The sequence below is a fragment of the Ailuropoda melanoleuca genome, chromosome 11 (assembly GCF_002007445.2).
Source record: "Ailuropoda melanoleuca isolate Jingjing chromosome 11, ASM200744v2, whole genome shotgun sequence".
Taxonomy (NCBI): Eukaryota; Metazoa; Chordata; class Mammalia; order Carnivora; family Ursidae; genus Ailuropoda; species Ailuropoda melanoleuca.
Genome location: NC_048228.1, coordinates 89948685 through 90092610, shown reverse-complemented (window position 1 = coordinate 90092610; position 143926 = coordinate 89948685). Strand labels below are relative to the sequence as shown.

The following is a 143926-nucleotide window of genomic DNA, read 5'->3' as shown; positions in this document are numbered from 1 at the left end:
ACACACACACACACCCCTCTTTCTCTCGGGATTACAGTGTCTCCAGTTTTCTTCGCGGTCTCTTTGGGCCCATGGTTGTTTTGCTTGGAAACAGTAGCTCTGGAAAAAGAGCTGGTCTCTTGGTTATTGCTCTTCCACCCCCGCCCCCTCTGCCCTTAGGCTGTTTCTGATGGCCTAGGCCAAGGGCAGCTGTCGTAGTTTTGCTTCTGGGTTACCTGAGGGTATTGTAGGAAGGTTAGAAGAGGTGCGAGGTGTTTTGTTTTGTTTTGTTTTGTTTCTGTGGGTGTGTGAGACTAGTTTCAGATACCCACATTGGCTAGTCATTTGGTACGTGAATAGTAGTAGCGTGAATTTTGATGTTAAAGTTTTCTGAATATTCGTGGGGGAAAATTTCAGCATTTTCTAGACTATAGGTCTAGAGTTAGTTATTTTTCCAGTAACCCCTGTTGCCTAAGGAAAAAGGGAGGCATCCTGCTTGCGAGTTTGATACAAATGTTTTACTTTTTCTTAATCATTAGATAGTTTATAATTATGTGCTTTTGCTCTGTAGATTTGTGACAACCCTTCTGTCCCATCTTTGGAGTTGAAATGAGGAACACGCTTAAGAGTGCAGTTTCTGGTTGATGAACACTGCTTCTAGAATCTTTGTGGAATGCATTAATCAAATGCAATTAAAAGACATTTAAGTAATAGTCTTAAGTAAGGTAAAGTCACTTCCAGTGTTAAAGGAGCTTTAAATTGTTCAGAATGCTTATTGTTATGGTAATGTAAAACTGGGGGTTGTGTGTGTGTGTGGGGGGTGCTGTGGTTTATTTAAATAGCCTGAATATTCTGGTGCTGGGTATAAGAAGTATTCAATTTACCAGATTACTAGATTGAATATATTGTTCAGAAGTTGGGGTTTTTTTCCTCTTGCTAGTTGATCACTAATTCTAGAAGTTGTGTTAACCGTAGAACCATTTGGAGTGTCATTTCCTTTATAAACTAAAGTTCCACATAAAGTGCTACTAGTAGAGGGTGTACAAGAATTAGTATGAGGAATGTTGTTAAACTTTTTTTTTTTTTGAAGGCTGTGATTAGAATTAGTAGCTTGAATTTTAATTAATGGAAAATCTTACTTCCTAATTGACATGTGAGGGTTTTGTGAAAATTTGCAGTCTGGGTTCCGTGAGTGCATTTTACCCGTAATCATTTGTCTCCCATACTTGTTCCTTGTGCATAATCATTCTTTTGAAGGTAAAATCTTGAGTACGCTTTTTCTGACTCCAAACAAAAGTATAAATATGGTGTAATAATGGGAGGTAGTTTGTTCTGACTTGTAGGAATGATCACACAAACATCATAAAAGCAACTTTTACAAACTGAGTTGTGTTTTTTGTTTCTAAATTGAATTAAGACCTTTATTTCATCATATAAAACATTGCTTTTACTAAATTATATCAAACAGCAGCATATTTGGAAACATACGGGATGAGTTGTGGTTGGGACACTTTCATTCTGATTATCAACTGTTAAAGCTTTAAATTTATTGTCCATGCATATTGCAGATGGGTCTGCAGAGTGTGTTTTCAGGAAAAAAATACAAAATGCTCACTTGTATTTTCAGATCTGTTCTAACATATGCTTCTATGTATTAGATTATTTAAATAGCTTTATTAAAAAGTTACCTATTGTCCGATAACAACAGATTTATATCAGTGTCTTTAAAAGGGTAAGATAAAAAATGGTTTGGGAGAAAAAGCACTCTTGCCAGCTGTACTTCATTAAATAATCTTTGGCACTCTGGATGGATATAAGGTATTAGGGAAAAATGGTGTGTTTGAAAGTTCTTACAAATCTTAATTCTAGGATTGGGTCATTTTAAAAAATAAAGTTTAAAAACCTAGGATGTGGCTTTAAAACATTTTTGCTTCCTCCTAATACTAAATTTCATGTTATTTCAACTAGGGGCAGTATTTTCTCATGGATTGACTAAAAGTTGTTATTCTTGGCATCTGGCTTTATGATTATTTCCAAGTTACTCTACTTCCCCTGGGCCAATTTCCTAACTATGTAGTAAAATGGGAATTGTAATAACTTGCCACATCTGCACAGGATTCCTGTGCCTCAGGATTTGCAGAGAGCATCTTCGGATGAAAGGTGTGGTTAAAGTGTAGGAATTGTCACTGAAATAAGCTGATGTGTGAAGTAGGTCATATTTTATAGGAAGTCAAGTAGGAGGTTATGCACGAAGTTCTTGGCAAGTCACAGTGGTGATAGTGGGATGAAAAAAATGAAAATATGTATTATAGTTTGGGTAATAAAACCAATACATTTTTTCTCCTATAAGCTTAGAGGGAGAAGGATAAGTAAAACAAATTACAGGGTGGTGTATTTGTTGTGTAAGAGATTGAAAATCTGTCAAACTCATATGTAATGACACATTGTAAAATTATGGGATGCTTTCCCTCTTCTGTTTTTTGCATGTGGTGATTTTAAACTTTTATTTTATGCATGTGGGTAATATGTTTTTAAAATGGTGGCACAGAATGTTTTCATTAGACTCTGGGCCAGATCTGTTAACAGTAGTGACTATTTTCAATATCCCTTACGGTTTTTAATGCTTTGGCACTTGCTCTAAAGCATATTTTCTAACAACCAGGACCATGATTTCAGGGTTGGCCCTTGGTCTAGGAAGGTGTTTTATATTTAGGAGATGCTCTATAGATACTTTCTGAACAAACAAAACCTGTTGCTTCTGTGTTCTTGGTAGATGATACAACATCCCAGCTAAGTTCCCCAAGCTAGGTTTCTGGATTCCTCTTTTACACTAACCCTTCACATTTAGGCAGTAAGAACTGAAAATTTTCCCTTCTGAAAATCTCTGGAATCCGTGTCCTTCATCCCTACTGCCACAATTCACGCTCTCATAATTTCTCACATGGGTTAGTATAAACATTGGCAGCTTCCGTTTTCTGTTTGTAGACTTACCTCCTTTATCCAGATCCCACAGTCTCAAGAGCAAATCTGATCACTTCACTTCTTAGTTTAAAAACCTTTCAATGGCTCCCCCTAGCAGCCTACATTAAAGAGGCAGTGGAGTTAGAGAGTATGAGCTCACATTTTAGGATTTCATCCGGACTGGGTTCCAGTTCTGTCTCTGCCATTTAAAAACCTCTTAACACTGACAAGTGATCTGACTTCTCCTTGCCTTTTCCATCAATTGCAAGATAATTATTCTTAGCTCAGTGGGTTGTGGTGAGGATTGAATGCAAGAAAACATTTAGTAGGATACCTGAACACATAGCAGGTGTTCAAAAAATGTTAGCTAGCTCAGCGTATAGGATCCTCTATAACTATTTCATTTACTTTTTCTCTAGCTGAATTGTATGCCTTTCTTTCCTTTAATAGTCAGTGGTCTGGCTATATTTAAGAATCTGTAGTTCCCTGGATGGGTTTAGCAGTTTAATGCCTTCCAGTGCATGAAAAATGCTGGTATTAGTGGGTTATTTTTCAAGACTTAGGTCTGAGGATATTCTAATGGGATCTACCAGGCTGGGTTCAGTGCCCCTTTGGTGTGTTCTTAAAGGGCTCAGGATAGTTCTCTTGGAAGTGTCATACTAAGTTGTAATTATCTGTTATACTCAAAGGCTTTGCGTTTGTTACCTGGTGGCAGATACTATTTTTTTTTCATAATCATTTATATATTCTTAAACTCAAAAGAGTGTCCAGCACATGATAGGGACTCAGTAAAAAGGTTTTTTGAACAAATGACTCGAGAGTGCTTTGAAACCTTGGCACAACCTGGTTCCTGTAGGCAGAATTTGATGTACATAGGTAATGTATTGATTCTCTAGGGAATTTAATTGCTGAGGTACCCAAAGGAATTGATATTTTCAGCTACAGGCATTCTCATAGCCTGTGAGAACATTATAGTAAAATCTTAGCCAGAAGTTCCTTTTGGATTATACTGTATTGTTTGTACAAAACTGATAAGCTTAAATTTCACATTCCGTTTTTTGTATGGTTTACCAGTGTTTTTCAAAGGGTTCCATTATTTTTACATTTTAAGTCCTTAGATGCATAGGGATGTACATTAAAACTTAAGACTCTGTGGACTGCTTCTTTTGCGGGGGCAGCCGTGCCATGGAACCAAATAATAACCTGATAATCTTGATTTTCAGGAAGCCTCAGGAATTGTGGACAGGTTACGAATTTCTCCAAGCTTCAGGTTCTACCTCTGTATGATAGGGAATGATCATTTTGTTGTATTTATCTGAAAGGCATGGGACTATCAAGTAAGGTAAAATATGTTAAATTATAAAGGTTAAATAAAACAAGATGTATTTAAGTGATTTGTAAATACTAAAGCACTGTATACAAATATTTTCATTGTAACAAATGGTTTCTCCTGCTAACCTTTCACAGGCAGGGTTCAAGATGGACTTTTTATTTTGTAACCTGTGGTTTGTGGGTCATGTTTTAGGAAGGCAGCAGTGTATTTAGTGCAGAGGACCGCAGCCCTTGAAATATGTGCCTTGGCATTTTGAGCAGACATATTTGGTAAATTACTGCTTGACCATGGATGTTGTCATTGAGTCACCCCCAGCTTTTGGGGTCTGCTCGTTACTGCTGTCTTCTCTGCTTGGACAGCCGTAATAATGTAGGAATCTTGAATGTCTGACTGCTGCCATCTTTCATATACCCTGCCCACAGTTCTGGATGCCCCTTAGGCCTGGCATAACATCATGGTTTCACGTATGCTTCATTAGGCCTACTTCTGCTTCAGGGAATGAAATGATATCCTAGTAGTATAAGAAGGATAATGTGTTTCCTGAGCATACTTCTGAGGAAAAACAAGCATTAGAGGCACTCTGACTTGGGTTGTATAATTGGTAGTAATTACCTATCTGCATAAATATTTGTGTAGGTTTGTCATGTTGAGACAGTGTATAATGATAAGCATGACAGCTTTTCAGATTGGTCATGCTCATGGCAGTCTTGGAAATATTTGCACTATAAAGTTTATAAAAACAATATAGAAACCACTGCTGCTTAGGTATCCTAAGTTGCAAAAGCCTTGAGATAAAAATGCTGCACCTGTTGGATATTAGCTGGAATATACCAGAAAATCAAGTCAACTCTGTTTAACTCCCCTCCCACGCTTCCTTTTCTATATTCAATAGTTTTAACTTGGCCTTAGAGCTAATGTTTTTTCTGTGCATTGTTAATTAGATGATAGAATTGTAAGTAAGACTGTATTTCTCATAAAATTTTATATAACCAGGAAAAATATTTATCACTTTATGAAGCCCTGTTATTTTTTATTAGCGTGGTAAAGATTGTGTTATAAAACTGCAATATTAGTTGCCTTATAAATTATAGAACCAATGTTGTAGGGTTTTTTTATTTATTATGAGAAATTTATTTTATTTTATTTTATTTTTTAAAGATTTTATTTATTTATTTGACAGAGAGAGACAGCCAGTGAGAGGGAACACAAGCAGGGGGAGTGGGAGAAGAAGAAGCAGGCTTCTAGCGGAGAAGCCTGATGTGGGGCTCGATCCCAGAACGCTGTGATCACGCCCTGAGCAGAAGGCAGATGCTTAATGGCTGCGCCACCCAGGTGCCCCGAAAAATTTATTTTGAAACTAGTTTTGCTCTAGACAAAACATACTAGCTTTCAGCTGGTTTGCATAATTGGAAGAAGGGTATTTGTTCCCTTATTGGGAAACTGCAGACCCACTAAGATCTGGCCTTATTTTGCTAACATAACCATTTTTAAAAAAATACTATTTATTTGAGAGAAAGAAGGAGTGCACGCGTCAGGGGGTGGGGGCAGAGGGACCCAGAGAGGGAGAGAATCTCCAGCAGATTTCCTGCTGACGGGGAGCCCACACAGGGGCTCAATCTCATGACCCCAAGATCATGACCTAAACTGAAACCAAGAGTTGGATTCTCAACTGACTGACCCACCCAGGCGTCCCATGTTTTTTTGTTTGCTTTTTTGGTTTGTTTGTTTGTTTGTTTGTTTGTTTGTTTTTAATGGACTTCATTTTTTAGAGCAGTTTTAGGTTCACAGCAATATTGAGGGGAAGGTACAGATTCCCCATGTTCTCCCTGCCCCTGTACATAAATAGCCTCCTTCATTATCAACATCCCCCAGCAGAGTGGTAGATTTGTTATAATTGATAAACTTACATCGATACATTATTATCTAAGTCATACTTTATATTAGACTTTGTTCTTTGGGTTTGGACAAATGTAAATGTATCTATCAGCATAGTATCTTACAGAGTAGTTTCATTGCCTTAAAAATCCTCTGTGTTCTGCCTACTCGTATCCCCTTCCCACCCCTAACCCCCGGCAACCACTGCACTTTGTATTGTCTCTACAGTTCGTAGCATGTTTTCCAATCATTTAACTTGGTTTGAGTATGAGAAACTTTTTCATTCAAAAAATTATATAGTTCTGTACAAAGCTCCTGATCCACACAGCAACTGGAGGAAGCAGAAACATTGAGATTCCCAGTCATGAAGAGAGAGGTTAAGGGAAACACCTATAACCATGCTTTAGTGGTTCTCCTTTATAACTGCTTAAATATTTTTTAAAGAAACAATTGTTGAGCACATAATAGGTGTGACTGCTGTGTTAGCGGTCTTATAAAGATGACCAAGAAGTTGTCTGGTGAAGCTCATGATTTAGTGAAAAGTGTATTGATAGTTATAATAAGGGATATTATAAGTGCTGTGACATGTATAATGTTGGTGGGAACACAGGTGTGAATGATTATCTTAATTGGAGGAGAGTTCGTAGAAAAGGGGAGAGTTGATAGGGGTATTAGGAAGTAAAACTGGAAAAGTGGTTGGGGCTTGTTGGAGGAGGACCTTGAGTGCAAAGTTAAGGGTTTGGATATCAATCAGGGTTTGGCGTAGGAGGGCATTGAATGTTGTTGAAGAGGTGAGGCAGGGTGTAATTAATGTAAAATAGATTGGGGTGGATGGAGAACAAAGGAGAAATTAATCAAGGTTTGATCTTCATTATAGCAGGCGTAGGAATAGAAAGAACAGAGCAGCTCATTTTAAGACAGTATAGTATTGGAAGCTTTGGAATCAGCGCACTATAGATCTGTGGCTATGAGCATTTCACTTTCTGTCTTGCCCTTGTCTGAAAAATTGGGGAAAATAATGCTTCGTGGTGTTGGTGTGAAGTTTAAATGAGATATAAGATATAAAATGCCCAGCTCAGTTCTGGGAATAGTACCTGCTCAATAAATAGGTCCATTTCTTCCCCTTATCTGGAGTAGAATTTAAAGGATAAGATGGAGGAGCAGGGAAGGGTATAAGGGAAGGTAGGAGAAAAAAACAAATGATAAAGCTAGATGAAGCAATTAGAAATGGGAAAGTCTGAGTGAGGTGAGCAGGTACAAGAGAACCTACATAGCAGTGCTTTGTTTCTTTTAGCTTTTGAACAAATGCTGAATATTTAATTTGCATATTTCTGTAACAGTTTTGCATAGTTTTGTGACATTTAACAACTTTCCTGCAGTTATATAAATGTATCTGTATTGAGTATACCTCCTTTTCTAAGTCTGATTTGTCAGCCACCTCTGTAAGGACAGGGTCAATATTTTACTTATCTTGCATAATTATGGGGCAGTTGTTACCAGCCGGAACATTATTTGTTAGATGAATAGGACTTGAATGGATTTAATATGTAAACTTGCCACTAGGTGGCACTTAATCTAAGTGATAAATCTGACATTCAGCATAGATTAGTTTTTCTAAGAACCCATGGAGAAACTGACCTCCTGGATTATGGCCTGCTTTCTGCAATTTTGAGGCCATATTTTTTGAAGTGGAATATGAAACATACAGTAAATAAAAAACTTATAGTATTGAAAAATAGAAAAAGCATAATGCCATTACAATATGTCCTATATAATTTTTTTTAAAGATTTTATTTATTTATTTGACAGAGACAGCCAGCGAGAAAGGGAACACAAGCGGGGGAGTGGGAGAGGAAGAAGCAGGCTCCTAGCGGAAGAGCCTGATGTGGGACTCGATCCCAGAACGCTGGGATCACGCCCTGAGCTGAAAGCAGACGCCTAACAACTGCGCCACCCAGGCGCCACAATATGTCCTGTAGAAAGAAGCTGAAGGAAAGCTCAGTGAAATTGCTCAAGTGACCAAATAAATTCCCTGTCTCCAAATGTATAGACAGTGAAGCCTGGTGGTTAGATTTTTAGGTGATGGTTTTTATGGTTAAAGGGGGAGACTGTAGGAATTTATTTCTTACTGCACTAAATGAAAGGTGATGATGAAGTATGGTTTGTAGGGATGCTGTGATTCCAAAGATGGACTCATTTATAAACCTGGTGATTTTTATACGGGGATTTTTCTAGTGTATATGTCAGGACAGTATTACTCCCTGACTATGGAATTCATTAAATGTGTCGTATCTGTCATCTGTGCTTAACCAAATGTCAGGGAAGTGAATTAAGTCCATTTCAGCATTCCAAAGGTAGTAGTGATAGTTTTAGTGATTTACTTACAGTTTGTAATAATGAGTGTCGTCATTTGATGAATGGATAGTACTGAATTAGTGGGAGTTTGCACTTCACTATTGTAATGTTAAACAAAAAATTTGGTAGCTGTAGCTTTCAAAGATTATTTCCTAATTATTGGTAAACAGGCCATTTTTCATCCTGGCCTTCCCCCACAATGTAGGGGAAATCTTTTACATACAGGATATAGTAGCGTATCATGCACTTAAACTTAGTTTCGAAGGATGTAACTCCTGAAAGTTGTCAGTTGGTAAATTAAATATCTTAAATTACACTAGAATTTAAATTAACATGGTAGCTTAGATATGCAGTTGATATATTTTTTCATCTCATTTTTAGCTTATTTTTCTAATTCAGGCAAGTGACTGTTGATGTGGAAGTTTCTCATAAGGGTTAATTAATGTCATCTGTAAACACTTAGATTACTTTTTTCTGTTGGAAAAATGTATATAAGAAATTCAAAAGTTATTTAAATATATCAGCCGCTGTAGTCTTCCACCAGGAAATTAACTACTGTGAACAATTGGGAGTATAGTCTTCAACTTTTTTTTTTTTTTTTTTGAAATGCTGACATTCTATTTATTAAGTGTCAATAGTTTAGCAAACATATTAAGGGGTTTTAGGGAATTGACATTTTGTTGAGTATCTGGTGAGTCCTCAACTACATTGAGGGAGATAGTATCTCCATTTTATAGATAAGAAGTCTGAGGGTCAGGTATTTAGTAATTTAACTCAAGTTCACGAAGCTTTTCTTCTGCCTCTGCCATTCATTGCCTTCCCTGTACTGGAGGAGCTTTTATTTGTTTCTACCTAAATTACAATCACCTGAAAGCTTCCAAGCTCTCTCCTAGGTGGCGAGCAGTACCAGAGAGAATTCTAATAAAGACTTTAAGGAAAAGGATATTATATTAGATTATTACTTTAGATGAAGTGTTAGGTTTACTGTTTGATTACTTTAAAAATAAATGCATTCAAAGTTAGATTTGACTATTTAAAACTGTATTTTTCTGATGAAATGTCTTTTTCTTATTTTGTGTAAGAACTTTATTTTCCAGATGATACTTTTTGTCAACTTATATGACGTATTTTCTCCTAATGTTTCATTTGTCATTCAATTTTATTATTGTCTTATGTGAGTTTAAAATATTTATGTAGTCAAATTTGTAGTTTTTCCTTTGGCTTTGTGATTTGCTTGTCTTCCTCACCCCTAAGATTATGAAAGCATTCTTTTGTTTTTCTTATAAATGTTCTTTTACAACTTAAAAAAATGATTTATCACTTTAACCCTTCTGGGAGGTTTTTGGTTGGTTGATGTGTTGGGTTTTTTTGCTGTGTGTTATGTGATGTAGGCTCTGACCTTCTTTTTTCTAAATGTATAACCAAATGTATTGTTTTCATATACTCCATTTTTTTCTGTCTTCTTTTCTGTTGTATAGAGTTGTGGTTCTTAAAATGATATCCTTGGAGGGTGGCAGTAGGCTAACTTGTTAGAAATGCACATTGTTTCACTCCACCCCAGACCTCCTGTATCTAAAGCCCTGGAGATACGGAGTTCAGCAAGCCTCCCAGGTGATTCTGATGCCTTTTGAAGTTTGCAAATTACTGTGAGAACTCTTTAAGGAAGGGCAAGCTCTCCCTCGTGCACTGGATCCCATCCCTTCTCAGCTACTCTAGCACATTGGAGTAGCCACCTAGCCTTCCCTGTCTGTGGTCTCAATTTTTACCTTTCTCTTGAAGCATCCTTGACAGTATATAAACATGGTGTTGTTTCTCTGGATTCCACGCTCCCCTTTAGTTCTCTGTTTCTCCTTTGCAACAAACTTCCTATGGAGAGTTCTGTCTCCACTCTCCATTTTCCCTAAACCTACGTCAGCCAGGCTTTTATCTCCACCACTCCAACAAAACTGCTCCTCTTGGGGCGCCTCGGTGGCTCAGTTGTTAAGCTTCTGCATTCAGTTCAGGTCGTGATCACGGGAGCGAGCCCCACGTCGGTCTCCCTGCTCAGTGGGGAGCCTGCTTCTCCCTTTCCCACTGCCTGCTGCTCCCCCTGCTTGTGCTTGCTCACTCTCTGTCAAGTAAATAAATAAAATCTTAAAACCACAACAACAAAAACTGCTCGTCTCCACTTACCAGTTCCCTCTATGGGTAAATGTCGTAGTGAGTTTTTTTCATATGTTATCTGACTTGATCAGCATTTGATATCTTGGATCACTGCCTTCTTGCTCAAACATTTTTTTCATTTGGCTTGTAGGATATCACACGCAAGGGTAGCCACCTTGCTTGGCACCTTTTTCTTGGTCTCCTTTCTGGTAGTTTCTCATTCTACTACAGTGTTTCTGCTTTTTATCCCACATTCTGTACTCCTTCCTGTTTTATTTTTCTCACTTGCATGTATCAACTTCTCACGATACGTATTGTTTGCCTTTTGATTTTTTTCTCTGCGCTACTAAAATAGAGTGCTTGGTTCATAGATGATACTCAGTATTTGTTGAATGAATGAATGAACCAGTGAAATGTTCTAGCAACATCACTTTTGAATGGTCTTTTTCTCACTGATTTGAAATCCTTATATTCCTGTATGTTATAAAGTTTTATGAGCTCCCAGTATTAGTACAGATTCATCTAATGTGTTTTAAATATAATCTTTTACCTGAATGTGGTTCAGTAGCCTTGAGATCTGTTGTTATATTAAGCCTTTGCTATTGTCTGGTGTGGAAGCTAGTATTACTCTGTTTTAGAGAAATTTAACCAAATTTACCTGCTAGTTGGTGGGAGAGTTGGAATTCAGACTCATGTCTCTGGATTCCAGTTTCATTTTGATGAGCATCTTCTAACGATTATGTAATCTAGTATGTGATAGTGCTACTGGGCATTCCTCCTCTCCGCAGCCCCCCTCCCCAAATTCAAGATTAACCTTTAGTCATCTTGTCTGCATGATTGGTTGTGCTAACCAGAAAATCCCCCTTTCCTCAGTTCAGCCAGAGTAAAGATCTGAGGAAGGAGGATGAAGTTGAGCAGGGGATTGGTTTATGTGGGATTTTTGTCTCTGCATTTGAGTTTATGATTTTGGAAGAGAAGTTACAGAACACAGGCGGGAATTTGTGAAACAGATTCTGTTCACTAAGTAATTTGATGATATCTCTGCTTCACTTTTTTTTTTTTTTTTTTTTTGGTGTGAATAATACCTCTTTGATCTAGGCTTTAAGTTAAGCATGATACTATGTGTGTCAGAGAACTTAGGAAATAATTCTTGTACTGTAATGAATAAAGTATTACTATTAAGAATGCCTTGAGTCCCATGCTTTTGGTACTCTAGATACATTCATTCTTTGTATCGTACTGGAGTACTTTTAATTTTGTTTTATGTCTAACTGTTTTATAAAAATATAATTTTAAAGTTTTTGCTGCAAATGTTGTTTTTCTAAGCAGCTGTGGATGTGGCTTAAAAACGATGAGCATCTACAATGACAAGCCTTTATGGAGCAATGAAAGGCTGCTTACAAATTGTAGCCACAGTTGAAATGAATTGTGTGTTTGTTATTTGTGAATCCCTAAGGGTAAATGTGTTTTGAGGGGGGTGAGTTAGGATAGTACAATCCGAGAGAGTGTTTTCTGTTCTGGTAATCTTAGGAGCAGTCATTTTTGCTACTGCTCTTTCTTATGACTGAAGGAATTTGAAATATTCTGCTTGACTACTTTGATGATTCTTTCTCTAAACATATTATTCGGATATATGTAAAGGTAAATTGTAATTTTAACATATTTTATGGACATGGGTTTCTGTCATCAAATATTTTTACTCAACAACTACTGTGTATAATAGCTCTTGTGAATGGTCTTTACCTGTGTCTGCTGTCTAAAACCCTTAGAAGTGTTGGGTTGTTTGGAACTTACGTATTTTCTGTTTGGTATGATTAGCTCGTTTGTATCAATCATTTAAGGCATAGTGCATATACTCATTTTTATTTCAAAAGCTTACGGTTTTAAAAAGTTACTGAACAGGTTCAAATAGTTAACTCTTAAGTTACTAGAAGTAGTTTTACTCCAAGATATTAAATACCACATTTAGAGTTGAGCTACAAGAAAAAAAGCAGTTGTGGTATTTTCTATCAAAATATCTAGAAGATTAATTTCTCAAAAGAATTCTAGAAAATGTTTATTTTTTTAAAAAAGGAAGGGTGGAGAAGTGACACTTAAAACAGATGAGGATCTGTGATCAAAAAAACCTCACTGCAGTAATATGTGGGATTATGGCCAGTATTTCTGAATGTCTTAGAATATATATTTGCAAATCTCTGACCTATTTATATATTTAAATCACCATAATAGATTCACCTTACTTTTAAAGGCAGTACTTAACACGCTTCCTGATCATAAATTGTTGAGTATTGAAGATATTCAAAAATTACGTTGTTAAAATTAACTTTTTTTGTTAAATTTAGTCTCATTCCTCCTAGTAATAATGTTTAAACTTTGACAGTAACATCTGTTCCTCTATTGTGTGGGACATGTTTTCAGGGTGATTTTTTTGCACATTAAAAATAACAATTTTTGTGAATTGTAGTTATTATCTGTAGTCACTTTTAGATATAAAAGCATTCTCTGTGAGTTACCTCTGATTCATAACCAGATCTTAGTAGAGCAGATGTAGAGTACCAGTGAAATAATTAGCCAAAAAATATTAGGAGTTAGAGAGCCCTTTGTGTAACATTTAATTTCTTGGCCAGTTTATATGAATAATTAGTTTGGAGGCAGTTAAAATTTCTTCTCTTGGGATTTCACAGTTGTTATGGATAGCTGTAATCACTAGGGAAGTAGAAATATTATTTCCATCGAACAGATGGCTTTCCTAGCGCTGGTCCTTAACACTGCCTACTGAGGTTCATGTTTATGTTGGATGGTTTCCTAATCACACCTTTTGAAAGATCACACCTAGTAATAGAATATGATGCAGATGATAAAATGACTTAGTGAATTTGAGAAATTGTAAAAAGTTGGAAGTGTGTATAGTTCCCACGCTCCTGGGGAAGGTAATCTGTTTGTGTTAGAGAAATTAATAGTGGCTTCTAATGCTTCAGCTGTCCTTTCAGGGATTCCTTAGCTACCTCTTCCACTTTTTGACTTTCATTAGCTCTGACATCAGTGTGCTATTTTCATTTCTGTCTAGTCAGATGACCAGCCCATCCAGTGCTATGAGGCATTGGGAGTTTTGTTAGGCTTAAGGATAGGTTTCCATTGTGTATGAGGAAGATTTTCAGAGAATACAGTGATGCAGGGGCTTATAATTATAAAATCGCATCTTTTTTCAGCTCTGATGTGAAGCTTTTATGGAGATTTTACTTGTTACTAATAGGATTATCTTTCCCCTTCTGTTTTCTTTCTGTTGGAAATTTAAAAACACGTGCACACATGTATTGGAGATTCCCATGTGTACTTAAGCTCCAGAAATTTCAAAACCACAGTCAATATGATTCTAAGAACTTTACATTTGTAGGCTATATTTACTCACTAGCAAGAAATGTTTGTTTTTTGACATCATTTCTTAATGACATCTGAAAGAAAGCCAGTAATATTTTGGAGATATAAGTGAAGACAGATTGCCTTTTGGAAAGATAGGGCTGGGCTTTACTTTTAATATAACTGGTCAGGGCAAGTTGTAAGAGTTATGGTAGATCTATCTCAACTTTGGAGCTGTCAAAAATTTGTCAAGAAGGAAAAAAATTCTGGTGCTTTACACATGTTGTCAGGGGCAGGGCGTTGGTGCCATTTGTTGAGATGAGATGGCACTGAGATAAATGGCATAGTAGAGTAGTTGGTGTTGGGGGAAGAAGTTTCTGGTTTTGAGTGTGTTGAGTTTGAGGTCCTTGTAAGAGATAGATGAAGGTATCTGGTGGCCAGTTATGTATATGTGTTAGGTTTGTGGTTCCTGGAGCTCAGGAGAGATGTCAAGGTTGGAGAGACATACCTGAAGACTTTTAGATGGTAATTAAAACTTTGGGAGTGGGCAAAACCACCCTGGGAGAGTTGGAGTTAAGCAGGGACAAACTGCTGGTGAGCATCAACGTTTAAGGAATGGGTAGAGGTGTGGAAACCAGTGGGAAAAAACTAATAATGAAAGAGGTGGGACAAAACCTAGACAATGTAGTGTCACAAAAATGAAGAGAGTACTTTTAGAAGGAGGGAAAACTAGTCAGTTGTGTCAGATGCTGGAAAGAGGGCAACTGCTATAAATCCAAGTGTTCACCAGCTTTAGGACTTGAAAGACCTTGGTAAGAACAATTTCAGTGGAGTGGCGGCAGCTGTAATGTGGCTTGTCATGGGTGAGGACGTGGAGACAGCTCTTTTAGGAGCAGTGGTTATGAACTTGGTATGAGTGGAGCTGTAGGTGTTGTGATGGTGCTTTTAAAGGTAGAATAGGCTTGACTTGTTTAGATACTGATTGGAAGGAACACAGGGAGGGAAGGGGATGAAACTTTTTTGGGGTGCTTTTTAAAAGGGGTTTTGTTGGGGAGGTGGGTGCACATTCAGTAATGCTGTGACTATGAGGACATTCATGAATTTGGTTCTGTTAACTTCTCGGTCTTTTCACATTGACAGTCCTGTTTTAAGATTGAGAGTCTTTATTGTTTTTCTCCTGAAGGGATGGTGTTTATGCTTGATTTTTCATATCTTTTGCTTGGGGTGATTCACTGAAATGGTGGATTTAGTTAGTTCCTGTGAAGCCAGAGAAGGTTGTGTGTCTTTGGGGTCTTATCCGTGCACTGCGACAGCTGTGTGTGACACATGCAGCACTTTTCTTCTGTTTTGTACTGTATCACAGTCTCTAGACTTCTGATTGCTCCCCTGAGCCTGTGGAAAGTTAACATATACCCCGGTATATTTAATTGTGTATTTACACAATTGTGTAATTACAGTGAACTGTTGTACTTTAATAATAGACACATCAAAATGTGTACAGAAGTTTGCAGTGTTAACAAATATTGTGATAAAAATGAAGTAAGGTTTTAAAGATACTTAAATAGAATGGAAGAATCCCTTTTTATCTTCACGAGGTATTTTTTAATGGCACCACTGTATTTAAAAACCACCTTGCTATATTTTAAATTGGATAAGTGTACATAATACATGTCATTACTTTTTAAAATCTTGGTTAATTTTTTGTGGTAGAGTGATTCGGAGAGCTAGATTCAAGTTCATTTTATTTCTGTGCAAATCAGGTGATTTTTCTTAGCTGACAAACCATTGTTTACCTTAAGAGTTTTTAATTTTACAAAAATAACCTCTAGATAGCATACTACAGGAAGCTGCTTGTCTTCAGAGGAAAAGTAATCAATTCTGGGACATTTTTGTATAAGAAGAAAGAGTAACTGTCAAGTTTCACAACCCTTTTAAGTGCTTTGCCACCAGATAAAGAGCAGACCTCCCTGGTACAGGAGATTTTCATGGTTACTCCTTATCTCATGAAGATACATTGTTTTATAAAACTGGCAATATCCATAACATCTGGTAGTACTTTGTGCCATTCTGTCATCATTTTTGTTGCTTGCAAATGAAAGATGAAATGAATGAGTTCTTGTGTGATGGGATTTCAGTAAGCTTTTTACAGGATTCTTCTTTTATTTTGGTTAAAGCAGTCTCTCTGAGCACATAATGGTCTCACTAATTTTCCATAAAATGCTTTTATTAAAGAAGCCAAAGAAGCTCCCTCCCGAAGGCGCCTTGTCTTTTGTTCGTTGCTCTATCACTTGGACCTGGAAGAGTGCCTGTTATGTAAAAGACACTTAGGAAATATTTAACCGTGGAATGAATTTGCAGTTGAGAATATTTTTACATGGATACTTTCTTAGAAAATTTTGCATTTCATTCAGAAGTCAGCGAAGACTATAAACTGAGGCATATGAGAAAAGCCATCTCTACTACCACCTATATGGCAAATTTCCCACACTATGTATTTTTTTTCTAATAATAGTCTTCATGATTTTCAGCTGTGTTTTGTGTGTATATCTATACAATAATTTACTGACAGAAAATACATTTTGGCTTATGTTCATGTTATTCCCCAAGTCATATTTCAGCCCTTTCTACCATAGCAGGAAGAACAAGTGTTTCCCCATGGTAGGTGGCTTCTTATCTTACACTATTTTATAGGAAACCACACGCAAAAGAGGCATGTAAACATATATAGTTAAATTTTCCAAGTTCCGAGTTGAAAGTCACGACTTTAAAACCTTGCTGGAGAGGAAGAATCACAACCTGTAGTAATGTGGTATGTGTTTAGGCACTTAATTTTTTAAGTATCTTGTTAATCGTGATTGCTTTATACTGTCATTTGCTAATATTTCTGGGTTGAAATTTATATGTAATATCAGGTTATTGATAATACACGTAAACTTATATTTTTAAAAGTTGTCTTGGTTTTTTCTATCTTTGTCTTGTCTCCCTCTTTTTTTTTTTTTTTTAAGTAAGCTCTGTGTCCAACGTGGGGTTCAAACTCACAACCCCAAGATCAAGAGTTGCATGCTGTATGGACTGAGCCAGCCAGGTGCCCCTTGACTGTCTTGTTGTATTCTCATATGATTAGCTAATGTTATTTTTACTTGGTAAAGAACGAATACTAGGAGGAAAGAGAATACCCTTCTGCCATTTATTTATTTAGAGTGCTTGATTATTAGTATTCTGTCCAATGTCTGTTTTGTTGAGGAAATCATCCTAAGGCCTTTCTCTTTTCTGGGAGTTCAGTTCATGGAAGTAGGCAATTAGTGATATGCTGAAACAAATCAGTCAGTGAGGGCAGCCTTACCAATCCTTCACATTGTGGGACATCTCTTTCCTCAGGTTGAGATCATCTGACATAGAATGAGCTCTAGTGTTAAACTCAAAGATTTTTGAGCATCATCTGTGTTCCAGGTACTATGATATGCCAGTGGACAAAACCAAACAATCTCTGTCAGTGTATAGAGGTTACATTTTAGTGAGAAAGGGTGCCTGGCTGGTGCAGTCAGTAGAGCTTGGGGTCATGAGTTTGAATTTACTTAAAGAAAAAAAGTCATACTAAAAATACATTTTAGTGAGTGAGAGAGAGACAAAAAAAAAAAAGTAAAATATTGAGATAAGGGCTTTAGAAGAAAAAGTTGGGGATAGGGAGTATCATGTTAGGAAGAGGTTGAAACAAGATAAAGTGCTTGTGGAAGGTCTCACTGAGATTGTGATATTTGAGCCAATAACCTTATGGATAAAGTGAGAATTGAGTCATGCATGCATGTGGGGGAAGAACATTCCGGCAGTAGGAACAGCACTTGTAAAGATCCTGAGACAGAGTGTGCCTAGATTATATACGGTATGTGAAGTAAAGAGGGGTGTCAGAGATAGCCCTGTGGGTTTTGGCCTGACCAGTGGTAAATGCAGGGTTGCTCTCATTTGATGTGGAGAACAGATACTGGGTGTGAGAGTATGAGATGAGGATGTATGCAAAGTAATAATTTGCTTGTGTGGCTTCTGGATTTGCATGGGGACAGATAAAAAATGTAGGCAGGCCAAGTCTTGGTAAGAAACATGATTTTGAATAACTGTTTTATTCTAAATTGATAGTTAAGGAAGATGAACAAATTTATTTGCCTGAGCTAGATGTAATTGTAAAGGAAAGGAACTTTCCAGGAGCTAACATGTTTTACACATTCATTTTGGATTACCTAAATAGCTACTTGAAAAATTTTTGCTTTATTAAGGTGCGTAACTTTTCTCCCAATGCTGTTGATTTAAACAATAAGTATAGTACTGTTATGCAGATTAATATGTGATCTCTGACATATGAAATACATAAATACTAAGATATTCAGATAGGGATAGGGAAGTAGGGCAGTATGAAGTCCTGATATTTAGATCAGTGAGAAAAAGACGTAAATATTTGACACTGTGATACTGTGATTTATAAGAAATATGTATTTGATCAATCTGATAACCGCACGGTCTTTTTCATATATATTTTGGTCTTTGCTCACATTGCATGGCTGACAGCTGCTAAAAAGCCTTGGGATTTCCTAAGCGGTGAGAGTGATAAGGGTTTCTTTTTTTTTTTCTTTTTTAAGATTTTATTTATTTATTTGACAGAGAGAGAGACAGCCAGCGAGAGAGGGAACACAAGCAGGGGAAGTGGGAGAGGAAGAAGCAGGCTTCCAGCGGAGGAGCCTGATGTGGGGCTCGATCCCATAACGCCGATCCCATAACGCCAGGATCACGCCCTGAGCTGAAGGCAGACGCTTAACGACTGCGCTACCCAGGCGCCCCAAGGGTTTCTTTCTTGTGTTAATGAGATGACTTTTGGAAAGCACCTCAGGATGGGGCTAGTTCCCAGGGGAGCCAACCGTGTGATTAGAGGGTTGGAACTTTCAGTCCTCCTCCCCTCCTCACCATCTCTGTAAGTTGAACCAATTCCCAAAAGCCAGTGGTTTAATAAATCATGACTGTGTACTGAAGCCTCCACTAAAACCTAGAAGGACAGGGTTCAGAGAGCTTCCAGGTTGGTGAACACTTGGGGGTGAGGTATTTACTTGGGAGGTTTCACTTGGGAGAGTGTTGTGGCTGGAGAGGGCATGGAAGCTCTTTGCCCCTTCACCATACCTTGCCCTGTGCATCTCTTCCATTGGGTGGTTCCTTAGTTATATCCTTTTATAATAAACTTGAAATCTAGTAGGTAAAATGTTTCCCTCAGTACTGTGAGCTGCACTTGGGAATCAATCAAACCCAAGAAGAACGTCATTGGAGCCTTTAGTCTATAGCTGGTCTGTGTCTGAAGCACAAGGTAATAACCTTGACTTGTGACCAGCATCTGAAGTGGGGGTGGGGGACAGTGTTGTGGGACAGAACTGTTCACCTGGGGGATCTGTCTCTCCGGGTATTGTCAGAATTAAGCTGAACCGTTAGGACATCCTGCTGGTGTCCAGAGAACTGCTTGTTGGTGTGGGAAACCCCCTCCCCATGTTGGAATTGGTACCAGAACCCATTTAACCACATACTTAGGTCTCCAGGCATCACTTGAAACAATTTTTTTTGAATGCTTTATGTTTTGAGCAATTAATTCAAGGCAACTGTGTCTATCAAAATATCTTTAGATGGCCTGTTTTTTATACAAACTATGTTTTATCTTTTGCTTCCTGTTTTGATAGTATGTTTTTATATTTGGAATTCTATGTATGCTGGATAGAACCTACTGCCTTATTTTATGCAATAGGTTACTCAGTAGGGTCACTGTGTAACATCAGCTTCTCTAGTTAAGAAGGGAAGTATGCTAAGAGCCACTTTGGTGTGTGTGTGTTTTCTTGTGTGTCTACTTTGGGATCACAATAAGCTGTTACTGTTGATGATATTGTTGATCTTTTTAAAGGTCAACAAAAAGTCATTTAAATTGTTTTAAATTCAAAGTAGCATTAATCTCTACTTCTGCATTTTTGTCGTAATGATAGCAGTTTTAACGTACATTTCATTGTTTTGTCTGTAGGATTGGAGTTTATTTCACAGCTTTTAAAAACCAAAACCAAATGAAAAAACTATCGATGGGATTTTATTAAGTCCATATATGCAGAAGGTTCATAGGAATCGTTTTGTCCCATGCATGCAGGAGTTTCTGCCACAATGCCATATATATATATATTGACAGACCTTGAATTCTGCAAAATCCTGCCATGAAAGTAATGTAGCTTATATTGGGGCATAAGGGGTGGGGCAGACTACTGAAAATCCATGGAACACTGCTCTTAAATACCAACCCAAACCAATAGCAATTCTAATAAAAAAACAAAAGTCTAGCTTTTGTGTACCTTCTATTACCATCAGTCTTTGGGGTCTTAAACCCTGAGCTCCAGCCTCCTCCTGGTTGTAGATTATAGACACTGCTTGTAAGAGCCTATTTTCATTGAAATTAAAAATCTAATCCAAGATGTGTAGCCTTCTTCATTAATACAGTGTTTGAATACAGGGGGGAGTTTTGTTTTTTTTCCCCAGCTTCCTCATCTGCACAGGCAGCTTTGCCAAATAGGTGGAACTTAGCTGAAAGAGGAACAATTCCTGAAGCCACTAAATCAGCCACTACTTATAAGAAAGGAAAGTACTTTTGTAGATTTTCAGATTTTTTTCCTTAAAATATTTATCTATTGCTAAGGTTTTATCTCTCATTGTGAAAGAGCTTGTTCCAGTTGCCTCAAAACATTAACATGCTAGGAAAAAATTGTGTTCTATGCCAGCATGAATTCTTTCACACCAGCCTCACTCTCCTATTTCCAGTCACCTAAGAAGTAATTCACAGCAGAGGAACCTACATTGTAGAAGAAGAGAGTTTTTGTTTTGGTTGGATTTAAAAAATTGCATAAGATGATTGGCAGGGGAGTATTAGTTTTGGAATCAGACCAGCCTTCGAGTTCTGGTCTGCCATTTAAATGTTCCTTTCTACAAGTTACTTGACTTCTTTAAGCCTCAGTTTCTGTACTTATAAAATGGAATTATTATACCTACCCATAGAGTTGGTAGTAAGTAAATGAGATAATACTAGACAATCTTTTTTACCCATGAAGTTTAATAAATGTTAGCTCTTATAATTCACAGTATTCTTCAGAGCATGACATAACATATAGCACTACCAAGGAATATTTTCAGTAAGTTTTAACATTTTCAGTAATTTTTACATCTATCAATTTTATTTAATACAAAATATAAGAAGACAGGATTGTGTTTTTGCCACCAAATGTAGGTCACAAGGAAGGCATACATAAAATGTGGTAAATGAGATTTGTATTTTCATTTTTTGGCAAAGATTTATATAGAAAACTGATCAGATAATCAGAATATGTAGAAACTGATTTTATTTAGGCTCTTATGATATGAAGGGAACACAAACAGGTTTTTATCCTTAGATTACAGTAGGGAAGAACTTTTTTCTATTTAAGAGCCATGGAAAGTTTTATACTTCATACTTTTGTCCATGACATGTTGTGGTTTTTGAGAATTCTCTTCCAATTCAAAGCTTTCATTTTGCCAAATAAATTGAAATGGAACTCCATTTAAAACTTACTATTGAGTCTTTTTTGAATTGATGTTGCCTATTGACATTTTTATTTCTGAAGTTAAAAATACCCCATCTGTAAACTGTCTAGTATCATACACTGAAATATTTTCAACAAATGGTATTCAGAGTTGTTTCTTGAAAACCTGGTACAGACAAGAATTTTGAACACCTCAAGTTTTATAAAGGATGAGTTAAGAAAGTTTAGTCCTCAGTAGTTTGTGCTTTCAATGGGGAATCTATCAGTGCTCATAACTATAATGTAAGGAGAACACAGTGGCTCCTATAAATCAGAGACATTTCCCAAGGAACTTTGAGGTATGGGAGAAGAAATGATTCGTTCAGACTGAGGGTTTCAGCCAAACTTCAGCAAGGATTTTTTTTCTTCCTCTTCTTATTTTTAAACTTTTGAATTATGCTAGAGGAGGATGAGTTCTGGAAATCTGGAGGCAGGAAATTTTGTTCGTGAAAACCTAGGTACTGACTCTGTCCTTCGCCCCTCCTAGTCACGATGCAGTTCTTGTTGGGAGACTGATGAGTTTATTCACAAGCCCCGAGTGCCATTGTTTGTAAACATTCTTTTAAATGGAAGAGAACAGAAAGTCAGTTGAAAGGTAAGCCTGAGTAGTGGCCTAGTGAGAATGTGGCTGTTTTCTGCTAGAACTGAACCCAGGTGTGTTACTCATAGCTGTGAGTGCCAAGGTAAATCTGTGCGCAGGTAGGCTGCGTGTGCTTTTGCTCTGTAGAGCCGCTGCCATTCAGTTAGGTGCTGTATCATTGGCTAAATAAGAGTAGGTACTAGATCAGGCCAGATAGATCAGAAGTGAGTCTGTCTCGTCTGTCTGTGTTGGCTCTTCCTGCTTGTCTGTGACCTACTGACATGTTACACAATTAATACAAGAATATATTCCTGTATCATTGTTACGATAAATAAGAAGTCCCTTCCTCAGAGACTTCTGTTAAAAATTTGGGGTATATTCTTCCAGACAATTTTCTGTGTACTTACATGTTTAAAGTACATACATATAGTTTGGGTTTTCTTCAGGGCAGATGGGCTCATATTGTGTTCATATCTTCTGTGTTATGTTTATTTTTAAAATTTAATGGTGACTCTTGAGTTCTTTCTTGGCATATATTTAGGATTAGTTCGCTGTTTTTTGTAATCAGTGTAGTATTCTACATTTATAATATAGGTATAACAGAATTTTTTTTAGCCAGTTCCCATTTGGTGTAAACTAGATATATTTCTCTTTTAGGAACAACACTGTAGTAAATATCTTTGTGTGCCACATTTGCATGAGTATTTTTGTAGGACATACTTTGAAGTGGAATTGCAGGGATATATTCATTTATAGTTTTGATAGATGCTGCCAAGTTGTTCTCCAAAAGCTTATATTACTTACACCCATATATATAGCAGTATGTGAAAGTTGGTGAATAGATTTCAATAGGAGTGGAAACCCAAGGGGTTCTGTACAGATAAAGAAGCATGAGTAAAAGCATGGAGGCAGGAGGGCCTAGTAGATACAGTGAGGAAAGAGGGAGTAAAGAATCTGATGTAGAGTATAGGAAGGAAGGGGTTTGTGGAAGATGAGTCTACAAAGGTAGGCTGGACCAAGTAACAGAAGTATTCTTTAATGTGCTGTTCAGAAGTTTAAACTTGAATGGACAGTGGAAGCCTTTCAAAAGGTTTTTTTCTTTTTAAAGATTTATTTATTTTAGGAAAAGAGAGACCATGCATGTGTGCGCAGGTGAGCACAAGTTGGGGGAGAGGGAGAGGATCCCAAGCAGACTCCCCGCTGAGCACGGAGCCTTCTTGGGGCTTGACTTCAACCCTGAGATCATGACCTGAGCTGAAACCAAGAGTCGGACGCTGACTGAGCCACACAGGCACCCCCCCACCCAAAGGTTTTACACGTGAGGTGTATTTCAAGGGCAAGAACTGTGAACGCTAGGTTTTTGAGGATGGGGGAGATTGGCTATAAGGCTGTTAAAATGATCATATGCTAAATGAAGGCCAGGGCATTAGAAATGAGAGGAAGGAATCAGATTCAAGCAGTGGTACAGATTTAATAAAATCAGTTTGTAAGACTTGGTGGCTTAGGATGAGAAGGTAAAAGATTGAATGTTGTGGCTCTCTGAGTGCATAGGTGGCACTTTTTATGAAGATAATAAAAATAGAATGAAAAATAGGTTTGGGAAAAATAAGGGAAATTTTTATTAAAATACAAGGAATAAGGTAAGTTACTAGCCACTGATATATTTCTATAAGGTGTGTTTACTTTTTTATTGTGGTAAAATATACATCACATAAAATTTAAAATTTTAGCCGTTTTTAATTGTATGGTTCAGTGTTACTAAGTACAACCATCATCACCATCCCATCTCCAGAACTTCTTCCATTTTCCTGAATTGAAGCTCTGAACCCATTAAACAGTAAGTCTCCATTCTTCCCTACTGAGCCTTGATGAGTAAATTGGAAACCAAAATTCTGCTTTTCTATCTCTATGAATTTAACTTTAGGTACCTCATAATAAGTAGAGTCATAGAGTATTTGTCCTTCTGTGACTGGCTGTGTCATTTAGCATAATGTCTTCAAGTTTCATCCATTTTAGGTAGCATGTGTCAATTTCTTTTTATGGCAGAATAGTATTCCATTTAGTATTCCACTGTATGTATATGTATATTTTAAAATCTGTCCATTTGCCATGGACACTTGGGTTGTTTTGGGGTTTTTTGGGGGGTGGAATAGGCCTTTTTTTGTTTTGTAATTAGAGTGTGAATACAATAAAATTGAGTTTGATGAAACTGTACAAACCATGGTACTTTTCTATAGGTCCGCTGTTAGGAAATAGTGTTTGTTGCCACAAAGATGAGTACAAAAGATCTTACTTTGTACAACTCACACATATCATGGCTATTGGAAGAATGACCTAAAATGCTTATCCTATGTGGGTAGACACCATAACGGTCAAAGGTGTAGCATAAACAGGAGAAGACCTGGGGTTTTTAATATAATGATTGGAATATTGTGAGACTTAAGCAATATGTACACAATTTTGCACATTTTGAAGTGCCCAAAACGGAGAGAAGGTGTTATAATAGATGTTCTAGTCTGGTTGACTGAGGAATCAGTTTTTGAAAGAATTTCGAATTATTAGGGGTGGATGAAATAAAACAGCCCTGCACCTGATGAACTAACCTAAGTGTTACAAGTTTTATAAAATAGGGTTGAATAAGTTGCCTCAAGACGGTGTTACCTGTTAATCATGAAACCGTCTCCAAAATCTTGATTCTTTGTCATAATAATTTTCTAACTGAAGTTACAATGAGAACAGAGGTGAGAATAAGTGTATGAGGGAGGTTCCTTTCTCTTTTTATTCATTACTCTCTAGAAAGCACATACTCCCTTTCCTTGTTCTCTGCAGTCCATTACTCTCTACCAGAGTTGTAATTGCGGGCCCATCTTCTGAATTGTGACTCCTTTTAATACATTTCAGCACAGTTCCATTTCAGGAAAATGTGTTGTTTCGGAATTCACTAATACATGCTTTTCCTTGATGTTCCTTTTTTTTTTTTTTTAAGATTTTATTTATTTATTTGACAGAGAGAGACAGCGAGAGAGGGAACACAAGCAAGGGGAGTGTGAGAGGGAGAAGCAGGCTTCCCGCCAAGCAGGGAGCCCGATGTGGGGCTCAATCCCAGGACCCTGGGATCATGACCTGAGCCGATGGCAGATGCTTAACAGCTGAGCCACCCAGGCGCCCCTTGATGTTCCTTTCTTTTTTCTTTTTTTTTTTTTAAAGATTTTATTTATTTATTTGACAGAGATAGAGACAGCCAGTGAGAGAGAACACAAGCAGGGGGAGTGGGAGAGGAAGAAGCAGGCTCATAGCGGAGGAGCCTGACGTGGGGCTTGATCCCAGAACGCCAGGATCACGCCCTGAGCTGCAGGCAGATGCCCAACCACTGTGCCACCCAGGCGCCCCTTGATGTTCCTTTCTTATCAAAACATATACCCACACATATTGCTGCACATCAAACTTTGATAACATTTGGCACTGGAAAATTGAAAAGCATGCAGAGAATACAAAATATAGATGAAGATGGTAATGGAAAATTAAAACAACAGATTAAAAGGAGTCTCTGGAGACTTAAACTAGTTCTTTCTAGGATGGCTAAAGTTACGGGATAGCTCTTTAGCTTGATTTATTACTTTCAGCCTCTTTGTAAAAAGTAAGCTAATAGAAGTAGTTGGTAATTTAAGCGAGACGCCTAGCATGTGGAAAGCAGTCCGTGAATGTTGTCTATTAAATTTATTATTTCTAATCTATGGGTTTGAGACTGAGAAGCGTTTTAGTGGCTGGAGAGCATCAGATAATAATTTGCTGTTCTTCCCTGAAATGGCCTTGTTTTACCTCTACAGTGTTTGAATATGGACTTTCTCTCTTAGTCTCTGTAATTAGAGATTTTCTTAAGTATTCTTACCACAATATTATGTTTTATTTAATACTGTCAAGTGCAGATGGCACAGGGGATGCATAATCAAAATACTAAGATTATCAGAACACTCGTTTAATAAATAAAACTTCTACCTCCTCAGTTTTGTTTTTGTTTTTTCAAATATCCAACTGCAGGAGAGAACTAAATACACTAACTTGGCTGGTCACATCTCGCTAGCCTTGGCAGAAAGCTCTGATAAACTGGAATAAACTCTGTTAGAATATCTGAGCCTATCCAGTTTATTATGTTCAGACCAAGCTACTGAAACCTCCCTCCTTAAATCGGAGGTCTTCCCCATCTCCGTAAGTAATTCCATCCTTTGGGTTGCTGAGACTAGAAGAAACCTTGGAGTCACCATTGCCTCTCCTTTTTTTCTGCTCCAACTCCACCATAAAGTGTGTGAGCAGATGTCATCACTTTGTCTTTCAAATATGCCCATAGTTTTTAATCACATGTGACGTGTCCACTGCTTTCAGTCTGGTGTAAGGCTCCATCCTCTCTATCTCCATAGGCACAGTGGCCGCCTATTTGGTCTCTGCTGCTGCTTCCCTTCTGCCTTAACATCTTTCTCTGCTCACCAGCCAGACTCCTGCTGAGCTTTCTTGGCTCAGATGTTGATCTTCATCGACTCAGAATTTAGAATAAAAAGCTGAAGGCCTTCGTGATCGGTGGTGTCCCCAAGAACATGTGCGTGTACACCCACACTCACATACACTCACATAACGTCTCATTTAGTATCCTCCTATAGCCTCTGTGTTCTGCTAGCCATGCTCGTCTCCTGCTTCAGGATCCTTGGACCAGTGTTTATTTCCTTCGCGTGGAATCCTCCTTTGATCACCTCTTTCAGATCTTGGCTCAAATATTACCTTAGTGGGGGCTTGTTTAAAATTGCATCCTCTCTTCTGTCTTTCTTGTCCTTTCCTTCTCCACTTATCTTCATAGCGTTTACCACCATATGAAATTCTTAATTACTGTGTTAACTCTGCGAAGGATTTTGGTCTGATTTGTGCACTGTAGTGTCTTTAGTACTTAAAAAAGGGCTTTCACATTGTAGTTGTTCAAATATTTGTTAAGTTAATGAATTTGTCGAGAAAGGAGAGAGCGCTTGAAAGCGTGAATTAGAGCCACAGACTGGATCATCGCCCACATAATTGGAATAAACATTAAGTGTGAAATTTTTTTAAAACAAACTTAAATCATAAGTGCTTTTTGAATATTAAAACATTCCTAGGAAAGTGTTTTATTTTGATTCTAGAATTGTGGCGTTCGCAGACATTGTAACTGATTACCAAGTTGTGTTTCCAAAGTCAGTAAATGTTTATGCGTCCTCAGGTGGGCAGTGTTTTAGATGCTTTCACATATAAGTGTTATTACTGCAGTTTTGCACTGGTATTAGCCACAGAGAGATCGTGATTTTACCATTGCTACATGTTCAGTAAGTTTCTAACCTATGATTCCTGACTCCAAGTCCAGAATTTGATCAGCACATACTTGTATCACTCATGATGACATACTCTTTTAAGTCATCATACTTTACATTTTATTTTAAACAAAAAGAGACATAAGCAACTAAGCTGAAGGAGAAACAATAGAAACCCAGTTCACCCCTAAACACTTTTATAAATATGTATATACATAAAAAGTACAAAGAAATTAGAGGTAAACTTGATTCAGTCTTTTTAGCAGTTCTTAGTTCTAGACTGGAAAGCAGCTTCTGTCAATTTGCTTGTTCTGAATAAATGCGTAGTCGGGTTTTTGAGCTGATTTACTTTACTACTACTGCTTTTCCTACACTAACATCCTTTACTTAGCACTTTTTTTCCCATTTGTTTTTTAAATTTTAAGTTCAGTTAATTAACATATAATGTATTATTGGGTTCAGAGGCAGAGGTCAGTGATTCATCAGTCTTATATAATACCCAGTGCTCATTACATCAAGTGTCCTCATTAGTGTCCATCACCCAGTTACCCCATCCCCCCACCTCCCTCCCCTCCAGCAACCCTCAGTGTGTTTCCTGTGGGTAATAGTCTCTCATGGTTTGTCTCCCTCTTGGGTTTCATCTTATTTTTTCGTCTCTTCCCCTATGATCCTGTTTCTTAAATTCCACATATCAGTGAGATCATATGATAATTGTCTTTCTCTGACTGACTTATTTCACTTAGCATAATACCCTCTAGTTCCATCCTCTTCGGTGCAAAATGGCAAGATTTCATTTTCTTTGACGGCTGAGTAGTAGTACTCAGTGCTTTTGAACTACTGGTTTTTCATGTCCCTCTCCACTTTCCCCACCCTCCTACCTGTGGTCTCGCGGACAGGTAACAACTTGCGAACACCAGTCTGAAAAAGAGTTGTATGTGTGTGTATGCATGCGTGTGTGTTTTTATGGTTAAATTGTACCTGTGTATACTGTACGATCTAGAATTCTAGCAAAAATACAAAGGCGTATCGTGGTTGAACCTTGGGTGTTTGCTACTTTAAGAGTAGCAGCAGCATGGGAGCCTTGATAGAAGTTTTTATCAGTGTTACTGACGATTAGGATATACATTTTAAGAAAAGTGTTTTCCCAGTTAGGAGTTCCTCAAAAGTAAAATTAGCTGAATATTCCGTCTTTCAGAATTTCTGGATCACAAGTATCTTAGTTATTGAGCCTTGTTGATCCTGAGTTTAGCCTCTTAGTTATAGGTTCTGATGTCCCCTTGTCCCTAATTGGAAAAGGAATTGCAGTTTTACTATCAGGATGGGAATCAGAATAGTTTATTATTCTTGGGAAGTTTCTTTGAAAGTTACTCAAAGTCAGGTTTAGCTTTAGATTTATAATCCTTTTTAGCATTGCCAAAACCTAGAGTTGAAATTACTGGAATATATGATTTGCATACTTTTGATAGTAGTGGTGGTTAATTTTCTGTCATTTTCCAAGTATTTGTTTGACAAAACTCTATTTACAGTTCAAGTGTCCATAGAACACATCATGTAAATTGTTATCTAATTTAAAAGACTTTGTTTCATCAATTCAGTTTTCAGTATTTTTCTTTTTAAACATTTTTTATAGATAATAAATCTATGAGAATTTATGTAAAAATACCCACTTGGCTCACATGTCTTAATTGTAGGCACTGAAAGTATTTAAAAAGGTTTTTCACTTCTGGTCTCACTTATTTCATTTTTTCTCTCCTTTATTCTTCTGTTATCATGTGGTGTTAAAGCCTATTTCACACACTGCTCCTGCAGTTTAGGTGTGTGGGAGGGTGTGGTGAAATAGCATGTGCAAAGGTCCAGAGACCTGAAACCCCAGGGTGTGTTCTGAAAACTTTGTAAGTTCCAGTGTGGCTAGAACATACGTTGTCTTTGTATGGGTGGGAAGAGACCAGCTTCTGAGACCAGGAAAAGACCCTGTGGGAATGCAGTTCTCCAGCTAAATACCAAACTCAGCAACCTGTGTTCTTTCATACCTTTGTTAATTTTGTGTTCTTCTCTTGCCCAAACTTAATTTTTTTCAGAAGTAAGTCTGCCTAGGTATATGTTAAAAGCTGGCAAATTTCTATATCACCTTTTAACAGTCTCTCAAATTTTTTCTGTTGAAATTTCTGGTGGTTTAAAAGTAAAGAGTAGGATTTAGAAAGAGTAAAACAGAAATATGTGACAAAGCAAAGACTTTTTTTGGAGTGTTTTCTGAGGGGATTCTTGATTTAATGGGTAAATATTCTTGCTCCGTCTTTAGAAACATAAAGTTGAAGGACAAAAATAAAGGAGAACTTAAGAGTCCATGGTTTAGAAGGTGACCTGCTAGTTGTCATGAAATCAATTTAGTGGGTTGCAACCAACATTTAAATAAATTTATGACAGGGATGCCTGGGTGGCTCAGTTGGTTTAGCGTCTGCCTTCGGCTGGAATCATGGTCACATTGTCCTGGGATTGAGCTCCACATCAGACTCCTTGCTCAACAGGAAGCCTGCTTTTTCCTCTGCCTGCTGCTCCCCCTGCTTGTGCTCTCTGTCTCTCTCTCTGTCTCGATAGATAGATAGATAGATAGATAGATAGATAGATAGATAGATAGATAGATGATAGATAAAATCTTTTAAAAAAATGAATTTACAACAGAATATAGTTATATCTACTGGAACGTGTATTAGGTTGTTACGTAAAAATCTACTTTTGATTATGGTAAGCAAAGTTTGAAAAACTCCTTAATATTTGTATATACTTTTAGCATTTCTGTCTGTATTTTAAAGACAGTGTCCATTCATTTACTCAGGTATTTGAGAACCCACTGCTTCTCTTTCTCACCTCATCTCTGATTCATTGGGGCACCAGTCTGTGCCAGATACTTAATCTAAAGCCTTTACATGTATTAACTCATTGTTTTCTTCCATTACAAGAAAGTCATTTTTATCCCAATTTTTCAAAAGGAGAAGCTAAGGTGCCTAGTGATTATTAACTTGCCTGAAATTGCATAGCTGCTAAGTTGTGAATCTGGAATTCAATTCAAAACTAGGCAGTCCTCTTCAGAGCCCTTTTTTCTAACTACCGAGCTTTAAATAGTCACCTATGTGAAGACACCTCTCAAGGCACTGTGATAAGTGCTGGAGATACGTCTGAAATGGTTCTTGATCTCGTGGAACTTAGATACTTATAAATGTATTTATAACCTTCTATGTTTGTTAAAATACGTAAATACATACAGCTATACCTAATGTGGGAAAACACAACATATGGTTAAGTAACCATATATAATTAACATATTACCATGTTTCCAATTTCAGTATTATTGACTATAATTTCCATTGTATGGTTATACCATAACTTATTCTTGTGTTGTCAGAAAGACATTCCCAGTCCGTTCTTAGTAAGTAATATTGAATGCATTCGTTATTGTCATTTCAGATTACTATGTGAGGCTGTTTATAAAAGCATAAAAATTTCAAGTTACTGGTATCTGTTTCCAATTTTCTAAAGTTTATGCTTTAGCAGTAGTGCTGATCTACCTTCAAAAGCACTATATGTTAAATATTCAGTAGTTACAAAGCAAAATTCAATAGCCGAAAATGGTGTTCCATGTTAAACTCCCTTCTTTCAAAATCTGTTGTTCTTAATATTGTCATTGTAGCCTGTATAAACCATCCCTAAATATTTTCTTTCATTCACTCAGATATTTGTGTGCCTACTGTGTTTTAGAGCATATCATGAACTTTTAGTTGCCAATCATGTATCCAAAATGGGGTGTATAACATTTTCACGTACTTATATCATTGGTGCCTAGTGTGTTCCAGGTCCTTGGGAATTAGATGAGAGGTTTAGAAAGATAGAGACAGCAGCTACCCTCTTGCACTTAGCATAGTGAAGGAGGCTGTAACAAATTGCATGGAGAGAGGCGCCTGGGTGGCTCAGTCGTTAAGCGTCTGCCTTAGGCTCAGGGCGTGATCCCGGCGTTCTGGGATCAAGCCCCACATCAGGTTCCTCTGCTGGGAACCTGCTTCTTCCTCTCCCACTCCCTCTGCTTGTGTTCCCTCTCTCGATGGCTGTCTCTGTCAAATGAATAAATAAAATCTTTTTTTTAAAAAATTGCTCTTTTATAAGAAGTGAGATGTTTTGTAGACAGATGCATAGTCTTTAATACACATTAATTTTGAAATTGAAAGGTATGTGTTTGGGCATAAGAATTTCTGATGGGCATTCCTATTATAATCCACTATTTGGGATATTAAAATGAGTTATACAGAAGGGTTAATGCTATTACTGATGAAGATATTTTTTAAAAGACCCTTTAGGTTTTTTATGGTAACAGTTTGACTCTTAAATGTAATAATTCTGCAAGACTTTGTTTCAGCAATTTAAAAAATGGTTTCTTTGAGTCATCTAACTTGTTACAAACAGTGGCATGTGGTGTGGATGCATGGTTTCCATTCAAATTTGAAGTTGCTTAGGAGTTTCCTGTCTTTAATTTGGGGGATTTTTTTCAGTGCTTTTTGTTTCTGTTTTAGTTTAATAATGTTTTAAAGCACTGAATGAAGCTGTCCATCTGCTTTATTTGTTTTTGTTGTTCTGTTTTATTTTGTTTGTATTTTTAGTTAGTGATAACCCAACTGAATGGCCTCACCTCTCTCAGCTAATAAATTTCTCTTCCCGTGAGGCTAATACCAGTAGCAGTTTATGGGATAGGGCCCAGTTCGAAAAATGTGTCAGTATACCTTGTTTGTTTGTTTGTGTTTGTTTTTGTTTTAAAGATTATTTATTTATTTATTTATTTGACAGAGAGAGAGACAGCCAGCGAGAGAAGGAACACAAGCAGGGGGAGTGGGAAAGGAAGAAGCAGGCTCATAGCAGAAGAGCCTGATGTGGGCTCGATCCCATAACGCCGGGATCACGCCCTGAGCCGAAGGCAGACGCTTAACCGCTGTGCCACCCAGGCGCCCCTGTTTGTTTGTTTTTGAGTAGGCACCACACCCAACATGGGGCTTGAACTCATGGCCCTGAGATCAAGAGTCACAGGCTCTACCGACTGAGCCAGCCAGGCTGCCCCGGCTAGTGTACCCTCTTAAGGAAAACACCTTTCATGCTTATTTTTGTTTGGTCACCTAAAATTTATATTGATAACTGCTGCGATTTTCAAGTCATCTTTAAAAGATCTTCAAGTGTATAACTCCATGAAAATACTAGATTTCATTTGTAGGAATCAAATGGAATTTCTGATTTTAGTGATTATATGTGATCCTAATTCTTAGTGCCTTTACTAAATGTGTATACAGTCTTGTTTTACAAATTCATTTACATACATTGACTGGGTTTTGAGTGAGACACATTTGTAAAATTAAATTATTGCTGTTATCAGCCAGGTTGAAAAACAAACGTTAACTGTTGGACTTGATTTTTTCTGGAAGATAGATTGGCATAGCAGATTACTTAAATCTCTCTGAGCCTTGATCTCCTTGCTGTAAAAGGGGGCAGGCACCCTGTCAGTCTTAGGAATGGTAGATCAGGATGAAATAACATCAGGTGCTCAGCACAGTTGATGGCAAGTGAGCCTCAGTACCACCCCTTTTGCCAACGGTATTCTACGACAATATTGTAGTACAAAAGTGCTGATGCTTTGGGTAGAAGATCGAAATTTAAGTCCTAGTTCTTTTACTGCATGCTTTCTTGGATCAGTCACTTGACTAGAGTGTTTGTTTTCTCTTCTATAAAATAAGGTTCTGAAAATTAAATGATGTAAGAGCTAGTGCTTCACATCTAGGCTTTTTTATTATCTAGCATATTTATTATATCTTGCTTTATTTCCCAGTAGTGGACATTAATTTTTATGTGCAAAGGGGAGGGGCTGTACTTCAGAACATTAACCCGATAGTTGGGTGGAGGATGCATTTATTTGGAGGAGCAGAGTATAGGAAGCAATGCCAGTGCCCTTCCAGGTAGTTGTAACCCGTGAGAGGCTTCAAGCTGAAGTGGGAAGGGCCAGGAGGTTGCACTGAGTGGTAAAACAATCAGTTTGGAAAGATGGCTGTGGCTGTAGTGATTTCATGGGACCAGGTCTCTGGATTGTTTTTCATTAGTTTCTTCCTGCCTGTTGTGGTAGAGTTCTTTCCTATTTGCGATCCGGCCACTATTATTACTTTCTGAATGGTGACCTACATTTTGTAATCTGCATTCCCCACAACCTGCAGTAAGTCAAAATTTTAGAAATACGTAATTTTCTGACATTGTACTATGAAAGGTTTTCATCATTTGAATCTACTGTCTCAAACAGGAAATAGTTCCACTTTCTCTTTAGGACATACTACTTTTTAGCTCTAGCTGGGAAATTGTCATTTTCCATTTCTTGTCTGTTAACTTGACACAAGCTGTTCCACAGGCCCAGAGTATACCAGACTTCTCCCAGTGACTTCCACCCCCCCTTTGGAAGGCTTCTTATGGCTTGCTTTTATTAAAAATTTTCTGATCAGTCATCCTAAAGTAATTTTAATTGCTTTATGACAAATGTATATGATAATTGATATCAATACAATATTGATAATTTAGCTTTACTATTGGTAGTATAGCTTGAATATTCCTTCTGGTAGCTATTATAGAGCGCCAAACTTGAGGCAAAAGTAGAGTGAATTCTTAGATTTAAAATGTGACATACAAACTTCTTATCCTATCGTTTTAATAATGAAATGTTATAAATGTTCTTGTATAACAAAGATGGGTTGGAGTGAGGAGGAAAGGGGGACAGACAGCCTACCAAGGCGGTCACAGAGCCCCAGTACAATTTGATAGTTAGCCATCTGTTGTTCATTGATACGTGCATAGTCTTAATAGAGGTAAGCTTTAAAAATGGAGCTCCGTGGAATTTCAATTTAATGATTTCCAGGGAATTAAAATGATTCTGTAATATTAACATCAGGTGGGGCAGGGCCCTCTGCTGTGTTTATTAATGAGTTCCCATTTGTGCCGGGGTGTGGGTGATTTCCAGCTCTCATTCAACACAGAATGGAATAGTCAGTCAGAGGCACCTACCAAGTGTTCAGACCTGTCTTTTAAGTTATTTTCATTTCTTCAGAAGAACTGAAGAATCTTTTGGGGCAAAGAGATTTGTGGGGTTTTGTGGATCTCCATAAGGCAAAAGCTGTCACTCCAGCCACTAAGCATGTGCTTCTCATTCATCTGAGGGTTCGCATTAAAAATGACAGGGCGACATAGTAGCAGCAGCAGCCTCTTTGTTTTTCTTAGTCATGGCAGCAGTTAACAGTGCACTAGTGGCTTAACACACCAACACTTAAGTCCTTATTTTTTGTTTTTGTTTTTAAGTTATTGAAATTATGAGACTATCATTCAAATGGAAGCATTGTAGTTCTTCGGAACCATTATGATCTCAAAAGGAAAGGAGAATGATACAGATACACTGGCTGAGGTGTTTTGAGGTGCATCGAAGTGTTCCAAGCTGTGACTTACCTTAACATGTTCTTGAAGTACCATGGCGTGGATTAAAAGGTATGCTTTAGAAATCTCTCAGTGACCCCAAGGTCATGGATAGAATGAACGCTCATGATTCTAAATTTAATTATCACATATTTTAAGAGATTTTGATATTTAGATTGTAGATGTGGTTATGGATTTATGATAATAGTACTTTTGTTAAAAAAAAAAAAACCCATATATCACAAGCTTGATGAGTGATTTCTTCCTCCCTCCGCCTGCCCCCCTTTTGAGATACGGTTATAGAAGACACTGGGATAGATATTTTCTCTGGATTTTAATGGTAATGGGCTGTAATTTCTTTCACTAAATAGTTTAGGTATTATTCATGTATTGGTCTGTAATTAGCTCTGTGGTTTACATCATAGACGAGTTTCTTTGCAGTGCGGTCATTTCGTGGCCTGAATAGGAAATAGATAAGTGCTTTAGTTGGACCCTTAATTTGACCAAATAAAATAATTCTTATGTGGACCATTTATAGTTTATGCTTGTTTTTGACTTTTACAAAGAATTTTTCCTGAGAGGAAAATGCATGGCTCCTTATTAACAGTGATTGTTGTTGCTTCACTAATTGTATGTATGTAATTAACCATTTATGTGTTTGTGGTATGTAGTCCCCGTTATTTGTGGTTGCTAATGGTGGTAATTCTGGGTTTCATATTACCCACTTAACTGTCAAAAATTGTTAAGGTTTTTGTGTTCATACATTTTATTTGATGTAGTCAAAAGCACTTTTTGATTATTTGAAATCTTGGAAACCTCCTAATTTTGTACTGGGTGCTTGCTACTAAATATTTTCTTACAGATGGTGGAAGCAAATGAATGCAGGAAGAATGCAGAGTTTATTAATGTTACATTAGGTTCAGAATTTTTTATCTTTTAGGTAATAAAGGAAAATATGGTGGGAAGGTAATGGTTTAAATCATGGATAGATTAATAGAAATACACTAGTGCAATCTGTAATTTTTATCACTTAGGCTATCTTATGTTAAGATCCTTTTGATATGTCAGCAGTTAAATTCTAAATGGAATTTAGTTATCAAACCTAAGACAAAACTGCTTTATATTAAATTCCAGTCTCTAATGACAGCGATCTAATCAAGTTTCTAGGTAAAGTAGGCTGCTTATTAACCAAGGCAGTCGTTCACTTCAGTCAGGTATTTTATGTCTGATGGCACACAATAGTGTCTACTCTCCAAAAAAGACCTTTTCTGACATCATGGGTTGGAGATGATATTCAGTACATTGTTTACAAAATGTAATTACAATATTTGCTACTTCATAAAAAATCTCTTTTTGGGGGTAGCACTTGGGCATCTGTTTTAACTCCACAGAGGATTCTTGATGTGCAGCCGGGGTTGAGAACTCCTATGGGGTTATAGCTAAGTGGTTAAGAGCTTAGACTAGGGGACCAACTGACCTGTGTTTCAGATCTAACACTTAATTTTATTATTTTGACAGGTTGTAAAAATGATCTGGAAAAAAGTTTAAATTTATGTATTAGAAATATAACAAATATAGACATACATAATTTATGTTAATACATTTTATATATGTGTATATAAAATATATGTATGTGTCTTTATATAAATATCTATCTATATCAATATATTATGCACCCAGTGCTGGGTAGGAAGCCAATGTTAGATTAACAGTGGTGATGATTATTAAATGCCAGATCAGGAACCTGTTGGGTTTTTTTGGCAGGGTGGGGAGAGTAGGGGGTGCTATTACATTTTTTTCTTAACTTGAGTCTTACATATTCTCATATGACCTTCCTAGAGCTAAATAAACAATCACTATTTGATTGATGTTTTCAGTTCTTTGGGCTTTTTCTTATCAGTGAAAAGTGGCCGCTAGAGACCCGAAATTTATCTATGGTCCTCTTATCCTGCTAGGTTGATTTGTGTATCTCTGAAGCTGTGTTTTTCAAATTGCAGGTTTCAGCCCACTCATTAGTGGGTCAAGAAATCAATTTAGTGGGTTATGACCAGCATTAAGACACATATTAGAATAGAAAATAAAATAAAATACCAGAGTGCACTGAACGTAGAAAAGAAAATTTTAAAAAATACTTTTCTTTCAAGTTTTTTTTTTTTCAAAGATTTTATTTATTTATTTGACAGAGATAGAGACAGCCAGCAAGAGAGGGAACACAAGCAGGGGGAGTGCGAGAGGAAGAAGCAGGCCCATAGCGGAAGAGCCTGATGTGGGGCTCGATCCCACAACGCCGGGATCTCGCCCTGAGCCGAAGGCAGACGCTTAACCGCTGTGCCACCCAGTCGCCCCTTCTGTCAAGTTTTTAAAACACAGAAATTACAATATATATACCTATTTATGTGTATGTTGATTGGATTGTTTTAGTTCCACTAAGTGTATGCCTGCCATAGTCACAGATGTCCCTCACAGGTGCTGTTGGTTCTGTCTTGCCTTGCTAAGAAGTGACCAGGATGGGTTCCAGTTTGTGGCTTGTAATGGTATGCTATGCTCTATATCATCTTCAAGGGTCACCCTACCATCCCTTTAGTTTGAAGTGAAGGTTATTACTTGGAGAGTATCTAAGGAGTAGAGGAGAATAGGAGAACATAATAACTGCTTTTGAGTGGCATTAATCAAGGCTGTTTTATTAAGTAGAGTGATCTAGTATATTGCCCCTTGGCATACATTCTGGTGTTTATCATCTATAGATCCATGTCTTTAAACTGCCAGTGGCAGCCCATTCGGGAGTCAGTTTAATAAGTTGTTGCTTCCCCCCCCCTTAATTAAATCAGAAAAGAACAGAATAGCAAATGTCATGATTATATCCCACAATACGGTTTTGTAAAACTTTTATTTCAGAAGCATGTATATGTAGTGAATTGCAGAGACCCAAGTTCTGGTAATGATCAGTTGAGAAACTGTATTAAACTCAGTCTTATAAATTGAGGTTGCTAAACTGACCTCAGTCAGAGAAGACTTCAGATATCTAAAGCAGGATTATCAGCTCAGTAGTCTTATCTCTGATGGTTGGTTAGGATTAATTAGATGTGAGACCTTGTTTTTGTTTTTTGTTGTGTTGTTGGAGCCCCAGCTTGCCCTGGTAAATATTTGTAAAGGCTCATAGGTAAGAAATTTAGAATATTTCCTAGTTGAGGAATTTATTCCCACTTTACATTGATGAAAGTGACTCATACAATTAAAAAAAACCCCAAACCTGATAATATATACTAAAACCCACCCAATTCATTTTCCCAGTCCTTATATGTTAAAACCTTTTCATGTAGTAGGTGCTTTTTTAACTCAGAAGGTAGATAAAAAGTTTAATGTCACAGAAAGATTAAGCATAAATCAGATATGACAATATTTTGGGCAGTTAAATGTTAGAGTTTTTATGTTTTTTGGGTTAGTGCCTGTGCCTACCACAATGTCTTCATAACAGGCAGATATTTGTTTTACAGATTTATTGAAGATGATCACAGAGTTTCTGGTGAATATTTTAAAATAAATAAAGCTTCAAAGTAGGAGAGTATCAGCATATGTATGTTTTAGGATTGTGTCTAAAATACAATTTCTTCCTCCCTAGAAAACAATAAGAGAATGAAGATTTCTGGTAAATTGTTTCATAGCAGTGGAATTTGTATATTAGTTTTCTACACTTGGGAGTTGAAAAATGGAAGAAATCTTTGCCAGAATAGGATGCCAAAAGATGATAAGCACAATTCGTCTTTCTCTGCAAGTTCTTGGAATTTGAGTCAAACATACATAGTTCCTGCTCTGAATTTTGTATGATATACTAAACTTAGAAATCATGTTTTGAAATTATAGAAGATAAAGTAATAACCACCTCCCCCCCACCAGTGGATTAAGTACCCTGATGATTGCTTGTCTTTGCACCGGAATGTACCGGTGTATGTTGCTAGTGGTGAAGGTAGAAAACAAGAGCCTGTGGATTCGATTACTTTGTTTCCCCAAAACCTCCCATCCACCACCTGACCTTGCCTTCTCCCAGACTCTCCAGTTCTTTCTCCCCTTTTCAACAGCATTGCTTGCCTTTCATCATTATTTTATAGTCCTGATACTACGACCTCATCACTTCCTACCTCATGCTGCTTCTCCTGTTGTGAGTGCAAGGTATCATGTTGTCACTTTGTGGTATTCTTCAAAACTGTGTCCCTTTACTTTGGTTATCATCATGCATGAGAATGAGAACAATTTGTATTCTGTTTTTGGGGTAGATTTTTCTTCCTAAAGTGTAATTTAGGAAAAAACTAAACTACGTTCTAGTTTAGTTGGCCTAGAATGGAGATCTGTGGCCACAGATGGCACTCCAACCACATACCTAGGAGTAGAAGAAAGAGCAGATCATAAATTACTATGTTAATTATTAGATGTGGTTCCAGTATACTTTTGGTTACCAAAAACAAGTCAAAAACACTCTAAGAATGAAGATAAGCTGCTTCGAGAGATTTTTAAAAAGATGTTTTTGATTGTGAAAATAACAAAGTTTTAAAAATCTTTTGTATAAATGGTAGCATTGTTAGCATTGGGCACTTTCTCAAGCTAATTTATATTTCATTACTTTGGAAAACAATGCTATTTTGCATGTGCCTGGGATCTGGGATTTCTTATTAAAAGAATACTTTAGAATCCCGTCTCAAGCATGAACCTAATCGAAAAGTGGAATATGCTGTACCAATAATTGTCATGAAAATCAGGGACTGTCTTCCTTTTCAAAAACACGATGAAGTCGGTTTATCTTGTAATATAAGTTTTTAAACATTTATTTATTTTAGGTTTAGAGGAGGAGAGCGTGCACAGGAACGGGGGGGGGGTGTGGGCAGGGGGAGAGGGAGAGAATCGTAAGCAGACTCTGCACTGAGCGCAGAGCCTGACATGGGGCTCGATCTCACCACTACGGGACCATGACCTGAGCTGAAATCAAGAGTTGGAGGCTTAACCAACTGAGCTACCCAGGCGCTCCTATTTTGTAACATTGAACTGGTACGTGATTATGAGGAGAATATTATGTAGGTGAGCCGGAAAATGTAACTTAAATGAGGAGTACAGTTTTCGTTATGGAGCCCTTATCTGCGACGTAGCCGGGTTCTTACACATCAGAGTGAGTGAACTGCAGATACAATAGTGGCAGCTTTCGTTGCCCCCACAGGTCTTCAGGCATTGCTTTAACAACTATCATGTCAGCATATAATCTTTAAAAATAATGACTGGAGGGGCACCTGGGTGGCACAGCGGTTAGGCGTTTGCCTTCGGCTCAGGGCGTGATCCCGGCGATCTGGGATCGAGCCCCACATCAGGCTCCTCTGCTGTGAGCCTGCTTCTTCCTCTCCCCACTCCCCCTGCTTGTGTTCCCTCTCTCGCTGGCTGTCTCTATCTCTGTCAAAAAATAAATAAAATCTTTAAAAAAAAAATAAAATAAAAATAAAAATAATGACTGGAAATGTACTACTTTGGAAAATACTGATCAGAAAGGACAACGGCCTCCCCCCCCCATTGGTTATCTGTTATAAGGAATCCTGGGGAGGAACTCTTGGGGTGATTGGGTAGGACAAAGAGCATTTTCAAAGCACTTACTTTGGTTGAGTGCTTTTGTGTTTCCTTACAACAGTGGGCAGACGAAGGTGATTGAAAATGTGCCAGAAGTGCTCAGGGTAACAGCTAAGCAGGTAGATTAATCAAGTATGCATGAAATTTAGCTTTATTAAAACTCCTTTTTGGTTGAAATTCCTCTGGAAAAAGTAATCTGTGAGTGAGAAGTTGTGACCTGGGGCAGGGACGGGGCAAATGCAGGTAACATTATCAAACAGGGATGACTTGGAACAGGTAAAACCCACTCAAAGTACTTTTGAAATAAAAGCTGTTGCTTGTTGGGAACCAGTTTTCAATCATATCCTCTCTACCCCTACAGTTATACACTTTGTTTTGCTGACTCCTGTATCCCCTGCTCCAAGACTGTAACTAGTCATAGCAGGTACTTAGTGAATATTTGTCAAATGAATGAACTTTTGGTAATATAGGTGGTTAAGACGTGCATCTGTCTTGCCATGGCAGTTTACCAGTGGAGAGAATGAGTGGATATATAAGGAAGTAGTCACATTTGACATGATTGTAACTTCTACAGTTTTGTCATCAGTGAACTCTTCTGTGAGTTAGAGTGTATATTAAACACCGAGAAAATCTTTGGGCACCCAGGTGGCTCAGTGGGTTAAGTGTACGACTTTTGATCTCACCGCGTGTCTCTGAGATCTCAGCGTCGTGAGTTCGAGTCCCGTGTTGGGCTCCCACGCTTAGGTGTGGAGTTTACTTTTGAAAAAAGTGAGAAAGTCTTGGGTGCATGATAGCTAACGTTTAATGAGTATTGGACTTACAAAATGCCACCTCCACCTCTCCAGGTTTTTAAAATTAACATTTGTGTTTTACATATGTGGAGACTGAAGCCCTAGAATAACTGTGAAAGGGCTAGAGTGTTTTTTTTGTTGGAAAGACCAGGACTTTGGGAGAACAAAAGTTGGAAATAGTTTATACAGTAATTCAACAGATTTTTCTCACAATGGTAGATCTCCAAGTGTGAGATTTTTTTTATAGGGAAAGAATGATTGTGATCTGTGCTTGCAGCCCACAGAAGAAAAGCTCTGTATTTGAACTAAAACATTTCCATATTTGGGATTGACCAGATTTAGTTAGTTAGGAGGTGGACAATTGCCCTTTTATGGCTGCTAGACACTCCATCGCTTTTATTTCTCTTCAACTTGGTGGCTCTGGCACTTCCTCAAGCAATCCTTTTCTCTGCTTTTTTACTGCTGTCTTGCATTCTGGTGTTCTCTCTTCTCTCTTCCCTTCCTACCTTACAAGCCCCTCCCTTCCTCATTTATATGCAACCTGAACAAACAAGAACATTTGTTCTACATTCCTTCTACTTAAAAGAATACGTGAACGGTGCTTTCGAGTCCAAAAATTGGGCAGACCAAGTGAGAAATGAGGATGTTATGAAAATAGTAGAAATATAGGTCCTAGCAAGTTGTCCAAAAGTCAAGAGGGCTGATCCAGGACAAGTAGTATTCCTCTTTCAGATTAAAAGATTTGTTGAGTATAATGACCAGACTGGTAGGATTAATTCTTGAGGAATATTAGAATGAAACCAAGGCACTGAGGGATAACCAGGAAAAAAAAATCAAAAATCAACAATTTGAATGACCCCCCCTTTATTTTATTTTATTTTTTTAAAGATTTTATGTATTTATTTGACAGAGAGAGAGAGAGAGACAGCCAGATAGAGAGGGAACACAAGCAGGGGGAGTGGAGGAGGAAGAAGCAGGCTTCCCGTGGCAGAGCCTGATGCGGGGCTCGATCCCAGAACTCCGGGATCATGCCCTGAGCTGAAGGTAGATGCTTAATGACTGAGCCACCCAGGCACCCCTGAATGACTCCCCTTTAATTTTGGTTTTCATTCCAAAGTTCAAATTTATACTTAGAATTAAGGATCTAATTTCAATCTTAAACTTTCCTTCATACCTAAGAACGACCATCATTTTTAAAAAAGCCCAGGAAGTTAATGTGTTAATTGCATCATTTTATTGACTTATACATAGTGGGTCTTATATTAGTATTTGATTATTGATATTACAGTGAAAAACTGCCTGGGTGAAATTGCTGGAGACCTATACCTGGTATATGTAAGTTTTCCTTTCAGTTAGTTTGTAGACTCATCAAAACTACATGAAGGAACGTGGACTTCAGGTGTACTGTTTATAGCTCCATTTAGATCTTGACGTCACTTATAGAATCTGTCAGAAACGTGGATTATCACATTTTTGAAGTTGTCAACATGCTTCATTAAGGAACATTGCTATTGTTAATCAAGTAATAACAATAACCTATAGCAGGACACTGTCCTGGGTGGGAAATATAGTTTAATGAAGGTAAGTAAATTTGTCATCATTGTAGTCTTTGGACTTGGGTGAAATAGTTCCTTTTTCTCTGCATCGTAAAACTTGTAAATTTAATATCAGCTTATTTGGGAGACTATATATAATTTCTTTCTCCAATGTAGGAAATAATTTATTAATTTTAGATTGGTTTGTTCATAATTATTGTTTAATTCAAAATAGTCTAAATAATATTAGAGTGTAAGAGCTACTGTTCCATAATTTTTTTTCCTGTTGCCTTTTTTTCCTTTTTTTAACACATGACTTGCTATTCTGATTTATTGGTTTAGTGAACACATACCGTCTATGGGCTTATATTTGAGAACTTGATGTTAATACTGTACACTCTTGAGTCAACATTAATGTGAATAATACAGGCTTATAGCTTTGGCCATATTTCTCTGATGTACCCTTCTCCTGTTTTTTTTTTTTTTTTTTAAAGATGGTTCAGCATGAAAGTTATGGCCTAAAAAAATAAATCTACTGTGCATGTTTAATTTATTGTGGAAACAGGTTGGCATTTTTTCCATTACTGGGATATTTAGTTATAATTCTTTAAAGGCTCTGGATTCCACTAATCCCTAGAGCTATTAACACATCAGATTTCCCTGGTTTATTTAACCTTATGCTATTGTTTCATATTCTCTCATCCTTGGGATTCAACAGTTTTGGTTTGCTAAGAAATAGTTTACAGGTTAAAAAGTGATTTTTTTCTGAAACATTAAATTTTCATATGATATCATGGTTTGTTGAATGGAAAAAGCAAATAGGGATTAGTTTTTCAGTGAAGGGGGGAGGGGGGAGTCCTGATTTGGAGAAGGCAAAGAAGATAAGCAGTTTAAGGACCAGAGGGTGGGTCTCTTTATCTTGACCGTTAATATGGTTGGTATGTAATTAGAGGTAGGGGAAGGTCCTACCTTGGGACTTTCTGAGCTTCAGTTTCCCTTTCTAAGTTTGAAATAATGCTTTCCTCTCGGGATTGTTAATGAGATTAAATGAGAGCATATATAAGGAGATACATTCTGTTTGTTGTTATCTACTTTTCTCTTCTGATATATGAGGCCAGTTTAGGAAGCTGTGGATATAAGTAGTAACGACAGCTTCATCTAACCTTACAGAATCAGGGAATGGAAATATAGAAGATATTTGAAATACAGTTGGTAGCATTAGTCAGTGAATTGCTTGTGACAGAAGGCAAGAATGAGAAGAGGTGAATAATACTCATACTGTAGAGAATAGAAACTGCATGTCTTTTGGGAGCACGCAGGTATGGAAGCTGGTGAAAGGAATGTTAAAAATTAAGTGCTACAGTGGAGTTTAAAGAAAACCTACCCATGGGGCGCCTGGGTGGCTCAGTCGTTAAGCATCTGCCTTCGGCTCAGGGCTTGATCCCAGGGTCCTGGGATGGAGCCCTGCATCGGTCTCCCTGCTCCACTGGGAGCCTGATCCTTCCTCTCCCACTCCCCCTGCTTGTATTCCCTCTCTATCTGGCTGTCTCTCTCTCTGTCAAATAAATAAAATCTTAAAAAAAAAAACAACAACTGTTGTCCTATTTTCTCATTAGACAATTGGATATCAGGTAGTGACTGGACAGTTAATTAGTAAATTAACCCTAACAACAGCTTTGCAGTTTGCATAATTTAAATTCATAACACAGCAAAATATGGAGTAAATACATAGCATGAGTAACCCACATGGTGAGAGTTCAGCCTGCATCTATGAAAGGCCTCATCCTTGTTTTCTTCATTGCTACCCCTTAACTCACAAAGCTTTTGCAGCTGGATTAGTGCTTCACCATCGTTAAGTTACTGATGAACGATATATTTTTTTTTTAAGATTTTATTTATTTATTTGGCAGAGAGAGACAGCCAGCGAGAGAGGGAACACAAGCAGGGGAAGTGGGAGAGGAGGAAGCAGGTTCCCAGCGGAGGAGCCTGATGTGGGGCTCGATCCCAGAACGCTGGGATCACGCCCTGAGCCAAAGGCAGACGCTTAATGACTGCGCCACCCAGGCACCCCTGATGAACGATATTTTTAATCACTTTATGGTCATTCTCGATTCAGAACCTTTCCTTCGTCTGTGTTGGGCAGAGGCTGCTCAGATGATTATTAAGAGTGTCAAGTTGCTTATAGCACCACCCAGGGCAAAACAGTTTGCTGTCAGATTGCACTATCAACCCTTGTACCCCTGTCTTGTGTATTACTTCTCAGAGACACCCCCCCACCCCCCAGCCCCCCTGCCTGGCCTCCTGTGAGACTTGAGGGAGCAGATACTAGCTGCTTGGCCTGTGTTTTTGGCCCTAGGGATGCATGAAGGCAATGTGACAGGTTAATGGCTCAGATACACTTTGGCAGAAAGCCATTCTTTAAGCTTTGAGTTGTGGTTAAGACCACTTCTTCAGAGTGGTTTTGGCGTTACCACAAATGCAGGTTTATTATAACATGACGTGATAACGGAAAGCAAAGTTACAATTCGGAGGAAATACCGTTTTGGGTATTAACATTCAGGCAGAAAGGCATTTCTTTATTCATGTAATGGTGTTATAAAAAACATTTTGGAGGGGCACTTGGGTGGTGCAGTGGGTTAAGCATCCAACTCTTGGTTTCAGCTCAGGTCATAATCTCAGGGTTGGGATAGATCCCTGCGTGGTGCTCTACACTGAGCAGGGAGTCTGCTTGGGTTTTTCTGTCCCTCTGCCCTACCACGTGCATGTGGGGACATGCAAATGCTCGTTCTCTCTCTCAAATGAATAAATCTTTTTAAAAAATCATTTTGGATATCTCTTCCCCATTCCAAACATACAAATTTTGATTTTATTATTTGTTTATTATAATTCTCCATTTTATTTATTTATTTTTTTAAAGATTCTATTTATTTATTTGACAGAGATAGAGACAGCCAGCAAGAGAGGAAACACAAGCAGGGGGAGTGGGAGAGGAAGAAGCAGGCTCACAGCAGAAGAGCCTGATGTGGGGCTCGATCCCAGAACATCGGGATCACGCCCTGAGCTGAAGGCAGATGCTTAACCGCTGTGCCACCCAGGCGCCCCTATAATTCTCCATTTTAAATCAGTGTCCTCTTTTATATATTTTAAAATGATAATTGCCATCTTTTATTTTGCGCTTAGGGACAGGATTCTTTGAAAGTGCTTAACTCCTTTAGAAACGTGAGTCATGGGGACGCCTGGGTGGCTCAGTCAGTTCAGCATACTTTGATCTCCAAGGTTGTGGGGTCCATCACCTCCCCTGCCCCCCAGCAGTGGGTTCCCAAAGAGTCTGTTTCAGATCATCTCTCCCTCTGCCCCTCCCCTGCCACTTGTGTGTGCACTTTTTTTCTCAAATAAATAAATAAAATCTTTTAAAATAAATAAATAAACCTGAGTCATAGCCTTACTTTTCTGCATTAGACTTTATTTTGGCTATCCTGTCCATAAATGTTCTGGTCTGGGTTATTTAAAAGGCAGATGCACTGCTGAATTCAAATACTTTAGAATACCAAGCTGTGTGTTGGAGATTTGGCTATTTAAGAAATTGACCAAACATGGCTTGATGGAGGTTGGGCTAGTACTGTTGTGTATATAATTTCGACCAACAGAAAAAAGAACGTAGAACCTCTTTGTTAACTGAAGATGTCTGTGCAGATTCTTGGTCCTTTTCAACTCAGAAAAAAAAATGTATTTTGTAGAATTATGGTTCATAGTGTAAATCGTAGTCATGAGGCTCTTGTAGTTCCCAGTGCAATTGTAACATTTGCCCTTGTGCAGGGGAAATGTAAGAGTGATTGTCCAGTTTATGACACACATATATGTGCACACATGTCTTTATGTGTATAGCAGCTGAGATATGGCTTTAGTTGTCTTTAGATTTACTAAATTTTATGTATTTATAGCTTTAGACAGTATTTTCTCACTTTCTAGTATTCAAAGAAAAATTTATCCTTTATTTTTATAAAATTTAGTCAGTAGCTGAAGTATTAGGAGGGTAATGAAAGACAGTTTCTGAACTTTGAGATTTTTTGTTGACCCCCCTCACTGAAGCAAACCAAATCTTGTATCAGAATGTTTTAGAATCAGTTACTGCACTTGAAGATCCTGTCATAAAAATTCATACCCCAGGGGCACCTGGGTGGCTCAGTTGGTTAAGCGTCTGTCTGCCTTCAGCTCAGGTCATGATCCTGGGCTCTCTACTCAGTGGGGAGTTGGTTTCTCCCTCTACTCTGCACTCCCCCCCCCCTTGTTCTCTCTCTCTCTCAAATAAATAAAAAATCTTTTTAAAGAAAATTCATATCCTGGGCACCCTTTTCACATGTGAGTATCCAGAATTGAACTGTAATTAAATTCTGTCTTAATGCAGGGTATGGAAAATAATGAACAAAGTTCATGTTCTGTTTTGTTCAAAATAAGTTATGTTTTGAACAAAATTTTCCATTATGTAAATTGGGCAAGGTGGTTTCTTAGCTCACTTCTTCATCTGTGTAATGAGGATAATAGCACCTACCTTATTAGACTGGTATGTATATGAAGTTGAGATATGTGGGCACAGTTCCTAGCCTAATGCCAGCCCTCTACTGGCGCTATTACAGTTTAATCTGTATGGATAAGGGACCATGTTTCTTATTTGTTGCCGTATGTTGCAAGTCTAGTGCAGTGCCTAACACACAGTAGGCATTTAAATGTGTGTTAAATGGTTAAAATAAAAAGGAACCAAAATCTAGGAAAACAATTATACCATTCTCTCCCTCCTTCCTCTTTTCAGTTTTAGATGAGAAAGACAAAGGAAGCCAATTCTAAGATTAATAATGGGAGCATTCCAATCCTAGTACATATTCAGTATTTTTTTCTGTGACACTATGTAATTAGTGATTTCTTTTCTTTAGAAGACATAATCTTGTGATAGGTTATTTGCCAAACAGAAGACCACAGATGATCCTAATTTTTGCCTACTAAGAAGGAGAGAAGATTGTTGGAATATCTGATCTGCAGTTTGGATGGAGAGGGAAGAAGACCAGTTTTGTTAGGCCTTATGTCCTCACTGGCATAATATTTAATTTTTCTTAATATGGAATACATACATCTTAGAATGGTGTAGCCAAGGACTAGAAATCACCGCCTTATGAAATTTGGATGTTAAAATAAAATTTGAAGACAATAGGAATGAGGTCCAGGAAAGAACTTTTTTTCCCTCAAAACCAGCCATTCATTCAAAATTATTAAAGATATGGGGCGCCTGGGTGGTTCAGTCGTTAAGCATCTGCCTTTGGCTCAGGGCGTGATCCCGGCATTCTGGGATCGAGCCCCACATCAGGCTCCTCTGCTGTGAGCCTGCTTCTTCCTCTCCCACTCCCCTTGCTTGTGTTTCCTCTCTCGCTGGCTGTCTCTATCTCTGTCAAATAAATAAATAAAATCTTTTTTTAAAAAAGGATTAAAGATATGTATATTTATACACACACACAAATATTTTTCTAAATACAATAAACCTACAAAAACAAAGCACACAAATTGTAAATGTACAATAAAGTGAATTTTCACAAAGTGAATATACATGTGTGACCATTGTGCATAGATGCAGAAAGAAATTACCAGCTTTCTAGAAGCCCCCTTGTAGGCCCTTCTAGTCTTAGTCTCTGTACCGCTCTTTTGAAGGTAACCTGTATCCTGGTGAACACTGCAGATGAGTTTTGCTTGTTTTTGAATTTCATATAAGCAGAATTATACAATTTTGTACCTTTTTGAGTCTGGCGGCTTTTGCTAGTAATCAGCTGATCACATCTGTGGCAATAGTTCACTTTGCTGAATAACACTCTATTGTATGATGTTTTATAATTTGATCCTTGACAATGGCCTTTTGGGTTGTTTCTGGTTTTGGGTTATGTCTGATGATGCTACGTACATTGTTGTACATGTCTTTTGGTACCCATTTATACACATAATATGGTTATGACATTTTTACTGCTTTTGAACTTAATCAGCAGTAATAATCACAAGTCAGCAAGCATATATTGGAAACTGCTGTCCGTCATCTTAGCAGTATCGCTACATTCTCAGGTGTACTTTTATTAAGGAAAAGGCATGGACCTTTATGTACTGCCTAATTGCATGGTACTGCTTCGCAGGCTATTCTGTTCCATAGGCAGAGTCAGGATTAATTTAGAAAGAGACCCATTGGACCTGACTTTTACAGGGAAGCATTCTTTTCCTACTTCTCCTATTTCCTTCCATGTGATATGTAATTCTTGGCCTCTCTCCACCATGTTTATACTTTGATTCCTCATCACATACATGGAAAATTTTATTTTTAGAGTGTTAGGACTCCATATAGAATCCAACTTTAAAATTGCAAGGTCTTTTGGCTTAATAGTTACTTTTTTTTTTTTTTAACTGAAAATTACCTATGTTTCCGTAGTTTGTTAATTCTTTGGAGGCAGGAACTTACCCTGAGAAATCTCCTGAAATGTAACTTACTTGTCTTCCTCATATCCTTTCCTACTAAAATCTCCTTGGCCCTTTTTGCTGTAGGTAAAGCTTCCCTAACAGAAATCACTGATGGTCACTTCTTGGGGTTCTGACCTATCTCAGTGCCAAATACCTCTTGTTCACTTGTCCTAGGCAGTGGTTAACATAACTAGAGCCCTTTCCAGACAGATGTTTTATACACTAAATGTTGTGTGTATTTCCAAGAGTAGAACCTGTGAAGAACAGGTGAAAAAAGTCCTGTTATGGATGGTTGTATATACCTCTATGCCCCCCCCTTTTTTTAAAGATTTCATTTATTTATTTATTTAGAGGGAGAGCACACACAAGAGCAGGGGTAGGGGGAGAGGACTCTGCGGTGAGAATGGAGCCCTCCTCAGGGCTCGATCGTAGGATCCTGAGATCACAGCCTGAGCCAAAATCAAGAGTCCAATGCTGACTGAGCCACCCAGGTGCCCCACTCTTAGGCTTCTAAATTTCATTTTAGGTAGGGGGGAAATGTCTTTTACTTTTGCTGGCTGCTGCTTGTTTCCTTCCCTCCCTGCCTTTCTCCCTTGTCTCACTAGGGTTGCAAGGAATATTTAAGAGATGAGAGAAAAGTTAATACCTCTTCTGATTAATACCAGATTTATTTCTTCTTGCAAAAAAATTTCAATTGACCACCTAGACTTGAAAGAACTGACAACCTTAACATGTCTGACAGAAAAGTTGTAGAGAGGAGAAAAATCTTCACTATTTATAATTTGAGGTGGGGGTGAAAAATAAGCGGGGAAGTACGTGGGAGAAAACTTTGTGACTTTATCTGATATACAAGCCAGTTGTCCATGATCACTTATGGATTTTCTATAAAAGATGTTTAGTCCTCAACAGTTTTTGATCGTTGCTTGCATGCTGACTGGGCTGCCCTTCCTTGAAAGGTGTAGATTCTCAGATAAACTTCTTTCTTTCCTTTTGTATCTTTGCTTTAATATTAGTAGGAACCATTTGTGTGTGTGTGCGTGTACACACGTGTACTTTTTCTCTTTATATATACATATGCTCCTCATTTCTTTTGTTTGTTACTTGTCTGTTTTTAAGTTGCTAGGCAGCTGTCACTTGACCTGGTAGTAACATAGGACCCCTCAAAGCTGAGCCACTATCCCTCTAAGCCATAGTATTTTGTTCTTTATTTTTTGAATGAGATTACATGTTCCTTTTTTTAAAAAATATTTACTTATTTGACAGAGACAGAGATAGGAAGAGAGGGAGAGGCAAACTCCCACTGAGCAGGGAGCCTGATGCAGGGCTCGATCCCAGGACACTGGGATCATGACCTGCATGGAAGGCAGACACTTAACCGACTAAGCCACCTAGGCGCCCTGTAAGCCATAGCTTAAGGCAAAACTAAATGTATTTTTTCATGTGGTGAAATGTATAGAACCTAAAATTTACCATTTCAGTTATTTTTAAGTGTGTCGTTCAGTTGCAGTAAGTACATTCATTTACATTATTGTAGAACCATTGCGACCATCTATCTCCAGAGTGTTTTCATCTTCCCAAATTGAAACTCTGTACTCATTAAATACTAGCTCTCTCTGCTCCCCTACGCGCACCTCCAGCCCCAGCCCCAGCCCCTGGAAACCACCATTCTACTTTTCTGTGAATTTGACTACTCTAGGCACCTTATATAAATGGAATCCTAGAATATTTGCCCTTTTGTGTCTGGCTTATTTCACTTATCATAATGTTTTCAAGGTCATCCACATGGTAGCATATATCAGAATTTCCTTTTTTAGGGTAGAATAATATTTCATTGTATGTATATACCACATTTGTTCATCTCTTCATTCATTAGTATAGGCATTTGGGTTGTTTCCACCTTCTGGCTGTTGTGATTATCGCTGCTGTGAGCATTGGTGTACAAGTATCTGTTTGGGTCCCTGCTTTCACTTCTTTTGGGTTTAAACCCAGAATTGGAATTAATGGATCAAGTAGTTATTGTATGTTTAACTTTTGGAGGAACCACCATACTGTTATCTATAGTGGCTGCACCATTTTACATTCCCATCAGCAGTGTACAGGTTCTAGTTTCTGTGCATCGTCTCCAGCGCTGTATTTTCTGTTACTATTAATGATCACCATGCTATTGGGTGTGAAATGGTATCTCATTATGGTTTTGATTGGCATTTTCCTGATGATTAGTGATGTTGAACATCTTTTCACATGCTTATTGGCCCTTTGTTTATCTTCTTGGACAAAATGTTCAAGTCCTTTCCCTATTTTTTTTTTAAAGATTTTATTTATTTATTTGACAGAGATAGAGACAGCCAGCGAGAGAGGGAACACAAGCAGGGGGAGTGGGAGAGGAAGAAGCAGGCTCATAGCGGAGGAGCCTGATGTGGGGCTCGATCCCTCAACACCGGGATCACGCCCTGAGCCGAAGGCAGACGCTTTACCGCTGTGCCACCCAGGCGCCCCCTTTCCCTAATTTTTTTCCTTTTCCTATTTTTAATCAGGTTTTTTTGTTGTAGATTTAGAGGAGTTCTTTTTATATTCTGGATATCAGTCCCTTATGAAATGTATGGTAATTTACATGTATTTCTAAAACAATATACGTATATATTTGTTTCGAAGAATCCATTTCAGTTTTACCATATTTATTAGAGTAAATATTATTTAGTAATCCAGCCTTGAAGGAGTAGTGGTGTTTTATTGAGTGCTCATGTGGTGCCAGGCACTCTTTGAGATGCTGTACACGTATGAACATTTTAAATTCTTGCAGGAATACTATATGGGGGTACTTTTATCTGTGTTTTCAGTTGAGGAAACTGAGATATAGAGTTTAAGTAACTTCCATTAGTTTTCATTAAAGCCAGGATTTGAATTTCAGCAACCCAACTCCTGACTCCATGTACTTAACCACAGCACTTGGTTACCTCTCCCATGTATGATACATTTTGTGTTCTCATCTGATGACACTTTCCACTTCTTGAACATTGCCTTTAAAAGGCAGTTCATAAGGTCAGGTAAAGTGTCTGAAGGAGTTCTTAACAAAATTAAAGAGTTAAGATTGCAACCTATTTAAAGTTCTTTAAATTGCGTTGTATTTCCCTTTGTGGAAGTATATGTTTTCCATAAGGGTGTGATTTTCTTTATTTGAATTGGGCATATTTTTTCTAAAGTAGCCCACCCAGTGAAATTTGTGGAGACAATTTTTTTGAATAAATTTTTAACTTGTATGCCTTTTTCTGTTTTTATTTTAAGCTAGCTGTATTCTAGACATGGTATGAGTTGATTTCTAGAGAATGCGATTTCATCTCACTATTTATCTAAATCAGACTTAATTAGTAAAGAATAAAACACCTGTTTAATTGTATAATGCATTGTAGAGCAAAATGAAATTTTTGCCACTGCCCACCATTATCACAAATAATTGTGTGTAGGGTGTATGTATTGTTTTATATGTGCACTTGGGGAGAGGATGAAAATGTAGATCTTATTTCCACATTGAAAATGAATTCTACTAACTGGATCTTTTTGTTGTGTGTATATAGCCATGACTGGGAGGTAATCAGTAGTCTATTCCTAATTGTACACAGGGAATTCAAAATTTTTTTGCTAATACAAATGATGCTTTATTCAGTATCTTGGTATGCATATTTGTCTACCTATATAATAAATTTCCAGAATCAAAACATCTAGGAATTCACATCTAGAATTATAATAGACATTGTTAAAAATGTCTTCCAAAAAGATTGCACAAATTTAAACTCCAGCAGTTCATCAGATTTCCTGTTTCTCCACTTGTACACTAGCACTGAGTATTATCAAACTTTACATCTACAGCAAGCGAACCTTGCATAATTATCGTGAGAACATAAAAGCTGTGCCAGGAAACTGGCCATAGTCTTTTATGTGACACCTCCTGTGAATGTTTTTTGATAGGTTCGTCACCACCAGGTTCTGTGGCAAGCAGGGTCAGGCCAGCAACTTGATCAGGAGATTAGTATTTCTCTGAGTGTGGCCTTTTTATTCTGATATAATTTTAGTTTACAGAAAAATTACAAAAATACTACAAGGAAGCTTACCCAGATATCTCAAGTGTTAACATTTTACCACATTTGTTTTTATTCCTCTATATATCTACACACACGCACACACACACACACACACACACACACAGATATATTTATTTTCTCTAGACCAAGAAGTAGATAATATACCCTGTTTTCCCTAAGTACTGCAGTGATTGTTTATAAAAATAAGGACAGACTCTTACATAACCCCTGTACAATGATCAAAACCAGGAAATTAAAATCGATATAATCCTGTTCTCCACTCTGCTAGTTTTATTCAGAATTTGTCAGTCTAAATAATGTCCTTTTTAGAAAGTAAATGCTGGATAGTATATTGCACTCAGTTATTACGTGTCTTTAGCCTCTGAATCTAGGCCAGTTAGTTCCTCAGTTTCTGTCTTAAGCTTGATGCTTTTAAAAGTGTAGTTCAGTTATTTTGTTGACTAGTCCACACTTCAGGTTTGTTTTGTTTCCTCATGTTTAGACTCAGGTTCTTCAACAGAAGTGATTCTGTGCTCTTCTTAATGCATCGTGTTAGGAAGCAGTTGATGTCAGTTTGCCCCGTTCAGTCTCTTGATCCATGAAATTAGTTTGCCCACTGTCCGATTGCCCCCTCTTGTGGAGGCCATAGATTTTAAGATGCATACTTTCCATATGAGATCTTCATATGCAGTGTTAATGGATGCCAGTGTTGTTCCAACTCAGTCATGCCATCTGGATAGGAAGGCTTACGGCTATTGTAGATTTAACCTGGGAAGGTCCTTTCTCAGGTATGGATTTTTGGGAAGGCACCCTTAACCCGGCAGTAATCTTGGAGATACCTAAGAAGGCAGATGCTGAGTGTAGCTGGAGATGATGGTCTCAGTCATCCTTCTTTCTTTCCGCTCTTCCTGCTGCTTTTCACAAACTGCTGCCAGATTGTTACAAAGTTCAGTTGAAATTTTTCTTTTATTGTAAAGAAAAGGTAGCATAAAAATTTAAGGAAAACGGTGCTTTTCAAATGTTTTACCCAGTACACAGAATTAAGAAGGGGAGCGTTTCTCCACCCGATGGGGCTGCAAGCATGGTTTGTCTTTGAAGTCTACCCTATAGAATATCTGTTCTAATAGAAACATGTTTAATAAATGTGGTTCCAGGAGAGTACATCGTGCTCAGTTGTCTTTGTTTTAGTTGCCAAGGACCACTGGTTACACCTGGACAAGTTTTGAGCAGTATTGTTATCAGATGTGGTTCTCAAGGGTCAAAGCAAGTTCAAAATTAGAAGTTGAAGTATGACAAAGGCGGACATGTCTTACTCAAAGTTGTGTGATTTAAGAGGCTCTTTTCTGCCATGGATGGAGAACAAATAAGCTTTTTACAGTAGAGATAAATTACATATTTATTTTAAAAATACTTTCAATTGGTCAGATAGCAATCTTCAGTCATATTCAATAGGTACAATATTTAAGTTTTTTTTAAAATGTTGCTTTTATTAATTATGTAGAAGAATATCTTTGAATATATGTCACTGTCCATTTGCCTAATAGCATATACATCCCATAAAGGCATAGATTTGTGTCTCATGTTCACTGTTGTATACCAGATACCAATACCTGGTTCCTATTAGGTGAATCAGTGAATCTGTAGACGAGGACAGAATGTTATATAGAGCCTTTTCTAATTAGCCTCTCCTATTTTTTTGTGGCTAAATTACTAAACAACTTCTAGTACATTTTACTTTGCTTTTCATATTATATGTTGTCATAAAATAAAGTGATAATGTCTATCACCTGTTTGTTTCCTTCTGCTGGTGGAATGCCCAGGTGTGGATCCTTGAGGATATAAATCAAGTTTCCTAATTTTTCCTCAATCAAGTACTATTTTATTTCACTATCTTAAATTGTAGGAATCCCAATACTTTCAAACTATATAAAATAAATATTTTGTTTACAGCAAATTTGGTGTGAAGTTTGGTTTAATTATGAGTTTGAATTGTTCATGTTTTCCTTTGTACTCATTTCCTGCAAATACACCAGTGTTTCTTGCCTTAATCTATTTTAATCTCATTATTCTCATTTCTGTCTAAGCAGAAATTTATGAAATACAGAAAAATAGAAATGGCTTTTAGTTCCACAACCCTAGGGCAGAAGAGTTTCCCACATGACTTGTGCTTGCTTTACCAGCGAGCTCTATGTTTTTAAAACTGATGTTCTAATATTGTTACTAGATAACATCAGGTTCTTGGGGCTTTTTTAGCAACGTATTACCAAATTGTTCTATATTCAAAAAAGATTTTTCTTGCATCCTCTCCCCCCCCTTTTTGATTTTTGACTTGATTTTCTCATGTGAATCATCTGTTAGGTAGAAAAGGTGTTAAGATGGTGAAGTTTTGATAAAATTTTTATCACGTTTGTCCTCAATACGTTTGTGGTCATGCGCTGTCTTAACAGACTGGTAAATATAGAAGGAGATGTATCTGTTACAGGAGAAAACAGTATTGCTTCTCCACTGTGGCCTTAAGAAGGAAGTACTATACCTGTAATGTGTATAGAGGTTTTTTACTTAATGGAAATTCTATTTCATTGGAGGATATCTGGGGACTGCTGTACTATTTATAGGTAGGAAGTACTATGTTTAATGATTGATGGTAGTAGCTTTTTAAAAATCCTTATACTTCAGGTATATGAAAATAGAGTAATTAACATTTTCTCCGGCTCTTCCTATTTTGAATAAAAGATCATTGTTATCTTAGAAAGGGAAAGCTAGTAAAGTTAAAATGAATTTGCAACTTCAAAATTATACTTATGACATGTATACTTTAGATGATGTAAATTTTCCTGAGCTATAGTATTATATGAGCATTGTCAGGTAAATGGCACATGGATTTTTGTGTTTTGTTCATCAGTACCAGTCTGAAGGGAAAGCATACAGAACAGAACAAGAAGGAAAGGACATGGGTTAGGGTATAATCAACTGTATATAAGCTAGCTTTTGTTTATTACTTAAAAAAAAAAAGCCAGAGTCATAACTTTTTTCCTTAAATATATAACAGCATTGATTGTTACATTTAGTCAAAATGACATTTTACATAGTGTCATAAAATATGAGAAACCTGATGCACATGACAACCTGTACTATCAAATGATTGACAGCCTATACTATCAAAAAGATAAATTGGAAAATAGTGCTTCTTTGTTACGATGAAGAACTCACTCAGTATTTTGTAAAATTAAAATCATCCTTTGGGTACTTAAAATTTTAGATTATTTTTTATTGTTAAATACACCATAAACCTTACATGAAAAGCATCTTAAGTAAGAGTGGTCTAAGCTTGGTTGGTCCAACTTATTTCTGGTTCATTTGTTAACACAGATCATGTTGGTAGACACCTTGTTTTTCAGATAGATTGCAAATAAAGATACAAAATTTGTGCCTGCCTATCTTACCATTCCCTATTGTAGGAGGGAGAGACAGGGCTTAATGTTTAAATTATAATCAATCTCTGAGAAATTGATAATGGACTGTAGTCATTTCTGCTGAGAAGTGAGTATTTTGAATGCATGATATAAATATGACATCATGAATTTTGAGTCATTCATGTTTAAAGATGGACTTTCTTTTTGTAGTAGGTAATTCTTGAAGTTTTATGTATTAGTTGTATGTCAGATTAGTAGTGAAAATGGATCTTGTTAAGTGCAGAATCCATATAGTACCTTGTTGTAACTTGACATTTTCAAATATGTAGACCTATAAATTTCATTAAATAATTCATTTCAGCCTTCAGAATTTTGCATTGCGAACCTACAAAATGCATTTCATGACTTTTCTCAGAAAACCCCTTTTCTTTTTTTTTTTTTTAAAGATTTTTTTTTTTTTTTTTTTTTTTTGACAAGAGATNACGCTTAACCGCTGTGCCACCCAGGCGCCCCAGAAAACCCCTTTTCTTACTCTTCTTCCATTGTAGTAGATACAGTAACCATTAGTTTTAATGAGATAAATAGGAATGTGATTGCATATTCATTAAAGAAAGGACTGGGATGTTACAGAACAATTATTGGAGATGCTTTATTATATACTGAGGAAGCAATTTAATCATATTAACATTTATAAGATTCCTAGCCTTAGGATGGCACCTAGATAGAATGATGCTAAATTGTGAAGTGCTGTTCAAGCTCGGCATGCACACTGTTGAGTTCTCTTGTGCGTGTTTTCTACGGGGGCAGGAGTTGTACGGCACGAGCATGCTCTCTAATTGTTGACTTCATCTAACAGGTATTTCTAAAAAGAAGTGGAGATAGATACTTAAATCAACGTTTAGTTGTTAATCTAATTTTGAAAGCATTTCAGAGCACCAAGAAACAAAATTTACATTGCACTTGAGTACAGTGGATCTCTTACTAGTCCTGTAACAAACCTATTTTAGATCACAAAGGGTGCCTGATGATTGGAATATTAGTAGTTAGTATAGAAAGTGCTGTGTCATGATCGTCACTGAAAAGTTTTCTTTCATTTGTTATCTATGTTTCTGTAAAATTTTCATCGTTTTAACCCCTTGGTAGGTTTTGGCCACGTCTCACTTTGCTTCTTTTTATAAAGTATAGCTCTGCTCTTACAATACATATGTACATACACTCACACACACGCACACATGCACACAAAGAAGTATTTAAAAGGATGTAAACTTCTTGGTTTTTGTAAACTGTATCTAACCTAGTGAGGCAGTTACATTTTAATCACATGCTATAATGGTACATTTAATCTGTTTCAGAGGTTCAAAAAAGTATTTACTGTGGAAAAAGATTCAGGAGTAGATTTTTGCCTTTAATTCCATAACTGAATTTCACAGATTTGCCAGTAGTTCAGTGTTTTAAAACCTGTAGTCTTCAGTGGCTTGCTGATGTTCCTGCCAAAACATTGTGTTTTGTTTCTTGGTTTTTAAAATTGAATATCCTGTAGGGTAACATCAAAGAATTAGTAAATAATCCTTGAAACAAAAACTTGGATTATTTACTCATAGTTTTATGCTATTTCAATTAATTCACTTTTCAGTATTTCAGAGTTAACAAAAATATTCGTAGTCACAGATTCCCACTGTTTATAAATTATGAGTTCATAAACAATGTCGTATAGCACAAAATTTAAATTACACAACAAAATGAACTACATCAGATTCTAAGACTTTTATCATCAAAGTTAACAATTTTGTGGGACATCAGATACAGTGGAGAAATCTTAAGTCAAATTAGGCTTCACAACCTGTAACTGTGACTATGAACAAATCATTTAATCTGTTTATAACTGTAATCTGCTTAAAAAAGAAAACAAAATTCTGTTGGCCCTTTTTCAAGGGTTGTGTTCAGAAGACCTCATTTCCTATTTCAGAGGAAATAGGTCATCACACAGGAATTAGTTTCTTCTTCCTCTATGCTTAATTTATCCTTGTTAGCATCCCACTTAATTCCTTTATTTCGTTACTTTGGCTTACTGATGCATAACTAAAATACAGTAATAATTACTAACATTTGTTGAGCTCTTACTGTGTATAGGCACTGTTCTATGTGTTTTCTATAAATTAACACATTTAATCCCTTCAACACCTCTTTGAGGTAAACAGTCACTGTGCCCATTTTACACATGAGGAAACTGAGGTCTAGAGAGTCAGGTTAACTTCAGAGTCACATGGAAAAAAACAAAACAAAACAACTAAATCATGGATTTGAACTCAGCCGATCTTACTCTAGAGTATTTTTCTTAACCTTCTTGCTGTATTCGAACTCTGGCCTGAATTGTGCTTTCTTGTCCTTTCTCAAGCTTTTCTCTTTGCCCTCTTACGGCTAGTTGAAATGCTTTTTTGTCTGTCCGCTTAGCATATTTCTTTCTGAAGGACCATATAGTATAAGCTAGTTAAGTAGTCAGCATTCAGGATATTTAAAAAAAAAAATTATTTGCATATGGTTGACACAAGGTTACACTAGTTTCTGGTGTACAGCATAGTGATCAACTTCTCTCTGTGTTATGCTGCACTCACAGTGTAGCTACACTCTGATAGCATACAACACTATTGCAATATCATTGATGATATTTCCTATGCTGTGCCTTTTATTCTCATGACTTATTCATTCCATAAGTGGAAGCCTGTATCTCCCTCTCCCCTTCACCCATTTTGCCTATTCCTCCCATGCCCCTTCCTTCTGCAAGCATTAGTTTATTCTCTATAGGTCTGATTCTGGTTTTTTGTTTGTTTTGTTTTTAGATTTCACATATGAGTGACATCATAAGGTCATTGTCTTTCTCAGTCTGATTTATTTCAGTTAGCATAATACCCTCTAGATTCATCCATGTTTTCTCAAATGGCAATATCTCCCTTTTTGATGTCTGTGTATATTCCCGCGCGTGTGTGTGTGTGTGCGCGCGCGCGCACGCACACCATATTTTCTTTATCTGTCTGTCTGTCAGCACTTAGGTTGCTTAATATCGTAGCTATTGTAAATAATGCCTCAGTAGACATAAGGGTGCTTTTATCATTTTGAATTAGTGTTTTCATTTCCTTTGTGTAGGTACCCGGTAGTGGAATTATTGGGTCATGAGGAATTTCTCTTTTTAATTTTTGAGGAACCTCTGTACTGTTTCCACAGTGGCTGTACCAGTTTACATTCCTACCAGCAGTGCGTAAGGGTTCCATTTTCTCTACATCCTTACCAACCTTGTTTTTTTTGTGTTTTTGATTTTAGCCATTCTGACAGCTGTAAGGTGATACCGCATTGTGGTTTTGATTTGTTATTTCCCTGATGATTAGTGATGTTAAGCATCTTTTTATGTGTCTGTTGGCCATTTGTGTGTCTTCTTTGGAAAAATGTCTGTTCAGGTCCTCTTCCCATTTTTAATCAGATTATTTTGGTGTTGAATTATAGAAGTTCTTTATATATTCTGGGTATTAAGGTTTTTGTTTTATCTTTTTTTAAAGATTTTATTTATTTATTTGAGAGAGAGAGCACACACGAACACAAGTGGGGCGAGGGGCAGAAGGAGAAGTAGACTCCCTGCTAAGCAGGAGGCCCGTTTTGGGGCTTGATACCAGGACTCCAGGATCATGACCTGAGCTGAAGGCAGACGCTTAACTGACTGAGCCACCCAGGTGGCCTTGGATATTAAGTCTTTATTGGATTTATCATTTGTAAATATCTTCTCCCATTCATTATGTTGCCTTTTTTGTTTTGTTGATGGTTTCCTTTGCTGTGCACAACATTTTATTTTGATGTGGTCACAATAGTTTATGTTTGCTTTTGCTTCTCTTGTCTTGGGAAACCTACCTAAAAAAATGTTGTTTTTGCCGATGTCAGAGATGTTACTGCCCGTGTTCTCTTCTAGAATTTTTATGTTTTCAGGTCTCTCATTTAGGTCTTTAATCCATTTTGAGTTTATTTTTGTCTATAGTATTAAAAAGTAGTCCAGTTTCATTCTTTTGCATGTAGTATTCTAGTGTTCCCAACACTATTTATTGAAGAGACTCTTTTTTCCATTGTATATTCTTGCTTCCTTTGTCATAGGTTGACTGACCATATAAGCATGGGTTTATTTCTGGGTTTTCTCTTCTGTTCCATTGATCTATGATTATGTTTTTGTGCTAGTGCCCTGCTGTTTTGATTACTACAGCTTTGTGGTATATCTTGAAATCTGGAATTGTGATACTTCCAGCTTTGTTCTTCTTTTTCAAGATCACTTTGGCTATTCCGGGTCTTCAGTGGTTCCCCACAAACTTTGGTAATATTTGTCAACATCTAGGTTTAAATTTCAACTCTGCCTGCCACTTAATTTACTTTGTGGACAAGTTGCTTTCTACCTTTTTAAAATGAGCCCATCCTTACTTCACAGAATTGTTTTGTAATGATTAAAGAGGGTAAGGTATAAAGAATGTACAGCAAAGCACCTGGTAGATGACAAACTAAGCTCTGCCACCTCTTGGGTTTTGAGGATTTTTCTGAGTGTTGCAGGTCATGTGAGACTGGGGGTCTTTGGTTAGTTGTTGTCGTTCTTGGGTTTCGTTTGTTTTTTGCAAGGTGTCTCTAGGAGGTACCCGTCAGTCACCCTCATCTAATCATTGTGCTACATGCTCAGAGTGGGTATGTAAGGCCTGTTTAGGATGTGGTTTTGGTTTAGGAACCATTCTTAAGTATGAATTTTGTTTTTTCTGGGCATGGATGGTTATTAGAGGATTTTCCTTTCATAAGGGAGATTTCATGGTGCCTAGAAAGCTTACTACAGAATGTGTTATACAGCCTCTATATTTATTTTTTTTTTCTTATTTTTTCCAGAAAATTTGGTGAGCGGCCTCCACCTAAACGACTCACTAGGTAAGCATTATATTAGTCTTTCACCCAAACCTTTCATGAAAATATCAGATCCTGTCATCCTAAAAACTATATTAGGTGCTCCTGAAAAGCAGTTATTCAAATACTGGTACCTGGATCATAAGCTTATTCCCATCCTTCCCTACATCCTCCCTCCCCCCACCAACCAAAAAGAGGATAATAGGATATAGTTCAAAGGAGAAAGTGAAACCTTTCAAGAATTAATCTTGATTATTACATAGTTAATATAACGAGGGCAACAGTGTAAGGATAGCTTCCTATATCTGGCCAACCTAGCTGCATTTAGCCAGTCACAATTTATTGATTATAGTTGGCACCTGAAGGATATTTAATAAATGCTTTAGAAAAGAATTTTAAAGAAAATATAAGATTTTACTCACTTAAGGAGACTATAAATATTATATTTTGTTCTAATTATAATTTTAATTACAAATGTTAAATTTAAAAGTATTTGTCTTGAAAATGATTTTTAAATTTTTCAGCAATCAGCAGTTGTAAAATAAAAAGTAAGACACCCAGTTGTACAGTTACATCCTAGAGTTAATGTTAATCCTGCATTCTTAGTATCTTTCAAGAAAATTACATATATAAACATACACTTGTCTTTTTTTATCTTTCTTTTTTATTTTATTTTATTTTATTATATTATGTTAATCACCATACAGTACATCCCCAGATTCCGATGTAAAGTTTGATGCTTCATTAGTTGCGTATAACACCCAGTGCACCATGCAATACGTGCCCTCCTTACTACCCATCACCAGTCTATCCCATTCCCCCACCCCCTCCCCTCTGAAGTCTTCAGTTTGTTTCTCATAGTCCATATTCTCTCATGTTTCATTCCCCCTTCTGATTACCCCCCTATCTTTCTTTTTTTTAAGTCTGGCATCATACTCTACCATCATTCTGGACCTTTTAACTCCACTTACTGTACATCTTCAACCTTGTTCTCTTTCATGTTTGTATAGTTTTCATTGCCTTCACACTACTCCTTATTTCATATTTCACATTGATGACCATTTGGGTTATTTCCACATTATTGTTATTATTAAAAAGCTGTTGCACACAAAGAATGATGGGGACATGCCAAAAGGACACAGAAAGGGAACCAGTTTGAAGAGGTTCCCTTTAGCCAAATCATGGGCACTTTAATCCTCAAAATAAATAATGATCGTAATAGATAAGAACCCATAGAATAAAATACAGTTTTAAAGTCTGCACTGAGTTTAAGAAATGATCCTAGAGTGGAGGAAAGGAATTCTTTTTCTTATAGCAGAATTCCACCTAATAAATGTAGAAGGAATGATGGAACTAGGAAATCACACTTTGGCAGCCACTACAGTGATCATTGTTTCAGGCAAAAATCATCAGTGAATGCTTAAACTATTGGTTTAAAGTCTGATGAGAAACAAATATTTACTTAGTCGCTAAGCATATTCTCACAAAGTATGTATTCATTATAAAGTGAACAATAGTAACATGACAGTGAAGAAACTTGGCAGACACTACCTTAATGAAGTGACCGAAATTAACATCACTAGTAATGAACAAATAAACATCATGTGCATCCTGAGGAAGATGACACAATGTCACTTTTGTGATGTTCCAGCCAAAAATGCATAAGCTAAATCTAAGCATAAGAAAACACCAGACAGGCACAAATTAGGGACATTCTATAAAATACATGGCATTTACTCTTCAAACTTATCAAGATCATGAAAAACAGAAATTGAGGAATAGCAGATTAATGGAAACCAAAAAGACATGACAGCTAAATTCAATTAAATCCTGGGTGAGGAAAAAAAATTTTGTTTTAAAGCTGGAGTTAGCAAATGTTTTCTATAATAGGCCAGATAATAAACATATTAGACTTTTTGGTCCACACTGAGGCGATTGTGACTTCTCATCTCAGTTTTTATATCCCCAAATCAGCCATAGGTACCAATACATAAGTGAATGGTATGTCTGTATTCCAGCTCAACTTAATTTAGAAAAACTGGTGGCTATCCTGATTTGGTCCTAGGGCATTAGTTTCTCAACACTGCCTCCCCCCCCCACCAGAATAAAGGACATAGAGGACATTTGTGGGACAGTTGGCAGCATTTGAATAAAATCTGTATGTACAAGTATTTGTATCAGTGATAATTGCATTATGCTTGTTTAAGAGCATGCCTTTGTTTTTAGGAAATGAACACTGAAGTATTCTTGGTTCAAGGGCTTTATGTCTACAGTGAGCTCTTAATAGTTTAAAAACAATGTGTAAAAATGGTAGCATATATTTAGGGAGTCTGGAGGAAAGGGGACTAGCAATTCTTTTTACTACTTTTGCCACTTTCCTATAAGTCTGAAATTACTTACATTTAAAAGAATTTCTAAAGACATTAAATACAATTACATGTTTGTATATATCTTGAAGAAATTCTGAGCAGAATTATTTAATTCACATGTATAGACGTTTTGAAATTTACAATTTAATAGATATTTTATTGCCAGTAGTAATAGATTGGAATGACTCCTAACCGTAAAATATGTTTTAATGAATAAATCACTTGCTTTTAATGGATACCTCTGTAAAAATAGCAGTCAGTGTGACGATAATAAATATCATAAGGAAACTGTCCTTTCCTTAAATATATACAGTAATATAATTAGGTACAGTCTACTTTATCATGAGTTTCCATTTACCTATTAAGCTGTTTTCCCTGTTTGGATAATTTTAAGTAAGTGAGCTTTTAAGTCTTCTGCTTTTGGCCAAGATGGAGTAACGGGGACTGATTTACTCTCCAAACTGAAACACCTAAAAACCTGGACAAAAATATATAAAACAACGGTTTTCACGATACCAGATGGCAGTCAAGAAAGCACAGTGATCCTTGAGAGACAGGAAACAAGTGAAGTGAGCTCCACAGTTGCCCCAGCTTAGTACCTAGAGAGTTTGTAGGACATGATGTAGGGAGGACCTTGAGCTGAAGAGATGGAGCTAGGTATCTAGGGGTTCAAAGTGGCTAGAATTCCCAGGGCAGAGTGCTGGAGAGGAGAGAGATCCAGAGATCTGCAGAAGGTCCCCTCTCGTCTTCAGCTGAAACAGATCAGCACACGTGTAAGGAAGCTACCCAAGGCTGGGGGATAAAAACCAAGTTGAAGAATTAGAGGAAAAAAATCCCGAAGCTCGTACTATGAACTGTGCCTGTTCCCAGTAGCTAAAGTGGAAAAATATTATGCTTCATGATGCATCTACTAGAGTACTACGACCCAGAGGGTTTTCCTTCAGTAGTGGTGCAAAATTTGGCCAACACTAAATGCTGCTCTGGTTTTACCTAACAAAAACTTAAAAACAAGATTGAAAGGATAGATTCTTTCCAAGTAACTTAAATGTATACCAGAACAAAGCTCAAGACTATTTGCAGGAATAGAAAAATATCAAATACTCAAAAGTAAGATTCACTGAGTTTTAACATCTAATCAAAACACACCAGTCATACAAAGAAGCAGGAAAATATAATCCATTTGAGGAGACAACTCAATTAAAACCAACCTGGGAATGACATACATGATGGAATCAGACAAAGACATTACAGCAGTTATTATATTTGTCTTCTATGTGTTCTGTATTCTAACATCAGGAATTTGCCTGTTTTTTTGTTAAAGGGTCAGATGGTAGATTTTTTTAGTTTTTGTGGCCCATGTAGCCTCTGCTGTAACTACTCAGCTCTTGTTAAAAAAAAAAAAAAAAAAAAAACCAGCCATAGACTGCATGTAAACCAGTGGACATGTCTGTATACAAGAGTACAATTTTCTGTGACAAAGAGGGATGCATCAGATTTGGATCTGAGCTGAGGAAAGATTGAAAAAGTTAAATAGATGACATGGAACATTAAAAAGGTATCTAAAATTTCTAGAGATGAAAATTATTTAAGATGAAATACACTTGATGGGATTAATTACAGGTACATGTTGCTGAAAGAAAGACTAATGAACTTGAAGACATAGTAATAGAAATCAGCCAAAATGAACATGGAGAAAAAGTCTGGGGGTAAAATAACATGATCATAAGTGAGCCATGGTTTGTGCTCAGGTGGCTAATGTGCAAGCAATTGGAGTCATCGAAGGGGAATGTGTGACTAAAAGAAGAAACAAAGAAATAACAGCTGAAACTTTCCTTAATTTGGTGAAAACTGTTAAAACCATAGTTCTGAGAACTCAGTAAACCCAAGTGCAAAAACTATACTGGAGCATATTGTAATCAAGTTGCTTAAAGTTAGTGATAAAGAAGATGTTAAAAGCAACAGAGAAAAAAGATATATGTAAAGGAATATCTCCCTTACTAGGGAGAAGAGAGTGAAGCAAGTGCTTTAAAGTACTTTAAGGGGAAAAAAATGCAGCAGCCTACAATTTTATCCCAGGCAAGACAAAATGAAGACCTTTTTAGACAATAAAAACTGGAAAGGAGATAACAAATATTATAAATAAAATTCTGCCAATAAATTCAAGAACTTTTGAAGGAGTGCACAAATTTCTTGAAACTAGCAAACTCTAAAGCTTACTCTGGAAGAACAGATAACCTAAATAGCCCTATTATCTAAAGAGATCAAATTTGTAATTATAAACCTTCCCGCAAAGAAAAGTACAGGCTCAGATGATTTCACTTTTGAATTCTACCAGACATTTGAGAAATAAATCATACCAGTTCTTCATATACTCTTCCAGAAAATTGGAGAGAAGGATATTCTTTCTAATTATTCTGGGAGGACAACGTTGCCCTGTTAAAAGCAGGGCAGAGACATTTTAAGGAAATAAAACTATAAACCAATATCCCTTACAAACACAGATGTAAAAAGTCTTAAATTTTCACAATGAAAACAACAATATGGCTTTATCTCACAAATGGAAATCAGTGTAATTCAGTATATTGACAGAACAAAAAGGAAAATCATATGGTCATCCCAAGGGGTTTAGAAAAGCTTTTGACATTCATTCTTGATCAAAATCTCATCAAACTAGGTATAGAAGTATTTCCTCATTCTGAAAAGGTATACCTATGAAAAAACTACATTGAACGCGATACTTAATTGTGGAAGACTGAATGTTTTCCCTCAAGATGAGGAACAGTGCAAGGTTCTCTGCTTTTACCACTTCACTTAACATTGTACTTGAGGTTCTAGTTAGTACAGTTAAGTTCAAGAAAGAAAGGCATCTGGATTGGAAAGAAAGAAGTAAAACTGTCTTTATTTGCAGACATCATGATCATCTATATGGAAAATCCTATGGAATTTATTAAAAAAAGCTGCTAAAACTAATAGGTGAGTTTTATCAAGGTAGTAGGAAACATCAACATATAAAAATGAATTGTATTTTTATATGAACAATGGGAAATTGAAATTTAATAAATGCTATATATTTAATAGCGTTAAAATATGTAATTTTTAGGGGAAAATCTGACACAAGACGTACAAGAACTATTATACACTTGAAAACCTTAAGATGTTGTTGACAAAACTTGAAGTCCTAAATAAATGTTCTTGGGCAGAAGACTCAATATTGTTAAAATGTTACTTCTTCCCAAATTCATCTGTGGATTCAACATAATACCAGCCAAATCCCAGTGGACTTTTTGTAGCAGTTGACAGGCTGTTTCTAAAATTTATATGGAAATGCAAACAGCCTAGTCTAGCAAAACAATGTGAAAAACAGCAGGAAAGAACTTAGACTACTTGTTTTCAAAACTTAGTAGAAAGCTACGTACAGTAATCAAGGGTGGTATTGGCATAAAGATAGGCAAGGTAGATCACTGTAACAGAATAGTAGCCGGAAACTGTTCTTGAGATATATGTTCTTCAATCAAGGTGCAAAGGCAATTTAGTTAAATGGTTTTTAACAAAGGATTCTGGAACAATTGGATATCCATATGTCCCTACCATTTACGTACACATAAACACAAAATAACTAGGATCCATGTCTAGAACCATATGTAAAAATTAGCTAAAAATATACCTAAATGTAAAACTTCAAATTATACAGCTTTTAGAAGAAAATATAGGAGAATATCGTTGTGACCCTGGGTTAGGCAAAGATTTCTTAGATATAACGCCAAAAGCACTATCTCTGAAAGAAAGAAATGGATAAATTTTACTTCATCCAAATTAGGAATAAAGCATTTGTATCCAGATTATGAAAAGAACTCCAGAAAGTCAGTAATAAGGAAATAACCTGTTTTTTAAGTGGGAAAATGTTTTCAACAGATACTCCAGACAATGTGTATATATGGCAAATAACTATTAAAGAAATGCAAAGGAAGACCATAATAAGAGGGCGCCTGGGTGGCTCAGTGGGTTAAGCGTCTGCTTTCGGCTCAGGTCTTGATCCTGGGATCAAGCCCCAAATCAGGCTCTCTGCTCAGTGGGAGCCTGCTTCCCTTTCTCCGCTGCTCCCCCTGCTTGTACTCTTTCTCTCTCTGTCAAATAAATAAAATCTTAAAAAAAAGAAAAAGACCACAATGAGATACATGTTAGAGCTAACACTCTTATACCCTGGTGGTGGGTGTGTAAAGTAGTATAACAACTCTGAAAAATAATCTGGCACTTTCTTAAAAAGTTAAGTATACTCCTACCCTGTGGCCCAGCCATTCCATTTTGACATATTTAGTCAAGAAAAATTAAAACATAATGTGAATACAAAGACTTGAACACAGATGTTTGTGGTAGCGTTAGTTAGTTATAATAGCCAAACAGGCATAATCCAGATATCCACCAGCAGGTGAGTGGATCAACAAATTGTGGAATATTCTACGATGGATTTCTATCAGCAATAAAAGGAATGAACTGTTGATATATGCAACAACGTAGACAAATCTTATGGTAATTATGTTCAGTTTTCAAAAGAAGTCAGAAAAAATGCATACTTACTATATGATTCCATTTGTATAAAATTCTAGGAAATGGAAACTAATCTATAATGGCAGAGCAGACCAGTGGTTTCCTGGGGACAGGGAGATATAGGAGGGATTACAAAGAGGCAGAAGAGAAATTTGGGAATGATGACTGCCTTCATCTGGATTGTGGTGATGGTATATCCATATGCCAAAACTTACCCAACCATACACTTGAAAATGAATACATTTTATTATGTTTCAATTAAATCTCAATAAAGTTATAAAAGATTTTACTGGCTTTTGTCCTTTAAAAATACCTTAAAAGGGGAGCACCTGGGTAGCGCAGTCGTTAAGCATCTGCCTTCTGCTCAGGGCATGATCCCAGCGTTCTGGGATCGAGCCCCGCATCGGGCTCCTCTGCTGGGAGCCTGCTTCTTCCTCTCCCACTCCCCCTGCTTGTGTTTCCTCTCTCGCTGGGGGCTGTCTCTCTGTCAAATTAATAAATAAAATCTTTAAAAAACAAAATACCTTAAAAGGAATTAGTGTATCTTCTAGGGGGAGAATTCAGCTAAGCTTTTATTTCTTTTAAATCTTTTTTAAAGAGAACGAGCTTACAGATTTTTATTCTTTATTATCTTTTTAAAAATTATTTATTTTATTTTTATTTTTTAGAAAGGGAGAGAGAGAGAGGCAGAGGGCACAAGGAGAGGGAGAATCTTAATCAGGCTCCATGCTTGTTGTGGAGCCCAACACAGGGCTAAGTCTCACAACCCTCAGATCATGACCTGCGCTGAAATCAGACGGACGCTTAATCGACTGAGCCACCCAGGCACCCCTTATTCTTTATTATCAAAGCTAATATAAAGCAAATTTAGTAAAACAGTTTGTATGAAACAGAAAATTGGAATGTAAAATCAATGACTTATTCTGTGATAAAAATTTAATTTTAAGCCCAGAGTTAAAAATTAAGAAGTTTTCCCTTTTGATAGTATAGCAAATACAGGTTTCCTCTGGTTCCCTTTAATCATATTTTCCTATTTTTCCTTTAAAGAGTTTTCTCTGTTAGGAAAATTTTAATGTCCTTTATTCTGTTAAAAATGTTTTTAGGGGTACCCGCATAGCTCAGTTGGTTAAGCATCTGCCTTCTGCTCAAGACATGGTCCCAGGATCATGGGATTGAGCCTGGAGTCAGGCTCCCTGCTCAGTGGGGAGCCTGCTTCTCCCTCTCCCTCTACCCCTCCCCCGCCTCATGCTTTCTCTCTCCTGCTCTCTCAAAAAAATAAATTTTTAAAGATTTTTTAAAGGAATTTTATATCTTTTTTATTGTGATTCAGGGGAGTTAGGGAATTAATTCAGAGAGGGTCCCTTAAAAAATAAATATTTTAAACCTACCCTATTCTGTCCTTACCCTTATCTTCCAAATTAAGTAGTATTGAAAAATTGTCTTTTTATTTAGAGGACAGTGTTTTGGATAGTGCTTAGAACACAGTTCTGTCTACACAAAATGTAAATTTTTGATAAAGGATAATTAACACTATGTACTAATCAGCATTATCGAGGATTCATTTTTCCTTCTTTTAAATATTACATTCTTTCAGAAACATACATAGAAGCAACTGAGTGCTATTTCAAGGGCATCCTACTCTCTTGAAGTAGTCCCCTTCGTGAGGCTCAGGGGTATAACTGACTGGATTCAGACACAAAGCAGAATAACGAGACCTTATATTAACGTACAGAAACAGTTGTTCTTTTATTGTGGAGGCTTCTCATTTTGTCGTTTGGAACCTGGGGTCATCAGTGAAAATATTAGTTGCAATGCAACTAGGTGTCAGTTTTCAGGAATGCTGAATAGATCACAGCGAGTGTACCTATCCCTTACGTGAGAGTATGTCTGAGCTCTGCAGTTATGTCTTGCAGCAGCACTGTAACCTGTGCTTTAAGAAAACATAGATGTTTTCAGCTTAAAACACCATTGTACTAAGAGACTTTGTCATGTTGTCAATAATCAGAAAGTTAAAACTGGAATTTTGAATATGCTTGAGTTACATGCAACCTTCAAAGGCATGTACTCTTAACTTTCTTCCCCTTTGCGATACTGCAGACTTGGTATCCACTAACTCATGTGTTTGCTTGAATTCATTTACTATTGGGATTTCCTTCATAAGGTTCTTCTCCCCCCCGCCCCCCCCGAAGCCCTGTCCCCTTTGGTCTCACTACATACCTCTGTTCTCACTGTACTTGTATATACCTCCATTACTCTCCTGGTCAGACTATGGAAAAACTCAGTTACCAGGATCTTTCTTGGCTTGCTTTCAGGTCGCCCGAGGGTAATGAATAACATCCTAAGAGGATAGTTAAGATTTAACCTCCATATCTGTTGTTTACTTCAACACAGGTTATATATATATATTTTGTAATATTTTTGTATTAATTTTGGGATCTGTTGTCTTTGAATGAGCACCTATTTTTTTCTTTTTGAGTCTCTTTTCTTTCTTGTGCATAGCATGCAGTTTTGAGAAGCATTTTACCAGTGCCTAATGAGAAGCTCTTAAAACAGTGTATTTTTCTTGTCTGCCCTGGATTATAGCTAAAGTCGCTATTTGCTATGCCTTTTATGATCCATCCCCTTCAATTTGTGACAAGAGAATCATCCATTCTTTTTTATTGACTTAGGTCAGATTAATGTCTGCTTTAGTTCTTTTCTAGAAATCAGAGGTTACTTTACATCTTACATTACAGAGTACAGTATTCATGTTTTATCCTAATTATGGATTTTCCTTTTACTTTATCATAAGACAACCATGAGTAGCAGACACCATATAAGCTAAGTCGAAATGAAACAAATTTAGATTTACAGTAAAATAAAACCATAAGGTTAAATATACATTGAGAGTGATGTGTGACCTTTGTTCTATATAGTTTTTAGTCAGGTAATTAGTTTATAAGTGGTAAATAATTCATATAAAAGTGGTTGCAACTAATATCCAACTTTACTTAGGCCAGTTGTATGTTTATAGGGCATCTTGGGGGAAGAAGAAAATGAGCTGGAATAGGAAGGGTCCATGTGGTCCCTGGGATTCAAGGAGCCAAGTTTGGATCAACCAGGCCTAGATATCTAAGAACCAAGGTGATGACCTACCTTTGAATGTCAGTACTCCTTACTGTTCCATGTTACCAAAATCCTGAAGTCTGATTTTTCTCTACATGGGAAAAGCCTTAAAGAAGTAGTATTTCCAAAATAAACTTAAATAAATAGAAGCTGTATAAATAATAGAACACAGAAGTAATGTTCTCTTAGTGATGATGACCCAATCCTTACAGTGTAATGGCTTTGTCTATTTGAAGGGGGAATAAAACCACCAGGAGTTTATGAAAGGATTCGTCTCATAGCTGTGAGACAGGACTTAAAGCAGTTTTCCCCTATATCAACTTTCATAGAATTTCATGGAATTATATATGGATCATTCATTTTATTTTTATTACAAGAGGGAATTGAATGAGATTTGTCAGCATTCTCCTAGGAACGTGACCTGTACTGTTGTTTGGCCTTGGTCACCAATAAATAAAGAAACCAAGTGTAGCATCCTTAATGTTTCCCTTAGTATTATGAGAATAGACTTTGTTAGCCCTATCCCTAGATTATCATTTTGAAAACTGGCACTTGAGGGAAAAACAAGAGATCTTGGTCTGTTCTGATAGTTGGGCCAATACTGTATTACAGATACCCCCTCTTGAAGATTTGTTTAAGACTGAGTAGTCCTGCAGTGAAAGAATTGGTTTTACTTTATGTGGTCTAGTTGCTCTGGAACTGCTTTGAGTGGAGCACTTTCCATTGCAAATCGTTAACTGTTTTGGAGCTCACTTTGAGAAATATTGTCTGTGGTGATGTAAAGGACTTACCTGGAGAATCTGACAGAAATAAGCTCCATGAGTTTGTTTGGTGTGGGGGGGGGGGATGTGTGGCATGAGTCTGGACACCTTTTGGCAATATTCCAGAGGAGAGGTGAGGAGTCCAGCTGAGGCTTCTGAGCTATCACGTGTCCCCAAGTCCAATTTCAAGGAAGAGTGCTTTTTTTTTTATAATTGTATTAAATGTCAATCATGTGATATACTTAATTGATTAAACAAATTAGAATGTCATTATGCATTCTGTTTTGCAACCTTTCTTTAAAATTATCTTTTTGTTTTTTTTTGCCTACGCAGGGGGTCAGCAAATGCTTTCTCTAAAGACCCAAGTAGTACATATTTTAGGATTTGAGGTCCACATGATGTTATATAGTCTCCTTTTCTTTTTCACAATCCTTTAAAAATGTAAAAGGCATTTTTAGTTCCTGGGAAGTATGAAAATAGGCTGCTGGTGTGGTTTTCTAAAACCTGGCCTATAGTAATGTTCCCCAGCGTGTGCTCTGCAGCTCTCTAAAACGTTTGTGGCTGTGCTGCAAATGGGTTTCTTTTCTATAAGGCAGTTCATGTTGGAATTTCTGTTATTTGGATTTTTGAAGTGACAATCTCAATCAAATTGAGAAATATGGGGACTGAGCCTATTTAGGATGACTAGACCTTCCCGCTTTGTGGGTCACTTTTCTCAAGTAGTTGGGGCTGTGGCTGTGATTGCTCCCAACTCGTATGTCCACCCCACCAGCACGTGCGTGTGCACACACACGCGCGCGCGCGCACACACACACACACACACACACACACACACACAGTGTAAATCACATATTAGTCCCTTGGCCCAAGCATGGAGGTAAATGAGTGTGGAGTAAGGGATCTTCAGAGAAGAATAGGAATTAGCACCATAAGGACATTTTTTTAAAATGAATTTTGTTTGCAGTATAAAAAATTTCAAATTTATAAAGGACAACATAGCTTAAAAATGGACAAATACAATGACAGGCAGTTTGAACATACTAACCTAGCATGGTACTTGCCATGATTTCATGTTAGTAAAAATACTGATAAAAATAAAAATTTCCAATTTTCTAAACATTAAGCTTCTGTGTTTGAGTAAGCAGACTCCTTCAAAAGTAGTTGCCACACAGTGGTCTTCAAATAATTTTAAATTGGTTTTTATTCAGAAGGAATATTTTATGTTCTAAGGAATCATTAAATGAAATTAACAAAGAATATACTTCAAACTTGATGGAATAGTAACTATTCCAAGAAATTTTGAGTTTTAACTTTGTCATTCTTTTTAACAATTCAATAATACAAAGTAGTAATTTTACTAGTAAGATTCTTAAAATACCTACATTATGTTTTCCAATGATAAAGTTTCCCTTATTCTTTTTAAAAAGACAACGGATGATTTTGCCATCTTATTGAAATACTTTGGACTTTCTCTAAACCAGTGGTTTTCAACCCAGGTGACCTCCCCCTTGCACCGCCCTCACATTTGCCAGTATCTGGAGACAGTTTTGGTTGTCACAGTTTGAGAAAGGGTGCTGGCTTCAAATGGGTAGAAGCTAGAGATGTTGCTGAACACCGTTTGGTGCACAGAACAGTCTCCTTGTAGCAAAGGATGACTTTGCCCAGGATGTCAACAGTGCTGAAACCGAAACCCCATTCTGTGGGGGAAACCCTGCTCTCTTTGGATAAAAGGCACATGGACTCTCATTCTTTGGGCTTTCTTATTTAATTGTGTTTCTTTTAGAGTACATCGTCTTTGTTTGTTATGGCTCCTGAAGAATGCTGCTAGAAATGGTCAAGCTTTCATTACCAGAGAACACAATTTTAATGGGTTTGATGTTCTATTAAGGAAGCAAAGGGTTTTTTTCCTTGTTGAAAGAAACTGGCAGATTAGTTACAAGACAACTGTTATTAATGGTTATCTGAAGGTTCTTGTGGCTTTTTCAAGAATTCACATTATAAATATGAAGGGAGAGCATGAAAACTAGAGCTGTCATCTTGCACTCAACCATAAACAACTTGAGATCTGAAATTTTTTGTCGTAATCATAATCGTACACAGCTACTTCCAATACAAGCAACTGCCGTGATGGTCAGTACCAGGATGTAACAGCCTCTAAGTATATCTTTAATGGGAAGATGGATAAATGTAAGGTTTACCTATTCTGCCCACAGATAGTGCGCCTTGCAAGTCAGGTGACATGCCTGATCATTTACCTCCAGGCCCTTTTCAAGTTTGCTCTCAAACTAGAGTGGAAGTGCCATGCATTGCCCTCCTACTCCCTACCCCTTCTAAGAGAATAACAACAATTGGAAGAGTTTACTGACACTTGGTAGAAGTTAGTTTGTCCAGCTAACTTACTTTAAATATATATGTACACATCAACTTCACAGGTAAGAAAACTCAGGCTTGGTAAGGGACAAGAGTTAAGATTCAGACCTTTGTGTGTGTATGTTGCACAGCAAAGCTCTGTTTAACTGTTGCAAAGTATCTGATAGTATAATTTTGTCCTTGAGAGTTGGACTACCTAAGTTTGAATCCTGGGTGTTTAGTATCCTCTTGAGAAAGGTACTTAACCTCTTCGCCAGTTCTAAAATACGCCTAATAGTGTGTCTTAAAGACTTAGTCGTCTGTTTAGAAAGATGAGAAAAAAGACATGAAATCTGACAAACATACCAAGTAATTGCTAAATGATATAATAGAGATTATAGATGTAAATAGATTATAGTGGGGTGAAATATACTTAAAATTGCTACTTAAGATTTTTCTTTCCAAGTATATACCAACTTTTCAAGTTTCTATGCCAAGAACTGGACTTCTCCACTAGTTTTGTCAAGATACTGGACTTCTGACTTTGCTCTTGGTTTCTTGTCCACCCTGAACTCTATGAGATTAGTCGACTAACACCTCAAATACTTTTCATCATTACCTTTTCCAGGCTGTACCTCTTACCCAGTACCCAGCAGTTTTGAGAATATGCTCTCTCTATTCCCAGCTTTGGAGTGCTAGTGGGAATTGGCACCATCATTTATGGATTCCACCATTAGCTGGTTCTTGGATGCTGATCTTTAGTTGTTTTACTTGTCCATAGTCGGCTGCTTTTGCCATTCCTTTGAGGGCCTTGCCAAATATTTATGGCTCTTTTCTTACCATTAGATGTTACAGTGGCTTCTCATTTTACAAATAATTTGTAAGACTTTCTGTTAGCTGGCATCTGTTATACTTCTTGCTAAAAATAAAGTGACCTTGACCTCTGTAGCATCTCACCTTTTGATTATTACCCTCTTTCAAGGTTATCTCCTTCAATAGCATCTACTAAACAGTCTCATTTCTACCCCTATGGGTTCTTCACCTTTTATACATTTTCTGCTTGACCCTCCTGTCACTGTGCTTTCTTTCTGGGAGATTTCATTCACTGCGGTGGCTTCATGTGTGAACTACATACCAGCAGACCCCACTTTTGTTCCCCAGACCTGTCTCTGGAACTATAGATGGGAATTTCCAACCCCCTATTGAATACTTAGAGTCTGGGGGTCAGGGACACTTCAGAATTCACATTTGTCAAACAGAATCTATTAATCTACACCCACTTCTCCCAGAACAAAAGATAGTTATCAAGTCTTTCCACCTTCCCTCCTACTTTTTTCTATTACCTCTTTTTCAGTGTGTCAGCCTTTTTTTCAAGTTTGTTTTGTCTCAGTGCTTTCTAATTTTTTTCTCTGTTCCACCACTAAAAGGGAAATTAATTGAATGTTTAAAAAAACCTTAAGATCTCTCATTGCCTTCTGTCTAGATTGAAAATGCAGATTGCCAGCACAGTGTTTTTCTATAACAGGGTTCGGATAAAATTAAATGCTTATCTTTTCCCAATTCTCAAAGAGAAGGATTTTATTTATTTATTTACATTTAAATTTTTTTCTCAGGTCTCTTAAAAATTTTATTACTTGCTACCACTTTTATCATCATCTATCATAGAGTGATATTTGAATTAACTTAAACTTTCAGACTAAGTATGTAAGTTTATAGATGTCACATTTTCAAGGGGTTTGATAGGCCTTTCACACCAGGACTCTACCCAGTGTGCCCCCTTTCTTTGTCACTGCCACAGCTCACTTTCGACTCCTAAAGAATTGTTTCAGTTCCTAACTGCCATGAACTGCAACACATTGGGTAAGACATTTGAAGGGGTTTTGAGAATCTTCTTACCTTTCTAGTTTGTGAAGATTAAATGAAGCAATGCATATGAAGTGCTTAGTTCAGGGCCTGGCACATAGTAAATACTCGAGAAGTATTGGCTGCTGTTTTGTTGTTGTGTCTGCCTGAATCTCTGTGTACCCGAATGTGCAGGGTCGCTGGTATTTTTATACAACTACTCCCAGATACTGGAATGCCTTCTTTCCTCTTCCCACTTCTGGAGTCTCCTCCTCTTCCTTTTGAATTTAACTCTTCTAAGAAACTTTTCCTAGCATATACAGTTAACCCTTGAACAACAACATGGGTTTGAACTGCATGGGTCCACTTATATGCGTTTTTTTTTCGATAAATGCGGTACAGTACTGTAAATGGATTTTCCTTATGATTTTAATAACATTTTCTTTTCTCTAGCTTACTATATTATAAGAATCCAGTGTATAATACATATACAAAATATGTGTTAATCAACTTTGGTATCGGTAAGGCTTCCAGTCCCCAGTAGGCTTTAGTAGTTAAGGGGGGGGGGGAGTCGAAAATTGTATGCAGATTTCTGGCTGTGCAGGGTGCTGGCTCCCCTAACCTCCACATTGTTGAAGGCTAACTGTAGTTCTTTATCACCACTCCCCTCCTTGACACAAATATTCCCTTAGTGGTGCTTTTTGTTCATACCTCTGAGTCATGTATTTTATTGCAATTTGTTTTCCAAACTCTTCTCTTCACTGGTCGTTTAAGCTCCTTGTCAGCAGTAGGGATTAATTCTCAAGCTATTGGATCTCAGCGGTACCTGCCCTGCCTCACAGCTAACAGGTTTTCAGTCAGTAACCACACATACTGCCCTGTAGATTATCTCATTTAATCCCCACCACCACTCTGTGTTAGGTCTGCATTATTACCTGACTGGGTGAGGTGAAATGATTTTCCTCAAGCCACTTACTTTCCCAGTGCTGCAAGTCTAGAATTCCCTGTATTTAATAACATACTGTTACTGCATAGCTGTCCTCTTTATACATTTGTGTTTTATTTACAATATAAATAAAATAGCATTTAATGCATTAAAAGCGCTTTTGATTGTTTTTGCTTTAATCCCATAATGCGTAAAACATCTCAAGAATAGGGATTCTGCAGATTGAGAACTGTTTGAGCTGTGTAGACTGTATATTCTCGTATTGCTTAGCAAAATAATTGGGAGAATAAATATATTTCAGGCAATGGACTTTTTATGAAGCTTATGCATAATAGGCAGTTGAAGTTGTTTGTACTTGAAAGAATTAACAGGTTTTTTTCCAAAATTTAATTTAGGTTTTTACTAATTTGAATTAACCTTTATTAAATTTTGTTATGTCTTCGGTAACATCCTTCAGGGTAATTGTGTGTTTGTGTATAATGGATAGCCTTTTCATAGTCTTTATGTAAGGCTGTTATTTTAAGAACATGTAGTAATAATACGTAATAAGTTTGGGTGACCTAATGATTTGTTACAGCTTTGTATTCATTCGAAAATACTGATTCTAATAGCTGGGGGAATGGCACTGGTGGTGGTGGGGAATTAGATTATTAAATAAAAAGTGTTACATGTCATTAAGTTTACAGACAGTTGAAAGCAAAATAACCAATGTATATAATGATTCTAGTTATTGTATAGAAGTTGTAATTATGATTTAATTCAGTTACATCATAAATTCCAGGAATGAGGGATAGTTTCTTCTCTTAAAGAATAAAATATAGAGTTGAAGATGAACAGTATTTATTGCCCCATTTTATAATATTCTTTAAATTTAGTTATTGGATTTGTTTTGCTTTTTTGTTTTCGTTTTTATATTTGCTTATTTAAAAAATATTTTAATCATTCTTTTCATCACAGAGCATAGTAATATTCTAAATCTCACCCCTGTAATAGTAATATTTATATTTTATTTTAGGGAAGCTATGCGAAATTACTTAAAAGAGCGAGGGGATCAAACTGTACTTATTCTTCATGCAAAAGTTGCACAGAAGTCATATGGAAATGAAAAAAGGTAAGGTTATTGTTTTTTTGATGGGTAGTTAATTGTAGTTATCACATGAATTTGCAAGTGATGTATTGATATGCAAGTTAGAGAGTGGTTTCTATTATTGAGTTAGTTTGCAAGTACAAAATGAAAAGTAGGGGATTTGTCTCTTGAGAAGGGGAGAAATAAAGTGAATTGTGACATATTTAGTAAAGATCATCTGGCTAGATCTCTGATGTCATGAAATGAAATAATCCATAATTTGCTGGGTTGGAGGGCGGCCTACATGATATTCCTAAGTGTTTCTGTGGTGCATTAGCTCGTTCAAAAAATAGCTCTCCTTTTGGTGGAAAATGTAGTTTCATAAACTTGTGATACCCCCCCCCCAGGTACTTTTGAAAAGGAGAAGGTTAAATAAACCCCTGGATTGAACCATGGAGTGATTATAAAGGAAAGAGCTTCCAGTCCTCTCCACCTTGACCCTGTGCCTGTTCAGGTTAAGAAAAATAGCAACACCGAGTTGGTACTCAGTTTGTACTGAGAATGTAGACACTACAGAAATAACTAGAAGTCAGATTCGCAGAATTAAACTATAGCAAAGTGATCTTCATATTTAGTATTTGCTTCAGTATCTTACGACTCAGCATTTGGGGTGTATAATTATGGACTTTCGCTGTTTTTTTCATTTGGTTGCTGGAATTTTCTTGTCCCTGGGACTCCTTTGAGACTGCAATAAGCATTTTGTGGACAAAGGCTGCTTGTGGGGGAAAGATGAAAGATTTTTTGGATTGGCCAGAAAGGCACCAAACTGAAGTGAGAGAAGGAATTCAGGTTTGGGTGTTGGGTTGAAAGGGATGACTGGTGTTTTGGAGTTTATGAGATAAAGGAAAACTTAGAGTACTGTGTAAAAGGAACGAAATGTAACTATGTGATTATTTTCTATGCTGAAAGAAAGTTAAGAGGTCTCTTTAAAGTCCTCCCAATCCAAGCTGAGATGATGGTGAAGCTGTTTAATTAATAACTTTATCCTCAAATAGGATGAGCAAGTGCAAGCAATATTTAGGGTTCATACTGCCAAAGGGTTCTTTCTTATTACTGAAGCTTACTAAACTTCTGATTATTTTATCTTAATTTACTAATAAGCCTTAGCCATCTGATTTAGAATTAAATATTAGAAGAAGTTGGTATCTACAGTTTGGGACATAGAGTCAAGATAGTGGCTCCTTTTTTTTATGAAGTCAATATTGGATATTCTGGTTTTTTTTTTAATATGAAATTGAATGTATGTGCAGAGTAGATTGTTGAAGAAACAGAGCAAGTAAACACCCTCAATATTTGATGAGTCTAACAGTCCAGTCTTGCACTTCATAATAAACTTGAAGAAGAAACACTTGCCCTTTATTTGGCTCCAATCATGGGCCAGACTGGAAATGCTAACAGATATTTTGAAATTTTAATCCTCAGAACAATTTGTAAAGTCAGTATGTTTTAATCCCCATTCTGTGAGGAAACTAAAGATCAGAAACTTTAAATATGCCCAGGTTCATCTTAGTTTAGGAATTGATGGAGCCAAGAATAGAACTACTGGGACTGTTAACTCCAAATTTCATATTCTTTTTATTGCCCTAAGCTTTCCATTTTGTGTCTCAGTGTTGATCACATACAGTAAGGCTTGAAGCTAGAGGAGGTAAAGATGCCTGAAGAACACAAAGTTTGTGAACTTTGCCTCGGATCGTTCCTTTAACATCAGCTGAGTGAGCCTGGGCTGCATGTGATGGAAATAGGAATGGATGTGTGTTTATAACAGCGATGCTGTTCTTTCTCTGGATTTTTGAAGGTGCATTTTGGTACATCTGGATTCATTCATTAATTCATTTTTTCTTTATTTTGGTTAGGAAATTAGGTGCCAGGAAAAGGATCTTTACTGGGAATTTTGGAAATCACTGTGTCATTTAATACTGGATAACTGAAGCCCTGCGGGGAAAGCAGAAAGGAAGAACAGCCTCTTAAACAGTTATGCCTAAATCCAAATAAATAAGGTTCCTGTTTGTTAGTCACTATTGAAAATAAATGAGGACAAGTCTATAGTGGCTTCTCAAATCGGTGATTTAAAGGTTATCCTTTGTTGTGATTGCCATCGTTTTCAGTTCTTCTCTATTTGGGTGCGGCCTGGCCTGTCTAAAACACCAGATAAAGGAGAACTTGAAGAATCTAAGCTTCTAGCTCCCAAAGACTGAAGAAATGACGAAAAGGCCAGAGTAACTGCTTTCCTGTATTTTTTATATATTTGTATTATTAAATTTTCAGAGTAGACGTATTCGTTTTACATACAAAGGTGGAAACCTATTAAAAATTACTTGATTTTTAAAAAGGATTAGTAGTAAGGGACTGCTTGTGAGGTCCAGCCTCCTGGGTAGTGTCTGGCCTTTACTCACTGGTGGCGTACACGGTGTAAAGAGTAAGATCTGCCTTCTTTCTTGTTGATCCAGATTCAGGCCTTTCTGAAGAGCTACTAAGGCATTAGGCACAAGGTAACCTGGGGACATGACCACAGTCTTCTTGGCATATAAAATAACTCCAGAGACTGATGCTAGAAATATTAGGTCAGGAAAATTTATCCTAAAGTTTTAAATCGTCCTTGGTATTAACTTTCGGGCCTCATAATGAATATTTATTTTTTTGGACGTCTGTTATCCCACTGATGTTAGTGATTAGTTTTACTTTTTCATTAAAGAAGGCTACTCTAGGTTTAAAAAAAAACAGACTTTTAAAAAGATTATTTTGTCTGGAGGAAAATTTTCATTAAAGACGGGGAAACTACATTTGACGTATTAGTATTCTTTCAACTTTGTGTCACCGGAAGTCATTAAGCAGTAGTGAAGGTGGTAGAGATAGTGTTGAGGCAGCAGTAAAGCCATGGGGACAACGAAGTGATGCTCCTGAAGTCATACTGAGAATGTGTGTGAGTTGAGGTAACTGTGGTGTGCAAACAAGTTTCTATTTTGGTACTTTTGGATTGAATAATCATCAAAGGATAATGATTCTGCAAAGGTCAGATAACGTAAATGATGTTTGGATTTTGTGTAACCTAACCTATTTTGTATATTGGGCTGAATAAAAAGGCTTCTTTGAAATCTGTAAGGTATTTTCCAGACCTCGTCTCAGAGTTTGAGGAAAAAGTTGTTGAATCATTCTCTGAAAATAAAGACTGATTGTTTAAACTAGGAAATGAATAACATTGTAAATGTGTGCATATTGCCACCAAGTGGCAGAAAAAAAGCATTGTTTGTCCTAGTTGCTAGTTAGAGCCGGAGGAAATACTAGAAAATCTAGGCACATTGTTTCATAGCATATTCTTTTATAGCAGCTGTTATACTCTGCGAGCTGGCCACTTGTTGGTCAAACCTTTCGCTGTGTGTTTGGTACATATTGACCAACTGCCCAAATTCAAAGAATCATTAATTTCACATAGCATTATAAGGTGTATTTTAATTTTTCTTCTGTTAATTATGTGGCCTTTTTTTTTTTCTCACCCCCTTTAATTTCCTTTCTTTTGTCTGTGTCCGTTTGTTGTATGTATGCTTATCTTCTATTTGATGGTGTTACTACTGAAGTCTGTGGAAATGCAAACGTGACTCATTAGCTATTTACTTGGGGGTGGCAATATTCGGCTGTTTAAAAATAGGATTTCATCAACACATTATTTAGAAATAGTCTTGATGTTTAGATTGTATTGGATTTGCTGTTTTCTTACATCATGGCTTTTTTGAATTGTTGTAGAGCTGATTAAAAAAAAGCATAGTTCCGAGGCATTTGTGAAGTCTTCTTCATTTTTCTTATTTATTACGTGATTGGAAAGCACTTTCAATATAGAATCTTGCTCAAGTTTTAAGTGATAAAGAATTGCTTGCCAACCTAATTTTATAGCTGGTATACCAGTTTACTAAGGAATCTTAATATCAGTGTTGAATAGAAAATACTAATAGACAAGTTTCCAAAACTGATGCCTTCTCAACCTCCCTAGAGTGTGCCAGCTAGGTATTTGAGTCTGTGCCATGGTAAGCATTGGGTGACTCCCAACGTTTGAGGCCAGAAAGATCCCTGGTGTGGACTTGAATTGAGCCAACTCCAGAACTTGCCCGGCTAATCCAGGCATCCCTCCAAACTTGGAGTGACCTGGAGCTGAGCCCACTACCTCGGCTGTGACCTCTGTGTCCGTGGCCACAGTGAGAGTATGCAGGCATGAAAGCTGCTCTGCTTCCTTTTTATTGGTTTAAATAAATATGAGAGGACTCCAGAGGCATCCCTCCTTACTCAGCTTGACCCCCAGGGCCTTCTTGGTCTCTTTCCCATTATCTAGGCTTTATCTTCTATTCTCAAGTCCAGCCACACTGGGCTGTGTTTGGACACAGTCCATTTTAGGCCTTCCTACTTCAGAGCCTTTCCACTTGCTCTTCCCTCAGCTGAAATGCTCCTACCCCAGCTACCCATGGCTTGAGGGTATGACTCAGGGTCACCTTTTTAAGGAAGCTTTCCCTGGCCACCTAGGTCTTCTACATTTTAAGTACCCCTTATCTGCTTTATTTTTTCCCTCAGTATTTATCACTAGCTAACAGAATATATAAATCATTTTACTCATTTATGAGGTTTTTTTAATTGCCTGTCACTCCTATTAGAGTGTGAATTCCATCAAGACAGGGATTTTTGTCGTCATCTTTTTTTTTTTTTTCACCCTACTATATTCCCAGTGCCTGGTACACTAGGGGTACAGACTAGGGGTGTCATAATTTGGTGAATTAATGACTATTACATAAACCCAGTTCACTTCTTATAAATTAATATAAATTGCTCCTCAAGTAGTCTTTAAAGGAGCAAAAAGTAGATGTTACATAATTTTGATTCAATTCAGTCAATACTGTAGTGGGTGCTAAGAGGGGAAGCAAACAAGAAGTAGATACTAACTACCTTTAGGAAGGGCTACGCCAAATCCAGCCTGGTGTCAGTGTGTTACATACGCACAAGTAGGAACGTGTACACATGTTTTGTTGTTGTTTCTTAAGTCTGCATGCTGTTGGCCTACAGAGTTTTAAAAAGCATAAATTAGTTGCTAAATTTTAAAATTAGGAATTTCATCTAAAATTTGATTTCAAGCATCTGTTGAACAATTTCATCTAAAATTTGATTTCAAGCATCTGTTGAACAATTGTAACCAACACTAGGCCCACATGCAGGTAGTTTAGCAAAGAGATTGAGAGGGTATGTACTCACAGGCTTGCTGTTTTCTGTTGTGCCTTATTATCATCAGAGTCCCACACCAATGGCTGATTGTCATTGCATTTAAGTTCTTTTACTTAAGTGGGCTTAATTAAGAAGAATTTTCCTTTACTCAATAACTATACAAAAAGTGGGAATTACCATGAGGGCTGTGTGTTTCAAGAAAGAAAGGAGGAAACCTACTTCTTTAATTAAATGATATTCCAACTTATTTATTGTACACCTGGTTCACCCGCTAAATTACTTACCTGGCTACTATTTGAGTTTACTTAGCTACTATTTGAGAAGATATTTGAGTTTTCAGGCCCCTTGATGAGACATGGTGTAAATGTTTTGAAGTATGCATAAGCCAGTGTGTATAATTGAGCAAAAGCAAATTATGCCCTCCATAAAGACTGGACCGATGGTCGGAACTGTAAAATAATGGGGCTTGAGCTAGGCTTTGAAACTGACATTTCTTAATTGCTAGAGAGGAGATAGCAGTTGACTCTTGCATGACATGGGTTCAATCTGCAAGCTCTGCTTATGTGCAGATCTTTTTCAGTTGATACAGTATAGTATTACAAATTTTTTTCTTACGATTTTCTTAGTAATATTTTCTTTTGTCTAGCTTTATTGTAAGAATACAGTATATAATACATATAATATACAAAATATGTGTTGACTGTTGATGTTAATGGTAAGGCTTCCTGGCCAACAGTAGGCTATTAGTAAACTTCTGGGGGAGTCAGAAATTAGCCATGGAGTTTTTGATTACATATGGTGTTGGCACCCCTAACCCCTACAGTGTTCAAGGGTCAATCATATAAGGAAGTTATTCTAGGTGGGAAGACTTTTTGAAGGCAGGTTTTTGGCAGCTAGCGAAACAAATCCGTTGGTAATCTGCAGGGTGAAAGGGTGCAGTGTGTTGTTATTTCAGTCATCCAGTTGCACCAGGTGTTCAGGGTGTAAGATACATAAAACACAGGCATCCAGTTGTCCATTTTGCTTGTAATTCTTCTACTTTTGTTAATATTTTGAAAGTTTCTACTTTGGATATTGCTCTAATTCTTTTTTCCAGGTTAATTACCAAATAAAATTAAGTGTAGTAGCCATAACAACGTCATCAATTAATAATATGTCATTTTAAGTAGATTTTAATTAATAATTGCAGATTCTTCTGCTATAACCTTTTAGACTTTCTTGGATTTACTGAATTCCAATAGTTCAGAATTCTGGGCTCCGTGAAAATTAAAGGAATACTCCCTGCTCTAAAAAGTATCTGATGTAATTGAATGCATAATTCTAGTATAGACAAACCTGCCCTGAACAAATGTAGTCTTTGTGGAAGCCTAGATTTCTGTGCTCTGGACATGACTATTTGCATTACAGACGGCTTCGCCAAAATGTTTCATTAGATGATTACTTAACTCACTTCAGTATAATTTTGTATTCATATGTTCGAAGAAAAGAAATGCTAACTTGAATCTAATTGCATTGTTTGTTTTTGTATTTTATATGTATATGTGTGTGTGTTTCCACTATTGTTTCAGGTTTTTTTGCCCTCCTCCTTGCGTGTATCTTATGGGCAGTGGATGGAAGAAAAAAAAAGAACAAATGGAACGGGATGGTTGTTCTGAACAAGAGTCTCAACCATGTGCGTTTATTGGAATAGGAAATAGTGACCAAGAAATGCAGCAGCTGAACTTGGAAGGAAAGGTAAATTAAAACCGTGTTGGTTCTCCTAAAGGGCACCATAGTACCAGCATGTAGTTTCTGTATTTGCTTTTGTGGTGATGATTTTTTTTTCCTTTATGGCTTTTGGTAACAATTTTCTGAACAACCCACACACACACCCACACCCACACAGGTACACACAACCCCACCCACCAGAGATAAACTTTTCAAATAGTCATGAGCTGTGGACATCTAAAGGTGGCATATAGTAAGCTTCCTCAGCTTGGGGGCAGTTTTAGCAGGCTGCGAGTCAGGTTTCCATTGGAAGCCAGTAATAAATTTAGGAGGCTAATCTGTCATGTGACTGACAGGGGGGCATGATACTCAATAAACAGTGAAAATACATAGTTCAATAATATTTTACTCTCTCTTAATCTTAGTCTTATACGAGAAGCAAAGTGATTAATTCTTAGAAGTATTTACCTGGGTTATAAAGATCGTAAATGCTTTACTTTAGCTTCTGTGTGCAGCAAAACCGCAGTAGACAAGAACAGCCACAATTAGCTTTGTACTCAGACTTTTAGGGATTTTCTTTAATTTGTTAGGGAATGGATTTTATGTATTAGTTTTACTTATTGTATTTTATGAAATTAGAAAGTAATCATTTCAGTCTATACCTTTAGTATTCAAAAGTAGTTTTTATTGACTTAGCATTTAACTGTTATTTTGTTTTCCCTTGGTATTTAAATTTGAAAAATGATTCTCAACGAGCACATAAAAAGCTATTTGAATCTTCAGTGAATAACTTACTTAGTGTTTGCTATGTTGCAGTTGGCAGTAGAGATGGGGACTGGCAGTTAACACTGAAGGTGATGAGCTAGATTTGTACACTCCAATTCAGTTTTAGTCATTTTACAGATAATATGCAGAATGTGTACCAAGAAGCCTTAATAACAGCTTTCTTCAAATATTTTTATGACATTTCTGTCTTTATAGTTTGTATCAGTAAGGCTTGTCAACTATGTATTTTTTAATTAGGTTTGCAGTAAAACTTATTACAATAAACGTGGTTTCATTTTAAAAGAAAATAGAGCAGTAAGAAATATTTCTAAATTATGACCCTTGAGCCTAAGTAAAGGATATATTTAAGTGGTAGGCTGATCTGATAGGCCTTAGCTTGTCTCACTATTTTCCTGTTCTGTAGAAAGTCTCAGTTATCGGTCTCCAAGCTGTACATTTAGACACTTGGTACTATGGAATGACTACTTAGGTAGGTGGTGAGAAGCCAGGGATTGTAGGTACCAGTGTGTATAACTTGTTAACTGAATTTCATTGCCTGCTTTAACCAATTCCAGCTTCTAGCATTTTAAGGGAAGTAATACCAAACAAATAGCATCCCCACTTGCCTTTCCCAGCATCATGGCTTAGTATATCTTTCTTCAACTTATACCATTATATTCTTTTCCCAAACCCTAAGAATTCATACAAGATGAAAAGAATACCTGAAAGCTTGAGCGTTAACTAGTATTTAAAGCATCTGCTAATGGGGTAGTATAATGTCTATAAGCCAAATTTACTTGTTAATATTAGTTTTAATGAAAAATGCTATTAGAGAAGTCTTACTTTATATAAAGTAAGACTTGTTGAGAGTCAGCAGAAGGCATTCCAGGTGGAAGGAACATCATATGTGCTTGGAGCCTAAAAGTGTAAAAATGTGGTAGGTGTGGGCCCAGATGGGCAAAGATGGCCTGAGCAGTGTGACACTGAGCTTCAGAGAGAGGCCCTTTGCGCTTGCCTGTCTCACTTCACCTCCATTCATTGAAGGTAATACTCTTTTCGTTCAATAGTCTGCTCATTGGTTCAGTTAGACATTATTCAAAAAGAAGGGATATTTGTTTTGCACTATTGTCTATTTGTACTTAATATTCATTACAGTAAAGTTCTAATATATGTAGCACTTAATATGGTCATGACATTTGACTCTCTGTTGATAATATTTTGGATCTGAGATTTCACTTAATGATGTTTTAAATTTGTTAAATACTCATTTCCTCAATTTTATATCTTACATAGTTGGAACTAGGTAAGCTATACAACATGAATTAATCCCTACTTAGCCCACTTGTGTTTTTCTTATTTTCAAAAATTACATCCCCTACACCTCTCTTGCTAGCACTATTTGTATAATTCAGATATTTCTACAGTATTTTTGCAATATTATGTCTGGTATTTCTCGTTTCAGGGCAGATGTTTTTACTATGGCCTGAAGATCTTGTCTTCAGAGAGTTGTTCTTAAGTTAAATTGTTTATTATTTATATAGAAAGGTTTATTTTATGCCATTTTCTATTCTAGAATTTTGTTAGCTAATCTAGCCTTTTAGTATGATGAATGTAACTTTAAACTTCATTTACTTTATTTTCTTAAAGCCGTAATACTTTTTCTGAGTACTTTTTCCTTTTTTTTTTTTTTAATGGGATTTGAGTAGTTTGTGGTCAGTGGTCTTACAGTTTTTTTTAAAAAAATAATGGTTCTAGTAAAGTTATCCCAGGTACGATTAGTTTTTTGTGGATTCAGACTACTCACTTTTGGAAAGAAATAGAGATATGTTTTCCTTTTTTTTCAAAGGGATATATATGTATTTGCTTTTTCCAAACAAAATAAAACCCTTTGTGTGAAAGTCTTTTTCCCATGAGAATTTACTTATCTTCACTTAGATACACATTTCACTTTTGTTCCCTGTAACTGTCTGTTTTAGTATGTTGATACCCATTTTCCTAGACTTTGTCTTTTATGATGCGGAACAATCCCATAGTTGAGGCTTAATCTGACCTTCAGTGCTTTTCGTTGTTTGGCAGACCTGTGGGTGCTGCCACAGCATCTCTGAGCACTTGGAGATCCTTGACTAGAAGGAGCTGCATGAGTGCGAAGTACTGTTGTTTTTTTCTTTTTACTATTATTAACTTTATCTTAATTTTGTCTTCTGCAGAACAAAGCTTCTCAAAGCTTTTACCACACTTCTGAGTTTATGAAAACTTTTGAGTGTAAAATATTCACATGGCAACTACATTTTCTTACATAACTTTGCTATTGAGAAATGAAATAAACTGCGGCATTATTTTTGTTCTGCTACTAAAATTGCCCAAGATTACAATTTAAAAAATTTAAAACCTAGAATACATTAGCTATTTCGTAAATGAGTGGCATTTTTCCTGATTTTTAAAAGAAACACACAACAGAGGTTGTCAAAGAAACTTGTTTAGCCTAATTTCAAGGTAGAGCATTGATCCTTTAAAAAATATAATTCAGATATTTTAAATACTTAAGCTGTGTTTTAGCATCATTTACCCAATCTGGAAAAAGAGATCAATAATTTAGTTCCTTGCCTAATTCATAGGGATCAGGGGACTAGGAAATGTTTTAGAATTGTCACATGTATTTGAGATAGTAGCATTGAGAATGTTTTTGCTGTTTTGCCAGTGCTATAACTCTCTAATTCTATCTTTTCAGTTATCAGAATTTATTCTCTGGTAAACTGGCATAATAACTTGCTGCATCAATTTTCTCCGTTACCTTTCAATCCAGCTCTTATTTTGAGTAAGCACTGGCCCAGTGTGGGGCTTGAACTCATGACTCTGAGATCAGGAGTTGCATGCTTCACCGACTGAGCCAGCCAAGCACCCTTCAGGCCAGTTCTTCGGATGATGTAATATGAATTATCCCATTGGGCAAAGTCAACCATTTTTTTATAAAGAATTCTTTAAAGTATGCTCATACCCCTTTCTGGCACAAAATATTGTATAATTATTCAGTTAGCCTAACATTTTTTTCGTCAGACTTGTAGTTGGTTGCTCTAGTGTTCAGCTACGTAAAGAAAAACACTGTATGCACTATTTTCAAAAGGACCACTGCTAAAATCTCTTACATAATTCTGTTGAATTCTGATATCCTTATTTATATGTTTCGTTTGCAGAAATACAGTCATGGACTATTTTTTTTTTTAAGATTTTATTTATTTATTCGACAGAGATAGAGACAGCCAGCGAGAGAGGGAACACAAGCAGGGGGGAGTGGGAGAGGAAGAAGCAGGCTCCTAGCGGGGGAGCCTGATGTGGGGCTCGATCCCATAATGCCAGGATCACGCCCTGAGCCGAAGGCAGACACTTAACCGCTGTGCCACGCAGGCGCCCCAAGTCATGGACTATTTTAACTGTAAAATTCTATTTTATTTTATTTTTATTTATTTTTTTTAAGATTTTTTTTATTTATTTGACAGAGAGAGACAGCCAGCAAGAGAGGGAACACAAGCAGGGGGAGTGGGAGAGGAAGAAGCAGGCTCCTAGCGGAGAAGCCTGATATGGGGCTCGATCTCAGAATGCTGGGATCACGCCCTGAGTCAAAGGCAGACGCTTAATGACTGTGCCACCCAGGCACCCCTAAAATTCTATTTTAAATACTGCTGTACCATCGGTAATTCTGTGATGTGGGTATAGAGCTATATAAAATAGGAAAAAATTGTGTTTTAAAACAATCTTAGGGTAAAATGCATCACAATGTTGGTATTTTATAGACTTGATAAAGATGACTATACTTTGTCTTTCAGTAATTGTTACAGTTGGTTTTATCAGTTATTCATTGAATTCATTCATTGAAAACTTAACCATGGCCATACTGAGCTGTAAGTACATAACCAACAAGGTTTTGGTGCTATTGAAACTTTCCTTTTCTTTCACAGAACTATTGCACAGCCAAAACATTGTACATATCAGATTCAGACAAGAGAAAGCACTTCATGTTGTCTGTAAAGATGTTCTACGGCAACAGCGATGACATTGGTGTGTTCCTCAGCAAGCGGATAAAAGTCATTTCCAAACCTTCCAAAAAGAAGCAGTCATTGAAAAATGCTGACTGTATGTATGCTTCAGTTTTCTTTTTTACCACCAATTCCCGTCATAAATTAATAAGACAGATTCAGGTGTTTTGGGTTTTTTTTTATTAAAAATTGCTATTTTATAGCAAGTTCATTTTTTACTAATGTTTTCGTGGCCCTCATTTTATTTGAAACTGTCATACTCGTTTATTATTGCCACTTTATGGGCTTTTTTTTTTTTAATTGAAATGAACAAGACTTGGTCTAGGCAAATGGTTCCCAACCAGATTGGGTTCTTCATTGCTCCCCCGAGACCTATGGAAAAATGGGAGTTTTTTTCCTTTTGCTGTCAGGGAATGATTGTTGGTGGCATTGGGTGTGTTGGGCTAGTGATGCTAAATGTTCTTGTTCTCATTCCGTGGAGAATTGATCCACCAAGAATGTCAGAAGCTTCTGGGAGATGCTATTCTCAAACGGGCTTTGGAAGGCCATCCTGAAAACCTAAACAAAATTTTTAACATGGTTGCTCTGGCAAAGACTCCTGTCTTAGGAGCAGATTTTTAGACTACCAGAGAAAAATGCTGTCTGATTAAATTATGCATTTCAACCCCTACACCCCATTTTCTTTTTTAAATTTTAACCCTTTATGATGAAAACTTTCAGACTTACACTACTTTCTCCCTTTTACATAAGGTGACCATGCACCTGGCCTCAACAGCTTTTGCCACTTCTCTTTCATTATTTCCATGGCCTCTTCCTTCTCTTGACACCTGGAATATTTTAACGGAAATCTCAGATATCCTGTTCTGTCAACCACCATTTCTGCAGTAGTGATTCTTAACAGCTTTCTTTTGAAACATCAGTGAGCCTTAAAAAGTTGGCCGTAGTTCTTTGATGCCATCTAAAAACCAGTCCATGTGCAGATTTATTACAGTTGTGTTTTTGTGGGGTTTTTTCTTAGCAGTTGGCCTGTTCAAACTTGGATCCAAATAAGGTCCATACATTTTAATCTGTAATAGTGTATTCTCTCCCCCTCCAGCCTTTTATTTCTTCCATCTCATTTGTTGAAGAAACTGGGTCATTTTTCCTTTGGAATTTCCATATTCTGAATCTGGCTTGTTACATGTCCTCTGTTGATCATATTTTCCATAAACTGGTGGTTAGACTTAAAGACCTACTTTAGAATTAGCTGGTCCTCTATATGTCCGTTTCCTTCAAATCAGAAATCCTATGATATCTGATCATCCCGCTTTTGTCCTGTTAAGATTGTTTATAGTAAGTTGAGCTTTTTGTTAGCCTCATCCATCCGTCACAGAGTTCCTCAGCAACCTTAACCATTGATGGTGACTGCTTAAATCCAGTATTTTATGAAGGGCTTTTTCTGATTCTTTTACTCTTAACTTAATTTGTTAGCAATTTGTTTCAAAAATAATCTGCAGAGGAAAGGCAGGATAAATGCTTGTTTACTAATTTGCAGAATAACAATAGTATTCTTTGGAAGTGCCGAGTGTGGTTTTAGGTGTTGTGTTTAGTTTGATTGCTTTTGTTTTGTTTCGTTTTGTTTTATTATGAACTTACTGGGTTTTTATGTATTGGTTGGTTTTAGTTCTCTCAGTAATTATTACTATAATCATTTGCTTTATATTATAGAAATTTTCAAACATACAGACAGTTGCATAATTACATGAAACCTCTTGTGTTCGTCTAACTTCAACAATGATCCTAACTGCAGGCCAGTTTTATTTCATCTGTACCCATCTCCCACCCCGCTTTCCTCTGCCTCATTTTAATTTTATGCAAATCCAAGACCTATCATCTGCAAATATGTGTCTCTGAAAGAGAGGGGCTCTTATTTTTTTAATATAATTATAATACCATGATCACATAAAAACAAGTATATTATAAAACAACTATAAAAAGAAATAATTTCTTCATCTTGGGGCGCCTGGGTGGCTCAGTCAGTTAAGCGTCTATCTTTCACTCAGGTCATGATCCCAGGGTTCTGGGATTGAGCCCCACAGCAGGCTCTCTGCTCAGCAGGGAGTCTGCTTCTCCCCCTTTCCCTCTGCCTGCCCTCCACCTGCTTGTGCTGTCTTTCTCTCTCTCTGTGAAATAAATAAATAAAATCTTTGGGACGCCTGGGTGGCTCAGTCGTTAAGCGTCTGCCTTCGGCTCAGGGCGTGATCCCTGCGTTCCGGGATCGAGTCCCACATCGGGCTCCTCCGCTGGGAGCCTGCTTCTTCCCCTCCCGTTCCCCCTGCTTGTGCTCCCTCTCTCGCTGGCTGTCTATCTCTGTCAAATAAATAAATAAAAAATCTTTAAAAAAAAAATAAGATAAAATCTTTAAAATAAAAAAAGAAATAATTTCTTCATCTCATCAAATATCTAGTCAGTTGATCAAATATAAAATCGTCTAAAATGTCATTTTTTAAGTATTTTGTTTGAATCACAATTCAAATTTTGAATCTCCACCAGATATTATAATACATATTGTGTTGACCCATCCTTGAGTATTTTTAATCTTGGATTCCCTCTTTCTCTCTCTCTCTCCCCCTCCCTCCCTCCCTTCTTGTAATGTGTTTATTCAGGAGACTGAGTCATTGGCCCTCAGAGATTTCCACATACTGGATTTTGTTCATTTCACTTCCTTGGTGTAGTTTAACGTATTTTGTAAATTGGTAGTGTCAAAGAGAAACACTAGAGCCCAGACACTAGTTAAAGGTGTAAAGATGGATTTTGTTCAGTACTATCACAGGGAGAAGAGGCCTCAGTGTAGAACTGAACTCAATTCCAAATACATCAAGGACAAGTGAGGATTTATAATTAAGGAGCAGAGTGAGGGGATGGTCAGTGGGTAGAAAATTACTAAGGAAACATGAAGGGTAGGGGGTTCTAGAGGAGCCAGCTTGAGAGGCTTTTTGCTAAAGGCTGGCCTAGGTGATCAGATATGCAGGGTGGGAGATGGGGAACTTGATCAGATATCAAGGGGAAGAGGATGACTTAGCGGGGTTCTTGGGAATAACTGGGGTACGCAGGCCAATTACTGGGCCCAAGGAAGAGGCCTACTTGGAAACAGGACTCAGAGGAACCTGTCTGTAAAGTTTGCTGAGGTTTAATTTAGAAGCTTGGTCAGATTTAAATTCGTTGTTCTTTGGGGGTTTTTGTTATTGCTAGAGAACAAAGCTTACTTCATAGTGATAGTATTCTTGCTAATGTCATGTATTCAGATTATTTCTAATTCAAATTACAGGATTTTACCTAACCTCTAACTTTGTTTTTCTGTTGATCATAAGTTTCTTGTTGGCAAAGAACATATTTCACTTTCAGAATATTTTCCTGCTCACATAGACATGTTTTGTTTTGTTTTTTTTCCAAGAAATTTCATGCACCACTATACTTCAGGGTGTTTAGAAAAAATCAAAATCTCTAAAATCACAAAGGCAGTTGGCATCAACTTTGGTAAACATTCTCCTAGACTCCTCTCTCTGAATACATTCCATAGGATTGGATGTGAGCACATGGAGACACACGTGCAGTCACATTAAGTTGTGTGTGTGTGTGTGTGTGTGTGTGTGTGTCTGTGTGTGTACACCTAATGGAACTACAGTTCCATCTACTAATGGAACCATAGTATACAGAGGGTTTTATAGTCTGCTTTTCCATTCAGTGGTCTTCTAGGGAGATATTGTCTTGTCTTGTCTTGTCTTTTCTTTTCTTTTCTTTTCTTTTCTTTCTTTCTTTCTTTCTTTCTTTCTTTCTTTCTTTCTTTCTTTCTTTTTCTTTCTTCTTTTTTTTTTTTTTTAAAGATTTCATTTATTCATTTGACTGAGAGAGGGAACGCAAGCAGGGGGAGTGGGAGAGGAAGAAGCAGGCTCCCAGTGGAGCAGGGAGACCGATGCAGGGCTCCATCCCAGGACCCTGGGATCAAGCCCTGGGCTGAAGGCAGACGCTTAACGACTGAGCCACCCGGGTGCCCCTAGGGAGATATTTTCTTAATCGGTGCATTTAGATACATAGTATTTAAATAGGTAAATGATATTATAATTTATTTAATCAATTTTCTGCTGTTGGATATTTATTATTTAAAAAATAATTTCCCTTCACTGAACAGCATTGCATGAAACATACCGTGTAGCTCTCATTTAAAAATTTTTATGGACATATATCTTTAGTGTGACATTATTAATAAGAGTTACGTTGACTTTTTTTTTTTTAGATTCTGTTGGCAGAATCTGTTAATTAAGTTATAATAAAGAATAATCGTAACTTGCCAAGTACAGGTCCCTTCCCCCCAATCACATAAATAGAAACTATTTTTTCTTTGCAGTATGCATTGCCTCAGGAACAAAGGTGGCTCTGTTTAATCGACTTCGATCCCAGACAGTTAGTACCAGATACTTGCATGTAGAAGGAGGTAATTTCCATGCCAGTTCTCAGCAGTGGGGAGCATTTTACATTCATCTCTGTGAGTACAAAAATGTGTATTTGATGTTTTTAGTGTCAAATTGTTAAATTCTTTGATAATAAGACATACAGCTATATTAAGTTTTGTTGTTTTCCTAAGTAGATTAATGAATTCCACAAGATAATAATTCGATCTCTTTTTTCATTCCACTCTAGTGGATGATGATGAATCAGAAGGAGAAGAATTCACAGTTCGTGATGGCTACATCCACTACGGACAAACAGTCAAACTTGTGTGTTCCGTCACTGGCATGGCACTCCCAAGATTGGTATGACTCTACTTTTGCTTTAGTCATATGTGTAGTGAATATAAAAGACATAGCATTCAAATGTAAAAATACACTTCAATTTCATGCTTTTTAATTTAAGAACATGTATCAATAGTCACCACTATTCATCATTCACAGTTATATGCCACTTTATTGTAAAAACGATTTAAGGCAGTTAGCCAGTTTTTGTGAATGCATTAGTAAATGACTTTCTGTTATACTATCTCTAATAAATTTTGGTGGTGTTTTCCTTTTTGGTTGTATATCTGAACATGTTCAATAGAGGGCACTAAATAATTACGTTATGATTTCTTTCCTTAACTAATACAGATACTCTGTAATCATTTTTTTGTGGTACCTGCTATATCCCACCACAGGACCAAGTTTTCAGAAGCATAGAAATTCTTCTTGAAAAATAAAAACATAGTTTTTATTAGTTTACTCTCCCACAAGAAGATAGATTTATTGAAAATTAAATTGTTATTTCATACTCTGAGAGAGAGGCATGGTGTTTAGGCCTTTTCGTTCACTAGGATGATTTTGCAACTAAAAACTGCGGTTTTTTTTTTTTAGATTTTATTTATTTATTCGACAGAGATAGAGACAGCCAGCAAGAGAGGGAACACAAGCAGGGGGAGGGAGAGGAAGAAGCAGGCTCATAGCGGAAGAGCCTGATGTGGGGCTTGATCCCATAATGCCGGGATCATGCCCTGAGCCAAAGGCAGATGCTTAACCACTGTGCCACCCAGGCGCCCCTAAAAACTGCATTTCTTATTAAAATGAAAGCAAAAGCCCCTTAAAGACTCCTTCCTTTATGTACCCCCTCCTTTTCTGAAACAGAGTACAATTTAGTTAAAATGGAGGGGATTTATGAGTAGCCCTGATTCAAGGTCAAGTTGGGGGGACATGGTGTTGGGCTGTATGCAGTTTATCTCAGGAATATGGTAAGTATTGTACCAACAAGCTACAAAGCCAGCATAAAGAAGAGAACACCACTTGGAGTAATCCCTGATGTTTTATGAATGTAGAATTCACCAGACACATACCTTAAGTTATAGTGTTTGCACTACTTGTTATCAGATTTCTTTCCTTTTCTCAATAATTAGAAATGACCAAAAAGCAAGTTTTGATGACACATACTAGTGAACATCTTTGGTTTCCTTATTGGTGAGAGGCCATTCAGCAGTGTCTATGTCCAAAGAACTCTTATGGGGAATAAAATTGAACCAGACATGTCTCATGTTCCCATTGTGCTTATTCTTAGCTAGTGGAGAAACAGGGAAGTACACAAATAACAGTACTCTAGACAAATCATGACTCCTACGTGACGGAGAAGCATGAGTGAGTGCCGTAGACTTAGAAGAAGCTCTAGACTGACATCATTCAGAAATCAGTTATTTCTCTAAAATCCAAATCTCAAATTTAAATGTAGCTTGAAGACTTCAGCATTGAATTGAAATATATTGCTTGAGTTTAGTCAATCTCCCAGACTATGTTAGAAGTTATAATTGCCAAAGAAATACCCATAGTAACGTAGTAAAGGTTAAAACAAATGAGAGGAAAATAAGCTAAAACAGGATAAAGAGGGACTTGGGGTGCTTTGAGGGGTCAGAAATCTTTGCATTGGGGATATTTGAATAGAGACCAGAATGAAGTTGGGAACCACAAACTGTGAAGTACATTTCAGACAGACAGCATGAGTGCAAAAAGAACTTAAGATGGGAATATGAGACAAATATTAAAGAAGCCATGGTAGCCCAAGCCAGGGGAGGGATGAAGGGAGCGAGTGGCAGGAATTGAGATATTATTTACATATAATAGGAGCACACCAGAGGATTTTAAACAGGGCACGATGGCTGGTTTATGTTTAGAAGGGTAATTGCGGCTGCTCTGTGAAGAGGAGAACATGGGGTATAGCAGTGGGAGCAGAGAGACAGCAGTTGGGCTTCTGTCATAATTCAGGCAAGAGTTGATGGTGGCATCTTAGACCAGGAATGTAGTGGTAAGTTGATGAGAGGTGACAGATTTATTTGAAACGGACCTAATGGAATTTGTTGACAGATTGGATGATCGGGTGTAAGAGAAAACAAGGAATCAAGGGTGACTCCAGAGTTTTTGGATTGAGTGAATGGTGGTGCTGTTTATTGAGCTGTGAGTTGGAGGAGGAAATGAAAAATCTGGGCTTTTTAAAAAATATTCTATTTTTTTTAAAGGTTTTATTTATTTATTTGTCAGAGAGAGAAGAGAGAGAGCACAAGCAGGGGGACCTGCAGGCAGAGGGAGAAGCGGGCACCCTGCTAAGCAAGAAGCCTGATGTGGGACTCAGTCCTAGGACCCTGGGATCATGACCTGAGCTGAAGGCAGATGCTTAATCGACTGAGCCACCCAGGCGTCCCAAAAATCTGGGTTTTGATGAAGATTGAGGTAGCCTACTAAGCATCTTAAATGGAACTGTTGAGTCAGTAAACATACAAGTCAAGTGCCAGAGGAGAGAGGTTAGGGCTGGAGATACAACTTTAGGAGTTGCCAGCCTCTGATTAGTACGTTGGCCAGCAGGATTAACATCAGCTGTCAGTTTGTTAGAAATGGAGACTGTTAGGCCCCCATGAGATCTGTGGGATTAGAATAAGAACCCCAGATGATTTGTATGCACATCAAAGTCTGAAAAGCAGTGATCTGGAAAACAAGTATCTGCCCGCCCTGTTTTTCAGGTGTTCTCAGAAGAAGGTAACAGCTTCCACATTCTACCATGCTTGTAATCTGAAAGTATTTCTTACACCTTGCCTTATTGTTTGTAAATGTTTGCCAAATGTGATGACTTTTTCTTTTCTAATTATTGAAATACAGATAATTAGGAAGGTTGATAAGCAGACCGCATTACTGGATGCAGATGATCCCGTGTCACAACTCCATAAATGTGCATTTTACCTTAAGGATACAGAAAGAATGTACTTGTGCCTTTCTCAAGAAAGAATAATCCAGTTTCAGGTACGTTTTAAAATTATTGGTAAAAAACGTGCCATCATTTGGTTAGCAGCATACAGAAACCGAAAACTCTCGTACGTTAACTGTTCCCAAATACATGAAGCCGTTTTCAGATATTTATCTCAAGTCCAAAGGTTCTTAACCTACATGATCCTGAGACACGACAGGCACCCTACCTCAGGGAAGAACTCAAGACTATAAAAATGTTCTTGGAGAAACAGTTACCATCTAGTTCTGGGAATCAGAAAGTTTCTCAGATCTTCCAAAAGTAGATTTTGGGTGTTCGGTGAACCCCGAAACTGCATGAAGACATTGTATATAGATACACGCATATTTTGGGGGCCGGTTCATAATCATCAGATTTACATTGCAGTCTTCCTAGGTGGTAATGATGAGATGTCTTGAAAGCTGAGTTTTGACTACCTTCGCTCAGAAGTCTTTCAGGAGGACATCTATGACATGGGCAGATGATTTAATAGGATAATTATACTTTCTTGTGAAACTCATTTGTAAACCTCTGGAGACCTGTTTCAGAGAGATGGCCACGTGCAGCCATTCTCCTCAGCCCAGAGAAGATGGACTGTTTTGGGTGTTTCAAGGTAGGGGTAGGGGAGTGCCAGTTCACATCTCCGTTCCCTCCAGCTGAAAGTGTATGAGTTTCTAACTGCTCTTTAAGCTTGAGGGGCTCCTAGTCTCTTTCTTAAGGATCTGTAAAGGGTTTTAAATAGCTATTTACATCACGAATGCTGATCTTTTATTAAATTATACAGGTATTGGCCTACTCTCAAATGCATATTATGATAGGTATTATTTTTAATATGTCACTGAAATATTTTATAATGAAAAAACTGCTGAATGCGAGATTGCCATATTAAATATTCTGTTTGTGTTTATTTAGGGACTGGCAAAGCACCGTGTTTGGGAAGTTCATAAATTTGTACTGAGCTCTCTCCCTGTTAACTCCAGTGTACGAGTGCTACCTTGTTAAAATTGTCTTATACTGCAATGTATATAAAACTCTGTTTCAAACGTTCTTTCTTCATAAGGCCACTCCATGCCCCAAAGAACCAAATAAAGAGATGATAAATGACGGCGCTTCCTGGACAATCATCAGCACGGATAAGGCCGAGTACACCTTTTACGAGGGCATGGGCCCTGTCCTTGCCCCGGTCACCCCTGTGCCTGTCGTAGAAAGCCTTCAGGTAAGACCACTTATTCACAAGTTGACTTTTAGCTCTTTGTCACTGCTCCCAGCTCTGACTTGGTATGATTTTTATTTCACAATAAATGATTTTTCTCCAACTCTTGTGATTTGGGGATGTTGTTAATACATTGTTTCATGATTTAAAAAAAAAATAAGAGCATACTTTTATACAAGAAAATTTAAGTTTAAATCTATTTGTATGTTATCTTGAGATGTGTTTAGCTCACTTTGTCTTTATAATCATGTTATTTTTTTTTAAGATTTTATTTATTTATTAGCAGGGGGGATGGGGGGCAGAGGGAGAGGGCGAAGCAGGCTCCCCACTGAGTAGGGAGCCTAACACGGAGCTCAATCCCAGGACCCTGGGATCATGACCTGAGCTGAAGGCAGATGCTTAACCGACTGAGCCACCCAGGCGCCCCTATAATCATGTTATTTAAAAAGAAGAGTTTTACTCATTTTTTTCATAAATCATAGTCAAATGAAGAACTAATCTGTGTACTTTAATGAAAAATGAACATTTTTCTCAACATTTTCTCATTTTCTGTGAATTTCAGTTGAATGGCGGTGGGGACGTAGCAATGCTTGAACTTACAGGACAGAATTTCACTCCGAATTTACGAGTGTGGTTTGGGGATGTAGAAGCTGAAACTATGTACAGGTACTTAATGAACTTCTCACATCATCTAGAGGTTTTGATGGGGGTGGGTACATGAGAGTCTTTCCTCATATTGATTGTAACGTATCAAGCAACCTCTTTTAAGTTCCAGTTCTAAAATGTACATGGCTTCTAAGTGATTTCTATTTCCCCCTCAGATGTGGAGAGAGTATGCTCTGTGTTGTCCCAGACATTTCTGCATTCCGAGAAGGTTGGAGATGGGTCCGACAGCCAGTCCAGGTTCCAGTAACTTTGGTCCGTAATGATGGAATCATTTATTCCACCAGCCTTACCTTTACCTACACACCAGAACCAGGGCCACGGCCACACTGCAGTGCGGCAGGAGCAATCCTTCGAGCCAATTCAAGCCAAGTGCCCCCTAATGAATCAAACACAAACAGCGAGGGAAGTTACACAAATGTCAGCACAAATTCAACCAGTGTCACATCGTCTGCAGCAACAGTGGTGTCCTAACTACCGTCTTTTTGCTAGGACTTAAACTGACTTGAGTGCGGCAAAACGTTGACAAAATAAGAGAGAGAGAAAGAAAAAGAAAAAAAATGAACAATCTTTTGTGGTTTCTTGGAAAACTTTTCATACCAGGTGATAACTATTCCAAAACCCCATTACCTACAAGTGCTGATTGGAAGTGCAGAAGCCACAGTAAAACAGACAAGCAAAACATGGAAATGTACATTGGAAATCGATATTTTTTTCAGCTGTTCTTTTTGTTTGTTTGGTTTTTGTTTGGTTTTGTTTAAATGGGCAAGAAATAGAGATGTGGCTGGAATAAAAGTTAATCAAACTAGAAGACACAAATCTAACATAGTTTTTACGGACCAAGGAACTTGTATAAGCTTTAGCAAAAGGTACATTTTCACCATACCTTTTTTATATCACAGTATATAGTACACCTTTGTTACCAAATAGGTTGTTCTCCTCCCCACCCCCCCCTTTGAGCTTCTGCTCTTCAGTACATTCAAGTTCCAAGCCTGCCCACGCTTGTTTAATCTAATTACCATATTCTTCCAGGGTTGGTTTTTTATTTTTTTTGTTTGTTTGTTTGTTTTGTTTGTTTTGATTTAAGGCTGGAACGATCCTTTTTTTTTTTTTTTTTTTAAGTTGATGTCTTATGACTTTTCATGAGTCGAAATTGTTTTGATTTCAGCAAGTCAAATCTTGTAAAGGCCCGCATATTTTTTTTAAGATTATATGAAGTCTGTGCAAAAGCTTTAAAAAAAAAAAATGCCTCTGCCTTGCCTGCAATACACGCAATGTATGTTAGCTTTGTCTCTGTTCTCAGACACTGTCCCTCGTTATGTCCTTGTTTTCCTTTTTTTTTTTTTTTAAGTATTTATAGTGGTGTTCCAAGAGGTTCTAACATTTATGTGGAATTAAATGTGGCCATTTAGTCCTAAATGAATTAATGGCGCAGAACATGATGGTATTTGAAGTATTCTCTCCCCTTCTCCCGTGAGTAAATGTATCTCCATGTTCCAGGATTTGTTCAGGTCCTTTCCCCTCCCCCCGCCTCCACAAGCCCCTGATTTTGTACATAACTTGTATTATGTGTAAGTTAAACATTTTATTTTGAACTTAGAATGTTCCCAGTGATTTCATTCAGCAGGGTGTTTTCTGCCTTGTCGGCATATGACAAAAAATATATATATATCATGAGAAGTATTTGCTACCAGTTGGTGGATGGTGCCCTTATTGAGGAAAATCTCAGCAAAAGCATGTGTTTGTTTACTTTTTTTTTTTCTTGGTAGCCTAGGTCAAAACATCATTGTAACCTTAAAACAAGATGCTTTTATTAGATGACCAACTAAAATAGCTTGGAAGACAGTACTTTAGAACAGATAGTTGTGAGATTATAAAACCGCAGATGTAATTTATCTTTCTGCATCTCTCCTACCTTTCTTTGTCTTCTCTTCCCCAGTACTGAGTGTCTCTGCAAATGTCTCCTACTTAGAAAACATTTCTTTTCCATTCAGTTAAGATTTAGTTGCATTCAGGGTTGTGTGTTGGCCTCATGTGCTTGGCTCACCGGTTTCACATTTCTTCCATTCCTGCACTTCGATTATACCTTTGCTTGGTTTTTTAGAAATTGCGGCCGACTCGCTGGGCTACTTTTAGTACAGGAACCATGTGTGTAACTTACAGGACACAGTCTAGTAATACAATCATCCTTCTTAGAGTTAAAAACTACCTCTAGAATGTGGTAAGCTTTCACTGTCCCATAAAACAGGAGCCACAAGTACCTTACGAATGCAAAACTAACTTGCTGCAGTGTTTCCAGACAGAACATTGTCTTTCTGGTGTCCTGGGCGATTTTGAAAACGTTTTCATTGGAAGACTTTTTAAACGTCTTATTAGTAGCTTTTTTTGTCCCCCCAGCTATGCTGTCGTCATCACTCATCCTTTTGCTCGGACTATGTCATTGTAAATACGATTCCTAACCTCTCTAAATCACCTTTTCCTCAGTTTTCAAGGGGGAAGTCATTTGTAAGACATATTAATGGTTAAATCAAAGTTATTGTGGTTTTATCTTACTGCAAGCCTTTTTAATTACTCACAGGCTGCATTATTCTCTCTCTATAGCCTTCTCTTCAGATCTGCTCCAGTCACTAGCTTCTGTAAGCTGACCCTGCCTCACACTTTAAATCTGTTTCAGTGATCGAGGGCAGAATTGTGGCCTTATCTTTCTTTGTTTTAACTGTTTACTAGCTGCTTCTTGCAAACTGCTTATTTTCGAGTAGTATTTATTCCCTGTTGAGTCACGGAAATAGTCTACACAGTGCTTTTCATTCGGAGTGTGGAAGTATTTTCAGTGTCGCTTTCCTTTGAATGGGCCACAAGTTTCCTCCCCTTCCCAGGTTTGGTATTTAGTTATGAAACTGTGTTAAATTAACCGATAACAGATGAGATACTTTTGAAGAACAAACGATTCCTTACCTACCTTTGCAGCTCAAATTAATTTTTCAAGTTTATGGCTTTATTAAAATGAACTTTGCTTTTTTACTATTTATACCTTATTTTGGCTGTTTGTTTTAATGAGATGATTTTGAAATATTAGACTGTAAAGCCTTTTCCTGTTTGTTTTGTTTGTTTGAAAAGTCCAAGAATGTACTTACACAGGCATTTCCCTTGCTATTTTATGCCATTCTGCATACCACAAACTAAAGACTGAAATGATTTGTCCGTTGTAGCTTCTTTTTTATCAGTAGTTCTTTTGTCAGCTGCTTTAAAAAAATTTTTTCATGGATTTGTGAATTCATTTTCAGTGTGTAATTTATAGGAGCCTTGTCGTCTGGTTATGGAAGAACACAGCCCCTCCTCCGATGGCATTATTAGAGATGCTGGTCCTTTTTCCTCGTAAATGACTGTCTTAGAATGGTGACCACTTCAGTTAAAGTAGAGAACATTTGACTTTGGGGTTTTGTTTGTGTTTTTTAATTCTATTTTAGAAGCGTATCTTCTACTCTCATGAGCGAAGCTATTTCTAAAAATATGCTAGAAGCTCAGTCTGTGATCCGGTATATTTTTATTAGTTCCATTGAATTGATCACATAGATTGGGAAGGCAAGTTAAAGTCTTTAAATGTAGAATGCCCTTTTGAATTTGAATGATTTCAGAATTGAACACTAGGATAATATTTAACCTGCTGCTGACTTTTCTTCATCTGTGGCAACTAAAGGCATCCTCATTTATGTGTTAGTGAAATATTTATCATTCTTCTGCACAGACTTACTTGCGATCATAACTGGTTAGTTTTTGTGTGTTTTTTTAAATGAAACTGGTACCATCTGTGCCCTCACAGAATATTCCCAATGCAGTTTTTGAGAACTAAACTTGTCCTGTTTAACCAGATAATCCACAGGGGGGAGGGGTTCCTTTTTTAAACAAAATGCTATTCAATTATTAACCAAGTTACTTACTTTTGATTTCAAAAGCAGCTGTGTTTTCTGATGAGTACTGAACAAATGTGTGTAATTTTCTGTGCCAGACTTTTGACTTTGTTTTCAAGCACTGTAATGTGGGATGGATGATTAGAAACAATAATATATTAGGGTTTCTATTTAACCCTTTCAGGACTGAACTGTATCTCCTTTTATTAATTTTTCCCTGTGTCGTGATAAATGTTTGCCAGCATTCAGCACTGTGTTGGTCCAGATGTAGGTTTATATGCTCATTTTTAGCTTATTTCTTGTACCTTGCAGCATGCTCTACGCATTCAGTCCTTAAGGGGTTTATTTTACAAACTGTGCGCCTGTAAGGTTTATTAGCAATAAGATAGAAAATTGAGCAAATTTATACCATAATTTTGTAGAAAAAAGAATCTGCTCAGTTCCACATTTCATCCATGAGAAACCTGCAATATGGCAGTTTCAAGGAATAAATAAAAAGGAAATGTAAACCATTGTAAAAGTCTTCTGTCGAATGTGCCTGATGCATGTATGACCTTCTCTTGATTTCAGAATACTTCATAAAGATACAATTAAATTACATATCATAGTTTGTGTATTAAAAATCTTAGCTGGCTATCTGCATCACATCATAGTGATTGATAGCTATGTGAATTTCCTTTTCAGTGTTTTTAAGTATGTCACGCTTCCAGGAGAGAGAGTTTGGGGTTTTTTCCCCCCCCATAAATAAGGAAAGGGGCTTTGTCACTTAAGGGGCATATCCCCCATTTCAGGAACATTTCAAGCTACTCTCAAGCAGATGAAAGAGGATTATTCTGCAGCAGCTTGCTTTCCAATATAAAATCGTCATTTGCCGTACGAAAGAACATGTAATGATGGTTTATGCTTTTTCATAGGGGCTCCTAATCGGAGAGAGCATTCTTTGTTTAATAGGGAAACAAAGTAAAGGGGGGATGTTATGTATTTTTGAAATCATCGCAAGTTTTTATTTGACTTCTCCCAACAGAAAAAAATACGTTACTAAAGAGCTCTTGCTCTAAAAATAGTGATTGTTAAATAAGAGACAATTTAGTTGGAAGCTTTTAAAGGTGGAGATTGGTAGTGATTACTTGATGTAGAATTTAGAAGAGAGTAATAAGCATATATTATTCCTTGCTATAAATAGTACGTGAGCCCTTTCTAAGCAGTCTTACCAAAGATGCATCAAGTATATTTTCCTCTTCTTATCACTGAACCCCTAGGTGATTGCCATTTACAAAGACATAGAGGGTGAGCTACATAAGGTTCTAGCGGTAAGTGATCACAGAACGGAGTCTTCTCCTTAAAAAAAAAATCTAGGAAGATAGACTTAAACCCTGAAAAATGTTTAATGCTAGGAAATCTTGAAGGACATGGATGAAGCTGATGTATGTGAAGGTGTGCTTCATCTGGACCTAAGGGTTAGCCTAAACGAAGGTCAAGCGATAGCGCCTGGAAGAATGGACAGTCAGTTGTACACATAGTTCTTTGTGTTCAGGATAAAGTCATTTATGTGCCTGGCACAGAGATAGTAAATAGTTGAGCTAAAGGTGTTAGGCTCACATATGTAGAAATCATGACTCATCTTGGTTCACTGAAAAGGCAGATAAATAGCCTCTACTACAGAAATGGGAGAAGGTTTTGACTACAGGAACCATTCATACCAAACATAGATACAACTGTTGGGATTTACAAAATGTTTTGCTTTTTGGTGCTTTCAACTGTGTATTCTATGAAAAAGATGTTTCAAGGTAAGTATGAAGTTGAGGTGTGCATCAGGTTCTTTCTGCATAATGATTGTAGTCCTTGCTTTGCATCTCTTAACTTCTCCCGCTTTAGTTACGCATGCAAACGTGTCGGTCAGTCGATTCTAGACCTTTATCTGGTCGATAATTTCTACTGGTGCTGGACAGAGTAGGGTCACTAGTATTTATTTGAATCCCGAACTTTCCATCTAGAAGTACCCCCTGCCTTCATCATATAAAGGAGTAAAGAGTGTAAGTAGGTGGTTTCCACAGTGGCCTCTGGAGAGGTCCTTGACAGCTGTTCCTTTTACCTAGAGCTAACTTTTCTCTTTTCAAGCTTCCTCTCTTCTCTGTTCTTCCTCACCACACAACACAAAGTAATGATAACTAAGTTCTTAACATGGCATTCAGATATTTAGATGATACAGTGAAAAGTTTCGGGGAAAAATAATTTTGACTTCAAGGACACTGATTGTTACTTTAATCACCAAATGTCCTAGAGAGTTTGTTATCTCGAGAATTTACTGGTTGAGTCCAAAGGTGCAAATGGTGTGATTTTGGAGAAGAACTTCAGTTGAAGGATAATGGAATATGCGGCTGTTTGCTTAGAAACACGAATGTCCATCCCTAGTTCTGGAGTGTGCCAGAAGTTAGACTTTGTTAAGACTGGGAATTTTTAAATGGCCAGTAACAGTCTAGGCTCTGAGCTCAATCAGGGTGTGACCATTTCTGAAAATTTCCACTAAGGGCTTTTCTTAGTCTGCTTGGGGTGTCATAAGAAAATACCATGGACTGGGTGGTTTAAACAACAGAAATTGATTTTCTTCCAGTTCTGGAGGCTGGAAGTCAGATCAGGGTGCCAGCGTGGGCAGGTTCAGGTGACAACTCTTAATGGCTTGCAGACGGCCACCCTCGGAGTGGCCTCACATGGCAGAGAGAGAGATCTGTGTCTTTTCTGAAGGCCACAGTCCTATCTGAATAGGGCCCCACCCTTAAGACCTCATTCAACCTTAATTAACCTCCCAAGGACCCTATCTCCAGATGGAGTCATTGGGAGTTAGGGATGCAACATGAATGGATGGAGTGGGGGCACGGTTCAGTCCATCCATAGAAGGCTCATCCTAAAAACCTTGTGGGTTACAGTTTAAACAACATACTGGATGTCCGTCTCGATGACGGTATTTGGGTTTATAGCATCATAAGTCCTGGTTGGGGTTTCTCATAGTTAGCTAAGATGATGAATGGACTGGGAGAAGTCACTTTGGCCACTCGTAAATTGTTTGATGGCCACTATGTAATCCTCACCACAACCCTGTGAGCTCATGCCTGTTAGATGAAGAGACAAGCCCAGGATCCTGCTCCTAAGGGCCACACACCAGACTCCCAAGTCCCAGTTACCAAAGGATCAAGGGACTCGGGTTACTAGGGAGTGGTTCTGTGACAAGTTCGGTCTTAAGGAACTTTATAGGGAACAGCTGTTCCATTTCGATCCTCAGATTTTGCAGTTGAGAAAAACAGCCCTAGAGAAGTTGAAAAATCCAAACAGTAGTTCTAAGGTTGAAAATGCTTTATAAACTCAAAAGTGCTATTCAGTTGCTAGGCGTTTATTAAAATTGTTACTGTTGTTATTATGTTAATATCTCCTGGCTAACCTCTTGGCTAGTCCCCCTATCCAAGCCTTACATGTAAATCATGGGCTGAATTTTATAACCCTAGAGAGAATGAGCCTGTACGCTTCAAAACATTTTCCATCTTCCAGTTGAAGATAGTGGGTCTTCATCTAATAGGTTTAGTAATCAATTCTAACTTCAGATGTTTTTGGACCTACGATGTTGGCATTAGGAAGACCAGAGCTCAGAGACCAGGGTATGAATAGTGACTTGAGTGATTGGTGCTCAAATCAAACACCGTTCCACCAGTGATTGGGTGATTGATTCTGCAGCTCTCCACTATTCTTTTGTCCCATTTGTAAGTGGGGGGAAATGACACATAGTTATTAGGAGGGACACATATGAAAAGCCCTTAGCTGTGGTCCTGGCTCTGTTTTGCCTCAAAGCGCAGACACCTGCTGTGGTTGCCCTCGTTCGGGTTCAGGAGTCCATTTGGCTTGAAGTCTTTCAGGATGAGTGTGAGTTTGGTCCTCAAGCCCGGTTGTTGCTTACTCATTCAAGAAAACAGTGATACGACTGTTTTGCATGTAATATCTCAAAGATTTAAAAATGTACACCTTAACTGTGATAGCCATTATTGGAGTTAAAATAGTTTTTAAAGTCAGAAACTAAGACTGGTTACTTAAGGAAAGGGATGTTGTAAGAAAAGCCCACAGGATTGAAGGTACGCCTGAATCATGCTTAGAAATAGAACTCGGCAGGTTAAGGGGCTGGCTTCATAAGAGCTCTGCTCAGGGAGCCCCTGCCCCTGTGCATTCCCTGTCTCAGCCCCAAGTCATCTCCAGATGCAGCTTTGCCGATAACAGCAACTGGTCTTATGAGCCTAGGTCACTGGCACTCTCTGTGCTTTTAAAGAAAAGGTCACTTCAAAGGAACCTCTAGGGGCTCTTTGGTTCCTGTGATGAGTCCTGGACTGACAATCAGTACGGAAAGAGATAATTACCCACAAAGGAAATTGAAGTTGCCAAGGTGGGGCAACAGACGCTAGGCAATCACTCTAGAGGGCTACAAGCGATTTATTCCGTAATAAAATGTATTAAGTGTATTCTCTGTGCTAAAGGCTTTACATGAAAACATTTCTTATTCCTCAAGTCCTATGAGCCATTTTCCTAGACAGTTTTGAGAAGGATGCCTCAGATTGTGAGCCAAGTTAGGAAAAGCCCTCCCATCTCCTCTAGCCTTTTAGCCTTTTAAAAAGTTCCTTCCACAGGATAGGCTCTTGGGAACTGTGTGCTTTTTTTTTTTTTTTTTTTAACCCCCGTGGTAGCTGATAGACCCAGGACCGCTGAAGGAACTTCCTGTGCGTTTCTGCAGGTGATTGTGCAGGAAGCAGGTGGGAGATCACATGGGCCTTGTTTTGCCATAGGAATTGACATGCAAAGTGAACTGGTTTATAGGGAGCATGAAGCAGACACCCAAAGAAAACTGGGAGCACTCCCACCCCCTTACTGAGACTCAACTAGATTCCCGCCCTTGAGTTCCTAGAGGTAACCCATTATCCTTACCGTTTCCCTTCAGCGCTTGAGTTAACCTAAATAGGTTTTTATTACTTGTAACTAGTGTCCTGATATGTAAGTCTTGCTATTGTTACCTTAACTTTACCGATGAAGAAATGAAGAAAAAGGCAAGAAAGGGTCATTTGCAGGGTTCCACGGCTTCAGGTGGCAAAGCTGAGATTCAAACCCAGGCCCACTGGACCTGTAATTAGTTGGGGTAGATAAGGGCTTGGAGGCAGTACTAAAACATCTCAAGAGAGCAGAGAGAAGGTAGCATTTGAACAGTGCCTCAGAGAGTGAGGCGTTCAGGATTTTGACGGGTAAGAAGTGCTGGGGTTCGGACTAATGGAAGGCAAGGAGCTGGGAGAGTCCGGGTGTGCGCGGTCAAGGGCACGTTCTTCAGTGTCACGGGACCACAGGGGTACTAGTGGGGCATGGGAATTGGTTGTTCCATGGTATTGTATAAATAGGACAGGTTACCAGGGTCAGGTGGGAAGAATATCCAACGGTGTTAGGGGAAAAGCAGTTCACTGAGCCTCATGTCTTCCTCGTGGAATGGAGTGACCCTTCATTAGTATGTGTTCGTGTTCTTGGCCCCTGCCCCTTACTCTGTATTCATAACTTTGCTGAATTCGTTAATTTTGCTCTATTACAGCCAGCCACTGCAGACACGGCAATAAAAACTCTGCTGACGTGGAGCTTGCCTTCTAGCAGAGAGGCTAGATGTATACATAAAACTTACTTATGTACTGCACACATAGAGTTACCTAATAAGGGCTCAGACTGCACTCATCTGGAGGTCAGAGATCCTGGGACCTGACCATCGCAACAGCCCAGCAGTGTCCCGGGGTTTATATGGGTGACGACTGCTGTTGTCTGCTGGAGGTCCTGAGTATGTTATGTTCAGCATGAAGACAGGCTGTCTTTAATGAGTATGCCCCTTCTTGCTGCGGGGTGCTGTGCACACGTCACAGGCAGGTGCAGCTGGCCGAGGAACTTGTCTTGGGGTTGGCCTCAGCCACCTCGAGGTAGCCCTGCGTGGAGCTGTGGGCGAGGAGCTGTGGAAGGCGGGGCATCGAGAGAAGAGGGTGGGACAGTCCTATGTGGGAAAGCCCATCAGGAAACAGGCTGTGACTCCAGGATTCCCATCTGCCCACTTTCCAGAGGGAGAGCGCGCCCCTCCTTAGGGAAGAGCCAACCCAGCTGGAGGCAGGGATGGAGGCCGAGGCTGAGGACCACGTGAGGACTTCCGGGACCCTCGTGCTGCTCAGCAGGTGGACTCAGGGAGCCCGTTACAGCAGCCGGCCTGCCATCCCTGCTGGTTTGATTCGGCAGTGACCTCCCGCCTACACGGAGGGCAGCCAGGAGAATGGAGATGCCATGTACAAGATAGGGAAGACGGAAGGTGGGGTTGGGGGACGGGGGTCCAGAGTAGATTTGAGGTATGCTAATTTTGAGATGACTATTAGACTTCACGCTAAAATGTCAAGTGAGCAGTTAGGTGTCCAGGTCTGGAGTTCAGGGGCGCAGTCTGTGCTGGAGACACATATCTGGGAGGCCCTCCCAGGTGGACGGCGTTTAATGCCATAGCCTGATGGGATCACCAAGGAAAGGTGTAGGTAAGAAAGGGGTTCCGATACTGAGCCCAGGGCAGCACCTCTCCAACTTTATAGTCGGTCGGTGGGCGTGGGTCTTGACATCCTGCATTTCTAACGAACTCCCAGGCAGCCGTGGTGCTGCTGCCCGGAGACCCCCCACGGGGTAGCCAGAAATGGGGGTGATGGGCGGAAAGAGTGAAGTGCCTCTTTACTCCATAAAAGTGATTATGTATCACGAACATCAGTGTTTTCCAAGTCACTATGAACTCACTAATAGTGGTTTTAGATAAGCGTTACTATTTTTTTTCTTTTTTTAATTGAACTCAAGCCCAAGATAAGAGTCGCGTGCGGCCCCGACCGCTCGAGCAGCCGGCTGCCCCAAGCCTTCCTGAGTTAACGCCAAGGCCGGAGCTAAACTGTCTCTCCTCGCTCCACGCCCAACCACCGATGGGCTGGGCAGGTGCTCGTAACGGCATCACGCAGCCGGTGTAAAATCGGAGACGTCCCCACGCGGTGTACCGGCAGGCCGCGCAGGAGCCTTGGCGCCGCCACCGCGCGTCAGAGACCCCGAGCCCCGCGGCGTCCCGGAAGCTGGCGCACCCGGAAGCTAGAGGGACGGTGCACAACCCTGCGCTTGACAAGTCTTCGGCTGGAAAAACACCACCAAAACCCCTCATTTTTAAGCTCCCTTACTCCCGAGACCAATTCTGCAAGTTCAGAGAGACTGAAACGTGACAAAAACCTTCGCGAGTCCATCTTGGCTCAAGCTGGCCCAGCTGCGCGGCAGGGACGCTTCTCTGTGGCCTGGCTCTCGGGAGGCCATGTTTTCGTCCCCTCACTGTGATCTTAGGTCTAAATGACATCAACAGTATCAAGTTCCCGCCAGCGAAGCGGACTGGAGATGCAAGGGGAGCAGAGAGAGGCGAAGTAGGAGAAGCCCAGAAACGTGACTAGCCCAAAGGCGGACACACACACACACACACACACACACACGCACGTAGCCATCATACGCCACTGCCACCCCCACTCCAGCTCTGAATACGTGGTAACAGCACCAGGGGTCTCTCTGGAATGTGATGTTTAACATTTCCTGTCCTGGATTTGAACACGGGCTGTTCAAGAGCAGAGCTTCGGGCACCTATCCTGGAGTTGGGCCCACCGCGGACAGGCGGAGAAAGACGGGCCCGCGGGCACCGGAGCCCAGGGCAAGCGGACACTCCGCTCTTGTATGTTTCCCTTCCTAACCCGTGTAGCCGAAGTGGAGATATTTAAAAAGATCGAAAGCCGCACATTAAAGCATATGAAACACGGAACTGTTGAGGAAAAGTATTTGCAAACCCACCTTTTATGAGCCAGATGGAAGGCGCTTTATTACGCTATTGCTTTAAGGCTTTGGGCATCCTTTCCTCACTTCCTTGCCACAACTCATGATTCTCTCCTTTCTGAAACCCTCTTTCACTTGACTTCCAGGACACCAAGCTTTGTGGCATCTCTGTCAGTCTGCTCTGCTAGCTCCTTCTCACCTCCTCAGCCTGCAGACCTGGGACAGTCCCAGGGCAAAGTCCGGTCCCCTCCTCTTCCCCAACTACACTCCCCCCACGGTGATCTGTCCCCCTCTCATGTCTACATGGAGACGACCACCCACATCCTCTTTCCTGCCCAGACTTCCACCTGCGCTCCAGAATTGTGGATATACCTGCTTACTCGACATCTGAAGGCTAACCTGCAATTTCCTCCCTTACCCCTTTTCCCCCTTCCCTAATCCTCACCTCTCCTCCTTCCCCAAGCCCATCTTCCCCTTTAGGTAAATGGTGCCTCCATTCTTCCAATGGCTTAAGGAGAAAACTTGAAGTCAATCTTGATTCATTTCTTGCTCTCACATCCCACATCCTGTCCATCAGCAAAGGTAGCCAAGAACTCCTTCAAAATACATTAAAACTCTGACCGTTTCTATCACCTCTACCAGCACCACTGTGAGCCAAGCCACCATTGGCTGTCACGTGGGTGATTACAGTCATTTTCTTTTTTTTTTTTTAAAGATTTTATTTATTTATTTGACAGGATAGAGACAGCCAGCGAGAGAGGGAACACAAGCAGGGGGGAGTAGGAGAGGAAGAAGCAGGCTCACAGCAGAGGAGCCTGACGTGGGGCTCGAACCCATAACACGGGATCACGCCCTGAGCCGAAGGCAGACGCTTAACCGCTGTGCCACCCAGGCGCCCCTACAGTCATTTTCTAACTGCTCCTCCTGCTTCCTCCCTGGCCCTCTTAGAGGGATTCTTTGAAAATGTGTCCCTCTGCTGCTTAAATCTGTCCATTGACTTCCCATCTTGCTCAGAGTAAAATCCAAAGTCCTCCTCATGACCCTCACCTGCCTTGCTACTCTTGGTCCTCATCTTTCTCCCTCTCCCTGGGCCCACTCTATTCCAGACACAGTGACTTCTTTTGTCTTTCCTAGATTTCATCCAACACGCTCTCACCTCAGGGCCTTTGCATTGGTGGTTCCCAGGTCTCAAAGAGCATCCACTATTTTTGCCATAAGCATCTTTGCCGTGGACATCTTCGCTGCATAACTAATTGGCTATAAGGCGATTTTGCCATAAATTAATAAAAAATAATAACTGGTTGACTGTTAGGTTTGACAGTTTGGTCTCATTTCCCCATTGATGCAGCACTCCCATTTTTATATAAACCTTAGCCTTCATAATGGTCTGTACAGTGGTACAGAGTTTTGAACCCACATTTCCCATAGAACTTTGGGACATATGACAATATGCCAAGAATAAAAACAGTGCAGAGAACTTTCAGAATGCAACACAAAACTCAATTACACACACGTATCCTAGTATATAACAACTGATACGTCTCTTAAGGAAGAAATTTTAGCGATGAAAAAAATACAATACTGAACAAGGAGACAAATCAACAAGCAAAAAAATGTAATACTATGAACGAAAGACGTCAAAGACAAGTGTTTAGGTAGAACCCACAAAATAAAAACTGTTGTTTGTGCATTGCTGTGAATCTACACACATTTCAATTGTACTAAAAAATATTTTGTATTTTGCAATAAAGTTTTTAACTTTGTTATTCATTTTTCTCACGTCATTATGTTCTTTTTAATGAATGTCCCTCTCTGATTTTTCATGGTTTTATCTTTTATGGCAAAATTGCCTTATGGCCAATTAGTTATGTGGTAAAAATGCTTGTGGCAAAAATGCTGAACAGTGAAACTACGGAGAACCGTCTGGAACACTCTTCCTCTGATGTCCCTAAGATCTATGCCGTCACTTCCCACAGGTTACCATCTTTATACACCTTATGCAAAACTGTACGTCTACTCCCTATGCTCTCTGTACCCTTGATTTGTTTTTTATTCACTGTGCTTATCGCCACCTGACACTTTGTGTATTTACTTGTCAACTTGTTTATTTCTTTTTTAAGATTTTATTTATTTATTTGACAGAGACAGAGACAGCCAGCGAGAGAGGGAACACAAGCAGGGGGAGTGGGAGAGGAAGAAGCAGGCTCATAGCGGAGGAGCCCGATGTGGGGCTCGATCCCATAACGCCGGGATCATGCCCTGAGCCGAAGGCAGACGCTTAACCGCTGTGCCACCCAGGTGCCCCCAACTTGTTTATTTCTGTCCACCAACCAGCATGAAAATTCCTTGATCAGGAGCTTTGTTTTGTTCCTTGCTGTGTCCCCAGACCCTGGCATGGTGCCTGGCCCATAGTAGTTGCTCAGTAAATATTTGCTGAATGGAGGACTGTTTCTTAGTCACACTGCTGGGTGGTGTGTCCAATCTACCTTGAAAACCCAGGCTTATGTTTTAATTCAGAAGCTTGGTAAAGAATGACTTATTCTGGAAGTCTAGAAGTGATGGGAAATACTCAAGACCAGAGACACAATGCAGAGACAAGAATATCAACAGTGGGAATGAAGGGATTCTTGGCAGCCAAGAATATGGGATAATAAAAAATCGATTTAGTGTCTTGGGGAGTTTTTTTCAATGAAGATTTCCATTATTAGGTAAAAGGAAGTGGGAAGGGCTTATGAACTTTGGTGCTTTGGTGGAATTTTCTCCAGTGTTTTTTCNGGGCGCCTGGGTGGCACAGCGGTTGAGCGTCTGCCTTCAGCTCAGGGCGTGATCCCCGCGTTGTGGGTTCGAGCCCCACCTCAGGCTCCTCTGCTATGAGCCTGCTTCTTCCTCTCCCACTCCCCCTGCTTGTGTTCCCTCTCTCGCTGGCTGTCTCTATCTCTGTCAAATAAATAAAATCTTTNTCGATTTAGTGTCTTGGGGAGTTTTTTTCAATGAAGATTTCCATTATTAGGTAAAAGGAAGTGGGAAGGGCTTATGAACTTTGGTGCTTTGGTGGAATTNGACTTAGTGTCTTGGGGAGTTTTTTTCAATGAAGATTTCCATTATTAGGTAAAAGGAAGTGGGAAGGGCTTATGAACTTTGGTGCTTTGGTGGAATTTTCTCCAGTGTTTTTTCTTTGAAATTTCTTTCCCTCCATTGTCTCTGTTCTCTCTTTCCAGAATTCCTACCAGTCAGATGGCCCTCCCAACCCCATCACCCTGACCAATTCTTTAATTTTCTTGTCTTTCATTCTTTGTTTTTCATTACTTTGTTTTTTTATTCCATTTTTCAGAGAGATTTCCTCTACTTTTTCTTTTATCTTTCCTCTCCATTTTCTCATTTGGCTCTATTTTTTTTTAATTTTCTAAAGCTCTTGTTTTTTCATAACATCCCCTTCTTAATGTCTTTTATGGATACAATATATATATTTTTAATCTCCATTTTAAGAGAGTTTCTGACTCAAGAGGTCTGGGTTGAGCCCAAGAAATTGCACTTCTAATGAGTTCCTAGGTGATGCTGATACGGATCCAGGGACCCCAGATTGGGAACCAAGGGTCAAGAACTATCTGCCCACATCTGTCTTTCCTTTGTAACTTTACCTCAATTGCAATTTGGTATCAAAAAGTAAAGGAAGGAAGGAAGGGTGGGAGGGAAGGAGGGAGGGAAGGAAGGGGTGTAGGGAGGGGCCTGGAATGCAGCTAAGAAGCTCAGAGGCCAAGATACAAACATTCCTTTCTTCCAAAAGTCACCTTTGATGAACTCGAATCTGTAGTTGAAAGAGCGCGAACATGGATTCAGGACATCTGCATGTCAGTCCCGGTCTCTCTCTAACACATCGCCTGGCCCCTAAAGTTCCCCTAAACTCTCTGGCCTCTGTCTCCTCATCTGTAACGTGGGGGGATTGTCACAGATGGTAGCGGAAGATTCCACGGCCACCTGTCATCAGACGGTGGTACTATTTGCGGAGCTCTCATGTGCCACAAACTATGCTGCTTTACCCCCGATCTTAAGTTCAAAGCGCTCAACAACTCTGGAAAGCAGAACTTCTTATTCCCATTTCATGGAGGAGGAAACTGAGGCTCAGAGCGACTAACAGGTCCAAGAGCGGATCGTCAATCACGTCAGCGCTGGGGGAAGGCAGCATGGCAAGGGTCACAGACCCGGGCTCAGGGTCAGGTTTTGCAGCTCTCCTATCTCGCCGTCTTGGACTCCTCACTTGACTTCTGTAAGCTTCAGTGTTCTCATCTCTAAAGTGAGGATGACGACATCTGCCTCACAGAGGTCGTTGATAAATGTAAAAATGCAGTCGGATGCGGCAGGTGGCTGGCATGAAGGAGCCATTCGCCTGGTGCTGCATTCGATCTGGGTCTCGTGGAGACTCAGCGACGCTTTTCAGCGGAAGGCAGCCTGCTTGGAAGAGAAAAGGCAAACCTGCATTATGTGTGAAGACAACTGGCTTTTCACCCACCCACCCACCCCACCCCCGAGATTTATCAGCTGGTGGAGGGGTGGGGCAGGGGAGTTACCTGCGTCAGAACAACCATCTGGTTCTCTAGTAAGAAGGGCGATTGCTCCGTGTTCTCAGCCTCCCAGAAACCACGTTTGTCATCTTGAATTAGGCTGCACACGATTCAGGATGCCCCCCGGGGTAGCAGAGAATATAAAAGCGAACTGCGAGGGAAATGAGGCAGATTTCTCCATCTCTGCCGGGGAAACAGACACTCTGTTAGGATTTCGAATTCCTGCAAACACCGAGGCATTTCAACCCACAGATGGTTAGAGAGGGGCTTGCTTGCTTGCTTTTCTTTCTTTCTTTTTTAGTTTGTTAGAATAACTTTATTTGCTTACACTCAAATTTATAATTTTTATAGTCTTACACATATAACAAATATAATATTCGCTTATTTGATTAGTTAGTTCAAATAGAATAAGAACGTGTGCCTGCATTGTATTTTTTTTTTTTTTAGAGAGACAGCCAATGAGAGAGGGAACACAAGCAGGGGGGAGTGGGAGAGGAAGAAGCAGGCTCATAGCAGAGGAGCCTGATGTGGGGCTCGATCCCAGGACCCTGGGATCACGCCCTGAGCCGAAGGCAGACGCTTAACCACTGAGCCACCCAGGCGCCCCCTGTATTGTATTTAATGTTAACAATTAGGAAGACATGGCTGTTTTTTAATGAAACCTATAATACTGAAACAATCTTATTTATCATAAAGTGAATTTGAAAAATATTTCTATATTCCCAGGAATTTTAGGAATATTTAATTTATATAAGCAATTATCTAAACCAATTAGAATAAAGTTTCCTCAAGGGATTTTATAAATGAATTTGGTAACACCATCTGGAGGAGGGAAAATATCACACATAACAGACAGACACAAGTAGAGATTTTATGGTTTTCATTCTAAAATTTTAACCATGAGTCAGGCATAAACACCAAATCCAATTCTGATAAAAATATAAAGAAGGGCAGAGGCAAAGACCAACACTTACACACACAAGAGAGGGGCTTTCTAAGTGGAGGGGAATGAATCCTGGAGCAGAAGGGATGGCGTGGAGCCTCCAAGGACACCGTGCAGAGCAGAGACGGGCTGAGTTAGGACTGCCCTGTAGCCAGAAGGTCAAAGACAGAGACACGAAAGAGCCTCTGAGCCAATCAATGATGGGTGCGGGAGGTGGAGACCGTGTCGGGGCTCTCCGTCCCCAGCAAGAGCTTTCTCACTGCAGGGGAGGAGGCTGCCTTCCCTGGGGAACAGGTCAGCCACCAGCAAGCATGTTTCCAAACAGCTGCACTGGCTCTTCTGTCTCCGGGAGTCTGAGGGTATCCTTGTCCGTGCAAGATAAGCCGGTGTTCGAGGGTCACACAGGTGTGCAGGATCTCACAGATGCCCAAAGACCGGGTTAGGGCCCCGGCATCCGGGTGTTCTCACGCTGGGCAAGGACAACACAGAAGCAAATAATGAAAACACCGCAAAACAAAAAAAGTTTCAAAAGCAAATGTTGACATTAAACAGAAGTCTCCTTTGAACCCACAGGAGGACATGTGTAGCCAAACACAGGCCCGACTGTTGGAGTTCCTGTCTCAGCGGCGGAGCCCGAGCAGATTAGCGATAATGACTCTTCATTTATTTTTTGAGATAATGCAATTACAGGTTGATTATAAAACAGCAGCTCGGCGGGTCTGTTTGGGGGCGCTCGGCTGCAGCCCCAGGTGGGCTGGCTCAGTTGTGTGTGGCATCTCTCTGTGGCTTCCCCAGCCTGCCCCCAGCTCCTGATCAGGGCACGGTGAGAGAGAAACTGCCACATCCGAGCCTGGAGCCTGGCGCCTGAGGAAGCAGGCCCAGGGGAATGAGATTCTCTCCCAGGGCCCTGCTCAGCCTCTTCCTCTCTAAAGGCCAGTTTCTATAAATGTCCTTGATTCTGGAAGGACAGGGACCTGGGGGCAGGGGACAGGGTAGGAAGACCAAGCCAGAACTTGCCTAAAGCCAGGGCAGAGCAGAAGAGTGGTAAGAGCTGGGGTCCGGGTCCTGGGCATAGCCGCCCCGAGGTGGACAGAGAGAGAGAGGCCACTTCCATATCTTGAAGCAGCTCATATGTTACAAAGTGAAAGCATGACCCTCTGATCCCACACTCAAGGCACTGAAAGCACAAGTCTGGGCAAAGGCTTGTGGATGTTTAGAGCAGTTGCATTGAATAATGTCCCCAAACTAGAAACACCCCAGTTGTCCATCATCTGGTGAAAGAATAAACAAACTGGTCCATCCATATGTACTGGGTTGAATGGTAGCCCCTGCCCCTAAAGTTATATCCACATGCTAATCCTTGGAACCTGTGAATGGGACCTTTTTTTTTGAGAAAGGATCCTTGCAGATGTAATTAAAGTAAGGATCATCATAGATTTTGGATACTAACCCTTTATCAGATATGTCATTTGCAAGTATCTTCTCCCATTCCGTACGATACTTTTCCATTTTGTTGATTGTTTTCTTTGCTGTGCAACAGCTTTTAATCTTGATGAAGTCCCAATAGTTCATTTTTGCTTTTGTTTCACTTGCTTCTGTCAACCTGTCTAGTAAGAAGTTGCTACGGTCGAGGTAAAAAAACAAATAATCCAGTTAAGAAATGGGCCGAAGACATGAACAGACATTTCTCCAAAGAAGACATCCAGATGGTCAACAGACACATGAAAAGATGCTCAACATCACTCATCACCAGGGAAACGCAAATCAAAACCACAATGAGATAGCATCTCACACCTGTCAGAATGGCTAAAATTAACAACGCAGAAAACAACAGGTGCTGGCAAGGATGTGCGGAGAGGGGAACCGTCTTACACTGTTGGTGGGAATGTGAGCTGGTGCAGCCACTCTGGAGAATAGTATGGAGGTTCCTCAAAAAGTTAAAAATGGAACTATCCTATGACCCAGCAGTTGCACTACTAGGTATTTACCCAAAGGATACAAAAATACAGATTCGAAGGGGTACATAAACCCTGATGTGTATAGCAGCATTATCAACAATAGCCAAACTATGCAAGGAGCCCAAGTGTCCATCGACTGATGAATGGATAAAGAAGAGGTAGTTATATATATATAAACGGAATATTACTCAGCCATCAAAAAGAATGAAATCTTGGGGCGCCTGGGTGGCACAGCGATTAAGCGTCTGCCTTCAGCTCAGGGCATGGTCCTGACATTATGGGATCGAGCCCCACATCAGGCTCTTCTGCTGTGAGCCTGCTTCTTCCTCTCCCACTCCCCCTGCTTGAGTTCTCTCTCTCACTGGCTGTCTCTATCTCTCTGTCGAATAAATAAATAAAATCTTTAAAAAAAAAGAATGAAATCTTGCCTTTTGCAATGATGTAGATGGAGGTAGAGTGTATGAGGCTAAGCAAAATAAGTCAGAGAAAGACAAATACCATATGATTTTACTCATATGTGGAATTTAAGAAACAACACAGATGAACATGTGGGAAAGGGAAAAAAGAGAGAGGCAAACAAACCATAAGAGACTCCAAACAATAGAGAGCGAACTGAGGGTTGATGGAGGGAAGTGGGTGGGGGATGCGCTAGATGGGTGATCGTATGAAGGAGGGCACTCGTCATGATGGGCACTGGGTGTTATATGTAAGTGATGAATCATTAAATTCTACTCCTGAAACTAATGTTACACTATATGTCAACTAACTAGAATTTAAATAAAAATTTGAAGAAAAAAATAATAAAAAACCTTGAGTTGAGATCATCCTGAATTATCCAAATTGAGTCCCAAACTCAAAGACAACTGTCCTTGTAAGTGACACACAGAGGGAGACAAGGTGAAGAAGGCCATGTGGGGGTGGAGGCAGAGATTGGAGTTACACGGTTCCTAGCCCTGGAACACCTGGAGCCACCAGAAGCTGGAGGAGATAAGAAACGGAATCTCCCAGAGGCTTGTAGGCATCTTGACGTTGAACTTCTTGTCTCCAGAATTGTGAAAGAATGAACTCCTGTAAATAAATGTATAAGAAGTAAACAAGTTTGTGGTAACACATCATACGACGTCATGCTACTTAGCAACAAAACCACAACGAACCACTGATAACACGAGATACTTGGATTGATTCCAAATGCCACTTGCTAAGTGAGAGGAACCACTCGCAAAAGGCTTCAGACTCTGATTCCATCACAGCACCTAGAAAAGGCAAAACTCTGGGGACAGACATCAAAGCAGTGGTTGATGCGGGCTGAGGGGGAAGGGAGAGGACTGAATACAAAGGGGATCCAGAGAACTTTGGGGGGTAAAGGAAATGCTGCATATGTTGATTGTGGTCACAGGCACACAACTATTTGTCAAATCCATATAAAAAGATTGAATTTCATTGGATGTAAGTAGTACCTCAATACATCTCATTTTTTAAAAAGTAAAGGAATGCTAAAACATTGTTCTTAAGTTTGTAGTGTATTCTAAGTGTTTACATTGAACAAATCAACACTCTTGTGACAACCAGAATAAAAACAATGACATATCAGGATGCCTGGGTGGTTCAGTTGGTTAAGCATCTGCCTTCAGCTCAGGTCATGATCCCAGGGTCCTGGGATCGAGCCCCATGTTGGGCTCCTCAGTCAGCGGGGAGTCTGCTTCTCCCTCTCCCTCTGCCTGCTGCTCCCGTGCTTGTGTGCACACGCTCTCTCTCTCTCTCTCCGGCAAATAAATAAGTAAAATCTTTAAAACTAAACAAACAAAAACAATGAGATATCCCATGTAGCCTTTGGTGCAGGTCATGTTGGAGGTCGAAATTTGTGGCAATGAGACCTGTGGTGAAGGCGCTGCGGTCCCTGCTCTGTCGTAAGACCTTGCCCAAGGGCTGCTAGAGGGCCTACCAGTCATGGACATGCACACCCGTAGGATGCTCTCTTCTTTGGAAACACCAGCCTCCAGGTGAAACATTAAGGGCCTCATCTGAAAGGTACCCTAACAGCTAGGATGTGAGATAGAAGCCCATGGCCTTGGGTATCCTTCTCCTCCTGGATTTTTGGAGGCCTACTGTTTGTCTTCAGCTGGGTTCTTCAGGCTTAGATCTCTTCTCAAGCAGTCCCTTTATGCCTCAGTTTTGCCCTGGACTCTGGACCTGGCTTGTATGTGGCCTTTGCTTATGTGTAATATTGTGATTTATATTAAGAAATATATATTTGGCTCTCTCTAAAATAAATAAATAAATCCTTAAAGGGGCGCCTGGGTGGCACAGTCAGTTGAGTTTCTGACTCTTGATTTCGGCTCAGGTCGTGATCTCGGGGTCCTGGGATCAACCCCCACATAGGGCTCCAAACTCACTGGGGAGTCTGCTTAAGATTCTCTCTCTCCCCCTCTGCCACTCCCCCCTGCTCTTGCTCCCTCCTCCCCCAAAATAAATAAATAAAACTTCAAAAAAAAAAAAGAAAAATATATATTTGTTCTTTGTCCTCATTTCTGGCACAGAGCTCCTAAAACCCTTGGAGTTTCCCACGATAAGAGAGATGAATGTTTCTTGTGTTATGTTAGTGAGATGACTTTTCAAAAGCACTGGAGGCTGGGGAGTTAGTTGCCGGTGGAGCCAACTGCAGGACTGTGAACCATCAGGTTGAGCCAACCGCCATCGCCCCCAACCCCCCTGCCTTGAAACTCCAGGGAGGGAAGAGGGTCAATTCAATCACCAATGGACCATGATTTAATCAGTCATGCTTATGTAATGAAGATCCCATAAACACCCCAAAGGAGGGGCCCAGAGAGTTTCTGGGTTGGTGAATGCAAGGAGATTTGGGGAGAGTGGTGCACTCTGGCGGGGGAGGGGGGAAGCAAGGGAGGGGGCAGTGGGGGCATGGAAGCTCCACACCTTTTACCCACACCTTGCCCTGTGTATCTCTTCCGTGTGGTTGTTCCCAATTTATATCCTTGTATAATAAGCTGGTGATTAGTACGTAAAATATTTCTCTGAGATCTGTGAGCTGCTCTAGCAAATTAATCAAATCCAAGAAGGGGGTCGTTGGAAACCCCCGATCTATAGCCAGTTGGTCCGTCAGAAGTGATGAGGTACAGAAGCAAAACAACGTTCACCTTTAGCTCAGAAGGCTGACCTAAAGCCTGCATAGTTCCGATAAGGATCAAATACGGGCTTGTTGCTACATTCTTAAAGGGTTTCATGACTGCCTCTGCATGTCACCAACAGTTAATATCGAACTGAATGCTAAACACCCGAGACATCTTTCAAAAGTAGTTTTACTAGTAGAAATTTTTTAAAAAGATTTTATTTATTTATTTCAGAGAGAGAAAAGAGAGAGAGAGTGCATTCTTGCAAACATGAGTGGGGCAGGGTGGGGGAGGGGGGCAGAGTGAGAAGCAGACTCCCTGCTGAGCAGAGAGCCTGATGCAGGGATGCCCGGCTCAACCTCAGGGCCCTGGGATGATGACCTGAGCTGAAGGCAGATGCTTAACCAACTAAGCCACCCAGGCGCCCCCACTAGTAGAAATTTGAAGAAAACATTTATGATCTAACACTCCCTACATGTCCCTTCCACCTCGAGCACTAAGCGTATAAGCCCCAGTGCCGCACCGCAGAAGTACAGCTCTTTCTCCCCACGGTCCTGTTCCACTGCTTCTTAAATGAACTTACGAAGCCACATCATACAACGTCTCAAGAATTCCTTCTTGGCCACTGTGCTCACGGAAGTGCAGGTGACAATCTGGATTTGCAGTGGGCTTCTGAAGTGGGGAGGAGGCAGGGGTGCCGTCTTGTAGGGCTGAGCCTTTAACCTGTGGAATCTGATGTTGTCTCCAGGTCAGAATGAAGTTAAATTGTAGTACACACAGCTGGTGTCCCAGAATTACTTGCTGGGGGGAAAACCCCTGCAGTGGAATTGGGTGCAGAATTCTATTATGCCTGCGTCCTCTTCCTCTGGGTCTCTGGGTGGTGACCTCCACCTCTGGGGCTGGTACCCACGCCCCACAACTCTCAGAGACACTGCCAGGGGACTAGCTTCATTTTTATCTTCGTCTCTCTCCCTCTTCGTCTCCCTCTGTCGTTCGCCAGCCCTAGATCCACCATCTTTTCAGAAAGACACACATGGTGGGTTCTCTCAATTTACCAGTGACTGACACTTTTCAGGCACTGGGCAAAGCCTCAGACTTGAGGAACAGGAGTCCAAATCTGCAAGCGGGCTCCTGGGAAGGCTAGGGAAAGGGAAAATTCTACTTCCATCCTTTGTTTCCTGGACCTGAGTATTCTCTCTTGGGAAGAGAGTACCGTATTTTGGTCTGTGAGTCTGTGCATGTATGACATTCTTTTTTTTATTTTAAAGATTTTATTTAGGTATTGAGAGAGAGAGAGAGGGAAAATGCAAGCAGGGGGAGGGGCAGAGGGAGAGGGAGAGAGAGAATCTCAAGCAGACTCTGTGCTGACTGCAGAGCCCGATGTGGGGCTCGATCCCATGACCCTGGAATCATGATCCAAGCCGAAAGTCAAGAGCTGGACGCTCAACCGCCTGAGCCACCCAGGCTCCCCTCAGTGCATGTATTTCATTCTGAAGGACAGAACCAGAACCCCACCAGGTGCTTCTTTGAGCTGACATCTTAGCTGAACCATGAATAGTTCCTTCTACTATTCTATCGGGCAGCTGTTTCCAGCTAAGACAGCATAAGGTCGAACCCCAGCTCTCAGGGGCGTGCACCCACAGCCGCATCACTGTGCCATGAAGTCGTTGTTTCAGCCGAAGCACTGACAGGCTGGATGTTGGTCCCGGCGGTGGTGCTGTGGCAGGGAAAGCAAACTTCTATCTGACACTGGCATCAGTTCCAGAAAGGACAAACTGTGGCCCTTTCCAGAGGAAAGGGGATCTGAGGAAATCCATTTGTCACCAAAGTCCCCTAATCTCATGGTGGCATTTGCCTTTTAGAAACACTTTTGGTGCCAATTGTCTTAGCCTAGGTTCCCCCCAAAACCAGAGCCTGAGACAATAGCTTGCAGGCGGATAGCTTATTTTGTGAAACGATCCCAAGAAACAGCAGTGGGAGAGTGGGAATGGTGGGCCGAGGAAGGGGGAGAGCCGTGTAGACGTGCCCTAGAAAGCGGGCAAGTGGGTTCTGCCCCGCTGCACACCATCCTGAGGGCCAAGTAGAACACGACTGAGATGCTTCCCTTGCTGGGGTGGGGAGAGCGTGGATGACGTGTTTCCCTCCCCCGTCGATCAAGGGGTCAAGGGGTTCCCTTGTAACAATTCCAAAGGAGACTCACGGGTGCGTAATTCTAGTTAATCTTTTTGAGCACTTTACATATAGTGAGTGCTATTTAAAAAGATGATCACCTTGGTCCTCTGTAATTCCCTTAGGGAAACAGGCGCGGGGAAGCCCCAGGGCAGAGGAGTAGCCCAGGGGAGGTGCTGGTGGGTGGCTCTCGCTCCAGGTGGCTGTTAACAGCGGTAGCCAAAGTAAACCGGGGGCTGAGAGGAGGTGAGGCTGGGCCAGAGGAGGTGAGGCAGGGCCAGAGGAGCCTGGTGCAAAATGGATACAAAATATCACATTGTTAGCCAAATTAATTATCCAACATAACACTCAAATATTTTTTATTATATTCTATTTTATTTAATGCAGTAAAATATAATGTGTAATACATACAACATGATATAATAAAGTCTAATATTTTATTATATTTGGAAATGATTTATGATTAGATTTTCTCTCTTGGCTAGGATTTGGGGTATGCCTGATGATTGCCAAAAAACTGACCATTTGCTGATTAAATGTATCGGCCTGAATCGGCTCCGATCACAGAGCAGTCTTGCTGACTTGGTTGGTCCTAAACGTTTCCTCACGCTATCCTTTTCCGAGGCCATTGGCTCTTGTCCAAACCTCTGCCATCTCTCGTATGGATTTCTCCAGTATCCTCTAAATGAATCTCCCCTCATCCGCTCCAGTTTTCCACGCAAAAGCCAGCAGGACCTCTCTCGAAATGCATCACATCTCTTCCTCTTAAACCCGTTATCCATGACTGGATTGTCGGCCTCCTAGTGTGAATGACAAAATTCCTAACAAATCCTTAAGTCCTCCAGGGCCAGGCCCTTGCTTGTCTCTCCCGTTTCATCTCTCCTTTGTCCCCTGGCTTCTGCTCCAACCACATTACCTTTGTCAACTGCTCCTCGCCACCTTCGCCCCGTCTCTTCCTTCTGCCTGCATGCATTTCCCCTCAACCCACTGTCACCTTGAACTCTCACTCCCTCTACTGAGCTCTGAGCAGACGATCACTCCCTCCGGGAGCTGTCCACTGTCCCCCCTCCAGCAGCACCCTCATCAGCTGCTCTTGGCTCCCTGACCTCCCAGTTAGGAGGACGACTATTTGGTCCTTGTTTTTTTCAAACCTCCGGCACCTGATAGAGTGACTAGCCCTTGCTAAGTGCTCCGCAGTGTCCGTGAAGTGATGATAAGGGAATGAGTGAACTGAAGAATGCTCTAGGCATTCCCTCCCCCTGGGGGCCCAGCACAGACTCAAGCACCAGCTTACTTAGAGGAAAAGCACCACGAGCAGCAGAGCCGCTCATCCCGAGCTTGGGCAATGCCCACCTGCTGCCCAGCAGACACTCTGCCAGGAAGGGGACCAGCTGCAGGCCACAGGCTTTCTCTGTCCCTACGACCCTCAAGATCCAGAGCCCTCAGCGGCCCTCTGTCGAGCAGGTGCCGGCTCCCATCTGCGAGTCTACAAGACGTGGGACCTGGCAGCCCTCATCCACTGTTTGGCGAGCGGCATGGATACGGTCTCTGAAGAAAGCTTTCCCAGAAGAGCAGAGACAGGAAATGTTACCAGAGTCACCCAGAAAAGTTGTTTCGGGAAGTGCCGCTCGTGGTAAAAATTTAAGGTGGATGAAATCTAAGGTGGCCTGGAGAGGGCATTTCTTTTCACCATGATCACTTACTTATTCATTTCCCCCTAAAAAAAAAAAAATGTCAGCACCCGCTCTGAACCTCCAGCCTAGGGGGATATGGAAGCAGTATAAAGCATTTTCCCAGAAGTCAAGTCACTTGCAGTCCGAGGCTATAAATTCACGTAGGTGAAACCATTGCACCATTTATTGATTCCTTTGGCAAACAGCGAACACCTGTTACATGCCGGGGCCCCGCTTCCTCCAGGTGTCTGCAGCTGCCGTATTGTTTGCAGAGGTGTAGTCAGGGCCATGGGCTCTATAGCTGATTGCCTGGGTCTCGTTACTGGTTCTGACTTTTTTTTTTTTTTCCTGGTCGTGTAAATTTGGGCAAGTTACTTTAACCTCTCCATGCTTTTTCTGTGACGTTGGGACTAATGATACTGCCGACCCATAAGACTGTTACCAGGATCTACACCTGAGATGTGCTTAGAATGGCACCCAGTGGAAGTTAGCCTTCCACGAATTATTATTACTGCTGAGAGTACCCTGTCCCTGTTTCCCACGGTGCGGATCATTTGTAATTCCTCCTCCAGCATCCTCTGCGCCTTCTCCTTAAGATTTTCGTAAGTGATTTCCCTCCGCTTTCTGCTCCTTCTCCGGGGTCAGCGCGGGGCTGCATTTAGGAATCTGGGGTGGAGCACATGACCCAGATTTCAGCCAATCAAAACACTGCGTTTCCGGCCCGCAGAGGCTGGCCGCGGGCTGGTAAAGTGATGCGCGCTCTTGCAATCCGAGGGGCTCCCAGGCCCCTGGCTTTCTCTTGCGAGGTTGGGTTAGGGCCGAAGCTGCGGCCACCGCATCTTACTTGAGAATGAAGGCCTGAGATTTCCTGGGGAACGCGGAGTTCTGGGTTCACTATAGAAGCCCCATGTCCGTTGGGTGAGAAGCCCAATTTAGGTCCCAGCCCTTCCATTACCGAGGCAAGACATTTTCTTTTGGCTTAAACCGGGAATTTTCTGCCTCTTGGGACAGAGGGTCCTAATAGGCCATCGCACATCCATATAAGACTCTTTTATTGAGTGCCTGCTACCTGCCAGGACCTGAGCTAGGTGCCGGGGGTGGGGGCAGGGTGGCTAGTGTGTCCTCAAGAACCTTGAGTTTTAGGGTGAGACCGTGAGACCCAGGCGTTGTCTGCTCCCCTCTCCCCCCAAGGGCTACCTGCTCTCAGGACATTTGGGAAAGAAACCCTTAGTTTTATTACATTTGTGGCCAGCTCAGCTGCAGGCCACGGGCTATCTGTGTTCAACATCTGAAACCCCAGAACCACCCTGCCCTTGGCCTCTGCTGCCACTTCCTCACCTGCTCAGGGGAGGCAGGGATATGGGGGTCTCTGCTCCTCCAGGACAATGCCGCATGGTGCTGCCCAAAGCCGTCAGACTGTACAGAGTGACCAGGTAATTAGGACCCGTGGATCTAAGCAGAGAGGAGGGTGGCAGTCCCCACAGTCATAGAAGAGAAAACACACACATAGCGTACTGGGGACCCACACTGGCACACATTAGGTCCTCATTTTCCTTCCCTGTCTCCGAAAGAGGAAGGAAAAGCCACCCTTTATCCGAAAAACTAGTTTGGTCCTGGATCCACCTTCCACCCCCACTCCCCACCCCCACGACACACAGTTCTTCCAGGTAATACATGCCAGTTGTGTCTTCTCACATAATTCAAGATTTTTAAGAGCCTGGACTCCGCAGCCAGGCTACCTGGGTTCGTGCCATTTGCTAGCTGGATGACCTTGGGCAATTTACTTATCCTTTCTGAGCCTCAGTTCTTTCATCTGTACAATGGTACTTCTTGGGGGGTTCGTGATGATTTTTTGAGGTTGTGTATGTGGCATAGTTCTGTTGGTTCCTTAACATGCCGAGAGATTCCCACCTCTAGGCCTTTGCACCTGCTGTTCCTTCTACCTGGTTTGCTCGTCCCAGATCTTGGTGTGGCTGTCTCCTTCACCTCATTCAGGTGTCTGCTCAAATAGCATCTTTCAAGGATGACCGACATAAATTTCTCTCCCCCGGCCCCCTCGTTCAGTCACTATTTATTGCATTCCCTGTTTTTGTTTTTGGGGTTTTTGGGGTTTTTTTGGTTTTTTCTTTGTGTGTGTTTTTTAAAGATTTTATTTAACACAGGAACGGGGGAGGGTCAGCAGAGGGAGAAGCAGACTCCCCACCGAGCAGGGAGTCCGATGCTGGCTTCAATCTTAGGACCTTGAAATCATGACCTGAACCGAAGGCAGACACTTAACCAACGGAGCCCCCCAGGCGCCCCTGCATTCCCTGCGTTATATTCTGGGTGGCACTTACCACTCCTGCATTTGTGAGCTTGTGTATTGCCTTTCTCTCCCACTAGAAGGCGAGATCCTAGTGAGGAGACCCTCTCATTCACCCCTGTATTCCCAGGGCCTGCTGTGGCTCCATAAATATTTATTGGATGAATTTGTAGAATGAATGAGCTATATGGAGACTACCCCGCAGGTCACTGGGAGGCGGGGAGAGGGGACTTTGTCAACCCTGGCCAGTGAGAAGTTGTCCAAGAGGCAACTCTTAAATCAAACACGCACGCGCACACACACCTGTTCTCAAGGAAAAGCACTTCATTCTCAGAGACTTTAAGCCCATTTTCAGAAAGGCGACTCTTTTCTGGACCACCGCATGTGGTGTGCCCACCTGCCCCTGGAGCCCCTGGACCAGAGCGGGCTCTCTGTGGTTCCGGGGGGCGATGGCAGCTCTGAGCAGCCTGAAGATCAGTAACCAGATGCTGGGTCTCTCAGTGTATAAAAATCAGGGCCCATTTCAGGACCATCAGCTTCTTGGTGGCCATTCCTGAGCCACCTGTCTTAGAAGAATCTTCGAAATTAAGAATGTGTGTGAGTGTTTGTGCCTTTTCTTTCTGGGGCCATTTTCCTTATTGGACCAGACTTCCCTTTGATATGCAGTGGGAAGTAATGTGAAGGGATCTCTATTTCCCTGCGAGCACCCCTCCGTGACAGATCAGGTATTTAAAAAGTATAGTAAGGGCGCCTGGGTGGCTCAGTTAGTTCAGCGTCTGCCTTCGGTTCAGGTGCTGATCCCGAGGTCCTGGGATCGAGTCCCATATCTGGCTCTTTGCTCAGTGGGGATTCTGCTTCTCCCTCTCCCTCTGCCTGCTGCTCCCCCTGCTGCATGCTCTCTCTCTCTCTGTCAAATAAATAAAGTCTTTTAAAAAAGTATAGTAAATATTCTCTGTCTCTCTCCCCATGGGGAGCAGGGAAGATGGTCTTCCTGGCACATCATACTAAGCCCGCTGCTGAACCTGCCAGACTTCTGAGTCTACATTTACGGGGTTGAGTGTCTTCAGGAGACACATTCAGACCCAATTTGCTTTTTTCCAAACTCACAGACTATGGAGGAATAGCCATAAATCGCAGCAAAAACAGCACATCCATCCTACGAGGGTATCACATCATTTATTGATCGGAAATTTCATTGAGCTCTAATTTATGATCTAAACCTTTAAAACACTTAATCCAAAACAGTTTATATTCATTCCTTTGAAAATGGGATATTACTGCCAAGTCTTTTTTAATCGATCTTGTTTCCCTAATTTTCTGCAAATATTTTAAGTTTCACAGGGGGTTAGTTAAAATTCAAATGCACTCAGGCAAAGATAGTGTTAAGTTTCGGCCAGTAGATGGCAGCATGTTTGAACCTGGCCTGGAAACTAGATTTTCCTGTTTGTAGCACAGTAAAGACTTACAGGCAAATGGCTGGGTAGAAGCAGGAACCCCATGTGGTCTCCAGGAATCATCTTGATGAGCATCTTTCTAACGTCCATTCAGGTCTCTAAGTTTGATGGTATTTATCACACAGTGTAAATTGAACCCCACGTTGTGCCAGGTGGGGTGGTCGCGGTAGACAGGGCCTCTGCCATGTTAAAGGTATGTTTTAGCATGAATCCTTAGCTTATCATCCCAATGCAGATCGTCTCTAAGTGATTTTTTAAAAAGATTTTATTTATTTATTTGACAGAGAGAGAGCGCACAAGCAGGGGGAGCAGCAGGCAGAGGGAGAGGGAGAAGCAGGCTCCCTGCTGAGCAGGGAGACCGATGTGGACTCGCTACAAGGACCCTGGGATCCAAGGACCCTGGGATCACGACCTGAGCCAAAGGCAGACGCTAAACTGACTGAGCCACCCAGGCGTCCTTCTAAGTGATTTTTACTTTTTTATTTATTTATTTATTTATTTTTTTTAAAGATTTTTTTTTTTTNAGGCAGACGCTAAACTGACTGAGCCACCCAGGCGTCCTTCTAAGTGATTTTTACTTTTTTATTTATTTATTTATTTATTTTTTTTAAAGATTTTTTTTTTTAATTTATTTGAGAGAGAGAGAGACAGCCAGCGAGAGAGGGAACACAAGCAGGGGGAGTGGGAGAGGAAGAAGCAGGCTCATAGCAGAGGAGCCTGATGTGGGGCTCGATCCCACAACACCAGGATCACGCCCTGAGCCGAAGGCAGACGCTTAACCGCTATGCCACCCAGGCGCCCCCTAAGTGATTTTTAAAAGCAGGTGTATTATTGAGGTGCAAAGCGAACGTGTCACGAGGTGGTATACAAAGCATTCTCATTTCAGCGTGCCTGACAGCTCCAAATGGGTGCATTCACCAAGGATGAAAAGCAGGTTCCATGCCTCGCTAAAATGAGTTCACCAATTATGAGAAGAAAATTTTGTTTCTGGAAGGTTCAATCATATCTTAGAAATGAACAAACATATTTTTATGACACCCTGGGCTGAGTTGATTAATGGGCAGTGAGCATGGACAGGCCTGGAAAATGTTTGATGGGGTAGTAAGAATTTGTCTTGTCTTAGACATCTATCTTTAGGGTTTGTTTATGTAGTTGGAGATTAAGAGATGAGGCTGCCTTCCCATCAGTCAGCATGCTGTTCTGTTGTGTTTCCTTCGGCCTAGCAGGGGAGCCAGGAGGACTGCAAAGGAGAGAAGGTATTTCTCACAGGTCTGTGACACAGGGCGGTGAGACAGCCAGGCTCGTGCTCCCATTTTGTGTGATGCTGCTGGACCATCCTAAGCCCAGTTGATTGGTCCAGCATGGACATCTAATGCGGTGGTTGTCAATTCACTGGGGGCTCAGTTAGGAAGAGCAGGTGTCCGAAGCATGGCAGCCAGAAAATGGGCAAGCAGGGATGTGCAGAGGCCCAGGCAACAAGCACCAGAGGGAGTGGGCTGGAGCCCATGTGTTTGGAACAGTATAAAGGAGATGGGCACTGGGACTGGAGCAAGCTCAACCTATCCCAACTTTTCCTTGATAATAAGAATCACCCAGGATGACGGGGTGGGGGTGTGCTTATTAAATATACAGAGAACTGGGTCTCTCCCCAGAAACTCTGATTCAGGGAGTCTGGGGTATGAGTTTCTTTATTTCTAACAAGCTCCCACAGGGTACTGATAGGCTAGTCCTCGGACCACACCTCAAGTAACAAGGGCTTAAACTCCCTTTCAACTGGAAATTCTACAGTGGGTTCATGTCCCTTTGTATGTAGTAGGGAAAAGAAGACGGACACCACCATTTCCGTAGGGCTGTCCTATGGCGGTCTTGTGCTTGACTCTACAAAAGCTATCTCATTTAATGCTCTTGACACCCAACCTTGTCATCGTCTTATAATTCCCACTGTACTGAAAATGAAAGTAAGGATCAGAGAGGTTAAGTATTAACCAAGGGGGAATGGTTAACAGGTGAAGGATTTGGGATTCAAATCATCATTAGACTGTCTGATGATCGTCTGATGATCAGATGCTCATTAAGTTCTTAAAAAATATTTTTAAAGATTTATATTTTGATTTATTTGAGAGTGGGGGGGGAGGGCAGAGGGAGAGGGAGAATATCCAAGCAGACTCCCCACTGAGTGCAGAGCCCAACTTGGGGCTCCATCTCACTACCCTGAGATCAGGACTTGAGCTGAAACCAAGTGTTGGATGCCTAACCGACTGAGCCACCCAGGTGGCCCTCAATGCTCATTAATTAATTAAACTAATTCATTAATCCAAAAAGAATTACTAAATGTATCTATGAACTTGGCCCTGTACGAGGCGTTAGGATCTAAGAGTACAACAGATGAGGCTCTGGTGCTCATGGAGCTTAGAGTTTAGCGGGACAAATGATGTTGAAATGGGAAATGACATCAAGAGTGAAAACAGATCCCCAAAACTGCCACTTGTCACTGTGTCCATTGCTACCACCCTGGTCTATGTCTCCCTCTTCTCTTGCCTAGAGGACTGCAACCATCTCGTACCCTCATCTGGGGCACTCCTCCCCAGATCTTAATGTGGCCGGCCCCTTCCTCTTACTTAGGTTTCAGCTCCAATGTCACCTGCTCCGTTAGGCAGCATATTGTAAAAGTGCAGGTAAGGGTGCAGACTGTCTCAGCAAGATTGGGCTGCATCCCAGCTCCTTTACTTCCCAGCTCTGTGATGCAGGGCACGTTACTTGGCCTCTCTGAGCAAGAGTTTCCTCATCTGTAAAAGGGCAGGAATAGTACCTCCCCCAGAGTTTCTGTGAGCATCGAATGAGCGAATCTATGTGAAGTACTTGGAATAGTGTTGGTCACGGGGGAAGCAGCGAGGAGGCTTCTGGTTCTGTTATTCCCTGACCACCTGACCTAATTGTAACCCACCTCCTCTTATCCACATATACCGTGTCCTCTTTTGTTTCCTTCGTAGTCCTTATACCGAAGCACTGTGTGTTTCCTCTTGTGTTGTCTGTCTCTGCACCTCCGGGATCTAACCCAGAAACCTGAGCATTGTCCATGTTTCATGTGTCTCTAGGTCCTGGACTTGGCACATAGCAGGTTCTCAATAACTCGTTACCAAAGGAACGAATGAATGAACAGAGAGTCTGGGTTCCGTGGCAGAACAGAGCTGTGTCCTCCAACCCATGCCAGGCAGTCAGGAATGGTTGCCTTCTATGCATCATGATTTTCACCCAACCATGTGCTTTACCTGCAATATGGAAGCTACAGGCTTTGCCATGAAGAACAGAGAATGGAAAGAAATAGATGGGCTTTGTTGGTGTCCATTGACCTCTTCCTTGAGTAGTTTGAGCCTTCCTGGAAAATCTTTCAGGGCTTTAAGCCCAGAAGTCAAAACTCAAAGAACATGTAGTTATCAAAGTTTAGGTCCAGCAGTCTGTCTTGGATCATGTTGGTCCATGTCATACCCTTGACATTATATTTAAACATGGATTTTTATATTTAATAAACAAAAGGGCCCTGAGAGATTCTCTGGAGCCTTGTGCTAACATTAATCATCTTTCCAAACACATGCTGCCATTTGGACTGGGGACCTGGCCAAACTTTCTGGGAGGGCTGGGAGGGGGAGAAGTCCTCATACACCCAGCAAGAATTGCCAACCCATGCTTTGGCTTTTTCAGAGCAAATGATAGAATGAAACAGATGCATAGCTTTTGCCAAGCCCTTCTCTCAGTACTTTAAGCCTCACCCCTGCCCAAATCAGCTATATGTTGGGGCCTGCCCCACCCTAGGCTGCTAGGACTGTGAAATTGGGAGATCTAAAAAAAAAGTGTCCCCTGTTTGTAAAGGCCTTTCTCACCTGCTAGCTGATTCCTGAAATCCTAAATGCAAAGCCTCTCTTCCCACAAAGAGATGGTCACTTGAAAAGCATATACATTTGGGAGGGGAAGTCTGTAACTGACATTCAGTCTGAGAGGTGAGAGGTTGACCTCAGACCTTTTAGGCTGAAAGGTTCTGATAGGGGGAAGACAGAGGACAAAGGAGGGGAGACAAAGAGAGAGGTGGTAGGCAACAAGGAAAGGGCGCTGTGTCAGTCAGCCATTGCTACAGTAATGCTGCGTAACAAATCATTCAAAGCTCAGTGACATGTGTTAAGCATTTATTTCTTGCTCAGGCATCTGTTGTTCAGCTTGGGTTCAGCTGATCTGTGCTAGGCTCTGCTCATCTTGGTTCCAGATCTGCCCGTGTGTCTGTCAGCTTTCTTGGATGAGTTGCAAACCGAGTAGTAAATGGAAGCACGCAATGCTTCTTCAGTCTTAGGCTCAAAACTTGCTCACTGTCACTGTCCCTCTCCCAAATTCTTTTGGCCAAAATAAGTCATACGGTCAGTCCCAATATTGAGGGTGCAAGGAAGGGCATGCTTCCCATGGAGGAGCTGGTGGTGTCAAGAGAAAGAATATTTCCTGAATGATAATTTAAACTTCCACAGGCAAGCTGGGTGTTGAAGGCCATTTTGCCCACCTCCCAATATGCCGCACCCTGTGGTGATCCCTTTCAGTTTCACTGGGTTCTCACAGACTTCGGACATTGACTCCAAATGGTGCTCAGGGTCTTTGGGTCACGGTAACCCTCTCATGCACCATAATTATAGTCTTCAAAGGACTCCCCTCTCCTCACTCTTCCTCCCCTTTCCACCACTCACTCCAAATGCCAGGATTCCAGGCCTCACTTCTCTATTTCTTTGGGCTAAAGTTGATCAAATTCCATTTCCTTTTCTAGGCCTTTTTTTTTTTTTTTAGATTTTTATTTTACTTATTTGAGAGACACAGAGAGAGAGAGCGAGAGAGTGCATGGTGGGGGTGGTGGTGTAGGAGCCAGAAGATAAGCAGTCTCCCTGCTGAGCAGGGAGCCTGAGGGGGGACGACATCACAGGACCCCAGGATCATGACCTGAGCGGAAGTCAGATGCTTAACCAACGGAGTCACCCGGGCGCCCCTTCTCTAGGTGCCCCTGGGGGGGATGTGTGGCGGGGACAACACCACCATCCTCCTCCCCAATAAAGAAAACCTTATAAAAATGAGGGGTAAGAAGGCCAGGAACTGGAGTTTCAGACTCACTTTAACGAGATTATCTTTCCCATAAGAAATTCAATAATAAAGTCTATTTTCATAGTTAATACGTGTAATTTGTTACTGCCAAGGTAAAACTCAGAAATTGACAGATCAAAACTGACAGCAACTGGGCGGCCTAAGCACATTTTGCCATATGGCCCGAGTGCGCATGCGCGGCGCCTCTCCCCTGTGGCTTCCCTGTTGCGCTGTGCCTGCGGCTTGGCACCCACTTAGGGAAACAAGAGGCATGGGGACCGTCAGGGGCTGCAGGACACAGGGGCAGCGTTTTCCCTCCTCTGGTGGCACTGGTTCTTGATTGCGGTCGGTGAGACCGGCAGGCCTGCCGCGCATCCCCGCCCCTTGTCAACCTGCCAGACCCAGTTCACACTGTGCACACTCACCCGGTGGGAGGGACGTGGAGGCACGGAAAGCTGCGCCGGGTTGGGCGAGAAACCGGGGTGAGGTCGCACGTGTTTACGGCTAAGTCACTGGGGTGTGAAGGAGCCTCGGAAAGAAGCAGCAACACTGACTTCCCAGTTTTATGGGGAATAAAAAACCTGGTGAGTCCACGTTTAAAGTATCAGGGAGCGGGGTAGGGAAAATGATAGAACTATCCCATGGGATCCATTTCCGCCTGGCTTTAGTTCCAGTGGCGTGGGGGCTCGTGGGTGTCATTCAGCTCTGTGCAGAGGACACCGGAGCCATTCAGAGGGCACCAGGCCTGCCCTGCTGGTGCTTTGGATCGCAGGGTGGAGACAGGAACAGCAAGCAAGCAAGGTTTGCAAATGCGAAGCGATGTGGTACAAAACTCTCCCTGTGAGGGGTCAGATGCACTGGTGGGGATGAAGGGAAGGGGGTCAGATGGCAGGGTGTCAGATGGGGGGGGTCAGATGTCTACAGGAGATTCTTTCCTCTGCCTTTGACCACATTACCTCCTGGTCAGTCCCAGCCTGTGACTCAGCTTCTGCACACCAGCTCATGGGCAGGGCCTGGGGTGAGGTCAACAGGGAGTCAAACCTAAAGACCAGAAAGCTCCAGAACAGAGATTCTGAAAGCGCACCCTATGAGCCATTGCGGAAATACCACCGGGGAAGTTTGTTAATAATGCCTGTTCCCGAGCCCACGCCAGCCCGCAGGGATGAGGCCAGGAATCTGAATTTGTATCAAACTCCTCCCACGTTCTCCTACAAACTAATGTTTGAGAACACTTTATTCCATTCACTTTTTTACCAGGGGGTCCCTGCAATATTGCTTTGGGCTGGGAAAGTGGTGACGTTTACCTGGGTACGAGGACCTACACTTTCCCAGGGCAGGGTAGAGTGGCATCTGGGCACTTAGAATGACAAATGCCAAGCCGCTGTGTCTGTGTGAGTGTGACCTGTGCCTTATTTTCCTTGTCTAGGCACAGGTGTAGGCTCCCCTGTCACTGGAAGCTGGCCTCCTCCTACGGCTCATGCTTCCCACACGCTAGTCCCCGGTGAATTGTTGTTCCCCACTGGTAGCAGTTTTGCACTTCAAAGAATTTGCCAGAAGACCCCAGCACCTGCTCAGCTCCCTACTGGGGACTCAGTTTTCTATTGGGGACTTCCTTTGGTGGGTCCTAGTCCTGCACCTCACTCACTTGTCCCTCTTCTCAAGGGGTCAGAGAGTGCATGTGTCTCCAGTGGGACTCAAGGCTGCCCCAGGGCTGTGATCTTGAGAGAAAGCACATCGTGCCCTCCCCACTCAAACCAAGTGAAACATGGGTGAAAGCAGTATTTAAGGCAGTCTGGAGTATCACGCCTGCCCCTACAAGGTAGGCTGAGGGGTGTATTCAGAAGGGGCAGACCCGAGTGTGTCTATGTTAGCCTCAGATCTGCTTTCCTGTCTTCTCTCAGCCTGCACACGGCCATGCCCAAGGCTCAACCCCTGGGACCCAGAACTTGATTTGCCCACACTGTCCTTGTCTGTACCGAGGAGACCTGGCTCCTGGTCAAACTCTGTTGTTCCCCCAACAGCAGCCTTGACAAGTGGCATAGGTTGCAGGGGACACAGAGGGTGGTAGGTGGAAAAATGGCCGCACAAAGATGTCCACATCCTAATCTCCAGAACCTGTGTGTTACCGTTCTCCAGCTGGACCAGTGCCATCACAAGGGCCCTTAAAAGATGGAGAAATGAGAGGCAGGGGAGAAGGGGGGACCATGGAAGCTGGAGAGAAGGGGGTGGGGTTTGAAGAAGCTATGCTGCGGGTCCCTTACACATGGAGAGGTCAAGAGCCGAGGAAGGCGCATGGCCTCAAGAAACTGGAAAAGGTGAGAAGTGAGTTTTCCCCTAGATACAGGCCCACTGACGTCTTGATTTCAGCCCAGTGAGACCCATCTTGGGTTCTGACCTCTGGAACTGTAAGATGGTGGGTATCACCTAGTGTTATCTCAGGCCATGAAGTCGGTGGTTATTGGTTACAACAGCAACAGGAAGTGAAGACAACACCGGCTTCTTTGCCTTGACTCCAGATGAGGGGCCACAGGCCAGGGACCTGCCAGGGACACATCACCCAGAGGCACTCCCTCCCTTGCTCCCGAACTGGCTCAGCACCTATTATGCGCCAGTGCCTGCCATCTCCTCTGGGGGTGAGGTGCCACATCCAGTTTGATTTCCCTTCTCTCAATTTCCTGACCTTCCTTCCCGCCCCCAGCACCTCCCCAATGACCGTCCCTGGATGTGGTTGCCAGTTGTAGCGAATAAAAATACAACATGACACAGGACATGCTTCTACTGAAACGCTACTCATTGGGAATCTGAAATTCAAATTCAAGTGGCCTCTTGTGTTTTCTCTGGCGACCTTACTCCTGGACGGAGCCCAGGAAAACACCTGCTGAAGTAGGTCTTGGGAGCTGTTGGCCCCAGCCCAGGGAATTTTTCCGCTGGGCTGAAAACCCATCACTTGCCCATCTCGTTTATTTATCCCCCGACCAGCTGTTTTCTTATCACAGCTGCTGCTTCTGTGCTTGAGGGATGAAATTAGAGCCCAAGTGGGAGAGAGCAATTGAGGGAGACGCAGTCTGGGAGCAGGTGGAAGGACTTAGCCCAAGCTCCCGCGGGCTCTGGCTGGTGTCCACGGCAGGGCTTTTGGGAGGCTCCATCTTCTCTGACCAGCTCGGGCTGGTTCTGGGCCACAGGAAGGGCGATGACCCTCTGAGCGCTGTCCCCGTCAGGGAGCGAGAGGGATTAGTCAGCTTGGGCCGCCATGACAAAATACCACAGACAGGGTGCCTTAAACAACAGAAATTCATTTTCCCACAGTTCTGGAGGCTGAAAGTCCAAGATCAAAGTGCCGGCAGCGCTGGTTTCCTCGGAGGCCTGCACGTGGCCACCTCTTCACATGGTTGTGTCTCCTGAACTGCGGTGTTCCTGGTGTCTCTCTGTGTGTCTCGTCTCTTCTTAGGAGGACTCCAGTCCGATTAGATTAGGGTCTCCCCAAATGGCCTCATTGTAACATCATCACCTCTTTAAAGGCTGTTATCTTCATTTTTTGCTTCTTTCTTTTCTCTTTTTTTTCAGAGAGAGAGAGAGAACACAAGCAGGGGGAACGGCAGGCTGAGGGAGAAGCAGGCTCCCTGCTCAGTGCCAGCACCCTGGGATCATGACTTGAGCCAAAGGCAGATGCTTAACCAACTGAGCCCCCCAGTTGCCCCTAAAGGCCCTCTTTTCAAATACGGTTGCATTCTGAGGTCCTGGGAGTTAGGATTTCCACATATGAATTTTAGAGGGACACAATGCAGCCCCCAACAGGAGACTTGTTGGACTACTGTCCCCAGAGTTTCCTCCCAGCTACATGCTGTGACCCACGGGAGGGTTCAAGTATTCCTCACCAGAGGGCCTCTACCAGACTGCGGGGCCGCTTCTCCTCCCCGTGCTAAATGTGAGTTGTATAAACTGTGCCCGAGGTCCTGGCTGCACAAAACCTGGAAGGGCCACTGTGGTTGCCGCAGAAGGGCTGAGCGGATGTCATAAAAAGCCCAGCTGGAGGGGCCTTCGGAAAACTCACCTCAGGACTGAGGAGTACGAATGATGGGAATGGTAAGAGGTCGGGATAGACCTCTGCTCACTCAACAAAGTCAAGGGCACAGCAAGTCTGGAAGTTAATGCCCTGAATTTATGAGGCCAAGCTTTATTCAAGTCACTGGCTAGTTCTGATATATTGACTGATATATTACAGGTCCTAGGATCATAGTTTATTAGTTCTGGAATGGAGCTAAATTAGTGGTTTTCAAACCATGTTCTGTGGAACCCCCTGGGGGTTTCAAGAAACTGTCTCAGATTCCCATTCCTTCAACTAGAACAACTATACCGTTATCTCTTTCCTCTTCGGGCTTCCAAACAGAGTTGCTTTGGGGGAAAAACAAGAAGTTCCTCTGTGTTAAAATTGAGAAACCACTGATTTAGTTCAAATACTTTATTTTAGAGGCAGGGGATTCATTCATCAAACATGTTTTGAAAACCTCCGTATATGATGCTCTGTGCTAGATTTGGGGGTTGTTTGTTATTGAAGCATAATGCAATGAAAACTGACCAATAAATCCAGAAAACCCAAGCAGATTTCTCCTTGCATTTCCTTGGTATCTTAGTCCATTCAGCTGCTACAACAAAAGAATCATACACCGGGTGACTTACACAATAAACATTATTTCTCACAGTTCTGGAGACTGGGAAGTCGAAGGTTAAGATGGTAGTAGTTTCAGTATCTGGTGAGAACCTCCTTCCTGGTTCATGAATAACCAGGTGTCCTGAACATGGTGAAAAAGGCAAGGGAGCTCTCTAGGATCTCTTTTATAATGCGTGCCAATCCCATTCGTCAGGGTGCTGCTGTCATGACCTGATCACCTCCCAAAGACCCCGCTTCCAAATACCATCCCATCAAGGGTTAGATTTCAACACGTGAATTTGAGAGGACGCAAACATGTCTACAGCAATTGGCTAGAACCAGTGGTGTGTTAGAATTGGCTTTTATTGGCTTGCAAGGATTGGCTTTATTGGCTTTTATTCAGGAAACTTGGTAAAAAAACACTCAAAATGTGTCACTTCCTAGTTATTTTACTACGCTTAGCTCTTATCTATTTCCTTGATGTTACTGTGTTTCATGTTGGCATGGTGGAAATACTGTAAAATGGTGTGCTACTATGTATCTCCTCCAAGTTCCATGTCCAATAATGTCTCACTGGTAACTTGAAATTGGCCATGGTGGGAGTCATGGTACCATGGAAATCAGCAAACTTTTGCTATGGATTAAGGCCTTTTTTCTTTTCTTTTCTTTTCTTTTTTTTAACTGTAGGGTACAACGTTAAATGTTACTGATGAGAACTGAGACCGAAACGTACCCCTAAACCAACAACTAACAAAGAGAATGAGCTTGTCATGTCTAGCGTAGCTCCACCATGATTTATTCCTCAGAACTGGGCTCTTCCCCTCTGGACATAAGACCATCACTGCCTGTATATAACGCAAGCAACGAAGAGCAGGACCGGGGAACGAGCTTTTGTTGGACAACTGAAAGTATACAAAGGCAGTGTTGTGGGAGCTCAGAGGAAGGAGAAAGCTTTTCCAATAGAAGATTTTGGAGGTTTTGTAGAGAAGATAATGTGTGAGCTGGGCTATGAAGAGTGATAGGGTTTCATCAGGAAGAGCAAAAGATTAAAGAGGCACATGCAAACTGGGGGAGACACGAGTGCCTGAAGATGCTTTTGGAACAGCAAATCATTCTGTTCCAAATGGAAGGGGAGCCTGATTGATAAGGAAGGAAGTTGGGAGGGAGGGTTGACTCCCAGTTGCTGGGGACTTTGATGCCAGGCTAAGGCAATGGGAGAGTAGGGTGAATTGGAGGGGAGAGAACTGAGGGTTGAGAGGCCAGCTGAACTGTGGTTTTCTGGGTGATAAGCACAGAGGTAATTCTGATTAGAGTGTTCTCAATAAAACCCAGTGCACCAGCCAGATGGGGCTAGTAACTGACATGGGTGCGTTAGGTATTCCTTCTGCTGGCTGTCATTCCCCAAGTGCGCACTGCCTGCCAGATCCCCTTCACGTGTAGCACATGTGTTGGAAGATTTGGCTTAATCATAGGAAACAAACTGAGTGTTGCTGGAGGGGAGGGGTGGGGGGAATGGAGTAACTGCGTGATGGACATGAAGGAGGGCACCTGACATAATGAGCACCAGGTGTTATGTAAGACTGATGAATCAAAAAAAGAAAAGAATTGGATCAATCAGGAAATAGCTTTATTTTTCTCTCTTTAATCCCTGTTAGATCAGCCCCGCCCCCACCATGATTATCTCTGGCAGCTCCCATAGCTTTCCCATCTCTTCCCCGTCTCTTTTTTCTCTTCATTACAACAACTTAATTTTTAGGTATTAAATACGCTATAAATCAAACCTTTTATCTCACATCCAGCTTGCAGCTTCTCCCCTTTCCTCTAAGTCAGACTGGTCCCAGGCAAGACATCTACCAGTGAAGAAGAAGCTGGTGGTCTTTTTCCCCCTTTTCTCTCTTCCTCGTTCCATCTCCCCCTCTTGAGGGTATGGGGAGGGGGTACATGGTAAAATTGCAAAAGTGAGGTTGTTTGTGGCTCTTCATCAGTGGACAAATCACCTTTGTCATGGTGGATGTGCAAATGCTGGCTCCTTCCCCTGGGACACAACACTGTAGGTTTTTCAGAGCCTTCCAGCCCCCCCACCCCATTCCCTCTGCTGGAACCAGACTCTCTTTCCTCTCTGCTATGGACTGAATATTTATGTTCCCTTGAAAGTCACATGTTGAACTCCAATCCCCAGCATGAGGGTATTAGGAGAAGGGGCCTTTGGAAGGTAATTGGGGCATGATGGTGGAGCCTTCATGAGTGGGATTAGTGCCCCTGTAAGAAGAGACAGAGGGAGTCTCTCTCCTTCATTTGAAGCAAGAGGGCATCCTTCTGAAAACCACAAAGAGGGCCTCATGATGAACCAAAATGGCCAGCACCTTGATCTCGGGCTTCCCAGCTTTCAGAACTGTGAGGAATACATTTCTGTTCTTTAAGCCCTCCCCTCCCCCCTCCCATTTATGTGATTTTTGCTATAGCAGCTGAAACCAACTAAGACACTCTACATCCTTGGAACCTGGTTCTAGCCAGGCTCTTCTTGAACCCTTTACACCATGAGATACAAGAAACAAATCCTGAATCCAGGAGCTACAAGTTCCTTTGGAACTTTTTCCCAAACTGAGGTCCCATGAAAAGAAGGATGAGATGTCAGTTTTCCCTTCTGGCAAAAATTCCACCCTCTCCAAATGTTTCTGGAAATCTCTCTTGCTTGGTTCTGTGATGAGAGGAGTAGACAATGGCACATAATTCCCCACTCACTAAACGTACAACACTCTTCAAAGAAATCCTCTCTCTTTCTCTCTTTTGTGTTCATACGAGCAAGAGAAAGGGAAGAAACGTGTATTCTAGAGCACGTCTCACTATCTCTTTGCAAGTCATGGGACTGCAGCGAGTCCCCCTTTTGGGATGTTGGATGGCTTGCCACTTCTGTCCGCAGCCACAATCTGAGTCTGAAAAAGTTTTCTTTAAGATCCTTTCATATTATTTTAGATTTAGTATCATTAATCTCCTTCACACCCTTGAGGTGAGTCCTGCGGATGAGGACTGCACGCTTGGCCCCGTGTAATGGCCTGAGATCCCACAGCTGATGAGTGCTGCTGGGTCTGAGGTTAGGAATTCAGGTCTTCCTGACATCAAAGTCCATGTTCTCCACTGCTTTCTGATACCACCTTGTAAAAAATGAGTCCGCCTTTGAGCCTGAGGACCTGAGAGTGTGAGGGTACCATGAGCAGGCAGAGAGAACTGGGAGAAGCGTTGTGGGATATGGCAAATGGCTCCATCTCAGATATGATGTGTTTGGGGATGTGGGGGGACATCCGGGCATCCTAGAGGTGCCCTGCAGGTACCAAAAATCTGCCGAATGCACCAGGAAAGGGGGACTTGTTAAACAGGGACCAGGTGAACAGGCAGAGTGGGGAGCTTTACACCGCAGGCTGCTGGATAAGTTGGCCCGGTGTTTGTCTCCTCTCCGATGATTCTGAGAAAACAGATCTGCCTTAATAATGTCAATGATTCATAAAGGGGTGAAAGCTTGTTTACTGACATTATCTCTTGGCTTCCCCGTGAGGTGGCAAAGTGTGTTATTTTTCTTCTAAAAATGAACACAGGGCTAGCAGCATCCAGGTCACTGTGCACAAAGCCAGCTTTCAAATCCTCCACATTCAGGGAGCTCAGAGAGAGGACCAACACCTGCGGAGGCGGGGAGTGGAGGGGGACACAGACAGGACCTCTCTTCCTTGGGGACGTCCTAGCACAAGGACTAGGAACTGGAAAGCATCACCGGAAACAGAACTGCCAGCCTGACTTCTTGAACCTCTAGCTGTCGCCTCATCTCCACAGCAGCCTGGTGGCATTAGAACGGGGCCCCATCCTGTTTGTCATTTACTAGCAGCCTGACCTTGGACACATTATCGCCCCCTTGGAGCCTCAGTGTCTTCACTGGAGAGATGTGGACCGTGATGCCTCCCACACCTTGCTTTGGGAATTAAGTGCGTGGCAAATATTCATTCCTCCCTTTTATGACTGTTTACTGTCACCTGCTGTCACCT

General features: G+C 39.9%; 2 protein-coding genes and 1 long non-coding RNA gene across 6 annotated transcripts in view; 1 reads left to right on the top strand and 2 right to left on the bottom strand.

Moving 5' to 3' along the window:
• Positions 1-34881: 34881 nt before the first annotated feature.
• On the top strand, positions 34882-104607 carry RBPJ (recombination signal binding protein for immunoglobulin kappa J region). Of its 2 annotated transcripts, none has more exons than XM_019805204.2 (11): positions 34882-35064; positions 61788-61826; positions 78735-78830; positions 85610-85775; positions 90467-90641; positions 94929-95066; positions 95222-95334; positions 98182-98322; positions 99366-99521; positions 100081-100184; positions 100340-104607. In XM_019805204.2, exons 1-11 carry the CDS (start codon positions 35048-35050, stop codon positions 100653-100655), a joined length of 1461 nt encoding a protein of 486 aa, XP_019660763.1. In that variant the 5' UTR covers positions 34882-35047; the 3' UTR covers positions 100656-104607. The 2 variants fall into 2 exon arrangements, with proteins under 2 accessions (XP_019660763.1, XP_011229759.1); XM_011231457.3 differs by lacking the exon at positions 34882-35064 and adding an exon at positions 67080-67144 and having other exon boundaries at positions 61799-61826.
• A 10417-nt stretch (positions 104608-115024) lies between these two features.
• Positions 115025-118554, bottom strand: LOC117804453. 3 transcript variants are annotated; one of them, XR_004628921.1, is made up of 3 exons: positions 117492-118554; positions 116524-116700; positions 115025-116428 (listed from the first exon to the last, which is right to left on the bottom strand). It is a non-coding gene; the product is annotated as an uncharacterized LOC117804453 (long non-coding RNA). The 3 variants fall into 3 exon arrangements; XR_004628919.1 differs by having other exon boundaries at positions 115025-116407; positions 117492-118548; XR_004628920.1 differs by having other exon boundaries at positions 115025-116404; positions 117492-118547.
• A 24745-nt stretch (positions 118555-143299) lies between these two features.
• The window catches only part of CCKAR (cholecystokinin A receptor), a 7881-nt gene continuing 7254 nt past the window's right edge, over positions 143300-143926 (bottom strand). The window contains exon 5 of the mRNA XM_034670958.1: positions 143300-143355. Within this exon, the coding sequence (XP_034526849.1) occupies positions 143300-143355 (56 nt within the window). The remainder of the gene's footprint in view (positions 143356-143926) is intronic.

What these genes read in the sequence shown, in the direction of transcription:
- RBPJ (XM_019805204.2), top strand. An exon ending in CCACCTAAACGACTCACTAG is followed by an intron (nt 61,827 to 78,734) that starts GTAAGCATTATA and finishes ATTTTATTTTAG; the next exon opens with GGAAGCTATGCGAAATTACT. An exon ending in TCATATGGAAATGAAAAAAG is followed by an intron (nt 78,831 to 85,609) that starts GTAAGGTTATTG and finishes CTATTGTTTCAG; the next exon opens with GTTTTTTTGCCCTCCTCCTT.